The sequence below is a fragment of the Lygodium microphyllum genome, chromosome 19, assembly GCF_053477565.2.
Source record: "Lygodium microphyllum isolate KBCC chromosome 19, Lygodium_microphyllum_v1.1.10, whole genome shotgun sequence".
Classification (NCBI taxonomy): Eukaryota; Viridiplantae; Streptophyta; class Polypodiopsida; order Schizaeales; family Lygodiaceae; genus Lygodium; species Lygodium microphyllum.
The window spans coordinates 12,129,904-12,274,082 of record NC_141153.1 but is presented as its reverse complement, the minus strand read 5'-3'; the positions used below and the strand labels follow the sequence as shown (position 1 = coordinate 12,274,082).

At 40.6% G+C, this 144,179-nt stretch overlaps 1 protein-coding gene across 3 annotated transcripts; it reads left to right on the top strand.

Annotated features, from left to right (window-relative positions):
* Window positions 1-67,589: 67,589 nt before the first annotated feature.
* Window positions 67,590-137,465, top strand: LOC148019573 (NEDD8-conjugating enzyme Ubc12-like). 3 transcript variants are annotated; one of them, XM_087699574.1, is made up of 7 exons: window positions 67,590-67,791; window positions 134,801-134,847; window positions 134,966-135,089; window positions 135,945-136,053; window positions 136,138-136,216; window positions 136,354-136,470; window positions 136,815-137,465. In XM_087699574.1, the coding sequence occupies exons 3-7, from the start codon at window positions 134,981-134,983 to the stop codon at window positions 136,950-136,952; spliced, it is 552 nt and encodes a 183-aa protein (XP_087555700.1). In that variant the 5' UTR covers window positions 67,590-67,791; window positions 134,801-134,847; window positions 134,966-134,980; the 3' UTR covers window positions 136,953-137,465. The 3 variants fall into 3 exon arrangements, with proteins under 3 accessions (XP_087555700.1, XP_087555701.1, XP_087555699.1); XM_087699575.1 differs by lacking the exon at window positions 134,801-134,847 and adding an exon at window positions 98,367-98,540; XM_087699573.1 differs by lacking the exon at window positions 134,801-134,847 and having other exon boundaries at window positions 67,593-67,791.
* The last annotated feature ends 6,714 nt before the right edge of the window (window positions 137,466-144,179 follow it).

Sequence of the window (144,179 nt, the reverse complement as noted above, 5' to 3'; positions counted from 1 at the left end):
GGTTGGAACTCTATTCTAACATTAATTTAATATGAGTGCACTCTAAACTCATAAACCTCTATTAATTTAAATATGTATTTTGCGAAATCACCCACTATCGAGTCACCCACGTGCACAATAAATTAACATGACGCATGAAAAAGACAGGCGTCCTCGTCAACTTCTCGCACAAGAAATCCACCTTGTGTACGAGCCCTGGCAAATAAATATAGTTTTATGGAATCCACTGCAAAATCTCACAAAATCCACTGTGGAATATGCCTCATGGCATCATATCCCCGGGGTGGGATATAAATTGTCCTCAATTGCTATTAGCTCAATGTGTGGAGCGAGAAGTGAGGGGTAAGCACTTAGGTCGCAGTCGTGCATCCATTGGGCCTCTTCAACAGGATGATTTTTAAACTTAACCAAATATCTAGAATATCTACGGCTAGTTCTAGTGGTCATAAAGACAGTGTCTAGAATAGTTTCAGGTTCAAGGATTTCAGTTTTTTCTTCCAACAAATGAGGGTTTTCATAGACAGGGTGAACATGTAATTGACCTCTAAAAGGTCGTAACAAACTGATATGAAAAGTATTGTGGATTTTTCAGTGTTGGGATAATTCTAATTTAAATGCATTGTCATTAATTTTGTGAATGATTTTGAAAGGTTCATAAAATTGAGGGGCTAACTTATCAACAAGGTGTTTCTCAACACTTTGTAATCTTCTCTTTTCAATGCATAACTAAACATAATCATCAACTGTGAAACTCATAGCTTTTCTTTTCTTGTTAGCTTGTTTAGTGTATGATTGCTGGGCTTTCGCAATCATGTCTTTGACTTCAGCAAAAATAGTAGCATGCATATTGGCAATATCATCAACAGCTTTAACTTTGTTTGACAATGATGTAATAGGTGTATGCAATCTATTTCCATAAATAATTTCAAAAGGTGCTTTCTGTGTAGCTATATGTGGTGTGTTATTGTATGCAAACTGAAGTAAATGTAAGTGTGTATCCCATGTTTGTGATTTTGAAATTGTGTATGCACAAAAAATATCTAAAATTGTATGGTTAGTAGCTTTTGTTTTTCCATTTGTTTCAGGATGAAATGCAAATGAGAAATCAATCTTTGTACCTAAATTAGCAAACAAAGTAGCCCAAAAATTATTGCAGAATCTTGAATCATGATCAGAAATAATAACTTTTGGTAAATCATGGTTAGTAAAAATAGTTTTCAAAAACAATTGAGCAGCTTGAGACTCAATTAATGTTTTCTTGCATGGAATGAAATACGCTTGTTTGTTAAATCGATCTACAATAGTCCAAATCATATCATGATTAGCTTGGGTATTAGACGGGTATTAGACAACAAACCAGTGAATACATTGAAATATATTCCCATGGTCATTTAAAAATCGATAAAGGCATTAATAAACCATATTGCTTACCATGGTATCGCTTAACTCTTTGACAAATTAAACACTTAGATACAAAGTTAAAAACATTAGATTCCATGTGTGGCCAGTAAAAATCTTCAACCAATGTACGTAAAGTAGAAAGACAATGAATTTTGTGCAACATAAATGATCGAAATGGAATAATTACACATAATACTTTCTCATGAAACATAAATCCATCAGAATAAGACAATGAATCTAATGAAATCTAGTTATTTGCAACTAATTTATTCCAATCAGCTTGAAAACTGGCGTCTTGATCATATATATCTTTCATAGGGATAAGGGAATCAAAAGATATAATATAGATATTATGGATACTTGGTCTTCTACTTAAGGCATCGGCAACAACATTCTCTTTTTCAAGTTGATATTGAATAAATGGATGAAAACTTTGAATAAAAGTAGCCAATTTAATATGACGATCAGAAATTTGTGGTTGACTAAGGAGATATTTGATACTTTGTTGATTAGTTTTAATCATGAATTCTGATCCTATTAAATAGTATTTCCATTGACGTAAAGCTTCTACTACTGCTAGCAATTCCTTATCATAAGTAGAATACTTGAGTTCAGATGGTTTAAGTTTGCAGCTAGAGTAGGCTATGGGATGCGAATCTTGCATAAGGACAGCTCCTATTCCAGATCCACTAGCATCAATAACTACTAGAAAGAATTGTCTATTAAAGTCAGGTAATTGCAATACAGGGGCATGTGTTAAGACATATTTCAATAAATCAAAAGAATTTTGTCGATTATCAGACCAATGATACACAATACCTTTCTTTAATCATTTTGTCAAAGGTAATGCAAGCAATGAAAAATTTCTCATAAATTTTCTGTAAAAGCTAGCAGGTCCTAAGAAAGAACGTAGTTCATGCATATATTTAGGTATCGGCCAATCAAAATTGCTTCTATCTTTTTAGGATCAACTTTAATACTGTCAGATTAAACAATATATCATAAGTATTCAATGTAGATTTGGAAAATTTCACTCTTTTCAAGATAAGCATATAATTTATTATATTTTAATAATTTGAAAACCAAAGATAGATGTTCATAATGCTCGTTCTCATTCTTACAAAAAACCACTATGTCATCAAAGAAAACAATTACACAATGCTGATACTTCAAAAATATGTGATTCATCATAAGTCTGAATGTGGCTAGTGTATTAGTTAGACCAAAAGGCATAACAAGGAATTCATAATGTCCAAATTGTGTTCTAAATGCAGTTTTGAAAATATCATATGTGTCCAATCGTACTTGATGGTATCCAGATTTAAGATCTATCTTCCTAAATATTGTGGCCCCTTGTAGTTTATCCATGAGGTCATCTATCCTAGGGATCAGATATCTATTCTTGACAATAATCTTGTTTAGGACACGATAATCAATGCACATCCTATATGTGTTATTTTTCTTTTTAACTAATAGGACAAGTGCACCAAAAGGATAACTAGTGGGCCTTATGAGTCCTCGGGTTAACAATTCTTCAACTTGGGTTTGAATTTCTTTCTGTTCAATTTGATTATGTCGATAAGGTGCTTTACATAATGATTGAGAACTTGGAATTAAGTCTATTTTATAATCTTCAAGACGTCTAGGTGGTAAGCCAGGTGGTAAGTCAGCAGCAGCAAAACAATCTTTAAATTGTGAAAGAAATTGTGTGTACATAGGATGCATCTGATTTTCCTTAGCTACAATTTCATTCACCCATATTAAGTAGGATTTGCTACATTTTCTTAATGCACGTTTAGCCTGTGTGTGACTAAGTAATGAAAAAGTATCTAAGGTATGCATACCATGTAATGTGATTTGTTTCCCATTAGAATGAATCGCCATTCAATGAGTGAAATAATCTATATTGAGATTATATTTATGATGCCAGGCATTCCTAAAATAATGTTACTAGATTGCAAAGGCACAACTAAGAAATTTGTGCCCTTAACATAATCGCCAATTTTAATTTCTAAGTCATGAACTTATTGTGTTCCATTGTATCTAGTACCTAAGAATGTAGCCTTGATGCGTAACGAGTTGAAACAATATATAAATTAAATTCTTTGATCAATTTTACAGAAATAAAATCATGTGTGCTCCCTTCATCATATAAAACAATCTTTTCTCTACCATACACAAGATATTTCATTATTAATAAAGAATGAGGATTTGACATACTTGGTAAAGTATCTGAAGTAGTATCAATATTGTCATCATCTTCCGTAAAATTTGGCATTTCTTCATGGTCTTCATCTTCAGCTACTCCCAAGTAGTTGATGTGAACAGTTGGCTTTTTAGATTAACAATTCACTGCTAGATGTTGTGGGAGTGCTCGCTCAACCACCAAGACCCATGGACCGCTTATTGTTTCAAGTGTTCCAAGCCGAGCACGAATGGCTACCTCTCACATAGCTGACGTGTTATCTATTTCTACGACTATAGTGAGCTTACCTCTATACCCAATCGAGTTACCTCCTCTCTCGAGCACTACGGTAGCTCCACAATCCAAGTGCAAGCTTCAAGCAAGCTCCTCACTCCAAGCTCCATTGCTGCAAGCAAGAGAAGAGAAGAGAAGAGAAGAGAAGAGAAGAGAAGAGGAGAAGAAGGAGAGCTTCTCCACCATGGTCCCTCACCCTCAAACACTCACTCCCTCACACTCTCACACTTCCTCTCTCAAGAACAAGCCCAAGCAAGCAAGAAGAAGAAAAAGAAAAAAAAGAGGAGAGCCACTTTTTGCCACACATAAGAATGAGATTCTCATTCACTTTTCAACTTTATATACAAAACCCTAAATTGTTTTTGGGCAGTCATCCCCTTATCGCCTTTTTTACATGGCCGGCCGTGGCCTAGGCCCTTTTTCCCATTGTCCTCCTATCTTCCTAGCTTCCTTCCTACCACTCATTTACCTTTACAATTTGCACGGGTGAAAGCTCGATGCTCTTTAAAATAAATCATGGTGCGCCTTGCGCTATTTTACATGAGTATTAACTTGCGCTCCTCTTTGCGTCTTTCTCTTTGATTTAGGACTTTTCTGCACTTCTTGTGTTTTCAGATTCTTCTTGGCATGCCTTCATCTTCTGTTTCACTTTTGCCTTGGCCTTGTCTTCTTCTTTAGATTTTTTGGCTTTTTCACCTTGTTCATTTGAGGGTTGACATTACCCCCCTCCTAGACAAGTACCAGTCCCATGGCACTCATCGTCGTAGGTAGCAAGATTTGGCATGCACCGAAGACGTGGGTGAAAGGGATAGCTATGGTTTGCTGTGGAGGAGTTTTGGTGGTGGTGTGGATGAAGGTCGTTAGGGGCATGTGGTTAGTGAGAGGGCTGGGAGTTGCACTCATGGGTTGGCATAGGTGTTGATGTTTAGGGGATTCTGTGGGGGCTGACGATTCTTGGTGGGCTTGCACGATGATAAAGGATAAGAATTCTGAGTTGAGTGTTGATGAAGGGCGAATGACATTTTCGTTTGGAGTTTTCAATACCTGCACTTGGAAACCTCTCATATGTGATATCTCCCTTGGGATAGTGCTAGTATTTTTATGGTGCATAAGACGTAGTTCGATTAGTTTGGGAGACAGGTCAAACTCTAAACAAGCTGAGAGTATTGTCTTGCACTTGAGGACCCAAACTATGTATATATTTTGGTGCAGATATGATGTGAGTGCTTGTGTATACTTAGATATTACATAGTTAGAAGACCGCGGGTCTCGTTCCTTGTAACAAGGTGTGGATGAAGCAAAGTTATCCATGTTGAGGAGAAGTACACAGGAAGGTGTATGAGATATCCTTTACGTTGTGACAGCACGATGTAGCATAATTGAACACATTGACACTAAACTTTCAGTAGTTGGTAGCTATTGGGTTGCTCGATGAGTACAATGTACTTTTCATGGCCATTCATGTAGTGCTTACCACGATTGATTGCAATGATACTAAGGCGGAGTGCAAAAAGGAATCGCACAAATGGGTCAGGTGACAGCTCTAACCATAAGCGAGACAAGTTCCCTAGGTATGTCATGCCCTTGATGTGCCCTGAACAATTGTGGGGGATGTGTAGAGGGCAAGGGGACTAGGGACGGAGCCAGTCGACCAAGGTCATTGGTGGGCATACCTAATTTGAAGACCCCTAGATGTTGTGCTGTGATTGTGAGTGCTTTTTTTTTCTTTTTCTTTTTCTTCTTTCCTTTTCTTTCCCCCCTTTGTTTTTTTAAAGAATAACATGAGTACAACCATTGCAATATGTTGAGGCTAACAACCTTTCAATTGGATTAGAAATATCGAGATTCAAAGACTGTGAAACTAGATATTACAGCAATGATTGTGTCCTAGCCTCGTTGCTAGAGGAACAGTTGTTGAAATGGGAATGATGTTATTGTCATTTGTGAGAGCCATGAGCGTTGCAAATGGAGGATGATTGGTCCTTGAGTATAATGCGCCAAGAAATTACAATGTTAATGTATAATCCACCTATTAGCTTCTATTTTAAACTAGATGGCAGGAAAATTCAAAGTCGAGCTGAGGATACTGTTACTAGCGAAAAGTGTGTGGCTCCACATATTTTAGAAATTGTTGAGTCTCCCTAAAAATCTCAACCCCACAAGTTGTAATATCCAACACTACTGGAGATTTTGCAAAACCTCTTTTTTACGTGCGATGTTGGTACAATTGAGGTAACATGTTTCTCCTGAGGCCTTGCTGCTATTGTGTCATGGTTCTCCTTAGATGTGACCAGTATAGTCTTGTCACCCTGTTGTAACAATGTTGTATCCACTCTTGATTTATCAATGCTAGTTCTGTGTTCAGTGGATTGAGTGTTGCAAGTAACCATTGATGGTAATGGTTGCTTTCATTTTTTAGAGCACATGGACGTGTCTAAGGTTTCACCGCTACTAGGAGAGATGGCAATGGGTTCATTCATGGGTGGACTCCATGCTTTATTCCTCAGCTCTTCGACACTCTTGGTCTTAATCTTCTTGGGGTCTACAACCACTTGCAACTGTCATTGTTGTTTTCATTCTTTTCTCTTCTTTTTCATAGATCGAGGTGTATCCCTTGAAGACTTGGGACCTTGAACTAGGTTAGTCGTTGATGTGCTTGCATGGGCCTCAGCATTCTCTTTCTCTAGTGTGTCCTCATGGGACATAGCTGGAGCCTCCTAAACAGCCTTGCTAGGTTGTGAGGGTACAACTGCCTCTCTTTTTGGAGAGCCTAGATCTTCAGCTAATTCCCCTCTATTTAGCTCCTCACTTGATTGCATTAGTAGGTGCTTTTGGTTGGGCATTTGCTTTAGACTCTTGTCCCTACCCATTGGAATATGCCTCCATTGCTTCTTATTAGTACAGGTGTTGTGTTTAGAGCTGTTTTTCTCTTGCTCATGAGGTTTGGGTGACTCTAATGTAGAACCGAGAGATAGTCTAGGATTCTTGTTAGGGGTAAGCTTGGACGAAACCAGCTAAAGAAGTCAGGGTTGTATTGATGGGAAGCATAGAGATCTAGAATTGCAGGGTCTTGAGTGAGGCAAAAGACATATGCGCTAACATCAAGAACCATACTCCCTACTTCTAGCTTGCTAGCCACGTGTAGATCTTCTTCTAGAAAAAGTTTATCGTACAACGGATGTTTTTGGACAGTGGCAGAAAGTTGGACCTCATGGACCACTGCCAACACTCGTAATGAGGTTGGGGTGATGTACGTGGGATCAAGTTTTGATGTCCAAAGGGCTTTTCTTTGCTCAGCGAGTGTCATTAGTCAGTGGCCAATTTTGGCTGCCAAACTTTGATTGGAGTACCATTTCTACACGAACTCACCTTATCCTTTCCCTTTTCATTTGATTGCTTCGATCTTTTCCTTGTTTATCTCTCTCACATTGAGTAGTATAGAGTGAGGGTATCAAGCGCAATTCTCTAGCTATGGTCTCTGGGATATCTGTTATGACTTCTTCGGCAATAGCCACATAGCGGGAGCAAACATGTTGTTGCTCATCCTAGGTTAGGAGTTCGACTATGAGCTTCGTGTGCTCTAGTATTGGCCTTCCCATGTCCACATGGATGTACGCACGTGTGATGGCTGTCAGCTTGTTCAGTGGACTGGCTACTGTTAGTAGATTACAGTGTTAGGTCCTCAGGCATATCAGAAGTGGTTGTGTCTTTTGTTGCCCTTTGAGCATTCACTTGTGTAGATCGAGCCTCAGTTGATCTAGTCACAATAGAATGCACAGGCATATCCTTGGGCCGAGAGCTACGGGTGGTGTCATGTCCCACCTCTTGGACATTTGGAAGCTTAGATGGAGAGAGAGATTAGGATTGAACAGTTGCACTTAACGATTGATGTTGTGCTTCTTGTGTAGTTTAGGAAAAGAGGGTGTAAGAGACTTGGGACTCCTAAGTGGCTTTGACACTGGCTGGGAGATTTGCTCGTGACTGTTAGATGATTCTACTATTTGCTTGGTTGAGCATTTAGCCTTGCCATGAGCAATGTTGTGCCTATGATGCTTGTTATCCACTTGGGGAATCAAAGGCTCATTGGGCACTAGTGGCTTTTCGTACCCTCAACGATTACATCTGATATCTGCTTGTCAAGCATGCTAGGCTGAGGATCTACCCTTCGATTAGTCTTGTTTGGTTTCTCAATTTCGATCGTGAGGGGCTCGGTCACTCCTATGTTTTTGGCTCGACACTTTCTTTTTCATTTAGATTTCCTCCTGCGCTTCTTCGCTCTTGATATGATCTGGTCTTCAGCTGACAAAGGTGGTTTAGCCGAGGGTTTTGGCACCCAAATCCATTGGTTACCTGCATGATATCCTTGAGCACGTAGCAATGCTTTGGATATCCATCATGCTGTTGTGTTGGCTCTCCATCGATACCTTCGTCTATAAGGCTTGGGCTTCTTTTGTGGTCTTCTACGATATTTGTAAGTCCAAAGCCTATCCTTGGCATTGTCTCCTAGCCTTCTTGTTTCAACCTCGCTCACTGGTTCTCTCTGTTCAACATTTGCTTGTACCAACCCTTTCAATAAGTCCTTGCTCTCATTACTAGGCTTGCTTGGCATGTTGGAATATTCCTTGTCTTTCCCTCGAGGTTTAATGAGGTCACCCTTGCTAAAGGTTGCGATTATCCTCACACTCGGTAGTATCAAGTGTATCCTATGTGCTACATAATCGGCCTCACACATGGTCGCCCTTTTGAAGGGTCTTCCTAGGAGGGTTTCCTTTCCGCAATTAGCACTATTTGGAGGACCATGAAATAGGATAGGCAACCTTTAAGTTTCAATTGTCACAAGGATTTTGCACTTTCCTATAAGTGATTGTGGGTGTCCCCCGTAAGGACTAAGAGTTGCATTAGTCTGTGTGAACTCTGGTTGGCCTAGTAGGGTCCATGCTTCATAGGTCAAGATATTAAAATTTTCTCCTTCATCAATCAGAGCATCGACAATGTGTTCTCTTTTCACGGTGAGTTTGACCCTAAGTTTAGTAGGCACTACTATGTCTTCATCTTCCGAGTCTTAGCTTATAAATTTAACCCTTCTGACAAATGCCCTTGAGTCTCCAATTGCACGACCAGATGTGGATTCTCCATTGATGTCTTGGATCATCTGTGCAGTACTATTCAAGGTGCATCTATCATCAGGGCTGTCATATCTAGTCATCCTCGTAGTTGTAGCTTGATGTTGTTACTTTTTGCTTTGACTAGATGCAGTCCGAATGTAATACGTACCTGTTTTTGCGGTGTGGCCTTTTTTCCCTCATTGGCTAGATTAGCCCATTGAGGTTCTAGGGTCTATGTTTGTCTTTGTTTGAGCATGGGCTTTTGGTTGTTGTTTGGCAAGTGAGGATCTATGCTTGTGTAGAGCCCTTACTACACTAGGATCTAATTTGGAGGACCTATTTTCGCACACATTTTCTCTCCAGCCTACTTGGGGTGCGGTGGTTCGGGGGGGGCAGTCCCCCCCGGTCCGCAGGGCCGTTATTATAACCATCATGTGTGATTTGAAGGACCGTTTATAGCAAAGTTTTGAACTACTTGCTCTAGATTTCAATCTAGTGATAGATCTATGATGTGCTTTTGGCTCTATGGAGTCTCTGGTCAATTTCAAAATCTACCAGTTAGAATTTTGAAAAAACTCCAAATTCAGCCCAGCATGTCCGAATTGTAGGAGCCGAATGCCCAATTCGGCCTGTCCGAATGGTTGAGGGCTGAATGAGAAAAGGTTAAATAAAACTGGGCCGAATGTCAAATTTGGCCAGTTCGAGTGTGGTTATCCGAGGGCTAACTGGCCAAGGGCCGATCGGGTTGGGTGGGCCGAGTCAGGTGGGCCGAGGGCCCCAAATGTCAACTTGTCCAAGTGGGGTTGGGCCAAATGGGTGATTCGGCCCCAGCCGAGGGTCAAATACAGGACGGGACTGAGTGCCGATTCTAGGACTTGGCCTAGAATTGCCGTCACTTAGATGGGGGCCGAGCGCGACGTAATTTTCATCGGACTCCACAGAATTCGTCATGCCGAGTGATCAAGGCCTTCCAACTGGTCGAGCACCTCCAGATTCAAGTTGCTCATGTGGGGGAAGGTGTGGAATTACCTGTGGTGGGCAAAAAACTCCTCGATAGCAAGATCGAAGCAGGTCCACGCAATGAAGCTTTCTCTCCCTCTCTCTAGCTCTCCTAAAACCCTGCAATGCAAAATGTGGTCTTCCTTGCCACTCCTGGCCCCTTATCACCCTGCCTAGGCCTGTACTCACCTTAGTCTTACTCCTCTCACCAATATTTACCCCAAATTTTTATTTTTTGTCCTTCTTTTCCCTATTTCAGCCTATTATACAACAACAGAAAACCTTACGGCGTGCTCCAATGCTTTGCTCCTATCCTTCCTAAATGCAAGAAAAAATCATAAGAGAAATACCTACACTACTCACACTCACTCCCTCACTCTCGCACTCCCTCTCTCAAGCACAAGCTCAAGCAAGCAAGAACAAGAAGAAGAAGAAGAAGAAGAGGAGAGCCACTTTTTGCCACACACAAGAGTGAGCTTCTCATTCACTTTTGAACTTTAAATACAAAACCCTAAATCCCTTTTGGGCGGTCATCCCCTTATCCCCTTTTTTACATGGCCGGCCGTGGCCTAGACCCTTTTTTCCATTGTCCTCCTATCTTCCTAGCTTCCTTCCTACCACTCATCTACCTTTACAATTTGCACGGGTGAGAGCCCGACGCTCTTTGAAATAAATCCTGGTGCACCTTGTGCTCTTTTACACGAGTATTAACTTGCACTCCTCTTGTGCACCTTTCTTTTTTATTTAGGACTTTTCTACACTTCTTGTGTTTCCAGATTCTTCTTGGTGCACCTTCATCTTCTGTCTCACTTTTGCCTTGGCTTTGTCTTCTGCTTTAGATTTTTCGGCTTTTCCACCTTGTTCGTTTGAGGGTTAACAAATGTCCAGGTTGATGGCACTTGTAGACTATGGGTTTGGCTTTGGAAACATTATTGGTAATGGCTGGGAGTTTAGGTATGTTGGGATTTGGCTGGAAAGATAGCTTAGGATTTGGATTTGTGTTTGATGGTTAAGCAGGGGGTCGTGTCCAAGATTTACGAAAAGAAGATGGAAGAAAGTGATTTTCATTGAATCTTCGAAAGTTAGAATTGAATTGCTTTGTACCAAAGTTACCATTAGTTGGGAATTGTTGTGATTGCTTCTCTCATCCTCGAATTTTGTCTTTAGCATCATGGGCCAAAGAAATCGCATCCTCGAGGGTCATTGGCTTGAACATGTTCACCTCATGTACATCTTCGAGCATTCAGAGTTGCAATAAGGCATTCCAGAAACGCTCGGTATATTGTGAAATAGGCTCTCGATCTCTTTGTTACAGAAGATCCCACTTTTTGATTGCTTTTTCGTGGAATTGAGATGGAAGAAAATTCTGCAAAAATTTCTTTTGAAAAACCTCCCAAGTAGTAGAACGATCAATACTTTTGCGGACAACTGTCCACCATAGCGATGTTATGTCCACTAAATGGTTAGTGACACACTTGAGTTTGTCTTTTTCGGCATACTGTTCTTCATGAAAACAATCATCAAACTGACTGATAAAAGCGAGAACAATCTTTCCATCACGTAACCCATTAAAGGTACGAAATTTGAAATTTCTTTTACTTATCTTGGCTTCTTTCTTGATAGATTGTGCTTCGAGTGTCGCATCAATCGTACATCGTATAACATCTTCGGGTTGCGTTTCATCTCGTTCAACAGTAGATTGTTGAAGAGTGGCCAGTTAAGCTTGCAAAGTTTGACGTGCTCTTCGTTCCTCTTGAAGCTGCATCATAATTAGGTCCAATTTTTGCTCCACCGTCGGTTCCGGTAAATCACCTTTGACCATATGATCGGTCATCCTGCAAAATTTCAAACAACCTCACACACTCGAAATCTTGTTAGCGGGATGAGCGTAGCTCAAAGTTGGGTTTACAAGGCTTGCTTTTCTTTCTTTCTTATTTGCAATTTTTCTTCTTTTTGCGGATATGGAAATTGATGAAATCCTTCTTCCAAGTGGAAAATATATTACGTGTATTAGTTTGCTTGCTGGAAACTATCTCTGTCAGAGTGCAGATACGAATAGGGGCTTGCAGAGAGTTGTAAAACTGGTTTGAAGTTGATTTGGAGAAGAACTCGGTGTGAAGGCCTGCTAGAGGAAAATTTAAAGATAGAATCTTTAAGCTTTAGTAAGCTTTTAAAGCATCTGGCTTTATTAAAAAAAACTTAACCATTTTTTTTTAAATTGTCCAGGATAAGAGGACATCGATGGCGGATTCAACACTTGTGATTACATGTTGTTGCCGCCACTGACAATGAGATTTAGGGGCTTAAGCTTTATTATAAAGCTTATTAAGCTTTATAAACTTGAATTGACTTATTTCTCTTTTCTGCTTTGAGAAAAAAAAACGAGTTGATGAAGAAGCTTCCTAAGTGGTCCTCCGTCGCGACAGAGAGTGGTCCTTCGCGATCCAATGGCATAGCAGGGGGTTCTTCACCACCAGGAACACGTTGGTATTGATAAATCATCGTGAGACTCACTGTAGAGCCCGTTCGTTCTAGGAGCTTCATCTTTGCGTAAGATAGTAAGCGATTGGAAGCCCTTGATATCAGCTTCGCTCTGATACCACTAGTGCGCAAATCGGATGCTAGATGTGTACGCAACGAGCACCGAAAGGTCCCCAAGAACAAAGAACTCTACTTAAGCTTTAAAAAAATAATAAGATAGGCTTGCACGACATGAGGCAAAAAAACAAATTGGGTACAATCTCCCCCCATGCCTTATGTGAGTGCTTCACAAGGTATGTATTTATAAATTTATTCATCTCAAAGCTAAAAAATAGCCCAATTTTACAATAAGCATGTTTTAGCTTTTGTGTTTGCTTTTGTCCAAATAAAGAATAAAGCGGTTGGGTGGCCCAAGAGCTGGACTGTGCCCAATTACAATGTCCAATAATGAAATATTTAAACCGTGCGCCTATGTGCATACAAAATGATAAATATTTGTCAAACGTTTCAATAAATAAGCACGTCTAAATAAATATTAGCGCCATGCCTTTAATGATAAGACATGTGCCCATCAAAAATTATAATTTCTTCTAGGTAATTTGAATATACGCTATCAGTGCTTTCCAATGTCACCATCGCCTGCTCTAAACATCAACTGAAGCATTCACAATTGTTAGAAAATAATAAATTTAAACCGACAAAAGTGAATACCTAGCACTCTTCAGCTACAAAATAAATAAATAGGTTGGAACTCTATCCTAACCTTAATTTAATACGAGTGTACTCTAAACTCATAAACGTCCATTAATTTAAATATGTATTTTGCGGAATCACCCGCTATGGAGTCACCCACGTCCACATTAAATTAACATGACGCCCGAAAAGAACAGGCATCCCCGTCAACTTCTCGCACAAGGAACCCACCTTGTTTACGAGCCCCAGCAAATAAATATACTTTTACGAAATCCACTGTGGAATAAAAAATCATGAAATCCACCATGGTCTCATTGAATCCACCATGGAATATGCCTCATGGCATCAATTGCACTGATTTATCCTTAATTTTTGAAAAAGTGAAATTTGAAGGGGGGGTTTTTTCCCACGTCACAATGGGTAAAATGAAGGGCAATGATGATTTTAAAACATCCCCTAAAATACTCACGAAGGGCATCCATGAACGTCAAAAGTAGGCTTGGGTGGATGCCTAGAAAATCCTTCTAACTTTTGGACGACTATCAAATCCTATCACCTTGGTCCTCGAGTCACCCACGTCATTTATTTGGCCTCCTTACCCTAGTGGCAGACTGCAGAGCTTCCAAAACTTATATTGTTCATAGTACATACCACATTTTTAGCATTCCAACTTCCAAAGGCTAGACTATTGCATTCATTATTGAATCTCTAGGATGTCCATTTTTCAGTGCAAGCTTGGTGTTTGATACTTTATTGGTTGGAAAGTTTGAAGTAGTTATTGTAAGGTAATGATGACCAACATTGTGCACGCATGGTACATGAATGACAAGTGGGGGGACAGGCCCCAGCAGCAACATGCAACGTGACATGGTGACTGGCGAGGTAGTAAGGGTGGTTGCACATAGCCTTGGACGGTTGGGGCTATGTGCAAGTTGTTCATTTATTTGCTTATACACTAAACTACGTCGAATTGTTTCATCAAAAGAGGCTTGGCCCACTGGTATTGAGATTGAGGTGTGTGTGGGGACTTGTGGACATTCAATTCCTGTCAGTCATCTAGATCCCTTTTTGAATAAATGTGTTGTCTTCTTATGCATTGGGCATGCCCAAATTTCAGGACGAGGGAGATCCCTTGCCTAGAAGTATCCATCAACCTCGAAAAACAGGTCCAATTATCTCTTAACACATAGTACGGCAGACACCTCCTTTTCCACCTCCCGTCCATAGCCCGGTGCGTAACCAGCCTAAGTAGCCTCAATAAAGAAGGGTCAGGGGGCACTTGCCCAAGCTTTGTGGGCATGTGGTGGACCACGGTTACTCTTGCTTGGAAAGAAGTTGGAGAGTGTGTGGTGTGGCAGGCGGCAGCCGACTCACCAACACTTCATCCGTCCATCACGCTTCAATTATGGAGGCTGGAGCATGGTAGGCACTCACTCGACGTGTGACAACTCACTGACGAGAGTGCATGGGCCCTACAGGAGAGTAGGGAGCACCCGTGACTTATGTGGCGGGCCCCAGATTCATGCATAGGCAAAAACTCTTAACTATAGTTGTTACGCGAGCAGTGAACGAGAACTAGCCTCTCTCACAACCCGATAACAAGATGTAAAGGAGTGCCGGTTAAGGTATTTGACCTTGTCGTACGCACAATTCAACTATAAAATTTAAATATTCGACGGAACTCACAACCACACAAGACAACTCACAAAGTAAATATCCAGAATTTTGACAACAATCAAATAGATTTTATTCTCATACCTTGATAACCTCAATCTAAAGCTTGGCACAACAAAGTCTAACTTCTTCCTTCTCCACAATCCACAATAGCACGTCCAAGGATTTCTCACATGCGACCCTCCTCTTCAATCTCTCACAAGATGACAAGTAGATACAAGGGGAAGGGGGCCCCTAACTCTACACTCTCATCTCCTTTTATAGTTTTCTCATCCTCTCTTACGTTGAAGAGTGCTTTTTGAATTCTACATCCTTCCGTGGTCTACTGCTCTTCTCCTTCCTAGCTTTCTTCTGTGGACGTTCATCCACAGGCTCATCGAAGAGTTCCTCATCATCACTCGCATGGCCAGGCAACCTCGGACGATTTGCACTCTCATTAATTTGGGTAATTAGCTGTTTTCTAGATTTAGATTTTGGTGTACTATCTTCACCAGACTCTGCACCTAACGAGAACGCATCTCCTCGTTCCCAATTATCTTGTCCTTCCGCAGATAAAACACTGAGGAGAGAAGGAAGCATTTTCAGCTTATCGATAGCCGGCTTTGACTGCCTATGATGTTCTTTCAACTTCTGCATCTTCCTCTGCAGCAACTTTAAGACCAGCCATTAATTGCTCTACAAGTAATGTTGTATCCTCTACTTTTCCTTCATAATTCCTATTTTTTGCTTTCCCCAACTTATAACTACTATTCAGATCATCATTTTCTTCTCCTTCTTCACCCTGAGGTGCATCACCACTAGAATCATCTTCCTCGTCACCACCAGCTAATCCTCTGGGTCAACCCCTGTATGATCAATGAGGGCATCATCATCCTTTGCCAAAACATCATTATCCTCATTGTTTTCTGCTTGAGAAATGGAATCCAACAATTGTTTTATTTGCTCTCCTCCTCCTTCTTCACCTTCCTCAAGTTTTCCCTCTTCCTCTTTTAGGGACAAACAGGACAGCCTTGAACTCCAGCTGCCCTTCCACAGAAAAATGTTTCACAGCAAGGTGCTCCTCCCAGTCGTTGGTCAGATTCTTGTAAAAAGCGGCGTACTCATCCTTCGTGATCTCTTCAGGCTTCCTCATCCAAATAGGCTTCTGTTTGTTCACAAGAGACCACTGGTGAGACACTTCCTTGACCTTCTTCTTCTTCTCATTTCTTTGCGTGAACTGAGAAGGATTATGAGTTGAACTCCGAGGAAAGCCCAAATGACTGCTTGCAGGGTGTTATCGATGTAGGAAGTAGAACTAGCCTCATTATTCCCAGGATAACTATGTTGATATGCACCGTGCCAAGACATCATGGAACTTTCATGGTCAGAAGTTCGGTTTCCACTGTTTGTATTTACACTAGAACCGGGTGAGTTCCAATTTCTACGCTTGTACTGTCCAAAAGCAACAGTTTTTCCCATGGCAGCAGCACCTGTGTGGCATACACTATTCCCATTTCTGTGGTAGATTTTCTACCAAGAGAGCCACCAAGGTCCTAGGGCTTCCCAATTACAACTGTTGCTGAGTGACCATGAAATTTCTCCTCATACCGTAAAGTAAAGAATGACAACTTCAAGTCAGGGATGATTTTTTGTATCCACATCTATCCGAACAATCTGTCACAAGAAGCACCCTGGTCTTCCTTGCACGGAACTTTGCAAGATGTATTTTCTGGCTGCCTGATCCAAGACTCTCTCCCTGAGTTTTAAAATTGCTTCTCTTTGACAACCCTCATTGCTAAACATCTCCTCTTTTCTTCATTGTTTTCAACTTTGTTTGTTGTTGTTGCCGTTAAATCTGTATGCTGTTTTATGGTTGCAATGCTTTTGTGCCATAATTCTTGTATACACTCCAATGTTGTTTTGACATTCTTGGAATTTTCAAAATGAATCTGTATTTTTATGCAATGTGCCCTAGCAGAAATATGATTTGGTAGGAACTTCGTGCTCAACCATACATGATTTGATAAAAAATTGCAATTGATCTATGATATGCAATCATTCAATCCATGCTACACACAAAATAATGTATGCATTGAAGAATCGTGCCTAGCCTATCTAGATGTGATCGTGCGTCATGAAAAATGCAAACAAAATTCCTTATTAATTTAAAATTCCTTATCCTCACCTCTCAACTCTCATAAGAAGAAATGATATACTCCGCTCCTCCCATCCATAATCTCACAATCTCTCAAGAAAATGATGGTCCTCAAGATGTTGACCAAATATGAACAACCCTTCTTACGATTGATGGCGTCCTTCACGACCCTCGAACTCTCCCAACCACCTTACCCTCTCAACTAGAGGTTCCTAACTTTGTGATGAACATCCCAAATGGTGCGTGTAAAAAAACGTGTGTGCTCAATGACAGGTGCTCTCTCATGTACGCGTGCATCTAAGATTTACTGCATATAGTTGCAGCGGACCTCATGCCATGCCAGTGCTCAATGATGGTGCAAAATGTGCATAATCCCAACCCATGGCATGGCAGTATTTGATAAGAACAGGAGACGACCCTCGAGTGCAATGCATCAACAAATGCAACGTGAAGTGTTCGTGAAACCTTTATCCCCTGTGATGTGCAAGAGTCTCGACAAAAAAACATACCTTGTTCCTCAATGTTCAGTAGCTAATAGCAAACTCCAAACTTTATCCTGTTCAAAAAAATACCAAGCTCGACCAAGGCCATCAAGTTCCACACTCAACAAATCAAACAAAATAACAGAAGCAAATCCTAAGCTAAACAAATACAAGAAATCCAATTATGAAACAACAAAACAAACTGTCACACAAACAACTAAGCTAGCAAAAATCAAACCTAGCTACAGTTTGACTAGGGGATTTCAGTTTTCAAAAAAATGCTTGACATATTTAGCCCTTCCCCTAGTCTGCAAACATTTATGTGCAGCAGTTACTTTCATATAATTATGCAACATCTATCATCCATTCAGTTTCCTCATTCTTTTGTTGAAATTGTTGTTCAGACCACTCCTCTATTTGTATTGTCATTAACCTTGATATGTATTTCTTTAATCTATATCCATTTATCCTCTGCTTATGTGCTTTCCCATCCAAATTTTCTAATGCATAAGTTCCATTTTTAAAAACTTTAGAAACCCTAAATGGTCCTTCCCATTTTGTTTGGAATTTCTTTTGAAAAGTATGATCCAATTTACTATTGTATCTCAAAACTAAATCTCCTTTTTTATATTTTTATTTTCTATTTTTTATTAATTTCTTGTAAAAAAAATTCTTGACTTTTCTCATATTGATCACGCACTTCCTGTCTGTTTAATTGTGCTTCTTGTAATTGTATCAACCTTTCTGTGAAATAATTTTTTTCCTCTCCTTCAGTCAACTTTTCAATCATCCTTAAGGCCGGTATTTCTACCTCTATAGGTAATAAGTCTTCCTTTCCATAAACCAGTTTAAAAGGAGAATAACCTGTACTTTCTTTTCTTGCTAAATGATATGCCCACAATGCACTTGGCAATTCAATATCCCATGTTTGTGGATGATCCTTTGTCATTTTAGACAACATTCTTATTAACTCCCCATTAAATCGCACGTTGAGACCATTACATTGAGGATAGTATGGTGAAGCAAATCTTTTTGTTATTTTCATTTTCTCACAAAGATAGTCTATTAATTCTCCCTTAAAACCTGGTTCTCTATCTGACAAAATCTCTAAAGGTGTTCCAAATTTACAGCATATATCTTCATAAATAAATTTTCCCACATCTATGGCTCTGATGTTCTTTACAGCCTTAGCTTCTGCCCATCGAGAAAGATAATCAATGGCTGTCAAAATATATATTTTTCCTTGTGAAGTATGGGGTAATGGACCAATTGCATCAATTCCCCATTTTTCAAAAATGTCATATGCTAGAATTGTTTTTCTTGTTTCCGTTTTCAATATCCTCTTACTCATTCTTTGACATTTATGATAGGATTTGCACCAATGATTAACATCTTTTTGAATACTTGGCCACATATATCCTTTAGTTAAAATCTTTTGTAAAGTTATTTTATAAGAATAATGTCCCCCACAAGCCCCCTCATGACTTGTTTCTAAAATGTGATACATTTCTTCTTTCCAGTGTACTCTTCTTAAAATTAAATCCACTCCTTTAGCATAAAGAACATCGTTCACCATTTTATATCTTCCAGCTCTTCTTAAAAACCCATACTCTTTGTTTTTTTGAATACTTGAAGGTACTTTTCCTGTTAACAAAAATTCTTCTTTCAGGTCAAGAGCTTCTCTTCCCCTATAGAGAGGGAGATTTGCTTTCATTACAAACACTTGACAAATTGCTAATTGGGCTGCATTGTGAGCTTCCTGATTTTCTTCCTTAGAGATATGTTTCAAACTCTAGGCTTCAAACTGCTTTAGATCTCTTCGAATTCTATTACACAACCTCTTCAATTTGGGATTTTTGATCTGCCAAACTCCGAGTTTGCTTTATAATAGCAAAGCATCACCTCTAATTCTCAACCTTCGAATTCCCATTCTTTGACAAAGCATAATGGCTGCTTGTAAGGTTGCATACTCAGCTTCATTGTTACTCGTTGCCTCAAGTTTAACTGTTTCTTTTTTTATTAAATTTCCTTGAGGATCATAAACCACTATTCCTCCTAAAGATGCTTGGTGTGCCTTATGATACGATCCATCAAAATACATCAAAAATGAGTTTTCTATTTCTGGTTTTTATTCTTCTTTTTCTCCAAATTTTCCTTTAAGTAAAAAAGAACTTCCTCTATAGGTTAAAAGGTCTGCTATTGTAGCCCTAGTTGAATCCTCAACCTGGAATTTATATTGAAATTCTTCTAGTTCAACTATCCATTTCATTACTCTTTTTGATAAGTTTGAGTTATTCACCAACTGTGGTAATAGTGTATAGCTTGTTAGAACAATAAAGGATTTTGGTAGTAAATATCTCCTAAACTTTCTACAAGCAAATATTACACTTAACATTACCAGCTCTATTTCTGTATATGTTTTTTCTATTTGCAACTTCACTCGACTTGCGAAATAGATAAGTCTCATATATCTAGAATTCCTTCCTTGTTGCATTAGAATTGCTCCAATAGCATCTTCCCCAACTGAAGGATTCACAAAGAACTCCTTTTCCCAATCAGGTGCTTGAACTGATGATGCATGACTCACAGTTTCCTTCACCTGTTGAAACACTTCTTCAGCCTCTTTAGTCCACTCTAAAGGATCCTTATTGGCTACCATCTGTAATGGATAGGGTAACTGAGATGCCAAAGGAATGAATCTTGATAGATATCTTACCTTATGAATGAATGTCATAAGTTCTTTGGTATCTACAGGTGATACTAAGGTTACTAGGGCTTCTACTTTTTCAGGATCAGGTTCTATTCCATTTTCTAAAACTACATGACAACGGATAATTTCTTCTACAAATGGCAGCAGATAATGATCCCTTTTTGTGACGGCATTTAGAGGCTTATAATTAACACAAATTCTCCAACCTCCCGTTTTCTTTGATGCTATAACTATTGTGCTTACCCATTCTGAATCTTCTACAAGATAAATAAACCCGGCCTGCAACAATTTATCTACTTTTTTCAAAACTGATATTTGTTCTGAAGTTAGGGGTTTTAAATTTTGATATACTGGCTTGGCATCTTCTTTCAATTCTATTTTTAGCCCTTCCCCTTTCATTCCTCTAATTTCTAAGTATGAAGTTGCAAAAAGATTGGGATATTTATTTATAAGTGAATGATATTGTTTTCTTTCTCCATCTGTCAAATCTTGACTTAACATTTTTTCCAGAAACTCTCTTTTTTCTGTTGAAACTTGTGGTGACTCCATTAATTTTTCTAATTCCTCTAATTTTCCTTCTTCATCATCTTTAAAAAAACCCATTTTTTTAATTTCCTTTGGTTTTAACATTTATGTTTTGGACTTTTTTTGAATTTTCTTCTTTTGAAGTTGATTCTTCATCTTTTAACAGGAACAAGAGTCCTTTTTCTTTAGAAGGAAGATTTAAATTAGGACTTTTTTTGTTTCTTGATACCCTTGTAACTATTGATGGTTCTATATGAGTTATTGACCTTATTTTGTTTCCTAGAGATATTTTCTTCTTTTTTATTTTTTATTTTTTTCAATTATTATAGATAAAATTTCTGGATCTGAATCACTTTCTGAACTACCCTCCTCAGTTTCATCTTCTTCTTCCTCACTATCACTTTCCTCTTCTTCTTCCTCACTAGTATCCTCATTCTCTAATTCCTTTCTCGAAGCCATATCAAACTTCTTTGCTACTCCTCTACGGTCATAAATTGTTAATATATCTTTCCCCCAGTCTTGGATTGCTCCTGCTTTCCTAAGCCAGGGTCTCCCTAGAATAAGCGGAAACGCTCCTAACCCTGTTGGCATAACATGACAAGTAATTTTCATGGCAACTCCATAAACCTTGATCTCAAGATTTTGAATTATTCCTATGCATTTCACTTTAGCATGATTTGCCATGCCTAGCCTATCTGGATGTGATCGTGCGTCATGCAAAATGCAAAAAAATTTCCTTATTAATTTAAAATTCCTTATCCTCACCTCTCAACTCTCATAAGAAGAAATGATAAACTCCACTCCTCCCATCCATAATCTCACAATCTCTCAAGAAAATGATGGTCCTCAAGATGTTGACCAAATATGAACAACCCTTCTCACGATTGATGGCGTCCTTCACGACCCTCAAACTCTCCCAACCACTTTACCCTCTCAATGAGAGGTTCCTAACTTTGTGATGAACATCCCAAAGGGTGCGTGCAAAAAAACGTGTGTGCTCAATGACAGGTGCTCTCTCATATGTGCGTGCATCTAAGATTTACTGCATATAGTTGCAGTGTAAGGATCGGCTTCAAGGTTTTGATGATGTTGCTCCGCTCCTCCTTGCGATGAAGAATCCACTCCAAAAGCTTGAGCTTCTTGTCATTGAAGTTCCTCATTTGATTGCCAGTTCCCATTTGCTGGGTGCCAAAAATCTTGCCTTAGCAAGTTGTTCAATAAGCTTGTGTTGTGTTATAGAGAGGATCGAAGGAGGCCTTCAAAGAGTTTTCTTGATTGACCTTCTTGATTTGTGTAGAGCATTTAATGTGACTGAGGTTGGGATGGGGAAGGGGAAGTTCTCTTGCAGTCCCGTTATGGTTTCTCGTTACGGGGAACAGCCAGTCGTCCGACGTGGAGGAGATTTCTTACCACTGCTCTTGCAAGAGCACTTGACACAACTTCCCCACCTACTTTTGTGCCCGTCGCCCCCACGTCAACAACACTATCCATTTTTTGCACATCCACCTCTCTCAGGAGAGGTCGTGCAAGCCTTTCGGTGAGATGAAGATAATTCCTAGGCTTCATATTATTTTGATAGCTACGAAACGACGAAAGTTCTAATATTAGATGCATCAATATCACTTTTTATTTAATCATAGCGAAAATAGTGAAATGTGTGTTAGACTTTCCCACAACGATGGGACCTTCGATAAACTCTTATTATTTTAAGGTCTTCCCTTCTATTGTGGTTTTAGGCTTTTTCTCATATAGCCAACTTATACTCTAGGTCTCCTCTCAATAGTATAAAGCAAAAAATAAAAGTAAGCTCTAAGTTTGTAGTAGTAGGCTTTACACTCGTCCTTTTATTGTAGTCCACAGAAAAAGAGCATCATATGATGGCCTCACAACTTGTATGCATGCTCTTTTTCTCCAACCATCCATCAACTTCTCTCCATGCCATGAAAAAGGAGAACAATTGAGGAGGAGGAGAGGCTTGTCCCTCACCATCCCTCACCCTCACTCGAAGGGGCAATGGAGGTGAAAGAACACCACATTGTTTACAATATAAGAGAAGAACATGATGAAGATGAGGGTGGATGTAGGAGATGCTTCTCCGTCACAATCTCTCTCTCTCTCTCTCTCTCTCTCTCTCTCTCTCTCTCTCTAATATGGATTAAGATTTAGCTACGTGGTCAAATATTTATCACTTACTTAAAATTGAGACTTGAAAATTTTTCCAATTCTCTAATATGGTATTATAAGTTAGTTTATATTTCAAATAAAAATTGTTATATGAAGTTAGAGTTCATAGAATGGTCAAAATGGTCTCAAAGTCAGTCACACACACACGCCCGTGCGCACGCACGTACACACGCATGCAAACATCAATTGAACAGGTTTGGATCAAAGTCTTTTTTATTGAAAATATTTTTATTTAGATGTATGATTATTATTTGTTAAGCCATTGAATAATGATGTATCATTCGTATTCAAACCAATATTCAGATTGAATAATGCTACCTAGAAAATGATTAATTGTATTAGAATTTGGCGCAAAAATGATAATGTTTAATTGTTTGTGATATAAGCTCACATTTTTTTAGGTTTGAAGTCCATGCTTAGGCTTTTCCATAGCTTTGTAACAATTTTGAAAAATCTCAAATGGCTTAATAGAAATGTTGAACTTGATGATCATAAATATAGATGATTTTCAATGTGTTTCTTTATATCCATTTCAATGATTTTCCAATAACATTTGTTCCACTTGCACTTTTTCATGTTATTCCTGTCATAGCACTTCGTTACATAACATCTATGGACTCATTATCGCCCCACTCTATACATGGAAGGATCATCGGCAATGTTTGGCTCTTGTTTGGATTTTTTAACACTCTTTTTGTGACATCTTTTTGAATTTAATAGTCTTTTGATTATAGATAAGTAGAGATTATCTGGCCTGCTCGCCATCAATGCTACCCACCCTTCACATGGTTAGTTAAATTTTGAATTGATTCTAATCATCAAGTTACATTAGATAATATGACTCAACCACAAATCCCAATGTAAAGTCGCATAATAAGAGAGAGAGAGAGAGAGAGAGAGAGCAGAATAAAGGTCATATAAGTTTTCTAGACGGTTGAGATACCTATGTCTAATCATGTGATGTATCTTTAAGGCATAAATGAATTTAACTCAAGGACAATAATGTCTTTTTCATACTCAATCTACTCTAGAGTTCCTAAAAATAAATGTGGACAAACACACACATAAAGGAATAATTTATCACATCTTTATCTTCTAGATGGTTGAGGTCCTCGAGTCTAACAATATGATGTATCTTTCAAGGGTTATTGAATGTTTTATCAAGGATGTTAGTTTCTTTTGTCACTAAATGTGGCCTATTTTATTTTAATGCCCCTACAAGCACAACCAAGTACATGTCAATAACTCAAAGGCAACATATGCTATGGATGGTGCCACAAAATGATGTCCAATGAAAATGTGAGTATAGATAGGGATGTGCACATGCTCGAATGTTGAAAATAATAGTGTTGAGTTTGACAACATAAAACTCCGCATCATGCAACTTATATACCCAAGTGGCAAAGAATTGTTAGATGCACATAGTAAAACTCACTGAGCATTAAACAAATCAAAGTAGATAGATAGAAACGTGAAAGTCATGTTTGGTGCCATAACCATCCCTTATCAACTAGACCAAAGTAAATAGATAGAAAAGTGAAAGTCATGTTTGGAATCATTGACATGACATATTTGGCATCCACAATGTTATATTCATAGGCACAAAATACAAGTAGCTCTCCTCCTACTTTTGGTCTTGCAAAAGGGAAGATTGGTAGGCCAAACTCATTAAGCTTCACCTTGATCTATAGTAAACTCTCACGTGGTCTTACATATAGAAGCCTTTTTTTGTCTTCTTGTTTGCCTTCTTTTCCATTCCATGTTTTTCACAAAGTTTTCTATTCTTATTTATATTCTTAGACTTATGTCGTAGTCTCATATTTAAAATAATAATAGGTCTTGCTCACATGAACTTCTTAACTCTTATTTTCCCATCCATGTACAAATCTATGCATGTATGCGCACATGCATGTACATGCACACGCGCACATACATGTGCACATGCCTGCATGGACACACACACGTTTATGTATTTTGTCCACTCATAAGTTGGGCAATGAAAAGAAAAATGATTTTGTTAAGTATTGTGCCAATTGGACAATGAATGGCAAATGCTTTTATTTTGATTTTTAGAATTCTTATATTTGTAACCTATAGCACTTTGAGATCAACAAGTGGCAATAGTGGGTGTGCATGTTTTGGAAGGTATCAGGTTCAATCCTCACATTTGAGCAACTTTGTGATGCGTTGTCCTGCAAGACGAAGTGCCCCACTTTGGGGTTGTGGATGACACCCCAAACCTTAATAAAATCTACTGAAAGGCATTGCATTTAAAAACCTTGTAGCACTCTAAGACGTAGAATAACCAAGGCTTACAATTATGTACACATCCTATTGAATACTAGATATATTTTCATTAGCATACTCAATCAACCTTCTAAAAGCATTTTTGCAAATTTCAGTGCTAGTATATGGTGATCATGGGTAGTCAATCATCCCTAATTAGCCACATGGAACCTCCCAAGAATGATCAAGTCTATACTTTAGGAAAAGTGTGTTCCAAATGCACTCAAATATGTAAGATCAATAAATAATTGTGGATCACACAATAACACCATATTAGAGATTTTGAAAATTTTCCAAGTCTCACTTTTAATGAATGTCTTACTTTTGTAAATGGAAGATAGCACTATGTTTATGTTTGTCTTTAAAGAGCACTTTGTATGTTACAAATATGAGATCACACATTTGAGAGCTTAAGTGATGAAGTGTAAGCTATGTGGCTATTAGGAGATTTGGATTTCACCTCTATATTTTCTAGCATACTAACAAATGTGATGTTGTACGATGGTGAAAATATCAAGGAGGCTTAGCTAGGATATACCTAAGAAATTTCCAAGTTTAATGTAAGAATACAAAGGTTTGAAGGAGTGCAGGGAGAATTTAGAATACAAGAGCTCTAAACATTATATGAAGATATGTCATCATTGTCAAGATTGTGGAAGAGAAGGAAGAAGTCTCACTTGTAGCTTTCTCACTTACACAATGGGGGAATACACACAAAGGTGGAGGCTGAAAACAGTTTTCCTCTTCTTAGTTGTGTAAGCCAAAAGAACTCAAGTACAAAGAAATAGAAGAACCCTATATATGGGTTTCAAACCAAACTCAACTAACTAAGATGGCATACTAATTGAGCCACGAACTAGAGTAGATAAGGATAGCTGTCATCTAGCTATTATTCGTGGGCGGTGTACCAACCGCATCTGCAGCTAACAAGTCGGTGACATAAATGCACAACAGTCACCCTGGCATATCACGAGTGGAGCTTGATATCTCAACACTCCCCCTCGAGCTCAATCCCAATTCCTATATACCAAGCAAGTCTCTGAACTTGTGCAGCTTCTCTGCGCCCAATGCCTTCGTGAATATGTCAGCTATCTGATCCTCTGTGCTGACATAAACTAGATCAATAAGACCTAGTAAAACCCTCTCCCGCACATAGTGATAATGCACCTCAATGTGCTTTGTTCTAGCATGATAGACTGGGTTATTTGCCAAGTGTATACTACTCATGTTGTCACAATAAATGACAATTGGCACATCTGTAGGCTGATGCATATCATAAAGTAGCTTATGCAACCAAGCTACCTCACATGCAGCCATTGCTGCACCCCTGTACTCAGCCTCTGTGCTCGACAAGGCAATTGTAGGCTGTTTCTTGCTGCTCCAAGTGACTGCAGCACTCCCAAAAGAGAACACATATCCACTGGTAGATTGTCTATCAGAAATACTGCCAGCCCAATCAGCATCAGTGTATCCATGCAACTGTATCTGAACCCCAGTCTCATAAAATAGTCCATACTACAATGTGGACTTCACATACCTGAGTATGTGTCTAGCCGCATCCAAATGTGGTTTCCTTGGAGCCTGCATAAACTGACTTACCAATCCAACAGCATAGCTCAAATCTGGCCTGGTAATAGTCATATAAATCAAACTTCCTACTATGCGTCTGTACATAGTAGGGTCTTCCAGAAGCTCACCTGCATCTGCGCTCAGCTTCACATTCTGCTCCAAAGGAACTGAAATAGGCTTATAGCCTATCATCCCATATTTGGACAGCATGTCCAATCCATACTGCCTCTGCAAGAGCCGTATTCCACTTGGTGATCTAATCACCTCAATGCCCAAGAAATAACGCAACTCTCCCAAATCCTTCATCTCAAACTTCTGCTTCAATAGCATTTTCACATGAAGGATATCTTCATCACTATCACATGTCATAATCAAATCATCTAAATGACAAGTAGCATAATACCTTTCTTTGTTTTTCTCACATAAAGTGAGAAATCTGCCTTGGAAATCTGAAATTCAATAGTGACAAGATACTGTCCTATCTTGTCAGACCATGCTCTAGGTGCTTGCTTCAAGCCATACAAGGCTTTCTTCAACCTGCAAACAAACTCAGGATGAGCAGCATGCACATAACCTGGTGGCTGCTCCATATAAACCTCTTCTTGTAAATCACCATGCAAGAAGGCATTCTTTACATCCATCTGATGTAAAGACCATCCCTTTGATGCAGCCATAGCAATGACTGCTCTTACGGTTGCCATCCTTGCAACCGGACTGAATGTTTCTTCATAATCAATGCCATATGTTTGTGCATACCCCTTGACTACTAATCTTGCCTTGTATCTATTCACAGAACCATCTGCATTGTGTTTCACCTTATAAACCCACTTACAACCAATTGCATTCTTATCTTTAGGCAAAGGTACCAATTCCCATGTAGCATTTGCTTCCAAGGCATCCATTTCTTCATCCATGGCTTTCTCCCATTTTTCTTTTTCCATGGCTTGCTCAAAAGAAGTGGGTTTTGGTTCATGTATCACTTTGACCATATAGGCATAGTGAATGGCTGTAAATCCATCATATTTCAGCCTATCCACAGGATACCTAGCTCTGATAGACCTGCGCAAAGTAGATTCACTCCCAGGTGCTCTCAAAACATCCCTGGTCTTCCTTACTCCAGGTGTAACAATAGAAGGAATACCCAACTCATCATCAATGCTCTGTTCTGAGCCACTGGATTCACCATCCACATAAGAGTGACCTGCATTCACATCAAAGATGGGCTGATCTACCTTCTCTTTTCCTTTTCGTGAAACCTGCATACCACTATCTGCATTGTTTTGAGGAGATTCTCCTAATCTCAATCTGCCTGTCCATGGCAAAGAATGTGAACCACTGCTAGAGGACACTCTAGGTCCACTAATATTTTGTGACTGCTGCTGTGAATTCTGTGCAGCATTATCATTTTGTGCATCTACATCATCAATCACATTTACTAGTTATACCAGCTACTCATCTCATCAAAAACAACATCTTTACTCACTGTAAACTTACGAGTAGAAGGGTTATAGCATCTATACCCTTTCTGTTGTCTGTAGAGAGTAACCAATAAAGATGCACTTCTCAGCTTTTGGATCCAACTTGGATCTCAACTCATCTGGCATATGAACATAGGCAATACAACCAAAAATCTTCAAATGAGAAATATCTGGTTTTCTACCAGTATACCTCTCCTCTGGAGTCATCCCATGTATTGCTGCAGTGGGAGTCGTGTTCATTATATAGACTGTTGTAGCAACTGCTTCAGCCTAGTAAAAATCTGGCAAGTCTTTTTCGTTGAGCATGGCACGAGATACCTCTCCAATATGCCTATTTTTCCTTTTTGCAATTCCATTTTGTTGTGGGGTATGACTGCATGAATAGTGCTGCTTTATGCCGTGCTCCTACAGGAACCTTGCAAACTCATTTGAGAGGTACTCTCCCCCTCCATCTGACCTTAGGCATTTTATTTGCAGGCCTGTTTCTTTTTCAACCATAGCTTTAAGAGTTTTGAAATGCCCAAACACTTCACTTTTCTTTTTCATAAAATACACCCAAACTTTTCTGCTATAGTTATCAATAAAAGTGACAAAATAATGATAGCCTCCAATAGATGCAGCTTTAGTAGTCCACACATCAGAGTGGATTAATTCCAATGGCTTCTTACTCTCTTGAACATGTCTAGGAAATGGCTTCCTTGCCTGTTTTCCAAATTGACAGGCTTCACATACCTTATGCATTTCTACAACCTTGAATTTAGGCAATCCTGCAACAATATTTTGGGCTTACATTGATTTAAGTCACTGTACATTAACATGACCAATGCGTTTATGCCAAATATCAATATCTGCAACTACACCGATCCCATGTGCAAATATTGTTGCACTCAATTCAGGCATGTCTGCATCCAACGTAGACATTCTGCCCTTCTTCTTTCCTTTTGCTATCAAGTGACCTTTATTTTTCATATCCTCAACAAAGCATCCATGAGAATTAAATTTGACCTGCAAGCCCTGCTCAATCATTTAACCAACAGAAACTAGGTTCTTGGTGATATTCGTGACATGAAATACATCCGACAGGTATTTATTTTTCCCATCCTGCATAGACAAAGAAATTTTTTAAATCTGCACAATAGGATGTGCAGTATTATCATCAGTCTCCACAAATCCTGGTTTTTTCATTTTCCTTGCATCCTGCATCCATTCTACATGACCTGTCATGTGGTTTGATGCACCTGAGTCAACATACCACACATCGTTGCTTTCTTCTGCACTTGTCACAGAATTGATCATGTGCTGCACTATAAACAAATGCTCATTTCCATCATCACCCTGTCTACTAGAAGATGCATAATTCCCTTGTTGCAATTTTCCATTCATGATGTCATTCTGCTTTTTATAGCAGTCTTTAGCCATATGACCCATTTTACCACAGTAGTAGCATTCAACATTGTTGTTTGCATTTTGGCCTCTTTGCCATCCACCACGATCTCTTTGGCTCCCCCTGCCTCTAGAGTTACCACGTTCTTCTCCATAGGACTGGTTTTCTTGAGTTTGCTGCATATTCTGATTTCTACCACGGCCTCCTCAACCTCTGCCTCTACCTCTTCCAGCATTTGAGTAGAAGACAGCTTCTTTTGAAGTTCCTCCTGAAGAAGATGCACCACCATTTCTCTGCTCCTTAGAAATTAGAAGAGCAATCAACTCCTCAAAATCAAGAAATCTTTCACGGACGGAAATCGATGTTCGGAACTGTGCATAATCCTTTCCTAGACCATTCAAGGTCACAGAAACTAAATCATCATCTTCCACTAGCAACCCAATGGAAGCAAGTGCATCTGCAATCTTCTTCACCTTCATGTGGTAGTCATTGATGCTCATACTTTTTCTTTGCACATTGTGCAACTCTTGCTTAAGCTGCATTTTCCTGGCTTGCGTATTTGTGCTATACATTTTTGACAAAGTATCCCATGCCTCCTTTGGCGTACTTGCATCCTGAATATGCACAATCATAGAGTCTGAAATACTGATAGACAGCCAGTACATAACTTTTCTGGCTCTCTCATGCCATCCTTTAAATGCTTGCATTTGTTGTTGATTGGGAACATCAGGAAGAACTGGTTCTTCTTCGTTTCCTGCAACGAATTCCCAATATCCTTTTCCCATAAGGAAATTCGTCATTCTAAACTTCCATGTTTGGAAGTTGTTCTTGTCAAGCTTTTCAGTGACAATCAGTGAAAGAGAATCACACACCATTAAGAACACTGTAAAAAATTCTGTCACTATAGAACAGTGGTTGCACATCAAAAAACAGGGCCTTTTCCTGAGTGCGTGCGGAAAACTTTCGCCTCCAAAACAGGCCGCGAAATGGCCTCGAATAAAAAAAACAGGGCAACCAAGGGCTAAAGCCCTTTCCCGTTGAGCTCCTTACCACAAACCAGGCTCTGATACCATGTCAAAATTGTGGGAGAGAAGGAAGGAGTCTCACTTGTAGCTTTCTCACTTACACAATGGGGGAATACACACAAAGGTGGAGGCTGAAAATAGTTTTTCTCTTCTTAGTTATGTAAGCCAAAAGAACTCAAGTACAAAGAAATAGAAGAACCCTATATATGGGTTTCAAACCAAACTCAACTAACTAAGATGGCATACTAATTGAGCCACGAACTAGAGTAGATAAGGATAGCTGTCATCTAGCTATTATTCATGGGCGGTGTACCAACCGCATCTGCAACTAACAAGTCGGTGACATAAATGCATAATGGTCACCCTAGCATATCACGAGTGGAGCTCGATATCTCAACAATCATGGCTAAAATTTATAATGTTATGGATTTGAATATATTATAATATGAGTTTCTTCTTTTAGATATAGCATCATTTAAAGTGACATGTATAAGTTTCATGAACTAGGACCTTAAAAGAGTCACCACTAACTAGTTGTGGTTTAATAACTTGATCTAATACCATATAGTAATAAGTTTGGATAACCTATGATGTGATGGTTCTTTTTTTGTGTAAACTAATAGACACAAGTACGTTAAATAATTGATCACCCCATTTGTATTTTTTGTATGTATATGCATGATATATAAATATCTTTTGTTTAAAAGTTCTATCTATCTTAACAATATATGGACAAGATGGATATTGGCTTTGGCCAAAGTCAACTAGCTTAACACTTTGAATAGCTAAATGAACTTTCATATCATAAAATGAAGATTTATATACCAAGCTAGAAGTTTATGATTTTTCTAAGACCAAAGATTTAACCTTTGACCAATGGTTTATGTTTCCAAAATAGATAAAAAATTTAGTATTAAGACTTATTTGTTAGCTAAGATATAAAGTACAAAATTGGACTTAAACCACTTTATAAGAAATTTCAACACAATTAACTAATGTTATTGAAAGAATAAAAAATATTAAATAGATTCTCTCATTGATATTGGTGGTGTTTAAAAACACCAAGGTAACTACATAAAGCACTTTAAATTTTTAACAAGTATATATTTCATAGCCATGCAAAAGCCCTTATTAACATAAGGGATATATTTATTATGGAAGTCAAATTTAGTCCATATAGAGTTGCTGCCTTGTTAAATCATGTATATTGGAAAAATACAAATTTTTTAGATTTTGTATAAAATGTTTAGTTGCACTACCATTTATGAAATGTTTGTGATATCCTAACTCATAAGCAAGTTGCATTGCTTCCATATCTTTCAAAGTAGAGACTAAAGGAGTTTGCTTCAACTTGGATAATTGTGAGTTATTCAATGTCAGAGACGGATGATGTAAGGTATTTGTTGAGGATGTTTGTATAACAGATGGTCTCTTGTGAAGCAAAAAGTAATTGAAGGTTGAATATATTTACCGTCTTTATCAATTATGGTCTCATGCGGTGCTGATGATAATGATGAAATACCATCATTCTCTACTCTAGTCCATTCATCAATGACAACCTTGAATTGTGCATACAATTCATGTCCATATTGAAGTGGCTCCTATCCATATCGATCAAACTTGATGACTTCACGTGCATCATGTATTGCTTAAGCAAGTCAAGTATAGTAGAAGTTCTTTGATCAAGATAGAGTCTCCATGATCAATATCAAATGTTTTTGGATAAATGCAATTCTCAATAAGATTTGGACATCCTTTGTAAGGAGTGTCATCTATGAGAATAGTCTTGGTATGTTGACAAACATCTCCGTATTGATCCCATACATACTTCAAAGGCTTGAACATTGCTTCTACTCCCATCTTATCTGGCTTATATATGATTTTGAGTTGATTTCTATGACATTGTTCTTGGCCTCAAATCATGAAGAAAGGATACTTCCTTTTTGCATGGATCTCTAAGTACTTAATAACTGCCATGACATTCTTATGTAAAGCTATTGACCAAACTCCCACTTGAAATCTTGCAAATAAGGCTTCAAGAAACTCCATGCATCCCATTCGAAGAACAAGCCATTTTTTTCCCATTTGAAAGCTTTGAAACTTTTTAGACTTAGCAAAGCATTGTTGTAAAAGAAGACCATTGAGATCAAGTATTGCACATACTTGTGTTACATTTCTTATCAAGGACACATCAATCACATCCTTGTGATCTACTATCGTTGAATCTGTTAGATATCCAACCATAGATGTCTTAGTCGAAGTTACAAATAAGAAAAAGAAGCACATTAGATTCATTTACTTCCTCATCATTCTACTTAATGTTTGAGCTATAAATTGGCAAAGAACACTAAGCAATTTAACTTCATATTGACAAATACATTCATAGGTACTAGTTAATAAATGACGTGTTAAGAAAAGAGACATTTGACCATGTGGACAAATCTAACCAAGAGTAATATCATGAGGTGAAAAAAATATATATGATGATTTCTTTGAGGTTAAATCGATTCTAATAAATTCATCTTTCCATACTTACTTTTTATCGCTAATTATAAGCATACTTGGGATACTAACAATAGATTATTATAATTAGTTACAAAAATTATCATATCATTATAATATTAAACATACTTACATTCTAAAAAGACATTCAAAATGTCATGTACAAAGAAGGTGTTTATTAGTCCTAATTATTAAAAGAAAATTTAAATATAATACTTTTGACCATGTGATCAAAACTATTGTCTTGGATTTTTTGGTGATTTTTGTATTATTTAAATAATGATTGATTGGTTTAGAAGTGTTTGAGAGAGTTTCAGATAAGGTTGAATATGTTTGAGAAGCTCGTGATGTTTTTGAGTGGAGATATGATATGCTGAAAGGTTCTGTTGAGTACTTGATTGGTTTTGTTAAGCTTCTATTTTGTTCTATTTTCCTTACGTATGAGAGGCTAGAATGATGATTGATGGAATTTGAGAGTGTTCGGAAGCTTATTGAATGATTCTTGATGGTTTTGAATGGGTTTAGTTGAGCTAAATGCGTTCTAATGACTTTTTGTAGATCCTCTATTAGCCTCTGTAGAACCTCTATTTCTATTCTGTTTTTGCTCAACATGCCTTTGTAAGTATTTTGTTGGATGGATGTATAGCTTGGGGAAGTTTTATAATCTTTGAAAGAGATTAATACAAGTTCAAAATAGCTCAAAAAAGTGAAAGAAGTAGCTGTTAAAGACTCAAGTGAAGACTGAAGTAACAATGACACTGTTGAGCTACGAAAGGACATTGTAGTGGCTTTGGTGACCTTTCATGTATTAACCTCCGTAGAACCTCTATTTCTATTCTGTTTTTGCTCTGTATGCCTTTGTAAGTATTTTGTTGGATGGATGTATAGCTTGGGGAAGTTTTATAATCTTTGAAAGAGATTAATACAAGTTCAAAATAGCTCAAAAAAGTGAAAGAAGTAGTTGCTAAAGACTCAAGTGAAGACTGAAGTGACAATGACACTGTTGAGCTACAAAAGGACATTGTAGTGGCTTTGGTGACCTTTCATGTAGACATACCTCTCTTGGGAGGGGTATCCATAACCAAAGAGGGGTTATTTATGATTATTCTTCATTATTCAAATGTACTATAGAGAGAGAATATGTATGAGAGAGAGAGTGAGCGAGTGAGTGAGAGATAATCAATTTTTCATGCAAAAACAATGTATCTATGAGTGAGAGATTACGAGAGAGACAAGGAAGGCTATGAAGCTATTGAAGATGAAAATTGTATAATGATTTCCATTCAAAGTGGAGCATTTGTTTGTATTCTCTTGTTCTTTTGATAAAGAATATGAAGAATTTCTTGAAGTTTTGTTGTGATAAATCCGTGGGAGAATTATTATATGATGTTGCATGAAGATTCGAGAAGATTGGTATTGTTTTTCTTCTTGTCATTGATTCAAATATGAAGAACATGCTTGTTGATTATACAAGATAGATTTTTTTGCATTAGATTCCCATTTTTCTTAGTGTTCCTCTTAGGGCTTCAATGTGGGATTGACATTCATGGGTAATGCAAAAACGTGACTCACCACTGTCGTAGTAAGAACAATGCAACTAGCAATCTTTCCCTCAAATTGCCTCAAAATGTCGAGCTGAACCAAAGCATATGCATTTGCTGCCCCATGTTGCCCAAGGCAAGCATGTAAAATCATAAAGCCCAATCTTCACCAACCACGATTTGGTGGGAGCATGATCAACATCCAATACCAATGTAGAATCTACAAATGGTGTTTTTGTAGCACTAGGGCTAGCTATTTGAGGTGGAGCTTTCGGTGCTGCCTCTCGACATCATGATGCTGCTCAAACCGTTCCTCCTCAACTGGGGATCAAAATTTGCATCATCACCATCATCCTCACAAACATGCTTCTGCATAGACAACCTTCTGGTTGAGTTGTGTCGGGTACGAGTCATGGCATGGATTGTAGGCCTATTCACCAAAGACAATGGTGAGAAGGAGGAAGACACAACTGAAGGAGTCGTCTTCTCCATTTGAACCCACAAGTCCAAGTCTTCTAAGTGTTGAGAACTTTTTGTGCCATTTGTCCCATCACTATGATAAACAAAAGACCACTCTTTATCATCACTGCATGTCACTATTAAATTTGTACACCAATGTAAAATTAAATTAACCTCTGAATAATAAGGTTGCACCAGTCTTTTAAACCCAAACCCATTAATTGCAAGCTTCAACACATTGCCTTGCAAATCTTTTAACAAAAATGTACCCTGACCAAGATCTTTGAAATTTACAAATGGACCTGCATAACGAAGCTTTAATTTGTTAAGGAATTCACTAAGTCGGGAATTATAAATAACAACCCAATCACCTTCCTGAAATTTTTTCTTTTTAATATGTTTGTTTACCCAAGCCTACCTCAATTGCTAGATAACTCCTAGAATGTAGGTAGCTAACACCTTGTCCTCCTTTAATTTTAGGAGTTGTTCCAATCTATACTACACTAACTCCTCAAAATCCAACTTATGTGTAACTGCAATTCTCAAACTTGGTACCACAAATTTCATAGGTACCATAGCCTCTAATCCATACACCAGCCTGAAGGGTGTGAGTCTTGTTGTCACCTTATATGCAATTCTAAAAGCCTAGAATTTTGAATCAAGCTTAACATCCTAATCTTCCCTATTATCCTCAACAATCTTCTTCAAAATTTGAAGTAAAATCTTATTAGAACTTTCTGCTTGCCCATTATCATGGGGATGATATGAGGTAGATTTCTTATGTAAAATCATATGCTTGATAGTCAATTCTTGGATAACTTGATTTAAGAAATGCTTTCCCCAATCACTAATTAACTCTATAGGATAGCCAAACCTAGTCATAATGTCAAAATATTAAAAACTTTGCCACACTAGCTACTTTATTATCCTTCAGTGCTTGAGCTTCAGCCCATTTAGTACAATAGTCCATACAAACCAAAATATATCTAATACCAGTCTTTTTTGTTGTTGGCTTAATTGGCCCAACAAAATCAATTTCCCACTTTTAAAAAGTCTCAAGTGGCAATACAAGATGATCTTGCATCCTATCCTTGTCAAGAGGCTAACCCTCCTTCAAACATTGCAAACATTCTTTGGCATACTGATGAGCATCCGATAAGATAGTAGGCCACCATAAACTTGCCCGCAATATTTTTCTACCCGTAATCTCACCAAAAAAATGACCACCTGACAATTCAGAGTGAGCTTCATGAAAGACTACTGGCTGCTCGTATTCAAGAACACATCTTCTTAAGACATTATCTACTCTCCTTTTGTACAAAGTATTCATAATGACTTGAAATGATATACTCTTTAATGCCAACCTTCATCTTTGATCAACTGTAAGGTGTGCAAGCATAACCCCTTCCTTCGGGAAATGCAACAGCTGATCATAATATGAGTCAAGATGAAGAACCTGAACTTCAAAAAGTTTAGCATCCGGAAGTTGACCAGAAACTCCATTTTCATGGTCATCATTCTCCAATCCACTTAAATAATCAGTCAATGCATGCTCTTTACCACAAGTATGAATAACTTTGAAATCAAACTCTTGCAGCAACAACATCCATCGACCTAGCCTACCTATTAACTGAGGTTTGTTGATAAAAAACAAAAGTGTCTGATGATCCACATGAAAGATTACTTGATTTCCTAAAAAGTAATGTCTAAATTTCTACACAGAAAAAACCATCCCGAGTGCTTCTCTTTTTGTAATTGAATAATTCCTTTCACCAGCACTCACTCTTTTGCTAGCATAATAAATTGGTCTAAACCATCTAGGTAGCTTATCCTGCATAAGTAGTGCTCCCACTACAAGATTGAAAGCATCAACAAATACATGAAAAGGTAAATCCCATATAGGAGGTTGCAATATTGGAGCCACCACAAGCATCTTCTTAAGAACATTGAAAGCCTTGTCATGATCTGCCCTCTACACAAATTGCATACCTTTCTAAGTCAATGTAGTAAGAGGGAAACAAATATGAGACAAATATCTCAAATATCTTCCATGCCATTTCACTTGCCCGACAAATTTCATGACCTCCTGTACATTGGTTGGAGCTTTTGCCCTCCGAATCACAACTATTTTCCTTGGGCCTATAGCCATGCCTTCCTCAAAAAGAATATTTCCCAAAGGTACACCCCCTTTTGCAAAAAAAATAGATTTGAAAGGATTCAAAGACATGCAAATTTTTCTACACCTTTCAAAACATACTCTAAGATGCTTTAAACGATCCTTTTTCATTCCAAATACACAAAAATCATCTATAAAGACCCTCATAAAAGTTGTTTAATAGGGCTCAAAAATCTTGTGAGTAGCTCCTTGAAAGGAGAACCATTTCTCAAGCCAAAGTTCATCACCATACTAACATAAGCTCTCCATTCTGTAATAAAAACATATTTATCCATATCATCTGATGCATCCTGATCTGATTATAACCTGAAACTCGGGAGAACCATTTCTCAAGCCAAAGTTCATCACCATACTAACATAAGCTCCCCATTCTGTAATAAAAGCGTATTTATCCATATCATGTGATGCATCCTGATCTGATTATAACCTGATAACACATCCAAAAAACTATACTTTTCATGTGTTGCTACATCATCAAGCAAGGAATCAGTAATAAAAGGAATTGGAAAAGGATCAGTAATAATTATAGTTGCATTCAACTTTCTATAATTCACACAAACTCTGATCTTCCAATTCTTCTTAGGCACTATAACAATGGGAGACAAGCAACTCACATCATTGACTAGATTAATAAATCCAACCCTCATCAATTTGTCAATTTCCACCTTAACTTACTTAACATAATTGGGGCTCATTCTATACCGCTTTTGAATAATAGGCTTAGAATCCTTTTTCAAGTTTATCATGTGCTGACACACTACTAGATCAAACCCTTTCATGTCTGTATAGTCCCAAGCAAAAATATCTTGAAACTCCTGACATAATTTGATAAGGTCTTGTTTAAATGATTCATCTACATAAATACTCATTTTGATGGGTTTTCCTTCCCCTTGCTCATTCAAGTTAACCTGCTAAACCTCATCTTCAACTAATCTTGCATATCTTCTCATAGTATGCTCATACCTATGCTCAACTTGAAGAATAGCCTTCTATCCTTCCTCTTCTTGCATATCAGGGTCATCCTTCTCCTTAACATCTTTAGATTGTTGATTTTCAGATTCTTTTCCCAAATTACTTTTAGGAATACCAATTCCTAATTCCTGAATTAATTTATTCTCCTTATTTGCTAACCTCTCCTGAAATTCAAGTTCCTTTTGGGACTTCAGGAAAACTAAATGAACGTTGTCCAAACAGATTTTGGACTGCAAATTGACCAGTTTGTTGGTCCAGAGAATTGCATTTTCCATAGTTATAGGAGACTCTTGATATTCCTGGATGATGCCATCAACTTCAATCTCAAAGACAGGAACTACAAAGGGATTTGCTTACAAAAATAATTCCTCTTCATCATCTTCCACCTCATCAACTAGATTAATAGTCGGAGCCACCACTGGTCTAGCAAAACTTTTCAGCATGATCTTGTGTATAATCAAATCTTCTTAAGCCACCAAGGAATACATGCATAATAATTTCCCCAATCCCATTTCAACTTGGCCAACTTGAACCAAGGTATGCCCAAAAGCATCTCATAAGAATCTCCAATTTCTAACATCCTTAAAACCACAAAAGTTACCCTGAACTTCAAACCTACCACTTTAATCAATTGGTTCTGTAGAATACCCAAAGGCTGTAATCTTCTCTGATCTACCATCCTAACCTGAAATGGGGCTGGTAACAATTCCTCTTACTTTGTTGCCAAATATGTATGCTTAGGCAGTATCTTAACCCCAAACCCACCATCCAACAATACATCATCATGATTCCTTCCATCATATTCCAGTTGAATTGTAGGGACTTGATAATCCACCGCCTCTTGCTGAGTTGGGATAATTGCTTGACAGACAGAAACTACCCGAATCTTGAACTGCTTTATTATTAAACACTTCTTGTTGTTTTTTCCTAATCTTCAAGAATAGCTTTTCCTTAAACCATGGAATTAAATCCAAAATATGTTCTAAAGTTAAGCCCAAATAACACTTTGCTAGAGCTTGAAATAGCTCTTCTAAACCTCCTTGTTGTAACTTTCCAAAAAATGTAATTTTAGAAAATTGTTCATGTTATTCAAGAGAATACTCTTGTTGTTTAGGAAAATGCTCCTACTGTTCAAGATCTGATTTCCTAAATTCCCCTTTATCATCGAATTGCTCAAATTCTTATTTTTCAGCAAGTTTTTGCAATTTCTTTACTTGACTTGACTTGCCTCGTGGCCTTTTTTCTTGTCCTCTCCTATTCCTACCAATCAAGATTTGGACTTGCTTGACTCTGAGTAACAGCTAATACCAAAGTTTCATCAAGACAATCTTTAACCCTAAATACAATTAGAACAATCATATTCAACGTGCTAACTTATAGCACTTAATTTTCTTGACACATCCTCTACCCCTTTGGAAAGTATTTAGGGATATGTCTTCTCATAACCAACAATATCTGAACCTTCTGGAGACTACCTTTGCTCATTTTGGTCAAGATGCTCTATGAGGACCATTGCCACAGGGGCAAGTGGATATTGTGGATGAGATGCTCCTACAGGTCTTCCATCATTGTGAGGCCTTGCTCTACTGGCATTCCTCTCTCAATCCTATGCCTTGCCCAAAGCTCACAATTAGGTCCCAACAAAATGCCCTTGGCCTCCACAATAATGGCATACTCCCATTTGAGTAGTTTGTTGCTATGCCTGAAAATTTCCCCATGGCTTTCTTGCATGCATTCTTCTCAATCCCCTAAAGGGCCTTAGAGGTATTGTGTCAAACATAACCTGATTAACTATAGTTGCCTGCATAGGTCTAGGCCTAGGCTACATCATTGGCATTTGTTGTGCCATTCTGACATTAGGATTATACCAACAATTGCAAGTCTCATGGCCATTCCTTTGGCAGATTTCACAATATTTTTCTTTCCTCTTAGTGTCAAAAAGACTTAAAGCTTTCAAATTCTGCTTAATCTTCTTATCCAATTTAATTTCCAGAGTCTTTTCCTTAGTTTTATCTCTTGCCCTCTTACTTTTGCTCTTGGCTGAAAGTGATTTCTTTTTCTTCTTGTTGTGCTTTTCTTTCTAGACTCATCGTCATCTAAGTCATTGAAATCATCTTTTGATTTTGAACTGTAGTCAGTCTCCTCCTCTTTAGTATCACTTTCTAATCCTGAATCTAAATCTAAATCTGAATCTAAAGAGTCATCATCCATTTAGGTCTTTGACCTAGAAGTACATAACCTCTTTTCAACCCTCGTAATAGCTCTTATCATGATATCCAAGGTATCATTCTGACCAAGCTCAACATTTGCAATAGGATTCCTGACCTGACTTCAAAGACCCTTAATAAAATAAGTAATCTATATTTCTATTGATGGTGCTTCTGCAGCATCCAACCTATTAAGTAGGTTCTTTAACTTCTGAGCATAATCTTCAACCAACATATTCTTCTATTTTATTTTCTTAATCTCCTCAAAATATCTCCAAGGCTTTTATCCTTTCTAAGCTTACTTAAAAATGCAGTTTTCAATGCATCATATGTGTTAAATGCTCCCATACCATAACTACTAAACCAATCCACAGCTTTTTCATGTAGCGTGGCTGCAAAAACTATTGCTTCTTGACCTTATCACCATACATTTGGTTGAATCTAGTGGTTGTCCACCTTGTCTCAAATTGGGCCACATGACAATCAGGGTCTTCCTTCTTCTTTCTAGAAAACTTAGAAGCTCTCACTTTTGGGTTAACAAGCTGACTTGGATTCATTATATTCTTCTTTTGAGACCTCTACAATGGTAGTAAAGTATTAAATTCAAAGACTTCTTTGATTGAAGTGTAGTACTTCTCAACAAAACTTTCTCCCAAGCACTATATGATGCAATCTCTCAAATGCCTGCTTAGGAGGAGTATCCTGATCCTTAGGTGGTAATAATGGTTCTTCATCCTCTGAAACATTTGGTGAACTTGCAAGAGTTGGAGGAGATTCTTTAGGAACCAACAAGAGAATTATACACCATTGTGGTACCCCCAGAGGGATCCACATCCTGATAGCCCTGTCTATCAATTGTATATTGTTCTTCATCTAGCCTACCTAATCCTCCTACTACTCTTGCATCATTCAACAAAACTTCCTGCTACTATTGTTGCCTTGCTAATGCCTCCCTTATCTCCTGAGATCTGCTTCTCGTCAAATTTGGGTTTGATAGATATGGATAATTTCTGACATATATGCTACCCATAAAAGGTGCCTTGTAAACCTTCAATGACATTAGCATTCTCGAAGCCCGCAACCTGATCTTTTAGAAAATTAGTTCCAGGCTTGATGCCTAAATCATAAGGAGACTTCCCATGAAACTAGCAGGATCGCCAAAGTGTTATGGGTATTCAGAACCATGGTAGAAAATACAAGACACACAAATATGTTAAAATGCTAGACTTCATTACTAACATATTTTCTATGCATATTCCAACAGCCATATCTGAGAATATTTATGAACACATAACTCATAAATAATGACTTTGGTAAAATTAGGAAACAAGACACAAAAATAAAGATTAACCAATAGCGAGACCAACAAAACATGGTACTATCATTCTCTACATTTGGTTTCATTCATCTAATCTCAAGAGATACAACTTCCCAAATAGCAAGATAGGCACCTGTAATACAGGTAACATACCACATGATATTTATGGTCACTTTTACATAGGTTGATCTCAAGTAGCTCTATGCATATATCAAAGTAAAAAGACTAAGCAGCTATTGGAATTCTATCCCTAAGAATTTGTGTAGGGATGTTTTCACAATGACATGGAAATGTATTTATACATGAAGAAGGCCTATGATGGTAGCCTTATTATCTTGGTGCTTTATGTTGATGATATACTTATAGCTAGGACTACTCATGCTAAGTTGGATGCTTCAAAGACTTAGCTCAAGAAGAGCTTTGAGATAAAGGATATGGGATATGTCTCACACACAAATTTCTCTACTTGTCCTAGAAGGAGCACATATATAGAGTACTTGAGTGGTTTCATATGTACGATGGTACATATATTGGTTGTCCTCCTTTACCTTTTCATATGAACATTAGTTAGATCAGTTCTCTACAATCAGACGATGAGAGGGCTAAGATGACCAAGGTTTTGTATGCATTCACAGTGGGTAGTCTGATGTATGCCATAATAGCCACTCGTCTTGACATAGCATTTGACTTGTGGCATGTTATATGACTACACACCTGGTAGGTGACATTGGGATGCCATGAAGGGTATCATGTGATACCCGAAAGACATTGCAAATATGTGCATTTACTGTGGCAGCCAGGATACTACAGTCATGGGGGGTTAGATTGGCTATGACTATGTAGAATATGTAAATAGTAGGAAGTCCATCTATGGGTATGTCTTCACTTTTTCTCAAGGTATTATTTCTTTAATGTCTAGGGTGCAGAAATGCATAACTTTAGCTATTACCGAGGTAGAGTATATTGTAGCCCTCCCCACTAAGGCTTACAAGGAGGCCCTATGGTTGGTGGTATACCTTAGTATTACTATCACTCCTACACTATTTTCGGATTATATGAGTGTCATTCGGTTGATTGGTAATTTGGTCTTCCATGAGAAGACTAAGCACATTGTGGTGCACTATCACTACATCAGAGAGGTGGTAGAGAACAAGTGTGTTGGCTTGTCAAGATCTTGATTGATGAGAATCTTGTAGAGCTACTCTCTAAAAGTCTCTTAGCAAAACATTTTGCATGCCTCAGAAGGTTGATGGGCATAGGATGAGATGATGTCTTTCCTCATCCTGTTGTACTCTATGTACATGTTGTACTTTTCTCTTTTTTTCCTCACTATGCACATTCACCTTTTAATGGGAGGTTGTTGGGGATAAATGCGCATGTGTCCAACCATCCACATTTACTCACCGTATACTGTACCTGCACACACTTGTACACAATAAGTGGCAACTGCCCATCATTGTCACTTTATTCTTTATTCTTTCAATGACTATTGAATAAGGGAAGGCTAGTCACATTTTGTGACTGTTGGAGTTCCTATATATGGTGTCTCTCTCTCTCTCTCCCTCTTTTGCTCCATCCACCATAGCACTTACTTCTATTTATGTGCTTCCACTTGAGTCCTACCTTTCATAGTGCTCATTGATATTGACTACCATCATGTTCCCTCAAGCAATGTGTGTTGCTTGACACTTACTATGTAAGAGAGAGATCCACCAACAATGATATGTATGTATGTATGTATGTATGTATGTATGTATGTATGTATGTATGTATGTATGTATGTACGTATGTACGTACATATGTATGTATGTATGTATGTATACACACACACACACACACATAAAAGCTTGCACACAAGGGGATGATTGGCAGGTGATTCCAAAGATTTGGCAGGAATCTGAGCTACTGCAATACCACACCTCTAACTGATGAAATGCAATCCAAATCTTGTTGATCAACAACATAGACCAATATTTTATAAGTGGCCTCACATAAAATCAACACATGTAAAGTGATTAGGTCAACACTGCCATAGCCTCAAGCATGTGCTCGTGATTGGCTACCATCAATATAAAAGAGGCCATATCTCAAAGCTTGTCAATGCACCACTGGCATGTGTGCTTCAAGTAGAGAGAGAGACTCCCACTATCTATTTACTGCTCTTATGTAACCAATCATCACTGCTTACTGCTCACCTAAGAAATGTGTACTATTCATTGCTTTGCCGCTTAAGAGAGACTTCCACTAATTCTACAACAAAGAGAGAGAGAGAGAGAGAGAGAGAGAGAGAGAGTGTGTGTGTGTGTGTGTGTGTGTGTGTGTGTGTTTAAATCCATCAATTAAAGCATAAGCATGCATGATGTTTCACATTGCAAGCCAAGGGTGAATGGGAAGGAGGAAAAATGTTCAAAGTTGATGGATGTCGATGAGTTGCAAGTCAAGGCTAAATGGAGAGGAGGACAAAGGTCCAAGGTGATGAAGGATGAGAAGGCAATGCCATTTTTCCTTCAATCAATTCTTCCTCAATGAAGAAGTTCATCTTCATTGTGAAACCATTGCCAACTCCTCATTTGGGATACCATTCACCTTGCCCTTGGCCTTCTTCTCTGATCACTACTCTTGCAAGCTTCTACTATGCCATCATCCAAAGAGTTTGCTCTCCCATGTAGCTTCTTCTATGAAGATAAAGAGATGAGCGTACCTTCTCGATCGATCACCTACATAGCATCAAACTTGTGCACCTCCTTAGATGCCACTAGATGATGCACACCATACTTAGGGAGGAAGCTATCTATCATCCATGACTGCAAACCTTTGACCTTTCTTCCTTTTTGCTTCTCCACATCCATTATCCAAAAATGAAAGCAATTGGAGAGAGCTATTCAAAAGCACGTGTTGAAGATGACAAAGGCAATGGCACTTGTACAAAATATGAAAGCAGAAATATCAAACAAAAGATGTGTGTGTGCATGTGCATGTGCATGTGCATGTGCATGTGCATGTGCGTGTGCGTGTGCGTGCGCGTGTGCGTGCGCGTGCGTGTGCGTGTGTGGGTGTGCGTGTGTGTGTGTGTGTGTGTGTGTGCGCGCGCGTGTGCGTGTGCGTGTGCGCGCGCGTGTGCGTGTGCGTGTGCGCGCGCGTGTGCGTGTGTGTGTGAATGTGCATGTGCATGTGCGTGTGCGTGTGCATGTGCGTGTGCGTGTGCGTGTGCATGTGCATGTGCGTGTGCGTGTGTGTGTGAATGTGCATGTGCCTGTGCGTGTGCGTGTGCATGTGCGTGTGCGTGTGCGTGTGCATGTGCGTGTGTGTGATCTGACCCTGTTAAACAACAAAAAGGAAGAGAGAAAGCAACAAGTGACCCCGTCAGAGAAAAAAAGGAAGAGAGAGAATGAGGTTTAAAACTCCAATGTGAAAGAGTGGATAGGTTTCAAAGATACTATAGGTTTGAGAGACCCTTTGGAGGTACAAGACCCTTTGGAGGTACAAGACCTCTCGAACTTCGATTACAACAATATAGTACAAATATTATTCTTATTAATGGAAACTTAAGAAACATATATTAGCCACATAAACATCATACCGATATCTTACCTTGGATACTATAAATCAATAAGTTTGGATCCCGATGCCATATGTGCACTATCACTCAAACCACACAATCATATCTACACAATTAAAAAACCATGCAAAAAGCACGTGAGATGGAAGCACAAAAGGGGCTATTTGACAATAATATAAAATCATAATATCAAAATATCAATAAAACAAAGTGGAAATCCAAATGACACCACATAGGGTGTCAAGAATGATCGTGAGCCTTCTCAAGTGGATTCCCCTTAGGGTGTTGCATGTACTTTTGTGTGAATGAGTGTTCATATCATATTCTTTCTAAGGTAGTATAAGAAAGAGGAGAAGAACATAAAGTGCATGCTAATAAATCAAACCATCCTTTCAATTTTCCACATGGTTTAACCTTCCATTTCTTATTTTGCTCAAAGAAATATTTTGCCAACAATTGCTCATCATATGGTCACATGAAACCTGATGCCAAGTGCACATAAAATGTAGTAGTCGAAAATCACAAAATAAAGTGATGAGCAATGTAATGTAAACACATCTCATTTGATGTTAAAACCAAATAACATGATGCACAACCTAATTAAAACATGACATCACACATATAACCCATATCACCCACTATGTGAAACCACTCTCACTAGTTAGAATATTTGTAAATTTAAAAAGTGAAGGAAAAAAGTCAAAGAAAATTCAAAGTAAGCTCAAGTAGTTTTGTGAGAATTGAGCCCACTACCATGCAAAATTATTTATCATAGACTCATCAACCTACCAGGATGTGAGGGTTATAAGGAGGTTCTATACTCAAATTTTCAACTTAGATTAGTCAAGAGACCTCAAAAGTATACTTAATGTATAAGAATAGTCATGAGCCCATAAGGAGGATAGCAAGATACCCAAGGGGGGTGGAAAGCCTAATGTTCTATATGAGAAAATGGAAATGCGAAAAACTAGTTCTCATTTGATATTATGGTGAAAAAATGCCTTGAGGGGACTGCTTAAGCAAGATTTTTTCTCTTTTGACAAACTTAATGCAAAGAAAACAATGCATAAGTATCCACTCCAAGTAAGAAATAAATGGTGTCTAAATGATAGTTAATGATGCTATCAATGTATTATGCTCAAGAATACCTCAAGGTACAAGTACTCCTAAGTGCAAGACAAGCCTTCTACACAATGCTTATGTGCTATGGGGGTACAATAAGCTTACAAGAGCTCACCAATCCTCAAATTTATTGCTCAAAATATGTCATCAATATATTATTGTAAGAATAATTTGAAGGGGAAACTTGATCAACTTGAATGCTCAAAGGCAAGCATAATGCAACTGCAAGCCTCAAACAAGACTTGATAGACTTGAATGCTCAAAGACAAACATAATGCAACTGGAAGCCTCAAACAATGTCTATGCAAAACTGACTATCCAAGCAAACATGTGTGGTAGTCATGCCCAAGTAATGATGTCCAATGATACTCACAAGATGCCCTTGAGACATCCATTTATAGATATGTTGAGAGAAGTTTTATTGATTAATTTTCCCTTTTGACAAAGCAAGAATCTTCGACACTCAAGAAACCAAAGAACATGCATGTGAAATCTAACTAGCAGAATTGATTTTGATCATGTTAATCCTTAGCCATGCTTAAAAATCTTAAAATCTAAATAGCTTGATCATGGATGAGGTTAAGAAGTATGCCATATAGCTCTTGAAGCAAGATAGAATGTGTTTCAATGAATTTATGTGAGCTGAATCAAGGATAAAAGTAGCCACATAAGGTTAGATGAGTATTTATTTGTCTCTTATGGGTTTTCAATCCAAAACAAATTTTAATCTACCGATCTTCCTCTAAATAAATATTTGGTCAATTGTTCTCTTTTTTTCTTAATTTATCCCTCAATCAATTTTCTTTTTTTTAATAGGTATGGTTGCCTATGAGGAGAGTGCACAATATCTCAATACCTCTCAAGCATACACAACTACCTATTCTACTAAGAAAGTGGGAGCATGAGCACCAAGGTAATGGAGCTCTGCCTTGATCCTAGCAATGGAGCAAATTTTTTGCCTTACTATCACATTTGGAGACATTAATGGATTTCTTATTCCTTGAAGCATTTGCCACTCACCCACCCATAAAAGGCAAGCACTCCAAGCTACAAACTACACATGCACTCTCTTCACTCTCTCAACAAAGAATAGAAAATAAAGTAAGGAGAATCTCAACAAGTTTATCTATAATAGATACACCATTTCTTACCTACTTCATTGTACTCTAGTCTATTAGGAAGAAGGTTCAATTGCTTGATCACCCTTCCATGGGCTCCTCAAATGATTTGAGGCATTGCTCCTCTCTTCAACCACCGATGCCTACAAGTAAGGGAACAGGAGAAAATGAATACTAAGGGAAATAAAAGAATAAGAGAGGGGAAGCATCCCTCAAGGTTACACATATGCTCTCTCTCTCTCTCTCTCTCTCTCTCTCTCTCTCTCTCTCTCTCTCTCTCTCTCTCTCTCTCTCTCTCTCTCTCTCTCTCTCTCTCTCTCTCTCTCTCTCTCTCTCTCTCTCTCATGCACACACATAACAACCTTCACATTTGTTAAGTTATATATATATATATATATATATATATATAGAGACAAAGAGACAGAGACAGAGATAGAGACAGAGAATATATATAAAAGGTGATGTAATCACAAGGGATTATGTTAGCTTCTCTCTATCTCATGTGAACAAAGATATAGGACCTCACCAAAACAAGATTCTACCATTACTTTAAGGGTCATGTACCTATAAAAGAGGAGTTTTTTCACAAAGCTTCCTTAGTACATTACAAGCTGGTGGGCAAAGGGTTTTTATATGGTTTTGGTATGCTCAAGATCTAAGCATAATTGGATAGGCCTTGATTGGTGCACACATGAGGAATTTGGGTTAAGCTATGCCTCCATGATCCTCCTTTTTTAAAGGATTCCTTCAACACAACTATCTTATAGGAATTTCCTATGTTAAGCTACTACTTAGCTTGATGGAGAGGTGCAAAAATAGGCAAAAGGTTAGGGAAAAGTATTATATATAACTATTGTCTCTACACCCATGGCAACACTCAAAGCTAGCAAAAAGCCTATATATTGCGAGACTATTTCAACAAGCCTCTCAAGTAACTTGAGGTCGATGACCATAATTTTCACGTGCCTACCTAACCATTTCCTGGTAGCACGTTTTAGTGGTCCATCAGGGAACTATCTTAGACGGCTTCGCCTGGCACTCGCAAGAATGCACAGGGTCTATCGTCTAGGTTTCCCAGAGTCCACCCTATAACAAAAGGTACCGATTGTCCCCACGAGGTCAACCTGCAAACTTGGGGTCCTAATTTGGCAACTGAGGTCTTGATACATCAGCAAGCTCCATCTGAGGTGTCCCACAAGGGCTTCTCATCCAATTGGAGCTATCATAGTTACCCTTGGTTCGACTGCAACACTTTTTTCCAACAACTAGGTAGGATTCAACCTTAATGCAGTTCTGGCACAGCTGCTACACCTTTCCCCTAAGATAATTATTGATTAAGGTTTTAAGACGTGACCCTAGGTAAGTCAACACTCACCTCTACCTAATTTTTCCTAATTAACGTTTCGTTCAATCTCTTAAGAGAAGCTCCCAGCTTACTGGGACCACCCATCTGTAGAACGGATCTATTAGGGATCTCGTCCACCCGCTTCCCACAAATGGTTTTTCTTTAGTTTTCTAATTACCTATCCCATTAAGTTATGACATATGAAAGCAGCTTTATTAACCCATTTATCACAGGTTCCTTGGCATAATTTTACGGCACAACAGAAAGACAGAGAAAACAATCTTTTGGCAAAACATATTTCACAAAGCTATTTACAATTCTTTTCTTCTTCTGCCTACATCCAAGAAAAACCTCCGTTCATTGGAAAATCCCTTATGTCTATGCAGAAGAAAACAAACCCTCCAAGATTTCAGTTCCTTCACTCGTACTAGGGACTCCAAGATCCCATCTTGATTCATGTGAGGGTCAAGCAGTTCCTAGGAGCGATCGAGAGATTTACGGCCACAGCCCCTTGGCACTCCCGCCTCCTCTTGCCTAATGGATTCCTCATCAAGTGACCTCTTGCCCTCAAGGCTGGTCTAAAGCTCCTCGCTGCGGTACAAAACGATTCCCCTTGGAGCAGGGTTCCACATCTAGCCGTGGGGGAGGCATAGAGTGATCTTTCCTCTTATTATCATGGTTATAATTTACACTCAGATCTAACTATTGCAAGCACAATCAATCTTTCCTGTGCAACCATCAATGCATGCACAAAAAAAAAGAAACAACATTAAGTGTTTTTAGCATAGGAAGCAACCCCACTCAAATCTAGGGTTTCTCTTTTAAGGTTCCACCTTATTCTTAGGGTTTTACTTCTTACTTGCAACTCTTTTTCGGGATCTGCAAGTTATTTTGCAAATCTGAAGTCTATTTTATCCATATGAAAATTTTGGTATTTTCTTCCTAAAAGTTAATATGGGCATTTATACCTATGGTAAGCAATTCATGCGCTGCCTTGCCCTAACCCGCACTTAGCAAGATTTCAAATGCTTTTCCAAGTCTATTTAGACTTTAGAATTTGTATCGACAAATTCTTATCAATGTCTAACAAGTTCTACAAACTTTCGATATTTATTTAATTTCCTGATACTGGTAGTTTCATGGTTGTCAAGTATTTCATAGTTGTTTATGCTTCAACATTCTTGATATTTTAGGTTAGGTTTTCTCACTGATTCATACATGGGTCAACTCATGATATTGACGCTCTCACTAATATAATCATTAATATTAACATTACGTGAGTTTTTAGTAAGAAAATATTTTTTATTTTATACTACTCAAATTCTATGGTTTAATCGACGGTGTCCGACCATCTATCGAACTTTCAACGTTATCTAGAAAGATCAATTTTCATTTAGTTATGTCCTAAGTGCAATGCTGATTGTTTTTCTAAAAATTTTATTATAGGCAATGCAAAAATCATAAGTGCAATATTTCTTTCATCTTTCAGACATTAAATTATATTACTACTCACCTAATTTATGTGCATCTAGTATACATTTTTCTATACAATTTTTTGTTGATTTAATGCATTGATTATTTCATGATATTATTTAAATGATTTTTTATAAATTATTATAAACTCATACGTGTCTATTTATCATTAGCACAATGAAATAGAGATAGTCACTTTCAGGGAAAACTTATAAAATATTCCCTTCCCTAGCACGATCTACCTTTTTTTCATTATTATAATCACATGCATCATTAATGAAATAACAATAAATATCACAAAATAAACCATAATTCCGATATTTTCTTAATCATAGGTATATAATCCTTTTCCAAGTGAAAGAGTCTTTTCACTGAATAGTTAATTAATATATTACTTAAATTATTTTTCTAAGCGACAGTTCATATGCATTTTCTTTAGAATGCGTTTATAGTTGTTTAAAGCCAAATATAGCAATAAGCTTATAAAACATTCATTTTTTCCAAACTGGTGAAATGTTACCTCTCTCAAGTTTGCTGTAATGGGGGTTTCGCCAATTCCTACCGCATCATTTTCTCCATCAGCCATGTTCTTTGCTTCTCTTGCTTCAAATGGCCTTCTTGAATTTTTGCAATCTCGTGGAGCCATGGATGTCAGGTGAAATCGACGTGGTATTTCAGGAAGAGTTGGTGGTCATCCATAAAAATTTTGCCAATGTTTTGCTTAGCAATATGGCTGTATGGGAGGAAGGCATAACAAGGGATAGATAAAATGAAAATGAGATAGAAGAGGGGTATTTTCCTTCTTCAAGGCTCAAGCTACAATGGAAAAGAGAAGTGGAGAAAATTTTCCATCATCAGGAGGTCTTCCTTCTTACATTTTTTGTGAAGGAGGAGGGGTGCATTTATAGCCATTAGGGCGAGCATGCAGTCGGCTCATTAATTTGGTTACTTGTCAAGAGCCAAGTGAGCTTCATTAAAAGTGCATTTTGATTGCCTACTTGTTGGATGGTGGCATGGGGATGATTTTTAAATGCTTTCTCTCCCTCTAGGCATTAAAAAGTTATGATTTTTTGCCTGTTTTTTCAAAAATGTCTTTTTTTCTTCAAAACAACTTCATCTAGTTGTTTTTGGCCAAGTTACCTCATGACTTATCTAGTTTATAAAGTCATGCCATACTCTTTGGTACTTAACTTACTCAATATCATGCTCGTTCTTGCATGTTCTTTGTCTACTGATTAAGGCTTTTGCGATTTGTCTTGCGGTTACAGAATCAATGTAATCTTTGATGCATTAAATGGAATCGGGAATACTAAATCAAATATAATGCGGAAAAAATTATGATCAAGCCATTGTAATATTAATTATGAGGCATCTTTGCTTCTTATTGGCTAAGAACATTGAGGCATCTTCTCATGTCGAATGGCAGAATTGATTTAATGCACGACTCGATATTAAAAAAATTACGTGCGGTCACTTATATGATAGCTCAACGAGTAATTTTAAAAAAAAATCTCAAGCCTGAATTTGTTTCTTGATATGAAGTGTTATGGCAAGAATATTACACTAATGGATTTAGTCTTACTGTAAAGGTTAGGTCCTCCCCCTTTCCACATGCTCACTAACTACAATTATAGGCAAAATGGGCATTTTTTCACAATATGCCCAATGAACTTCCCTCAACTTGACATGCAAGAGAAGAAGGATTCAAAGAAGAAAGGAGGAGATACGGTGGATGAAAAAGATCGATAGAAGAAAGGAAAGTGCCTAATGGGGCTAGGACTACTAGTAGGAAGCAACTAGCTCAAGAGGCTAAGAGTGGTGGCATCCAAGTTTTTTTGTAGAAGATTGCACTATAGAAACAGAAGGGAACCTTTTTAAGGGAAAGTATGACATCAAGTCTAAGAGGGCTATGTAAAGGATAGAGTAGAAAATAAGAGAGCAAGCCATCCCTTTAAAAAATGGCTAGAACACCCTTGGTTGACAAACTTTCTACAAGAGTTTGGATGGAGATTGAGGATCTTTCAAAATTTTAGATTTGTTGTGTTGATAAAAAAACAGAAGGCAATCTTGACATCCATCTGATACATGTCCAAGTCAAGCTGTGTGACTAAGGCCAAAACCAAGCGTAGGGTGGTCATCTTGACCACAGGAGAAAAGACTTCATCAAAGTCAACTCCATGCTCCTATTTAAAACCCTTAGCAACAAGTCTTGCCTTATAAGCCGGCTTGGAATTTCTAAGGGTACTTTTCAGCTTGTACACCCATTTTCACAACAAATCCTTCTTGTCCTTAGACAATGCAACCAAATCCCAAGCCATATTCTTATGCAGGGAGTCTATCTTAGACTGCATAGCCCTCTCCTAGGAATGACTGTCACCCCTATGCATAGCCTCATCATAGGTGAGAGGCTCTCTTGCACATCTATAACCAAGACATAATGCATCAAGGGCTCAAATCTATCAAGTGGACATCTATCTCTAGTAGACCGTCTCACTACAGTCTCTACTACCTATCCAACACCTTTGGCCATGTGTACCAATTACTACTGTAGGCTGTCCAACTGGCTGTGTAGGAGCATGTGGCTCCTCCTGGAATATAATCCTGTGTATCTCTACCACCTTCTCAGGTTGCCCATGCATCTTGTCTTCATGGAAGACTACATCATGACTGCGGATGACTTTCCGGGCCTACGAATCCCAGAGACGGTAACCCATCTTTTCTGTATCTCCATAGCCAAGGAAAATGCATTTGACACTCTTAGGATCTAGCTTACAATGCTTGTCCTTGGGCACATGGCAGAATGCCTCACATCCAAAGACGCGTAGATGCACATAAGATGGTACCAATATATACCTCCTTTGCAACCTAGAAATCCAAACCACTGCAAGGTGACCTATTTATGATATGCACAACTATAGTGATTGCCTCAGCCCAAAAGCTTTGTGGTAAGCCTGCATGGCTAAGCATACTTTGTACATGCCCCTGGATGGTTCTATTCATTCGCTCAGCCAAACCATTCTCGGACGGGGTATAGGGGGCGGTCAACTAACACTTAATACCCCTCTCGTCACATAGTTGCTCAAAGGCACATGACACATATTCCCCCCCATTGTTAGTCCTAAGGCATTTAAGCTTATGCCTAGTCTGGTTCTCAACCAATGCAAGCCATCTTTGAAACACAGCCAAGACATCTAACTTAAGCTTAAGGGGATAAGCCCAGACTTTACGCGAAAAATCATCAATGAATGTCACAAAATACTTTGCACCACCCATAGACTGACATGGCATGGGCCCATAGACATTCGAATGTACCAATGCCAAGGCTCACTCATGCGTGTCCTACTAGGCTTCTTATGTGTATTCCTAGTTTGTCTACCATAAAGACAGTGCTCACATGAATCAAAACAAGCATAGTCAAGGGGCGGTAAGTATTGCAAACCAGAAAGCATTTTCATTCCCTTTAAGGACATATGGCCCAAATGGGCATGCCAAAGAGATACATGTGGGATGGAACCCACAGACAAAACATGATCACCAAAGGATCCATCAACTACAAGAGGATAGAGGCTGCCAACCTTGGCACCTCTAGCAAGCACAAGTCTGCCACATGTGATCTTCTAGGGGCAGAATCCCCAAAAGAGACATGAAACCTAGCATCATCAAGCTGCCATGCAGACATAAGATTGTGTGTAAGTGCAGGTACATGACGGAAATTCTATAACAGAAAAGTACTGCCAGTAGAGAACTGCAACCATACATCCCCAATGCCAACAATAGCAAGTGACTTGTCATCACCCAAGCAAACTGAACTAGAGATAGTGCGATAGGAATGGAACCACTCATGGCATGGTGTAACATGAAATGAAGCACCAGAATCCAAAAGCCAACACTGAGCATACATAGAGTGAACCTCAATCAATGGCATAGCATCACAAGAACTAGCTGCAAGTGTGTATTCCCCATCAAAGTCCTCAGTCTGCATGACATTTATCTCCTCAATTTTCACACTGGATTTCATAGGCACAATGCTACGATTGGAGGACTTTTCATGTACTTTGTCTTTCCCCTTCTCTTTATGCTTCTCATTGCGCAACTCATGACACTATGGGCGTATATGACCCTTCTTGTCGCAATGATGACCAAGTCACATTAGCATTTCTCCCACGAGACTTGCTACGCAACTTACCACATGACCTAGACCTAGACTTCTACGAGTCTCTACCATGTCCATTCCCATGGTCATTCTTTCCAGTACTATCTCTACCTCTAGCAGTCAAAGCATGCAAAACATGAGAGGCATCCAAGTTCTTACGGTTGATCTCTTCCTACAAAAGAGCACTCTCTACATTAGGCAAGTTCAAAGTAGTAGCAGAAGCACATAAGGCAGTGCGAAATACATCCCATGACGCACTCAGAACCCCAAGGAAAAGCAATGGAGAAACCTCATCATTGAAAGCAATGCCCTGCGAAGTCAAGTTCTTGGGAATAGCATGGAATTGGTTCAAATGAGCAGACATCGTCACATTCTCCTTCATGCGCAGGTCCATAAGTTGCTTCAGCCAATACATTCGACTTGCTGGACTTTTCTCGTCATAGAGGTTCTTGATCTTATCCCAAAGCTGTCAAGCACTCTGTGCTTCCTCAACCACATTGTAATGCACTTGTTCAATGAGAGACAAGATGAGGGTGGACTTGCATAACTCATCAAGCTCCATTCATTCGTCATCATGCTGCTCTCCACTCGACCTTGGTGGCTTTATTTGCGATTTTTGCACCAATACCTACCAAACTTGGCTCTTCCAATAGGAATAATTCGTACAATCAAGCTTAGTGATGTTGAAGATAGCACTGTCAATGGAAGAAGATGTCATATTGTAGTCCAAAATGGTGCTTACAGTTCAAAATTGCTTGTTGTTTTCTGCTATAAGTAGCCAAAATGCCACCAAAACCAAGGCAAAATGACCACGGACTGATAGCTAATGATGTTGCCCACCAAGTACCATCAAAAGTACATAAAATCAAGATGATTCAGCATGAAAAATACATCACAACCCATGCATAACTGCTTGTTGTAATAAATTACAGCTAGGTACAATGAGAGCAAAGAATAGGCAACATGAATGCACCAAGTCAACCACTGACTATCAAAGCGTAACCAACATCAAGCGAGCATAAATTAGCATGTGACAGTCATACGAAACACCCAAGCATGTCAAATGAATCCGTCAGTAAGGCGGCATACCCCCTATGTAATAGGGCAAAGTGTACACAACAATGGCAAGACCTGACACAAATAGGTGTATGCTCAAGGAGTGCAAAGCCCAAATCAACCCCAAGTACATCTGTGAGGACTATTGCATATCAACGCTCCCATTGGCACAAAAGCTGTAAATGTCAAGCAAGAAAGCTCGAACAAAGCATGTAAGAGTGCACCAGTTACAAGTGTCCAAGATAAAGCATCAATGAGACATCCCAAGTATGTAGGCCGTGTAGCATCCATAGACATCAAGTACATCCAAAGACGGAGATTCAAGTGCTACAAAGCAGAGCTCAAGCTCAACCAATAATCCGAAGCAATATCAAGCTCAAAGTCAATCCCCGATGAAAGTACATCTCCAAAGCATGTCCCGAATCCAATAGGCATTAAATATCCACTGAGAAGTATGATCAACCCTGCTATAAATAGCATAAAATCACTATCCAAAACTGAGCTAAACAAGTGCTCAATCCAAGCTCAAATTATTATCGAAAGCATAGACAACATGTGGCATACTCCACATACATGGGTACATCATGAAGCTCCCAAACCATAGCCGTAAACATTAGGCATAAACTCCCCTGTAGATGCTTGCTATCCAGAACTATATATAGCCATAAACCCTGTGAAAAAATGAGCTGTCAAGGCTCAAAGCATCACACAAATTCTCCAAAGCATCCACATAAGATCCATGCACAATAATACCATCCCCGTAGCATAATACAAGCCATAGGCATAACAAAATATACTATCCTAGAAGTATAACAACAATCTACCCTGTTCTCACAATCAAGGGCTAAAGCACAACATGCTAAAATGGAGCTCAAATCCAACGGATGAATGCCGAGGTGGCATTGCCAAGGTGCCAAAGACCATTGCCAAGCTATAGAGAAGCTTGGGAGTGAGGAGATCTGACAGGGGGAGGCAACAGCCCAAACAGGTGCAATCACTTCTGCTACTATTGGGTTTGCTACTGCCTGTGCCGAGGGTTACGGGGCATATGGGGGGGCACCAATGGTGCTCACGGAAGCCCACACAAGTGGCAAACCAAGCCTATTCCAAGCTAGTGCAAGCGGAGAAGCAATGGAAGCATACGAGCATACCTAAGTGGAAGAAGCCATGGCTACCAGGAAGAAGACCCAATGAATGTAGGGATTCAATAGGAAGCTGAAGACACCACAAACCAAGTTGGAATGCTCAAGCAACCATTGCTCTAATACGAGTTGAAAGGTGAGAATGATCGAAGCTTTCTTGGAAGAGCTATGGCAGGAGAGCAAGAGCAAGAAAGAGAGAGACACAAAATGGAAACTCCAACAGTCACAATGTGTGACCGGGCCTTCCTTTATTCAAATTGTCACTAAAAGAATAAAGAATAAAGTGATGGTGACGAGCGTCTGTCACCTGCAGTGTGTAGTGGCAGGTACTATCAGTGTAGTAATACATGGGCGGCTAGGCGAAGGCACCTTTACCCCCAATAGATTGGTCTTAGCACTCATCTCCATGGTCCCCCTACGGCCCTTCCAACACCTATGGTCTATAGTACTCTCCTAGGTAGGTGAGTGCCAAAGATGTGATTCACTAGCTCCTTCATGAGAATAATCTTGTATGTGTATGAAGTGATGGTGCAAGCATAGAGTACCATCAATAGGGCCTTCAAAATTGAGAGTTGGGTCCGTGCATCCATTGGTAAACAAGGCATATATAATAGAAACATCATCAATCACAGTCTAATAGATGTAGTGGATGATTGAGGCATCCTTTCCAAAGCTTTTAGATCCTTTTAGGGACTTGCAAAATCATTGACGTCGAGCACAAATTGGATTGACAAGAAGTTAGCTTGAAATAGTGTGCTTAATAAGACAAAAAATCAAGACAAATGTTTGTTATACTTACTTCCTGCTTGACATTGGCAATAACTTTTAAGGGTTGACTAGACTTGGACTTGTTAATGGGAGGATTTTACTCCTATATATCTTACATGGGTACCTAACTTGCCACCAATGTAGCTTGCACCACTTTGAACTCTTGGTTGCCAACTACAACTTGCTCCACCCAATTAATGGCATCCCCAAGAGCCACGACAATGCCTTGCATATCCTTAAGTTATGGATTACTCTATTCCATGGGTAGGTCCAATAAGACAAGGGGGAATTCATTCACAATTTTAGCATTGAAAATGCCTCATCCTCCTTCACTCCAACAATTTTCTCCACATCGTGGAGAAAAATAATTTTGTTATTGTCGATGAAGACTTTGCTCATATTGTCGATACAATAGTCTGCAAATAGTTGGCTTGGCCTCTTTTCTACTTAATCCAATCCCCAAGCTAGTATTCATAGCCACTATAGCTCTGTTGACCATAAGATCTAGAGGTTTTTGTTCATCTATAGCCTTTGCTTCTTTTTGTTTGTTGGGCTAATCCAACTAGTAAGGGTTTTCGATCGAGGGCATCTTTCAACAATCCTCCCACTTGCTCTTCAATGCTTACCCTGAACCTTGTTTCAAGTCAATCCCATGGGTATGGAGCATAGATTTCCCTACAAGCTAGACTCAATCAAGAGTCTAGGCAACAAGGTCTTGATGGGCTACTAAATCGTGCCTTTAAGGGTTTGTCTAATATGCATGTTACACGTGGTATTAGAGAGAAATAATTGAAACAAAGCTATCAATAATTTATGCATGTGTTTACTTAGCATTTTTTACTTATAAGTTAAAGAAAGATTAGTTGAAAATATCCTAGAGGAAATAACATAAGTGATATAATCTTGGATTGCCATGCACCTTTTGCAACCATGAACATTGAGCTCCAAGAAAATAATTCTTTCTTAAAGCAAATCAGGCTACCTAAATTCATGATGAGGAAGGGATCAAATGTTGAAGTTTGGGTCAGACCATTGAAGATTATTTTGATACAATAGGAACAAGCACAACTAACAAGGCCATGATTGCAAAGCTATAGTTGGTAGGTGAGTCATGCTTGTGGTGTGAAAGCAATGGTGCTAGAACAACACTACCACCAAACCCTTGTAAGCTAGGAAGTTATTAAGAAGGCCATAAGACAAAGATACTTGCCGCCTTCCTATTATTCCATCAAGATGATAGAGTTATTTTCCTTACATCAACTAGGACTAAGCCTAGAGGGCTATTATTATCAGTTTGCGACACTTCACAAATATGCACAACTTATGGATAGTACCCAATAGGTTGCAAAATTCTACCATGGATCGAGTCAACATTTGGACACTTGTTTGGAGTCCCTAAGCTGACTAGCTTGTAAGACACTCTCATACAAGTCAAAGCCTTGATTGAGCCAAATGGAGACTAGCTTCTTGAAGATAGCTAATTCTTAGAGAGTGCTAGTGAAGACCATAAGGACTCATGGGACCAATGAAAAAAGTGTCACAAGTGCAGTGAGAAAGGGCACATTCAAAAGAGATATCCCAATCATCGATGCTTCTATTGCTATGAGCTAGGGCATATGTGAGCAAACTGCCCTGAATTAGATTAAGAAGAGGACGAATATACCAAGCAACAAAGATGTATAAGTTTAGCATTCAGTGCATTCCAAGGATCAAATAGTGATGAAGGCCTAGAGCCCATTGTAACCTTTGAAGATGATTAAAAACCCTAGAAAGTTCTTCATGAGATGAAATAAGCCTTACACTTGTAATAGAAGTCACATTTTGCAGTAGTAGTTGAGTCATAATATATGTTTCAATCAAATTGCGTTTGACTTCATTATGTTGCCTTGAAGTTTGAATGCTCATGTGTAATCAAAGTACTGCAACAAAAGCTTGATAGGTCCTAAACTACAGGCCCCATGACGTAACTTACCTTACATAACAATACCCCTAGTTTATCATGAGATGAGGACATCTTGATTCCTCTAACAAGGAGAGGATCTAATATCCACTCAAGTCCCTTTGCTAGTGAATCATTGCTTGTGGAGGGGTGGATGAAAGTAAAGGCTTAAAATCTTTTTTTAAAAAAGAGAAAGAAAAGAAGAAACTAATAATCTCATTGAGCTGCCATTTTTTCTTTAAACTAGTTGTCAACCAATCCATGGCATTGTGAAAATGAACTGTTAGGTCTTGTCATCATTCATTCCCAAATGAGCCTCCATTTTTCATTATCATCATCACTAAGTCATCATAGACTGATCAATGAGTTAATGCCATGTAAGACAGTCGATCAACTTTGTTATTCCCTCTAGAGAACTATCATGCTATCATTGTGAAATGTGGAGAGGAGGAGATGTTGATAACCACCATGCAATTGTTAACTGAAGAAGGTTGCCTAGAATCGTGAACACATTGAAGAAAAAGACCCATGAGTAAATAGTAAGCCTTATAAGGCTACTCCAAATAATACAATCAAAGGATGCCAAAGGCTATTTCCTTTAGGGATCATTTCTAATTCTTTCAATTAGACATATTGCAAAGTGCGAGATAGATCGATCGATTGAGAGAGAGAGAGAGAGAGAGAGAGAGAGAGAGAGAGAGAGAGAGAGAGAGAGAGAGAGAGAGAGAGAGAGAGAGAGAGAGAGAGAGAGAGAGAGAGAGAGAGAGAGAGAGAGAGAGAGAGAGAGAGAGGGGAGGGAGGGAGGGGGAGGGAGGGAGGGAGGGAGGGGGAGGGAGGGAGGGAGGGAGGCAGGGACATTGTCAGGGGAGAATAAGTGTCAAGCCATAAACCATCAAGTGTAAGAATAACATCAGACAGACAAGAGATAAGAATCTTGTGAAAACAAATAGTAGAAAACTTTGACAAAATCATTTGGAAAGAAGTCCTCACTATATTATGTATTACTTTGGTAAAGCTATTATTTATATAATTGCTTAAATACCTTTTGACTAAGAACATTGCATCCAAGGTGATATCTTAGATAGACTTTAGCTAGGACCCTACACTTCAGGCCTAGAGAATTATGAGTAGTAAATACAAAGCTCTCTTTGCATAAACAATGCTTGTAAGTCACTTAGAGCAGCCCGGATGATGCATATAGCCCCCTGGATACAAAACAATTCACGCTCTCTTGAATAACCTAAGGAATACTATGAAAACTATGAGTTTTCCCTATAAAATCCCTACAAATGAACACATGTAGTAGTAGTAGGTACCAAAAGCTTCAGATCTATCTCCTTTCTTACCCATCCTAAGCAAAGCCTTTGAGGTAAGAAGACACTCATATTGAGATGAGAAACACTCTATCTTTAGCTCTTTGAAGTTCAGCCCTTCAAAGTTTTTGAGTATACAATAGTAAACTTACCCCAAATCAGTCTAGTTCATGCTATTCCATAGATAGGCAAGAACACCCAAGTGTATGTCGTGATTTTTCATGTTTTTACCCTTCTTTCCATAGTGTTTGAGTTTGAGTTTCACAAGTTCTTTACCTTTCTACCCTTCCCCACGGATCTCATGATGTCAATGGTGCCCTCAATGCTATGTTTTCAGCTCTAAAAAATCACGAGAGGGTTGGTTTTTTAAATTAGCCATGTTGTCATTGCACTTTGTTTTTTGCACTCTTTTGACCACTCCCATGTCCATTTACCCATTTGCTCTCAAAAAAACTTAGTTGGCCACTTAGTTTGGCCTTGGACCACTTGGATTTAGTCCATTTTGTCTCTTGAATGTCCTAATAACCACTTCTACACTTGATCTTCCATCTAAACATGAAGATTTGCTCTAAATCTTGTCACATCCTCTTAATAGACTAGTCACAATTCTCATGAACATAGTTAATCACACTTTGCCTAATATACACATGGAATCTTAATATAAATGAGAATCTCATAGAATTTTAATTTGTGGGCACATAATGTCATGACAACATATCAATGTTGCACTCTTTCCCCTTATATGTGAGAAGCAAGGGTCTCCAAATCCACATTTGTATTGAAAGTGTAATATCTGCCATCAATTCTTACCTAGCATACCTAGCATCAAAGGATACACTTCCCCTTTTTACCATCAATGAGGCCTTGATAAATGTCATTTTTGGAAGAAGTCCGAGGATTGAAATATGTGAAGTCAAAGCGAAGGGAGAAGAACAAGAATGGGACCCAAGAGAAGAATCCAATTGAGGTTGCAAAGGCCTACATCCACCTCTTCTATACATCCAACTATGATTGAACCGCCTCAAGCCAAGACCTCCACGTGATGATGTCAATTCCATTAATATCTCTCTCTTACTAAAAGAAAAATCATTGGGAGATCATATTCTAGAATAACTCCCAATAGTTTTTATTTGCATTCAAAAGACTCTTTGATGCATATGGATGATGCATTAGCAAGATTGTTTTTGCTCGAGCTATACTAATTTAGGGCTTGTATTTAAAAATTAGGATAAATTCAGAGATGCACTATGCCTCCTTAAGGGTAGTTGCGGGAGGCTTTCAACAAGGGGCTATATTTGCTACTTCGGATACTAGGATAGGCTTCGAGAGCGAGAGGTCTCTCCATAGGGAGCATAGTTAGCTAGGATGGCAAGGGTGCCAAGGGGGTTTTGGCCATAAATTGCTTGAGTATAAAAGACTAGTCTAACCCCTACAAGTTTAGGATGGCTTCTTGGAAGGCCCTAATGTTAGCTAAGGGTGGGAATTGGTGGTATTGCCTTCAAGTAGGTCCTACTTTAGCCAGATGTATTGATGTGAATAAAACAATATTGCTCGATTGGGATAAATAATTATTTTGCTAAAAGATTTCTTTCAACTTGTCTTTGTGCTTGTGGCTAAGATTACGTGAAGGAACCTCGTGCTAAATGCGATTAATTAAAGAAGTTGTTTTTGTAATATTTCCAATTTCTAAACCGTGCTCTTCATAAGAACCTCATCTTAGGAGGCCAAAAGGATAATTTTTAGAATAATGGCAATTTTTTTTAAATTATCCCTCTCTCCCCCAGCCGATGGTCGTGCTGGAAGAGAGGGAGGGGAGGCGGGATGATTGAGCACCCTTGCTGGAGCTCATGGGAAGGTTATAGCCATGCGTATGGCCGCGTGGAGGGAGGGAGGTCCCTCTCCCTCTGGCTATAAAAACTAGGGCTACGGGAACTGGAGGGGGGAATAATCGTGACGCTGCCAGAGAGAAGGAGAGTGAGGGACGCTGCTGAGAAGGGACGTTGTTGCGTGCAAATGCCGTGAGGGAGGAGCTGCTGCTTGTAGACCAAGCCGCCGCTGCCATCTGTCTGCCGCCGCCGTGATATGCCACTACCTGCTTAAATTGCCCACCGTCCTCAGTCTGGCCACGTGCTGGGCTACAAACCTTAGAAGCTTCCAAGCTTCTTCGAAGCTTCTGGGGGGGGGGGGGGGTCCTTTAAGCCCCCTTTCCCCCCCTTTTTTCCACCAAGTCCATTTTAAAACCCCCCGTCCCAGAGATTTAAACTTCTCCCCGTGGGGTCCCCCACACCCCCCGCTCCCCCCCCCCCCCCCCCCAAAAAAAAAAAAAACTCTCTTAAAGGTCTTTTTCACCCCTTACCCCCTTTTTCAATCTACTAAAGACCATTTAGAACCCCCTTTCCCGTGGAGTCCTATCCAAGGCCTTTAAAAAAGCTCATTAAGCCCTTTTCCCCCTTAGGTTTCCACAAGCTCCCATTAGCCGAGGTTCTATATAAAGCCTTCTAAAGCCGATTCCGAAAGACGGTGCAAGCGGTCACAAAGGGAGTTTCGCGTTCGAAGGAGACGGGCCAAGATCATAAGTCCGCGACCAAGGCGAGAAGGTCGAAGTCTCGATGGCTCCTAAGAAGGCACAAGGCACAACCGCAAGAGGATCATCTCCTAACATCCATGTGGACATTTCACCACAAGTTCAGGTTTTTCTTTCTAAAATTGATTAACGTCGTAATATTTCAATTGTGCATGGATCATTTATGAAATTAGGATGCACTTTTTCGATTGAAACACTTTGGATAAATTAAAAGGAAATAGCTTACGATCAAGGAATTTGTCATTTGTATTTTTCCAATGGAACGAATGAAAGGACATAAGACGTCTATGCATCCTTAGCAATTTGTTATATGCATTACAGTAACGAATTTAGATTAATTAAAGATCATCTTTTCGAAGTTATTATTGTACACATCGATTAGGCATGGAAAGAATAAATCGCATGTCACATTATTAGGTATCTTTACTTCGAAATGATTCATTAAAAGAAGTTGCTAATAATCCATAGGAATTTGCAAGGCAGGGAAATGGTTCTTGAGCTGCTTAAAGTAGATTAAACTCTAGTCGATTGGCTTAAATCTCAATCAAATACGCAAATAGTTACAAAAGGTTGTGTAATGCTCATTCAGCGTACAAAAATCTCATTTAGAAAAGAAGTTAGAAAAAGCTGCATGGTTTAAACATAAAACCCTAAAGTTTAGTAGCATAAATCTTGAATGCATGTTATATAAGAATCAATTGGAATTATGCTATAACTTAACATATGCTTTGATCTTAACCCGAAAAGTTAGGGTTTGTAAATCAACTTATACGTAGGCAATGAATAATGTGGTTACGAAAATGGTAGCGTTATTATCTTCAAGAATAGACAAGTAAATCGGTTTAACCTAAACACCTAAAATCGCGAGGGACTCGTTTAGGAATGGTTAAATAAATGCAACATATCTCAAGTGCTAACTAGGATTTAGCACGTTGAGGACATGACCTAATTGCTCTTATTACCAAAACTGAAACTCTTATACCCTAAAGACTTGCCCACATTCACGGAATGTAAGGACAATAGTACATAATTGTGAGAAACAAGCTAGGGTTTTTATCCTAAGGATCGCTCGCTAAAAATATGAAACTCGATTTGAATTTGGAACCTCAGGACCGACAATATCGGCCTAGTGCAATCAGGAACGGATTGTTATGAAGACACCCTAACCATCATGAGTTCGTGATTAGAAGATGCCATTCGATGGGAAGAATAGTCCCATGAATTAGGTGCGACACTTGGCAACAAGTTGCAGAGTCGCATGACCTTGTGATTTGATCACAAGGGAATGGCCAATTCCTCGGAATGAGATTGGTAGATTCTTACGTAAGTTTATCTTGCAAGAGGACGAATAATCATCATGATATAGTACATTTCTTGGGTAAAGTGACCAAGTTACAGGGATTAGATGTTTGCTTGGAAGCAAAGGACTAATCAGTAAATTGGAATAACATGTTTATTGCTAATAAAACTTAAGGTATTGGTTAAGTCGGGTTAATAGGGCACAGCCCTAACCCAATGATATAGGGTTAACAAACAAACCCTTGGGAATCTTGCCAAGTCACAATTGATCCCGGATTGAATGCTGAATGCATTCTGAAAGAAGGATTCACTCCTTAGCAGTTGGCCAAAAATATCGACCACTGGAAATGATTGTGCTTGTAACAGTTGTATAGAGCACTGTTTGCTTTGTTTGCTCAAGGAATTAAAGGATGAAAAGATATCTAATGCTTTAGGTTGAAGGCCTGAAGGGAGAGGCAGCTTCAGTTACCCCCGACAGCTTGCCTGACCCTAAACCAAGGGGGCTGTTAACCGCGCCGGGAAGGTGAACCGAACCCACCACGAGAGGTCTCTCCGTTGAGCGCTACTTGGAGCAGGAGGACGCTTGGGTGCCAGGGGGGGGCTCTAGCCGTAAATCCCTCGCCTTCCGGGCCCTGCACAAGAGGCCAACATGACTCACGATTGGATCTCGAGGCCCACATACTAGTCTATGGGCGGAATCTTGGATTAGTAATCCCTGTGGATTGTTGGATAGCCTTCCGGCGGATTATGGATAAGCCTACGGGCTGGATGTTATAAATGTATTCCAAAGATAAGTATGATAAGCTGTTGAAAAGGAACTTGTGTGACATTGCTTTTCTATGTCAAGTGCTATGATTACGTGAAGGAACCAGTGCCTAACTGACTAATTAAGGAAGCTGTTTGATGCATGTCCAACTAAATGTGGTAGGTAATTAGATAACTAAAACAACCTGAGGAAAGTGCGGTGGATGTGGCCATGGGTCCGTCCTACGGATGGGTGGTCCTGGTTGGCCGGGAACTTTTCTCAATCATGATGGATAGCAAGAAGATCGTTCAAAGAACACGAACAGCAAGAGCGTTGACCTAGAATCTAAGTTACAATAATCCCGGTTTATGTTGTTTTAGGGGAACGGAATGGGACTATGCCTTATTGTAGAGAGGTTGAGCCTTGCATCCCTCTCGTTTTCCATTCTCCTTGAACCAAGTGTAGCGTAAATCCGCTTCGGCCCTGGCATTTCTGCGTAAAGTAGTTTGCTTGGGGTTCGACACTAGTTGCCATTTAGGAAATGACCATTAAGGAAAAACCCTGATTCAGGTCGGTCCTAAGTGCGAACGGCCAGAATACTTCCGCTATGTGGCAGACACGGAAAGTCCTAGATCGCAAACCCCGTGACATTCCATGGGAGTGTCGGGCGGAGCTTTCTAGACATTATTTCTGATGGACTGCTAAGACGTGTCTTGAAGATTACAGGCGGACACGTTACAGTTTTTGCATGTTACATTAAATTGTGCTAGGTAACTAGATAAGAAAAAAAAAACCATTTAAATGGGAATTAGGACGGTAGATTCTTGATGGATCCATCCTATGGTTGGGTGGTCTCGAAAAATTGAGAGTTTTCCTTCAAAAGTATTAGACTTAGGAGATTTTAGTAAAGAGGCAAACGATGAATGTCCTAGGGAATATTATAGAGCGTGACTTTGCATCGTTTCAAGGGACCAAGGCAAGACTTTGCCTCATGTACGCAAGCATTTGCTCAAAGATTGACGCTAGATAAATTGTTAGTAGGTGACCTTGGCATTATCTAGGAACTTTGTTTTAGGTCAATCCTTGTGGATATGGTATAGAGCTTCCCCTATGAGGTAGACTCAAGAGATCTTATGCGATAATTTCCGTGGCATTCCAAGGTAGTTCTTGATGGCGTTGCTTAGAACTATCTCTTGATGGGCTACTGAATTCGTGCCGTCAAGGGTTTGTCTAATAGGCATGTTACAATTATGCTTGGTTTTTCGCCCTCCAATTGCTTAGAACTATCTCTTGATGGGCTACTGAATTCGTGCCGTCAAGGGTTTGTCTAATAGGCATGTTACAATTATGCTTGGTTTTTCGCCCTCCAATAAATATTTTCTAATGTGGTTAATATTATAAGAAATAAATTCTAGTAAGAGAAATATGCCAAAAAGAACAAACTAATGAGGCATAACTCAATCAATAGGATGGATCCAAGCTTAGTGGGAGGTTAAGAGTTCAGAACCTAGATTAAGTAGCTCAATGTGCTATACCTTCAGGGGTGGAAAGATTAGGATGAAGCCCAATCACTTGCATTAAAACAAAAAAGGTTAAAATAAAAAACTTACAAGGTGATCCTCACATGTGCTAGTGCACCCTTGTTATTTATTATAACCACATTTTGAAAGAAGTATATATATTTTTCACACATGCAATATCGTTTATTCTGCTAATATGACAAAAATGATATAGAGAGCAACAATAATTTGTATCATATTTGATGTAGGTCACGTGTGGATCTTATGAGGATCGCACACTTACGAGTCAAAAGGCTCAACATTGTGTTTTCTTTTTATTTTTCTGTCCCTATGTGCAATGACATATGGTCGATTAGAAGAGTAAGAAAAGGAGACATTTGACTTTGTAGGAGACAAAAGTAGAAAAAAATATAAAGCCTTTAATTGTTACACCATGTGGCCCAATGTTTACATAAAATAGTTTTGCTAGTAGATACGAAAACTGTTAGCAAAAAAAATTGAAAGAATTTCTAAACCTAACAATATATATGTATATTTGGTATCTTTTGTATTAAAATTTTGTAAAATTCAAGGTTTGAAAAAAATTGAAAGTTTTTTAAATTTCTCGGAAAAGTTTTGTAAATCGTTTTAGATTAAAGCTCGGTTTTTGCTACTGAACGCTACTGGCCTGCTGGCCTGGATAGGCCGCCCAAAGGGGTGTTATAATTGAGAGAAGGCAGGCTATAATTACGCAGGCAGAGGCAGAGGCAGAGGACATGTTGCTGCTCTCTCTGTCTCGTCCTTCCTCTATCGACTCGGGGCACACGCGACTTCAAACTTCAGAAAACATCTGAAGGCTGCGATTAAAACACAGGACACACGCAGAGCCAGAGTGAGTACTATCATCTCAACCTACAAGACTCGAATTTCTCTCTTCTTCGTTCTAATTTTCTGAATCTACTTTGCTCCCATTGGTTCCTCCTGTCGATCTTGACTTGTAGGCAAGATAACTCAGTCTGAATTGAGACGCCGTTGTTTTTCTGCTTCTTTTCTTCTCGATCAGGCCGTCTAATTATCATCAATGGCATCACGTCGTTAGTGATCAGAGACCGGATTTTGAAGATACAAGACGCCTGTAAACATATTCCAAGGCTCGATGAGCTTAACAACATTAAAAATCCCAAGGCTCGATGGCATGACGTCTACTTATCATCAATGGCATGACGTCGTTAGTGATCAAAGACCGGATTTTGAAGATACAAGACGCCTGTAAACATATTCCAAGGCTCGATGAGCTTAACAACATTAAAAATTAGGGGTCATTGCGGTCATATCAAAAGATTGGGAAGAAGATGTCTCCAGCCTGTAGACAATTGTATATCGATAATCTGCTTAGCGTGTTTTTCCATTTAGGCCATATTTGGTGTCTGGTGTGTGCGGAACTAGACAGTTCTCATTGGGTATGAGGTTTTGACATAGTCACAAGTGACGGTCATTTTTGGACTTGAGGATTGTGGGGATTGTAGCTTCTTTCCATTCCACAACCCATTACATATTACTATAGACTCACAAGTGACAGCAATTCCTCCCCATTCCCTATCCCCCTCCCATTTCATGTCTCATGTGATTATGTGTTTTTAAAGGAGTGGACCTAAGCCTAGGATCATTGGAATGTCCATGGAGAAGACACCCACATGGGTCACAACTTGGAGTATATAGAAGTTTGATGGAATGCAACTTGGGAAACTAAAGTAAGCGTGCTCGTCTATTTGCACCCTTAAATAGGAGGGGACAGTTAAACACAGATTTTAGTTGGCAATTGGAAAAATATATAACTTTGATAATGTTGAGCAAAGGGCCTTTGAGGATCGGAGTGTTTGTAAAAAAGATCATAAGGACCTCAAGTAGATTTCTTCCTTGAGGAGAATGTTGAGAGGATATGGTTTGGTATGTTTGTCATGTTGTTCGTATGTGATATGCATCTCCAAATTGCAAATCATGATTGCATCAAGTTTGAAAATCAACTTATATAACACACACACACACACTCACGCACGCACACACACATTCTCTCTCTCTCTCTCTCTCTCTCTCTCTCTCTCTCTTTCTGTTTATAGAGAGAAAAAACACGCAAAGGGTCTACCTTTTGACTAGGATTATTTCTGAAGAACACTTGCTAGTGATCTAGCAATCTAGTAAACATCTAGATTCTAGGTGTTACATCCTTGGATGTTTGGATTGGCATGAGTAGTGTTGGTCATAGTGGTCATGAAGTGACTTAGTGCAAATGTACTAAGGCACATCAGGGTTAGGGCAATTGAGTTTTACTTATTGGACTCAAGGCTCCATATGTTTGTGGATATGGCTTGTTTCATGTCTCGTGTGCAAGTTGGATCCTAGATGGACATTTCTCTAAGGTTGAAGATCCTACCAGGCATGAATTGACAACTTTGTGGATCCTTGAAAGTTGTGAATGCATCTAAGGCTTAGGATCCTATATAATTTAAATCTTGATTTTCTTTAAAGTGTTTTGCAAATAACTTCTAATTGGGTTTTTGATAGATCTATTTGGTCTTTTAGGTGTTGTTGAAAGTACAATCATGTTCAGCAGAACCAACTCTTTTATTTATTGTGAGCATATGGTCTAGTGCTTCTTGAGTTTCCATGTATAGCTATAATTCCTTTTTCCTTGTGATCTCCATTTTTGAGTGATAAATGGTGTACTTTTAACTTCCTTTGTTCAAGGGATCCTTAAAAGCACATCATATCCTCAAGTTAGTCTAGTAAAACCCACATTATCATGTATAGGCATTGATGTGCAACCTTAAAGGCTCAATCTTGGGCTTACAAAGATGGTATGTATAATGCCAATTATTCTTTTGTCTTTTTGATTTGGCCTTATGATATCAACTATCTATTAAAAAATTAAGTTTTGAGGGGTGGGACATGGGTTTTCAATTTGTATTACCATTCTGGTTGGTTTTTGCAAGTTTCCTAGGATCCTATTCCTTTATTAGAGCAATGAGAATCATCTTACAGGATGGCTCCATTCTCACCTTTGAGGGTGAGAAGCTCACCAGTGCGCTAGCCATGCTCATCGAGCTCACAAACCTTGCCTTCCGGTTGTGCTCCACTATCTAGAGGTTTGATGTGTTGTTGCTGACACACCAAGGAAGCTTTTATGTCTACAATGACATTTGGATAAGACTCAATGGTACATCCATCTACATAGCATGTGGCAAATCGGCTATTTGTTTCTCTCTTCTCACATCACAATTAAGTCTCCTTATCTTAGGAAATCTTGTGGCCATTTTTACACTCATGCTCATGTAGGATCTTTTGATTTTACTCTCTTTATTGTGTGTGTAAGAGAGAGGATAGGAGAGAGAGAAAGAAGAGAGAGAGGGACTGTAGAAGAGAGAGAAGAGGTGCAAGAAGAGAGAGAGGGACTGCAGAGAGGAGAGGAGAGAGAAAGAGGGTGACGAGGAGAGAGAAATGGCTGGCAGTCACCATGGAAGGACAGGAGAGAAGGGGAAGAAGGCGAAAGGACAGATGTATATTCATAAATTGGTACCATGCCAATGTCCTTCACACCTTTTATACCTAGGTCAGTGTGACACTAGGTATTTCCCTCCATTACAATCCATCCTTGATTGGATGTTTTTGTCCCCAAAAACAAAGAAATGAGGAACTTATAACATGGGTTAGAAAATTGTAATGGAGAGGATATGAGACTCTATGTAGGTGTAAAAAGATATTACAATCTCCAAATCTTCATATGGGAGGTTATGTATATGGCTGCAAGTATACTATCGGATGCATACATCAATGTGGAACCATAGGATGATGACTTGATGCATTCTTCTTCAATCATGAACTGCAACCTGATAGAATAACCATGCTGTCCCTGCAGACCTTGCTGTACAAAAACTGCCATAAGTCTGGGTAGGCTGAACCAAACCAAGCATTTAATAGCTTTGTAGAAAGCTCTTTCAGTGTACTATCAACTCATGCAAGTGATACATCTCTGTAAGCAATTCAGAATTTTAAAGAGCTCAAAACAGAAAGTTGGCAGGAAGCAGACTGTAGTGAAATAGGGCACTTAACTTGCATCCTTTGCATTTGAAAGATTATCATGAAGATATGAGGATTAGCCACAGATGCTTATTAACCTACATAGAGTTTTTAACACCCTTTTGTCCACTTGGATCAAAGGGAAAAGTGACATCATTGCCATGCATCAAATCATTGTCCTCCAAGACATAGATATCATCATCCATAAAATCATATGTATGTGCTCCTTGCATCGAATCATTGTCCTCCAAGACATAGATGTCATCATCCATCAAATCATATGTATGTGCTCCTTGGGCCACCAAATCATAAGCAACTGAACCAAATACTACATGATATGCATGACCTTCCTCATGTTGACGATCTTCCTCATGCTGGTCATGATCTTCATGATCCACTGTCATCTGCTTGTTCGTCTTCCTCTTCATTGTTCTCGTCATCCAAAAACTCTAAAACAATTGCTAGTTTAGCATTCCTTTTCCTGCATGTATCCTTGTGATTGGAGGACATAGGCTCAGCACATCGGTAGCATAGCCCTTGAGCATGCAGTCGTCTTATATCAGCATGGGTGAGAATCTTTCCTTGAGTAACATCATGCTGCCCCCCAACATATTGATCACAAGAAAACTGTTCATAGACATCGACATCATGCAGAGTGCTCATCATATGCATGCTGCTTGTGATCATATGCACCACACTGCTTGTAATAGGGTGGCTGTCCACACTCACTCCTGCACAATTCGATCAATGATTGCATAGAGTCCCTTTGAACTTCTGCATCAGTCCTAGCAATTAGATCAATCAGCATGTTCTTGTAATGTACGTGATCTAGGCCTTCTCGCAAAACAATATTGCCATAGAGGTTTACAAGAGCCTCCACAATACATTGTTGTACCAACTGAGGGGTATTTAGTGTTAATTGTTGTACAAGTACCTGCTCAACCAGAACAACATCTACTATACGTGATCTAGGCCTTCTCGCAAAACAATATTGCCATAGAGGTTTACAAGAGCCTCCACAATACATTGTTGTACCAACTGAGGGGTATTTAGTGTTAATTGTTGTACAAGTACCTGCTCAACCAGAACAACATCTACTATTTCTGCAGCCATCATTGTATCATCAAATATCATGAGTGCATGTGCCAATGCAACCATCATATCAACCATTCTAGCATCAAGCTTGCTGAACATAATTTTCTCTATGGTACTTTTGATGACCTTTCCATATGCACACTGCTGCCCATGAGAGCAAGCATGAACATCATACATATAGGCATGGTGCTGCCCAAAACCAGATGATGGATGCTGTTCGTGCATGGATTGAAGCCCATATGGGGGCCTTGTGCTCTTTGCATGCATTCCATACAATCCAAAATCACCAGCAATAGGTGATGCATGGTTGTCATTCACACCTGACATAACCATATTGCTGTAACAAGGTGCTCTTGGAGCATTGTAATAGCCGTAACGGTCTAGATACCCTGCATGCATTCCCAATCCATCTGGCAGCATATTGCTACCTATATATGACATTCCTTTTTGCACAAAAGCAGGCCGTCTATTACAGCCGCTACTCCAGCATACATGCTTCTGCCCATGATTCTCCATATCCTGTATCTGCTCCAGCATTAAGCCAAGTTGGTCCTGGGGTGCTTCCCTTCACTGTGTGATCTGATCCCGGAATGCTGATGGGCAAACCTTTGGAATTGAGGAGAAGGATGGAAGCTAAAAATAGTCAACAAGATGCCCACCTGATAATTTTGATCATCGCGTTGAAGCATCCAAGGTGGAGCTACTCAGGGCAATGGATGTGCGTCTGCTTGTACTTCGACAAGAACAGAATTTAGCATTTGGTCGGGCTGCTGCAGATTTAAAGACAGAAGAGTTGCAGGACAAACACAGTTGCTTGCAAAAAGGGAGATATGATCTTAGCAGTGGCAGGACTGTGGTTGTAGTTGACAGTGGCAGCGGTGGGCATGCAGTCTTCAGAAGATATGTCTGATGAAGTTTTGTTGAACGATTCCCCTTCAACTGTTCTCTAGAACAAAATCAAAGCCGATAGAGCTGTACCATGTCTCAAAACACACGGTCTGATGTTGCAAGCAAATAATTCACTATTATCAACACTTCTTCACATCCTTTCTTAAGAGTACAGGACCCCAACTACAATCATAGCCTGCATTCACTTGCCCATTGCTATATACATCTGCATCAAAAGCTACTGCTTCTCTAACTGTGTTTAGAACCCCCTTCTTTTAGCCCACAGTTCTCTAGCTGAACTTGTTCAGCACCAAACCTCTGAGGTTTTCGATGATGCCTAGTTCTGCAGGACTGCCCATTGCCAGAAATTTCAGAATCAAATGAAACTGTGCCCTCACTCAGCTTTGCTTCATGCCTTGTTAATTTCAGTCATAAGTCGTGTCTTTGAAACTATGCCCTCACTCAGCTTTGCTTCATGCCTTGTTATTTCAGTCATAAGCCGTGTCTTTGGATGATGTACATTAGCTTCCCCGTCTGACTGTCGTGTAAACCCATTTGAGGCTTTATTGTCATCTGCTGCCACAGGTTCTAGATAGACTGCAACAGCAAGTACAGGCCAAAACCCAAGTATGGGGGTTACCCTTCTGCCACCAATGCCTTCACCTGCCAAGTGTGATCATGCAAGAAGAAGGTACAGTAGCCCTTGATCCCAAGATTAAGAGGGTTAGTTGACAGCTGTGAGATTAGAACCATCCTTCTTTATATTCCCACCTCAACGTATCCTTGAAGCTGACGTGGTCCTCTCACAGTAGAGACTGATGTTTCTATGCAACCAGTTTGGAAATATGCTCACAAACCTTGAGGCAGATGAGCCTCAACATTCTGGTCCATCTTTGTATACAACTTCCCACACATTTTACACTTATAACCAGACGATTGCAGAAAACTCTGATGAGCACTTTCACAGAGGTACAGTTGCAAATGGTCACCAGTGCAATGGGAGCATGTCAACAGCATAGCTTGATTGTCCATGTGAAGAATCTAAGGAGAAGAAGACATGATGGAAGAAGATGATCAGTCCTCTTCCTCTGCTGTCAATGCCCACCATCAACAAGACAACAATTGTGGATGCCATGTGGTCCTTGCCAATGGGGAGCTGCACAGACAACCATGCAAGAACTTGCAGAACGCGGGCTTGCTGCCAAGATAGTACTGCCTCCAATAATAAAGTATGCTTGTTCACTGCCTTAGCCTGCACCCAGGAGTTCGATCTTCTAAAGCGCTTCCTTAAGCTGGGAGGTTTATCCCTATTAGATCAGTGGCTACAGGAGACATCTCAAATTGGCAGACGGGCAAATAGGGCCGATGCCAAGGAAGGGCGCACTGCTAATGTTCCTCCACATGCATGAAAACTTTAGTCGTGATGTTCTTCTAGTGTCTGGCATGGGCTGCCAAAAACAATCCATTGTTCCTGACAGCTACTTCACAGATCTGTACCTGGTAACTTCTTCAAAATTTACTGAGGCCTTGCTGTGTGGCTGCATTTTGTTCTTTAGCAGTCCCCTGTGAGGTAGTGGATCATGGCTCAGACCAGACCACTCTCAAAAGGGCCTCCAGCGGCCTGAGCTGTGTGCATTGTTGGAGAGCAGGACCATTTGCTTTAGCTGCTTGTTGCTCTCTTCAACGTTTGAACCTGCTAGCTGCTACTGTGGTTTATGGCCTTGAAAAGTAACCTCAGTTAAGCTTTAACTGATCCTCTTGCCATAGCTTGTGTGGAGTCCAAGAAAGCTGCCAGCACCTTGTGGTACTCCATTAATTTTCCTTACAGCTCCTGTACCTGTTTGACTAGGGTTTCTCTTTCTTTTTTTTTTGAAAACTATAACTAGATGTGAGGAAGGAGAGAGAAGACTGGATCAAAGACTGAAGCTCTGATACCTCTGTAAGAGAGAGGATAGGAGAGAGAAAGAAGAGGGACTGCAGAAGAGAGAGAAGAGGTGCAGGAAGAGAGAAGAGGGACTGTAGAGAGGAGTGAGAAAGAGGGTGACGAGGAGAGAGAAATGGCTGGCAGCCACCATGGAAGGACAGGAGAGAAGGTGAAGAAGGTGAAAGGACAGATGTATATTCATAAATTGGTACCATGCCAATGTCCTTCACACCTTTTATACCTAGGTCAGTGTGACACTAGGTATTTCCCTCCATTACAGTGTGTTGCACCATCTTGCAAAAACCACCCCTCATTTAATTTTTCGTAGCTTTTTACATGTATTTTGGAAGTGCTTCTCAATCTTCAAGACAAATTCTACATGCAAGCACTAATTTCCTGTGGAAGGCACATGTGGTAGGTGCTGTTCTTGGTAGTGGCAGTGTTTATGACAACTCCATTGCAAGATCATGTGCTAGTGTTTCTATGGTGTTGGCAGTAATTAGTGTGCCATTAATCCTTTATTCGTAGGAGATCTTTTTATGGCATGAAAATCTACTCAATAGTCTTGTTTCTACAACATATTTACTTATTGCATCTTTGTTATCCAATAAGTGCAATCACAACCATTTGATGGTATAATGGATTACATTGATCTCATTAATTTTGCTTCAATATTGTTTTTGCCAAAACCCTTGTACCACAAGGCGAGTCTTGCATTTATGCGAAGTTCCATTGGCTTTCAATTTACTACAAAACATCCACTTTGTCACAAAGACCTTCTTGTGGTCTAGATGATCCTCCAAAATGTAGGTTTGTTCCAGTCAATGCTCTCGAGTTCTTCTTCCATGACCTCTCGCCATTGGGGATGCTTTAAAGCCTCTTGCCAATTGTTCGACTTAGAGTGCACTTTGTAATTAGTTGACAGACATAAATGAAGCAAAAGGTACAAGCCTACCAAATCTTCTCGATCACTCCGGGATGGAAAATGGTGGAAGAATCCTTGAATCCCACATGGTCTACTAGTACCAGTAAGATAGCCGGACCTTGGGAGGGACCTATGAGGTAAAGAGTCTACAAGTAGTCAAGAGTAGGAAGTAGACCAATGTTCAAATGGCATGATCTAGGTAATGTAGGCTAAGGGATAGGTTCATAGTCTAGTGCAAGTGGCTGCATGTTGTCCCTCTCATCAGAGACAACATTTCTTGTAATGATACGATTTTAGGGCCAAACAACTAGTAAGCTTTAGCTTTAGAAGAGTAGCATACAAAAATCAAGAGCTCTACTGGGGGCACAAGTTTTTCGATCTTGTCATCAAGAGTATGCCTGTATGCACGACTCCCAAAGACTTTAAGGTCATAAATGATAGGTAAAGGACAAAAGAAAGCCTCCTCGAAGGGAGCCTTATGAGAGATTGTTGTGATTGATTATTGGTTGAGGATATATGCCGAAGTGTAAAGAGCCTTTGTCCATAGGCACTTAGGGAGCTCTATCGTGAACATAGAGCATGCCATATTCATCATGGCCTAGTTTCTACGCTCTATGACTCTATTCTATGAAAGGGAGTTGTTAGAGATTAGCTAGGTTGAATGTCTTGCTCATGTAATAACTCCAAAAATTGGTGGAAGACAAACTCCCCAATACTATCACTCATTGGCCCTATATGGATACGCATCTAATTGTATTAATAGCCTTAGTCCATAGGCACTTAGAGAGCTTTGTTGCTAACAACATAAAGCATGCCATATTTATCACGATTTAGTTCCAATGCTTTATGACTCCATTTTGTGAAATGGAGTTGGTGGAGGTGAGTTGTTGTTGAGTTTCTTGCTCATGTAAAAACTTGGAAAACTGGTGGAAGACAAACTCTCCTCCACTATGTCCCTATACAAATACCCATTTGATTGTGCACAAGGTGCACCCATGTAGAAAAATATGCAAAGGCATCGGATTTATTTTTAAGAATATAGACCCACATATATTGTTACGGGGACGTGAAATTTTAAGATACTCTAATCTTACCGATGACATTTAATTAAGATATTAATCAAATGTGCAAGGTTGTTTAGCACGTGATACGCATGGCAGTTATTTCATGGTAACAGGATAAAGATCCCATGGATGTAGTGGGTGTCGAAGGCAAAAGTTATAATAAGTTATGCCTGATAGGTCCTAGGTGGTACCTGGTGTTAGATTTGGGCCTAGATCAATTTATTGGCCACTAATGTCAGTGGTGACATTAGAGACTAGACATTAATTAATTAATTAATGCTAGTCCAAGGGTTAGTAACTGCTTAGGGATACTTGGAAGACAAATTGGCCTGGTCAATTTAATTTTTGATCCATAGATTGGCATTAATTAATTAATTAATACCTAGTTTTGCCAAGTTTTGCCAAGTGGCATTACAATGTTTGACCCTTAGATTGGCATTACAATGTTTTATTAATGGTTGTTGAGGATGTTGCCCCATAAAGCTTAGCATGAATCGACCTAAGAGGCCTCTTAGCTCTTTATAAGGCTTGTTGAGGATAGGGTACGCAATGTTGTTTTCCTAATTGATAGGCTTTACAGAAATCCTTGAATAGTTTTAGGTATGGAAAACCCTAAGTCATTTGACGGCATGACAACTTGTAAAGAGTGTCATACCCAATGTATCCTCAACAAAAATGCTAGACTTGCTCTTCATTTGTAGGATTCCTAGTAGTAGCTAGTTTGATGGAGCTTTGTGGGCCCAAACATCATTGCAACCTTTGAGCTTTACTCACATGCCCTTGATGTTTCTTGAGCATGAAGCGCCGTGAGGCGTCATTGAGATTATAGCGGAGGCTTCCATCTTGGTATGGTGGCCATGATGAGATATTTGCGGCTTTAGAGAGCGGTAACAAGAAGTTGAAGGCTAGTGCTATCATTGTGGTACGAAGGGACATTTTCACAAGGTCTATAAGGAACTAGTAGCTTTGCAGAAGGAGAAGGAAAAGAAGAAGTAGGATATGGACTCTTCTGATGACTCCTTATCCTCCTTTGTCTCCAACTCGGATCCTTTGGCCAAGGTGAAGGGCAAGGTGTTGAAGGGGTCATCTTTTTTAGAAAAGGGAAGGGGGTTGGCTTCTCCCCCTGTTGCTTTCTAGTGTAGGTGATGCAGTCATTCCTTATGACTCTCTAGTGCTAGGGAGGGAGTGTGAGGATGGTGAGGTGGGATATGAGTCTCATCTATACAAGTACACAGATGCAAGGGATTCAGAGAGAGACTTCTCTTCTACATTTGACTGAAGTGTTTGAAATCCTAGAGCCTAGATTAACATTCAAGTTCATGATGGGTTGTTACTTGATAGAGAGCGAGATTGGCTCCTTGTTAAAGCTCACATGAGGGGATACTTTGGTAGTCCAATTGAAGGTAGGGAATCCATGGTCACGTATGCTTAGAGACATTGTTGACTAATTGGTCATGTATGCTACTACGAGACATTGTTGATAGGCAGAGAGAGTTGTTACAATTCTTCTCTATTTTTAGGAGCTATTATGATTGAATCGCCATAAGATTTTCTTCAAGGCACCTTGATAGTGGCTTGATCACCCATTGATTGGGTATCCATGGTCCTATTTTGACAATCTTTGTTGTATGGACTATGATGAGTCATTATCATTGTATCATTGTATTGTAGCAGATCACTCATGATTTAAGAGAGGATGTTAGTAGATTAGTTAGTTCATGAGTGAGTTTGTGCATGTATATTTGTGAGCTGGGCACATGAGATTATATTAGACATTTTTCTAGTTCTTATTTTTGAGGTTTTTGGCATTTTTTGGCTAGTCAACTTTACTTATAGGCCATCATGATGTTGGCCAATCTGATTCATTTTAGGCATTATTTATTGCCTATTGGTGCCAGTGCCCACACAGCCACTGACTTGTTAGCGATATCAGGTCCTGGCCTGGCCATACAGGTAGTCTGGTCGGACTGACCAGTTGGACTGCCACGTGGCAGTCCGACCTGTACTGATTAGTCGGCTGCATTTAATGCAGCCGACTTGCTTTTTTGGGCGCATATTTTCTGGCTATTTATAGCCGATGTTCAGCACAGTCTTTCACACTTTTGTTTGCAGATTACAGGTTGGAGATTCGTGCAGACTGCAGCGTACTTCGAGGTGGACAACATGTTGCATCGTCGAGGTGGAGACACGCAGTCCCGCGCATTGCGCCCGTGTACATATCTGCATATCTTTGTATACAGCACACTTTATACAGCAGATCTTCATCTTCCACTGTCTCTTTCTCTCTCTCTCCTCTCTGCATTCACTCTCTCTCAGTCTTGGTCCCACGCTTCCGCATCGCTGCACTCTGATATGGTATTAGAGCAGTGAAGAAGGGCTGACTGAGTGAAGAACATACCTGAAGAGGAGATTCCATCGCGACACAAGGCTGCGTTTCCAGCATTCGAGGGCGAGCGGGAGGGCTTCGCATCGGAACAAGGCTAAAGCGAGCGCGGGCGCGCGGGAAAGAAGTCCAGTTGTGAATTTGCTGCTGTTTGCTGCTGTCTGAAGAGGAAGAAGGCCGAGTTTTCAGCTTTCAAGTGCAGGTTTTACTTTTTCATCGCCTCCGGCAGGTGAAGAAGATTCGGGACGCGGAAGAAAGAGCCCTAGCAAGTTGTGTTTTCATAGTTAGAGGGGGCTGCTTTTGCGTTTGTGAAGGCATTACAGGTGAAGATGTCTACAGAGATTGACTTGGAGTTCTAGACGATCATGGATCGGAAGGCGCCTGTCTTACCGGCTCTTCTCGCAGATCAAAAGCTCGATGGCGACACTTACCGCATCTGGCGTGTGATGATGTTGGCCATTCTTGAGTCTTATGATTTGGCGGAGCTTGTACAGGAGGAGATCGACCGGCCCTTGGTGAGAGATGAGTCCAAACGCTCTTCCGATGCTCGTGCGGAGTTGGCCAAGGCACAGTCTCACTGGAACAAATTGAATGCCCGGATTCGTTCTTTTCTTTTTCTGTCTTGTACTATAGCCGTGATAGCCCACATCGAGCACTTGACGGTGGCTCGGGAGATATGGCTGGAGCTTGATCAGATGTATAACCGGATGACCCTTATGAAGCGGGTTTCTTTGAAGGTGCAGATGCGGACCTTGTCCGTGAACAAGTCTTCTTCGTTGCGAGAGCACATCAACAAGCTTAGACAGCTTCAGATGCAGGTTCAGAATGCGGGGAAGCCGATTTCCTCCGAAGACATGGCGATCACACTCTTGTTCTAGTTGCCGCCACGATTCGGTGCTTTCTACTCCGCCCTTATTGCTTCGGGGCGAGAGTCTACTCTTCGGTGGGAAGAGCTGGTTCCTATGGTCTTGGATCAAGAGGAACAACTGAAGGGACAGTATGCTTCCAAGTCAGAAGCCTTGACAGGTCAAGCCTCTCAGAAGAAGGGGAAGGACCAAAAGAAGAAGAAGGAGGACAACAAGTCAAAGAAGGACAAGGACAAAGAATCCACATGCCATATTTGTGGAAAGACCGGCCATTGGAAGAAAGATTGCCCCGACAAAGACAAGAAGGACACCAACAAGAAGGACTCGAAGGATTCTGGAACGGTGGCTGCACCCTCATCAACTGCGTTTCTTCATCTAATAGCAGTCATTGAGGACTCTATACCGAAGGCTTCTGATGCTGCGATGACAGCCCCCCAGGCTCGAGAGTGGATCGTTGACAGTGGTGCCTCCCGGCACATGACTCCTTCATTAGTTGGTGTTGCCTAGTTGCGACCTTCATGTGGGCAGATTCTCATCGGAGATAGCTCTTCAGTATCTATTGTAGGACGGGGTGAGATGCAGCTTATTCCAGATGGACGTGGTGGTACTCATACCTCAGAGGTTTTGCATGTGCCCGGTTTAGGGTATCATCTACTTTCGGTTCATAGGATTTGTTCCCTTGGCCTTTTGGTGGAGTTTGACAGTGATTCGGTGCGAGTCCTTGATCGTGGGTCAAGGAAGGTTCTCTCATCAAGATATGAGAACGGCATCTACAAATTGACGTCTTCTACCGCTCTCCCTACTCTTCTTCTTACCTCTCAGACACAGTTAGAGCTATGGCATGCTTGCTTTGGTCACCTCAACTATGATTATCTTCGGAGGGCGTCACGTGGAGAGCTTGTTCGAGGGTTACCGGACATAGTGGTGAGCCAGCAGCCATGCGTCTCCTGCATTCGTGGGAAGCAGCATAGGGATGCGATTCCCAACAAAGCTTTGCGGCATTCTACTTCCTCGATGGAGCTTGTATCTATGGATCTTTGTGGCCCTATGAGGAACGAGTCCTTGAAAGGGAGCTCGTACTTCATGTTGGTCGTAGATGACTACAGCAGGATGACTTGGGCCTATTTCTTGGCGTTGAAGTCGGAGGCTTTCTCCCACTTCAAGGATTGGCTTCTCTTTGAGGAGAACCGATTGGGCCGGCGCTTGAAGACCTTGCGATCCGACAAGGGTGGTGAATTTGCTTCTAATGAGTTTGCTCGTTTTTGTGCAGATAAAGGCATTCACCAGGAGTTTGCTAACACCAATACTCCTCAAGAAAATGGCATTCTTGAACGGAAGAACCGAAGTGTGATCGAGATGGCGTGCACCATGATGGAGCACCGACAGACACCTCAGTTTCTGTGGGTTGAGGCTGTGGCTACTGCAGTTCACATCCTTAACCGATCCCCCACTTCGGCCGTTAATGGGATGACACCTTTTGAGGCTTACTTTGGGACTAAGCCCGATGTTTCTTATTTCAGGGTTTTTGGGTGTGATGCCTACGTTCACATTCCCAAGACTCATCGTGATAAATTTGAAGCAACTTCCCGAAGACAGGTGTTTGTTGGCTACAGCTCTCAGTCCCAAGGCTATCGTTTGTATGATCCCGTCAAGCGGGATGTGTACACCAGTCGAGATGTGTGGTTCGTGGAGGTTCCGGCCATAACAGTGGGTGAGGAGCATCCCGTTCTTGGAGATCCAGTGGAGAGTTGGGCTTCCGAGACAGTTCCTTTGGAGCCAGCGCCTTTTGATTCCGATTCTGTTTTGATTCCGATTCTGTTTCCGATACAGAGTCTACTGTTCCATCGGTCACCCCCGAGGAGTTACCACCGGTGGATCTCCCAGAGTCTTCAGCTGATGGAGAGTGACGAGGAGAGGTCCGGCCTCCTCCTCGTTGGGCCCGTGACACACTCCGTGATTTAGGGATCGAGGGGGTCCCTAAGGAGTGGGGACCACAGGATGGTCCGCGGGTGGCCGCGTCTTCCACCACATGTGAGGCTGTGTGGCTTCGGCGATTGTTGGAGGAGCTTGGCTGCCCCCAGACTCGTCCTACTTTGCTGCAATGCGACAATGAGAGTTGCATTGCCTTGGCATGGAATCCTGTTTTCCATGCCCGGACGAAGCACATCGAGATCCAGTACCACTTCATCAGGGAGAAGCTTCTGGATGAGACCATAGCTGTGGAGTATTGCAAGACGGAGAACAATCTTGCAGATTTGTTTATGAAGGCGCTTCCCCAGGCTCTACTTCAGAGACGTGCCAGATCCCTCAGGCTTCTGCCCCGTCCAGGCTCTGAGAGGGGGTGTTAGCAATATCAGGTCTTGGCCTGGCCGTACAGGCAGACTGGTCGGACTGACCGGCAGTCCGACCTGTAGTGATCAGCCGGCTGTATTTAATGCAGCCGACTTGCTTTTTTGGGCGCATATTTTCTGGCTATTTATAGCCGATGTTCAGCACAGTCTTCCACACTTCTGTTTGCAGATTACAGGCTGGAGATTCGTGCAGATTGTAGCGTACTTCGAGGTGGACAGCAGGTTGCATCGTCGAGGTGGAGACACGCAGTCCCGCGCACTGTGCCCGTGTACATATCTGCATATCTTTGTATACAGCACACTTTATACAGCAGATCTTCATCTTTCACTGTCTCTTTCTCTCTCTCTCTTCTCTCTGCGTTCACTCTCTCTCTCAGTCTTGGTCCCATGCTTCCGCATCGCTGCACTCTGACATGACTTAGTGTTGTACGCAATTGTCTTATGTTTGATATATGGATTCCATTTCTCGAGCACATATTTGAGTTCTCTCTTTGTAATGTTTTTCTATTCTCTCTTTTCTCTTTTCTTTTTGTGTTGTGCAGTCTATTATAACAGTCTTCTATGCTCTCATCGCTACACCTACTTTTGACAATTAGCTCTAGAGTCTTCATTCATAGGAGAGTACAATCATTGTTGGTAATGCTGGATTGGTGCCAATTGATGGTGTTTGCACATTCTCTTTGTTTCTTGACCATCCATCTTTAAGCTTGGTATCAAAAGTCCTACATGTGCTAGACTTGGGCTTTGATCCCCTCTCCGTTCATGGCTTTACAAGACTTGGTACCCGAGTTGTCTTCACTAAGCAGGCCGTGTTGGTTAAGGACTCTCCATGAGCAGTATATTGGCTCCATTTCCCTTCCAGTTTGAAGGACCTGTTGAGTTAGCATTTTATTGCTGCACTCGTTCCTAGTTGTGCACCACCCATCCCGTAGGTTCTATCCCATCCCCACCAGCTCCTTGGGGTGGTTTCTTGCATCTTGTCACGAGGATGTGAAGTTTTAACTTAATTCTCTTTACACACTTAGGTTGGGACGCTTAAGTTGCGCACATGTGAGATTAAGTTCAATGTGTAAAGAAATACTTGTCTACAGGATACACCCACAATTGTACGACAAATGCACAGATTCATAAAGAAACACAGTTAGGGTTAGGGTTAACATAGACACAATGAACATAGAAGATAATTGAATTTGAATAATGAATGAATAGATACAATGCTCAATGCAGCAAACACACTGTGCAAGGTGAAAATTGACCCCTGAACTTGTGTCTCGAGGACCGGGGCAGAGTATGAGTGGAAGAGTGTGATGTACTTTGACAGATCCTAGAATGCAACAGGCAGCCTCCGAATGTGTTCGGCAGCAGCAAATGCAGCCTGTGAAGGCTAGAGTAGTGACTTCGGCAAAACAGGCAATCAGAGCAAAAGGATAGTAGAGGCAGCATGTATTGATGATATGGCAGCCTGTTGACACAGCAAATCTGGTAAATGCAGTCCAAATGATGATGTGGCAGATCAGGTGGCCTCAGAATCAGCAAACACAAATGTAGATGATGATGTGGCAGGTCAGGTGGCTCTTTAGCCATCAAACCGCAGATGTGGCTGGTCTTATGCTGCAGAAATTGCAGATTTCTGGCCATGTGGCAACAGGTGGCAGCTAGAAAGGGCGGAGGCTGCAGTCGCTTGGCTGGATAGCAAGTTGGAAGGCTAGAAAACAGTCCTAAACAGCAGTAGAAGGTTGGACAATAGGTGCCAAATGGTAGACAGCTCTAATTGAGATATCCTTCACATATATAGGGTGTGGGCAGTAGTGAGAAGGCACTTGCAGGCTACAAAAACGAGATTGAGGCTAGATGGAGGGCAACATGTCTATTTGTAGAAAGTTTGGGTCCTCCCAATAGGGTTTGTGCTTATGGGACACAAACACTCTCTAGGAACACATTTTCTTTTAATAAATAGGTTTAATTCATTAACTAAGCATGTTATGAGACACAATCACTCTGTGGGAATGTATTTTCTTTTAATAAATATGTTTAATTCATTAACTAAGCATGTTTTGGGACTGTTTTAAAGAAGCTGATGTGTTTTTAGCTTAACACCCCCTCTCAGGTCTAAAAATAAAACTAGAAATGGATTGTACTAGCCCAAGTTGTCATGAGGACATGTATTTTTGAAACCTCACTTAGCATGTGGATTAATTTTTAATCACATGATTAAGTAAATGATATACATGTGAGGTGAAACTGGGATTAAAGTAAATTTACGAGCCCGGGACCCGAAGAAATCATGAGATATCAAAGGCAAAAGTTGCTATAAGTTATGCCGCACAGGTACTTGGTGGTATCTGGTGCCTGTTGTTGGCCTAGGTCATCCATTTGGTTATAAGTATAAGTTGGTGACACTAGAGAAGTGGCATTTAATGGTACCTAACGCCAATCTGATGGTCAAAGATGGTGCAGAGACACTTGCGAATGGAAGTTGCCTAGCCAATTTAATTATTGGCCAGTCAGATTTTTTTTCAGGGCACCGAAATAATTATTATATTAATTTTCAGTATTTAAAGTCTGAAAATTAATATTTAATTATGGAAAATGCAGAAAAAATCATTTGGGAAGATTGCCACTTGTGAAAAATGCCCATCCAAGAATGAAAAACGTTTTAGAGACTGGAGAGAGGCGTTTCTATAAATTCAACTTACAAGAGAGAGGAAGGGGCGGCTGCTGGTTTGATTTGCAGCCATTGGAGGACCTTCTGAGGCAGCTAGGGGTAAAAGAAGGGCCAATCAATAATAGGAGACAGCATCTTTAGGTTGTTGAGGCAAGGCAGCAGCAGTGAATGATTGATTTTCTTCAGTTCTTTGCATCTACATGCTGTTGTGGCAGGGCAGCAACTACACTCGATTGATTTTCAGTCATTCTTTGCGACAAAAGTGTGAATTTTCTCTCTCTACAGCTTTCCCCCTCATCTTCCAACCATTTTACAGCCTTGCTCTGAAGATCTCAGCATTTGGATCCTTGGAGGTTGAGAAATTTCAGATTTCTTTGTTGTAAACCCTAATATGCAGCAAAAATTAGGGTTTAGCAGCAGCCTCGAGAATCGTGCTAGAAATTGGAAGCTCCAAGACTTGGATTGAACAGGGCTGAAGCTGTTTGTAGCCTATTCAAGTGGAGGGACCAGCAAATAATTGAATTTGGGGCATTTTCCATCTCCATCAAAGCGGGTAAAGGCCAATCGAGTGCACGAATCAAGGGGCAAAATAGATTGAAGACTTGTTGGTCAATTTGGATAGCAAGAGGAGTTGAAACACTGAAAGGGATTGGGAAAAACCCATTGTAAATCAACTTTTTCTTTAATAAAGCTAAAGAAATACTGAAAGGGGTACCAATTTTGGGGCCAATCGAGTGTGCACTGTAGAAGATTAGTAGGTAAATTTGAATTTTTAGATTTGCATTTATTGTTTGCTGCTTTAATTAAGTTGTAATCATGGATTTACCACCCTATCCGAGGAGGAACACTGGTTTCAGGCAAGCCCATATCTTTTTCTTTTGCCCAAGGCATCCCATCCCAAAATAGATAGGGCTTTGGGAAAATAGTATATATTGGCCCTCCTAGTGACCTACCAAGATTGTAGAGTTGATGGTTATCTTACCAAGGAGGCCCAAGTGATCACCCTAGCAAGGCCAAGGCATTAGACAAAGGGTGCTCTTGATTGCTTAATGGCCTACTAGGACCTGCAAAGGTGGATGGAACCACAATGGAACTTGTTTTGTTTTGTGTTTTTTTAGGAAGGGCTTTTAACCTTGGTTTTGATTGTTTTAGCATAAGTGTGAGGTTTTTAATTAGTGTTTGTCCTACTAAGTAATCTGTGTCTCTAGGGGAGAATAAAGGATGGTTAGACTTGTTGACACTGTCACAAAAAGGACAAGCTATTCCGACCACCATAGTGGGTGTTAGTGATGAAGAAAAATGCTATGGAGTGTATGTGATGAAGCATACAGGAGAGGTGGAAACAAGGGAGATTGCCATGTGAGTTGCTATAAATATGGTGGATCTAGAGTTGACCACTCCAATAGATTGAAAAGGAATAAATGTGCACAGATGCATGTTTACAAGAATAGAATACGAGTGCATGGGGTTATGCAAGAGGCAATGCAGGTCATCATGTTTGTGCAATGCAATGTGAAGATATGCTAGGGTTTGCACCGAGGAAACAAAGAATTTACGACCAAGACTGAAACACAAAGGCTTAGATAATGACGTGTAAAACTCAAATTCAAAATGCAAGGAAGTTGATTACTAGCAACAATGGGAGGCTAGGCGACAATTGTAGACCATGTTGCAGCAGTTGCTTGAAAGGTGAGAAGGATCGAAGCTTGCTTGGAAGTGAGCTATGGTGGAGAGCAAGAGCAAGAAGAGAGAGAGACACAAATGGGAACTCCAACAACCACAATGTGTGGCCGGGTCTTCCTTTATTCAAACTGTCACTAAAAGAATAAAGAATAAGTGACTGTGACAGGCGCCTGCCACCTGCCACTTGCAGTGTGCAGTGGCGGGTATTGACAGTGTAGTAATATACGGGCGGCTAGGCGAAGGCGCCTTTATCCCTAACAACCTTCCACTTAAAGGCGAATCTGTCCCAATGAGAGAGAAAAAAGAAAAGACAGTACATGTACACATGTACAATAGGATGAGAAAAAAGACGTCATCTGATCCAATGCCCATCAATCTCCTGAGGAAGGCAAAGCGCTCAGTAGTGAGACTCTTCGTGAGCAAGTTTGTAGGATTCTGCTCAGTCGAAATCTTGACAAGGTCAACAGATCTGTCCTCAATGACCTTGCGAATGAAGTGATACCTCACCTCAATATGTTTCGTCTTCGCATGGAAGACTGGATTCTTGGCCAACTGAATGACACTCATAGAATCCGAATGCAGTGTAGACATAGCATCTGTCATACCAAGGTCTGCAATCAAACGGCCTAACCAGATAGCCTCCTTGCAAGCCTCTGTGGCTGCAATATACTCGGCCTCTGTAGTAGAAAGGGCCGTACACTTCTGCGCCCTGGACATCCAAGAGATAGCCCCTCCAGCATAAGTGAACACATAGCCAGAAGTGGACTTCCTACTATCTGCATATCCTGCATAATCAGAGTTAGTGTACCCCACGACTCCTGTATCTTGGCTGCCATAACAAAGACACATATCTGCTGTGCCCTTCAGGTACCTCATGATACCCTTCACAGCATCCCAATGTTTCTTGCTAGGTGTAGCCATATAACGTGTCACAACCCCAACTGCAAAAACAATATCTGTACGGGTGGCTATCATGGCATACATAAGACTGCCTACGGCTGATGCATAGGGAATCTTGGCCATCTCGGCTGTCCGCTCATCTGTCTCTGCGGACAATCGGCCTGTGAAATCTTCACATGAGAAGGTAATGGACAACCAATAGGCTTAACATCCTGTATGCGGAAGCGCCCAAGGACTTTATAAATGTACTCCCTTTGTGACAGATAGAGTAGTCCTTGAGATCTATCGCGCGTAATGCGCATACCAAGTATATGAGAGGCCTGTCCCAGATCTTTCATCCCAAAGCTCTTTTTGAGCTGAGCCTTAAGAGCATCTAGCTCCTCATGAGCTGTCCTTGCTAAAAGCATGTCATCCACATAGAGTACCAAAATCAGTAAAGAACTATCATGAGCTTTCTTTGTGTACAAGCATGGATCTATAGCACTGCGGCTGTAGCCCTGTGACTGTATGAACGCATCAAACTTATGGTACCATTCCCTAGGTGCCTGCTTTAAGCCATATAGACTCTTCTTGAGTTTGCACACTAGGTGTTTCCTGCCAGGGTTTGCAAAGCCCTTAGACTGCTCCATGTAAATCTCATCATGTAAGTCTCCATGTAGAAAAGCCGTCTTGACATCCATCTGGTACAAGTCGAGGCCAAGTTGTGCAACCAAGGCCAAGACTAAGCGTAGGGTGGTCATCTTGACCACAGGAGAAAAGACTTCATCAAAGTCAACACTATGCTCCTGCTTAAAATCCTTAGCAACCAATCGAGCCTTGTATGCCGGCTTGGGGTGTCCAGGGGTACTTTTCAGCTTGTACACCCACTTGCATGGCAAAGTCTTCTACCCTGAGGCAAGGAAACCAAATCCCAAGTCTTATTCTTATGCAATGAGTCAAGCTCAGACTATATAGCCCTCTCCCAAGAGTGACAATCACCCCTGCGCATAGCCTCATTATAAGTAAGAGGCTCTTCTGCATCAGTAACCAGTACATAATCCATAGAGGGCGCAAAACGGTCAGGAGGTCGTCTATCTCTAGTAGAACGTCTCAACCCAGGCTCTGCTACCTGACTGACATCCTGTCTAACATCAGCATGTCTAGCATCTGGGCCATGAGCATCAAGTGATGCTGCGCGCTGTCTAGCTGGCCGTGGAGCGAGCTGAACGGAAGCAGGTGGCTTCTCCTGAAAGATAACTTTGCGTACCTTAACCACTTTCTGAGGCTGCATATGCATTTTGTCCTCATGAAAGATGACATCATGGCTGCGGATCACTTTCCGTGCCTGCAGATCCCATAGACGGTAACCCATCTCTCTTGCATCTCCATAGCCAATGAAAATGCATTTGACACTTTTAGGATCCAGCTTATTGCGTTTGTCCTTGGGCACATGGTAGAATGTCTCACATCCAAAGACAAGCAAATGATTATAAGAGGGGGGCTTGCCTGCCCATACCTCCGCTGCAACCTGAAAGTCAATGCCACTGCTAGGCGACCTGTTAATGAGATGCGTTGTAGTAGTAACTGCCTTAGCTCAAAAGTGCTGCGGTAAGCCAGGATGGCTAAGCATGCTTCAGACCCTTTTCTGAATGGTTCTATTCATGCGTTCAGCCATGCCATTCTGGGGTGGGGTGTAAGGGGCGGTCAACTGAGGCTTAATATCCCGCTCATCACAAAACTGCTCAAAAGCACGTGATACATACTCACCCCCATTATCTGACCTTAGGCATTTGAGCATTTTCCCAGATTGGTTCTCTACCAATGCAAGCCAATGCTGAAATGTGTCTAAGACATCGGATTTTCTTTTTATGGGATAAACCCAAACCTTATGTGAGTAATCCTCTATGAAAGTAACAAAGTACTTTGCCCTACCAAGTGACTGACAGGGTATGGGTCCATATCCATCTGAGTGCACAAGAGTCAAGGGCTCACCTATGCGTTTCTTACCAAATTTTTTATGCGTATTTTTAGTTTGCCTGCCATATAAACAATGATCACAATAATCAAAATGCAAAGAGTCAAAAGGTGGAAGGTAGTGCAAAGCACGGAGCATTTTTATTCCTTTAAGAGACATATGCCCCAAACGAGCATGCCAAAGGGATACATGGGGAATAGAACCCACAGACAAAACATGATCCAATGTAGCTCCTGATACAAGTAAGGGATAGAGGTTGCCAAACTTGGCACCTCTTGCAAGTACAAGCTTGCCACGAGTAATCTTCCATGCAGAGTCTCCAAAAGACACAAAATACCCTACATCATCAAGTTGTCCAACTGACATAAGGCTGTGAGCCAACGCAGGTATATGGCGTATATCATGCAAAACAAAAGAACTGCGAGAAGGAAACTACAGCCTAACATCTCCAATGCCCACAATATCAAGAGACCTGTCATCACCAAGACGCACAGAACCAGACATGGTACAATAGATATGAAACTAAACTTGACAGGGTATGACGAGTATGATGATGGTACCCAATCTCCTGACGACGGTCAATCTGTTCGTGAATCAAATGGCACGAGTGATTCCTTCTTTCACCTCCCAACCTCGCCTAGATGAGTGCTGGCTTCTCTGTTTCCTCTGCCAGCCGTCCACTTCAAGTGAGTCCTACTATTCTTAGACTCTCTTACTCTCTAGGCTCCCCTTGACCCTCTTCGGATGCCCAAGGCCCCCGGACGGTCATCCTTCGCGCCTGTCTCCCATAAATTACCTTATTAATGTAACACAGGGTGTCACATGAAAGGATGCATACGAATCTAAGAGCTAGCACTGCGCATACATAGAATGTATCTCAGAAGCCTGTAAGGCATCGCATGAAGAAGCTGCAAGTATGTAATCATCATCTAAATCAGTGGCCTGCATGACATTAACCTCTTCTATCTTCACATTGGACTTTGCAAGTACAATACCGTGCTCAGAAGACTTGTTCTGCACTTTTTCTTTTCTCTTTTCCTTGCGTTTATCATCACGCATTTTATGGCACAGTGGCCTAATATGTCCTGCTTTCTCACAATAATGATAGGTAAGATCAGAATTCCGTTCATGGGACTTATTGCGACCATGTGACTTGGACCTAGACTTTTGAGAGTCCCTACCCTTATGATCATTATCATGCATGCCATTTTTGCCACCTCTAATGGTCAATGCATGTGAAGAGCGAGAAGTATCATTGTTTCTCCTGTTGATTTCCTTAGTCAATAAAGCACTCTCAACATCTTTGATTTTCAGCCCATCAAGCTTGTTCGTGCATATGGCAGTACGGAAGACATCCCATGATTCAGACAAGGTGCCAAGCAGAAACAACGGGTGCAAGTTGTCTTTGAACTCAATACCTTGTGACAACAGACTTTTCATGATAGCATGAAATCGATTGAAATGAGATGAAAGGGAGGTCCCCTCTTTCATGTGAAGGTCCATTAATTGCTTCAGCCAATATATCTGTGACGTAGGACTTTGCTGCCCATAGAGCTCCTGAATCTTCTCCCATAAATCCCATGCACTCTGATTCTCATCTTCAACAACATTATGATGGACCTCTTCTGAGAGTGACAAAATAATGGTAGACTTGCATAGCTCATCAACTTCCATCCAAACATCATCATGCATATCCTCAGGTTTGACACCCTTGAAACGCAAGGGTTTAATCTGCAACTTCTGCACTAAAACTTGCCATATTTGGGACTTCCAATACCCATAGTTGGTACCATCCAACTTGGCAATGTTAAAGAGAGCTGTGTCTTTCAAATGACCAGCCATACTGTCCCAAATCAAAGCAAAAAAGTAAAATTGCAGGTTGCTGTAATTAGTAGAAAATGCACTAAAACCACTGCTAAAACTGGCTGAAAGGGTGGATTTCACCAAGAGAAGCACTTGTTCACAAATATGACCAAGATAATATCAAATAGTAAGCATTACCCCCATAGACGTGCTCAAAATTTGTAGATTTCAAGTTGCTGTAATAAATGACAGTAGTATGTAAAACTGTCCCAAAATGAAGCCATCACTGATAGATATGTCACTGCAACTGCCAGGTAACAAGATACATCCAACAGTGAGTTTCCAGGGGCAAGAAGATACCAAGAACTATTAAACCAATAACCTGTTACAGGTAAGAGATATCTCATAGGTCTAGAAGTCATGCATGTAATGGGTCTTGGGGTAAGAGAAGAGACCAAGCACAACCACAAACACAATTGATAGAGCAAGAAGCTCAATACATAACCATCCAAGATGTATACAAAATTGACAAACCTGTGTGACAGAGATAGGTGCCTACCCCAATAGGCGTATCAAATCAGCCCACTATAGACAAACTGCAGACATAAAGCTCTCAAGAGAGAAAATGCATGTAATTGTCCCACAAGCTCAAGCTCATCTGTAAATAGGACTCTATGTATATCCGAATATACCAAGAGGCTCCCACTGGAAGTGAAGTCAGATGCAAAGAGAGCGAGCAACGCTCTAATACATCAAATACATAGCATCAGACATGCCAAATCCCAGTAGGGTACATCCGGAGCATAAATCCCAAGCTATCTCAGACCCGTAAAGCATAAGCCTGAAAGCATTCAAAGAGCATGTAATTAACAACCAAATGTAATGCCCAGCAGATCCAAAATGCTCAAATACATCTGAAGATGAAGCTCCAAGTAACTGTCAAGCATGGGCAAACCAAGTGGCATCCATATCTGACCAAAGCATAAATGCAAGAGGCCTAAATGTCAAGTAGTGACAATAGGCATAGACCGGTCCAAAGCTTGCCAACTGAAGCCGAATGCCAGTGAAGAACAACCAAGTCAGAGCTTAATACAAGCTCAAAAGCATTCCGGAACCAAAGACAAGCTCGATGTCGTATCCCGAAGGTCAATACTTCATTGCATATCCCAAAGACAGCGCCCGAAACCAATAGGCATAACCAAACATGAGATAATAGGCTTCAGCCCACTGTGGTACAGCAGTGATTTACTGTTCAAAACCGAGTATTTCAGTCCAAAATGATGGCATAACATGTGCCTTGCATCCCCCAAACAATCAGGCATCAATAGGTACCAAACCGGTTAAGTAAAAGTGCCCAATCAAGCATAGCATTAGATGCCAATGTTACTTCTGCATAATATGATTGTGGGACTGCTGTAAACAGTCCTGGAAATGTACAGATCAGACCCAAAACTGATGCCAATGATCAAGGAGGCTTCAACCGAAGTTAGAGACCATTACCAAGTGCATTGCCAAGCCCGAAGAAGCATGACATAGCCACCAATGAGTAGGTGAGCTGCTGTAGTGTGCTGTTCAGAACAGCCAAAAAATGGCGGAAATTTACTGATTCCTTCTTCTGCTCCTGTGCATCCACGTGACCTCAATGGTAGTGATTGCAGGCTCCGGGGGGCGCCTAGGGAGGCCCACAACAAGCCTCAAGTGCCCAAATGCAAGAGGGAGCAAGATCCAAGCTTCAAGGGTTTGAGCTATGGCTGCCCTGTTTGATTGCAACCTGAGAATTGAAGAAAAACACTAAAAGAATACTTCAATACCTCTATAGCAATGCCCTGAGGGTGCCTCAATAGGCCGGGAAGGTGCTCGGGAAGCTGGGGAGTGACGGGAGCTGAGGAAGGTCAGCTATGGCTGCCGGGAAGGAGACCCAATGCTGTAGGCATTTGAATGGAAGCTAAGAATGCCACGAACCAAGCTCGGGAAGTTGGGAAGCCTCGCTTTGATACCGGTTGAAAGGTGAGAAGGATTGAAGCTTGCTTGGAAGTGAGCTATGGTGGAGAGCAAGAGCAAGAAGAGAGAGAGACACAAATGGGAACTCCAACAACCACGATATGTGGTCGGGCATTTCTTTATTCAAACTATCACTAAAAGAATAAAGAATAAGTGACTGTGATGGGCGCTCGCCACCTGCATTGTGCAATGGCGGGTACTGTCAGTGTAGTAATACACGGATGGCTAGGCGGAGGCACCTTTACCCCCAACATTGCTAGGGGATGGATAATTGGTGGAAGAGGGCTTATGGCTGAAACTTGTAAGTCAAGGAGGTAGTTTGTCTATTTATAGATGGGGAAGGATCCTCCCAAATTAGGGTTTTGCATGTGGGACATAGAAACTCTCTAGATCTGCTCCCCGTTTATTGAAACTTTTGGTAATTTACTGTTTTGGGACTATTTTAAAGAGCCAATTAGAGGGTTATGAATATTTAGCTCAACACCCCCTCTTAGGCCCAAAATTGGAACCAAGAAGGAATTGGAAAAAAAGCTTAAGTCCATTTTTACCCCAAGACATTCCACCCCAAAGTAGCCAGGGCATTGGACAAAGGGTGCATATTGGCTGCCTAGTAGCCTATCAAGACTATAGAGGCGATGGTTATCTTACCAAGGGAGTCAAAGTAGTCACGTTGAACTTTTTTTCTTTTGGATGGAAGGATAGATATAATTTGTGGTTTGTCAAGTAACTGTGCCCTGAGGGGAGAATGAAAAGGGATGGTTAGATCCAACACATCACAAAACAAATAAGCTAATCCAACCACTTGAGGGTATTGAGGACAAGGGAAAGGTTAATGAAGGATACTCAAGAACTGTTGATGGAGATAGCTTAGGATTTGCTTAGGGGTGCTTTGCACAATGAGATGCAGAGTAATGCTGCATGATGAGAATGCGCATGCAGCAGGTGTCACTTGGACAGTGTCCCTCGTGGAGCAATTGTTCACTTGTCCAAGTGCCCTTTTCAAAGATGATGAAATTATGCAATGCAAAGGAGAAGGTACAACAGGAAAGGGGAGGTCAATGTCAAAGATGAGTGATGAAACCTATAGAATACTATGAAAGGATAGGAACCCCTCTCAACCCTAGATGCTGATGTTAAAGAAGGAAGAGGAGCCTTATGTCGGTCTTCATGTGGTGTTGAGAACCATGATGATGAAGATGAAGATGAGGATGAAGTACCCCAACTTGAAGAGCAAGGTAGAAGTCATTGCCATGATGGCATTAAGAGAGATGTTGCATGATGGTCCTCGGGAGGGAACATAGTTGCACTCGTACATTGCCATATGTATTCGTATGGTTTCGTACGATAAAACGTGCCTTTATTGGCCACTATGTTTGTTGCGTCTCCCCGCGTTCTGCTTGTGCATGTCTCTTGTGTGGCACTTTTGGGGGGGTGGGAAGCCTTGGATACTTTAGCCCATCCCCTTTTCCAGCTATGCACTCCTTCCTTAGCCCCCCCTTGGATTTCATCTAGCAAGCAACCATGTTTGACTTTGGACCCCTCTTTGATTGTTTGACCCTTCTCTCATCTACAAAAGGTGCTCCTCTCCTCCATGTGTCCACACCAATTCAGCAAGCATTTGCCATTGTCATATATCTCTCTTGGATCTTGCATTGATTTGTGATTCGTGAAGTTCTAGCCTCTCACTCTCTTCTCTTTCCTGCACCTTATCAAGGCTCAAGGCTCAAGCCTCTCCCATCCCTCTCTCTTACTCTTGCTCTTTCAACTTTATTCCAACTCTCTCCCTCTCTTTCAAGTTTGAACTTTTAAGTTTCAAGAGTCAAGACTCAAGTATCCCACTCTTCCTCTCTCTCTCTCTCACTCTCCCCCAGGCCTCTCCATCTATCATCAGCACCATGACTCCTGAGAAGTATGAGGCCTTTAATTTGCATGCGATTCATGTGGAGAGGGACTCAAAGAAGTCCAACTCCCACCATTGGACGTGTAAGTATTGTGGGAAGCGCTATACAAGTGGTGCAACCTAGCTTCTCCAACATCTTTCCAAGATGGGGAGGCAAGTTGCTCCATGCAAGGAAATCCCTCAAAATATGATGGATAAGATTCTCGCCAAGATGAGAGGGGGATCTATAAGAGGAGGAGGAAGTGGCGTATCGGCACCAACTTCTATGTCTACTAATGAGGAAGTATCGAATGTGGGCATATCGGGAGAGGCCTCTACAATTGGTGGTGGGGCATCCACATTTGCATTCGGCTCCATAAAAGACAAAAAGTAGAGGCACACACGCACCGGAGAGACAATCCTATCTCTCTTAATCTCCTAGTCATGTGCGTGGATCGATTGTCTTTCTTAGAGAAAGGCAATGACTTGCAGACATTGAAATTGTAGGCGCGTGATTGAGTGCAATCTTGCATTCAATGTCCTAAAGCAAGAGCAATAGAAGAAGGTAAAGGCCATTGTCAATGTGGGTCCATATGAAGAATGGACCGGTGTCATATACAATGACATGAGGATGAAAAATATTGATGAAGAGAAAAAGAGGATTGATAGAGCCCTTGATTCTATTCAGGCCGCATGGATAAAATATGCTTGCTCCATTCTCACCGATGGATGGAGTGATCATAAGAAATGGGGCATCATCAACATACTCTTCTCATGTCCACTCAACACTTATTTTTTGCGGGCTATAGATACCCATGAGAGAGGGAGGAAAACGATGGGCACATTCATCTACATCCACATTTGGCAAGCTATCATTGAGGTATACATTGCCTTTTAAATTTGTTTCACTTTCATTATAATTTATGCATAAATATTTGTCTCCCTATTCTCTCTAATATCTAGCTTGAATCTCTCTTTCCCTCCAAACCCCATCTCTCTTCATTCTTGAATCTTGAAAGTTGAAACTTGAAAGGCTCAACACTCGCTCTCTCTCTCTCTAACCTCCAAGTAAGGTTACTTGTAATTTGTGGTTGTAGGTGGACGCCTCGAATGCGGTGCAAGTTGCTACCAATAATGCATCGAATTGTTGGTGCATGGGCCATTTGCTCGAGGCCAAGTTTCCTATGATTGTGTGGACTCCATGTGCAAGTCATTGTTTGGACTTGCTCATGGAGGACCTTGGGAAGCTCAAGCAGGTGAAGAGGGTGGTCCGCAAAGCTACATCAGTTGTTACCTTCATGGTAAAGGTAAAGGTGCTTGCAATATATCATGAGCATAGCACACTTGAGTTAAAGAAGCTCTCTTTGACTCGGTTTGCTTACATGTGATTGTTGCTTGAGCGCCTTTATGAGGTGCGATCAGATAGTGTATGTCCACTCTATGGAATGAGCGGAATAAGCATGAGATAGAGGAGGCCAAAGCCAAGCAATGCTTGTGCCTTAGTGAGCAGTTTTGGCAGAAAGTCCGTGTCGTTGTCATTGTCGTGACTCCCTTTTATAGGGTATTACATATAAGTGATTGTGAGAGGTCCATTATGGGCCTTCTCGTTCACTTCTTTAGAGCAGCATTGGTGGAAGCATGTGCTTGCACGGTGATCATAGAGACACATCATATACATGTTCTAAAGATGGCAGATAGATGGGCATGGATGCTTAAGTTCACCATCCATGGTTTTGTTGCATTGGTATATCCGGCCTACAACTTGTCGGCGATTATGGATGATATAGAGCTTTGTTCAGACCAGCTTGCTTTTTTGACTTGTGTGGTTGCTGCGGATGACCATAATGCAGTGCTGGAGGAGCTAGGATGCTATGGAGATCAGAGAGGACATGTGGCTTTTGCTTCTTCCACTTGTTGGAGGAGAGAGTCACTTGTGAAGCTTTTATTTTGGCGGCAAAACTTTGGATATGCATTGGAGACCCTTCACCCTTTAGCCATGAGAGTCCTTGCTTAGGATTGCTCTTTGGGTGTATGTGAGAGAAACTGGTTAGCCTATTTTCTCATTTACATGAAGATTTGCAATCGGCTTAGCACAGGATAGTTAGAGGAGCTAGTCTATTGCCGTACTAACTTACGCATGCATTAGACTTTAGCATTTACAATCTTATGTGCATTGTGTAGGTGATTGTTGATACACTCAAGTTGACGGGCGACACTCGTCTACGTGTATATCAGGAGGTGGACGATGAGGAGGAGGAGATGATTTTTATGGTGCTCTATAGAGAGCTTATAGCAGGATATACTCGTGACACTTACAGTTAGTGTGCTCGTGGGGCAAAGAGTTACAAGTAGGTGGTGGCAATGATATGGTCATTTGACACCCTCCGACATCAAGGAGGGGTGGTTTGAGTGGCTTATAGACATATGTAAGGCGGGGCTTTAGTAGTCCACATCTTGTGCCTCATGATGACATCCCGCCTTGCTTGCACAATCAGCACATAAGGAGCCATCATTTGATGATGATGGTAACCTCATCAGTGAAGATGAGTATAAGAGTGTCTCATCATCCTATATTGAGGAGTCATCTTTAGATTCTCTTGATGAGCACTCAAATGGTTTTGATGATGATGATAGTGATGCCTTATCATAGATTCATAGGTCTCTTTCTTTTTTGTATCTACTATCATCGTATACACATGCCACTATGATACATCATCCATAGACCATGTATAAATAGATTCTAGTTGTATCGCATGTTGTGTGCAACGCATGCGAATGCGACCGCAATGGCTACCCTCATGTATTCAACTTATTTTGTAATGAAATGGCTATTTCCACTTTAAACATGTGCATTGTGTTCCATCATTTAATGATTTATGGCTTTTTAAAAAGTTATGCTAATTTTTTTTCATACTAATATCGTATCGTATCTTATAAAATCATAAGGTACCATTTAGTGTTGTATTTTATCATACCGTACCGTATCATGCCTTTTTGTATCTGACAACACAGGGATGGAAAGCCTCCATGCTGGTAGAAGAACAAATCTCCTAGGAAGATGAAACCACGAAAGAAACAGTGCGCATCTTATGTTTTCAGCCCAAGAAGGACCAATCCAAACCTGCATGTTAGCTCTACACTAAAATACAAAACCTTGCAAAAGATATCATAATTTGCAAAATAGAGGTTAGTTGTGAGATGCTCCAAAGCAAAACAAAATGAAAAATCAAAGTAAATGAAAAAACAATGTAATGAGTATGTATGGATGAGTAAATGCAGCTGATTTTGTTATCTAATTTCGGAGAGCCAGTAGTAGCGAACTTGGTGAGTAGCCTTCTATATTCGGCCAACTTGACTTTTAGATCATCCCGTTCCTTAATGGAAAACTCTTGAAGTTGAAAGTCGAGATTGATATACTGAGTGCAATCTTACTTCACGTAGTAGTCAATGAGATGACTCCAATGCTTAGAGGCGAGGGAAAAATGCTATAACTGAGAGTGAAACTCAAGAAGCAATCCTTGGATTAACTCAACATTTGTTGTGGCATTGTAGGGCTCTGCATTGACAGATGTAATTAGGGTGAGCTTATTGAGGGTTCCACATAGGCTCTAGACCAACGATGAGGTTCCAAAGTCCTTGAGATTTAAGCACTTGTTGCATGAAGTTTGACCAAGTGGTGAAATTTGACCGAACACTTCAATGTTGTGCTCAATGAACTGCTTGAGTATAGGCTGGTTATCAATGATAACAAAAGTGAAATCTTCTTGCATGAAATCCACTTTTTGGGGCAGATTGGATCAACTAATGGTAGTGGCATAGACCTTGCAAAGGTTGAGGCAATACGATCATGGCCACCTTTGAGGAATGTGCATGGGATCTACAGCTTCTAGGGTTTATGCTCTTACTACAAGAGGTATGCATGCGGGTTTGCTAAAATTGCATCTCCATTGCATGCCTTGCAGAAGAAGGATGTGCCATTTAAATGGATAGCAGTGGAAATTTCAACATTTAAAAAGTTCAAGGAATAGATGACTTCAAATCTTGTGCTTGTGTTGCCGGATCTAAGGAAGTCATTCATAGTTCAATGTGATGCATGTGGTAAGAGCATTGGGGCTGTTTTTATGTAGGATGGCCGAGTTGTGGCTTATAAGAGCCAAATTCTCCACAGTGCAAAAAAGAATTTTGCAGGTCTATGAGAAAGAGCTCTTGGATGTAATTTATGCATTGTCTATGTGGAAACATTATTTGTTGGGGGCTGATTTTACAGTGCAGACAGATCATCAAACTTTGAGGTACTTTCTGACGCAGATAAAGTTGTTAGAGAAGCATATGAGATGGGCAAATTTTCTCTCTATGTTTTATTTTCAGATTGTACATATTGATGGTAAAAAGAATGTTGTGGCTAATGCACTGTCACGTAAGCCACAAATTTCAGCTGTCAGTATGGTTTATCACATTGAGTTGGATGCCATGAAAGAGCAATATGTTGTTGATTCAGACTTTGAAATGTTTATGATCAACTTTGCAATGGCCAAAGGCATGAACACTTTGTGCTAAGAGATGAATTTCTGATAATGCATATACAATTGTGTGTCACAAAGCAATTAAGGCCTAGAGTTATCACTAAAAGTCATGCTCCTCCGTATGCAGGACAGAGAGGTATTGATGCCACAGTCAAGGCAGTGGAGCATTTCTTTTATTGGCTAACTTTGAGGCATGATGTAGAACAGTTTGTTAAGACATGCATTGTATACTAGAAGGTAAATCATGATATGCAAAAGATGATGGGTTTGTTGTAGCCCTTACCTATTCCAGATAGGCCTTGATAGAGCATTGCAATGGACTTTATTTTTGAGCTTCCTAAGACACCTACAGGGAATGATGGGATATGCACTATCATTTGCAGGTTTAGCAAATAAGCCCATTTTATTTTGGCGGGAAAGAAAATAAAGGCTGATCATATGACATGATTGTTTTTGCAACACATCTTTAAGTATCATGGTATGCTGGAGTCGATCACTAGTGATCGAGACTCCCAAATGACTAGTTTATTTTGGAAGGGGTTGTTTGAAAATATGGGTACCACAGTGAAATTCTCATCATCCTTCGATCCGCAGACAGATAGTTAGTTTGAGGAAGCAAATTCCATAGTGTTAGATCTTTTGAGGTGCTATGTTTCAGACCACAAGACACAATGGGAGCAATATTTACCCTTGGTTGAGTTTGCTTATAACAACACAATGCATAGTTCTACGGGCAAAGCTCCATTTGAGGTGGTTGAGGGTGACAAGAAGGTACCACCTATTCTGCAAACTAAGGATAAGATCTTTGAGGTTGATCGTTATGCGAAAAATTTGGATGTAGCCTATGCGAATATAAAATATGCACTTTAGAGATCGCAAGAAAAGCAAAAGAGGGTAGCTGATCGCCACAGACGCTCTTTACAATTTGCAGAGGGTGATTATATATTGCTGCGTTTTGAAAAGACAAGGCTGAAAAAGATGAAAGGAAGAGAAAGATTGTATTCGAAGTTGAGTATGAGATACTATGGGCCCTTCCAGGTGTTGTTGAAGATCAACGATGTGGCATATCGGCTGAAATTACCTCCACATTGGCGGATACACAATGCCTTTCATGTCAGTTTGGTGAGGCCTTTTTATGGTGATGTGCCAAAGGATATATCTGCTGAAATTCAGCTTGAGGTTGTGGATCTGGATGAGATTTTGGTACCCGAGTAGATTTTGGCATATAAGGAAAGAAAGTTCAAAGGTAAAGTTTCCAAGAGATACTTGGTGAAATTTTAGAATTATTCACCAATGGATGCCAAATGGATGGAAGAGGATGACTAGGCGGATTATCCTCAGTTGTTGCAGCTTTATCTAAATGCCTTTTAGTTAGAGCCAACTTTAGTTCGGGCTCGGTCAGGTTCAGCAGAGCAAGGGTTCGGAGTATTGCCTGATGCTCAAGGGGGAGGTAGCACTTCCACTCCTCGAGTTATGGATAGCTCGTGTATGAAGTGGATCTCAGATGTATTCAGCATGCATCCAAGGTATTGTGTTGATAGTATGTTTGCCATGAGGTCACTACTTAGTGTACGAGTCATTGTGAGATATATGGAGTGAGTATGAGTTTCATCTCGGCACTGAAACTATACTTTTGCATTAGCTTATGATCAATTTGGGATGCATTTTGAGACAAATTCTGATAAGTTTCAGCTCATTTTTTGATCAGCTTGAGAACCGTTTATGGTCACTTTTGGATCAGTTTTACATCAGTTTTTGCATTGATTGGTGGTCAGTTTTTTGTAATGAGTTTGTATCGGTTCGGGGTCACATTTGTAGTAGTGACCAGTTCTCAGATCAGCAAGTGATCAGTTCATGATGAGATTATGCTCAGTTTTCAATGGTTTACATTTGGTTCCATAGACAATAGCATATATTATGATGCCATTGATGTTTTAGACATGGTTTATGCTTGGTTATGGTGTGCTATGGTTTGGTTTTGCCTGATGAGTTGAGCTCATGAGAAATAGACGTGTCACATGATAATCTGGCAATGTTTTTAAGATTCTTTGTGTAAGTCTTATGGTATATTATGATTGGTTGGTAATTTTCAGCATGTGTTGAGCAACAATGCACAATGTTGTGTTAACTATGATGCCTTGTGGAAATTCCAATCCACTATTTTACTTTTAATGCATTTGGCAGTGCAATTGTGGATGATTGCAAGGATTTTAAGGCGGAGGGCTGTCATGAGAACATGTATTTTTGAAATCACACTTAACATGTGGATTAATTTTTAATCACATGGTTAAGTAAATGTTGCATATGTGAGGTGTAACTAGGGTTAGAGTAAATTTACGAGCCTGGGACTCCAGGAAATCATGAGATGTCAAGGCAAAAGTTATTATAAGTAATGCCGCACAGGTACTTGGTGGTATTTGGTGCCAATTATTGGCCTAGGTCATTCGTTTGGTCATAAGTGTCAGTTGGTGATACTAGGGAAGTGGCGTTTAATGATACCTAACGCCAATCTGATGGTCAAAGATGACACAGAGACACTCGGGAATGGAAGTTGGGTATTGGCCAGTCAAATTATTTTTCAGGGCACTGAAATAATTATTAGATTAATTATCAGTATTTAAAGATTGAAAATTGTCTTTAGAGGTTGAAGAGAGACATTTTGAGTGGATTCAGCTTGGAAGAGAGAGGGAGAAGATGTTGCTGGTCTGATTTGTAGCCATCGGAGGACCTTTTGAGGTAGCTAGGGTAAGGAGAAGACCAATCAACAGCAGGTGACAACATCTACAGGCTGTTGAGACAGGGTAGTAGCAATAAATGATTGATTTTCTTCAGTTCTTTGCATCTACAAGTTATTGAGATAGTTCAGCAATAGTAAATGACAAATTTTCTTTATTTCTTTACGAAGAAAGTCTGAATTTTCTCTCTTCTTAGAATTCTCTCTCATCTTACAGCCTTTCTATAGCCTTATTTCAAAGATTACAGCATTAAGATCACAAGAGGCTGAGAAATTTCAGATTTTCTGCTGCAAACCCTAATTTGCAGCAGAAATTAGGGCTTGGTAGCAACCTCGGGAAGCGTGCCAAAAATTGGAAGCTCTAAGATTTGGATTCAATAAGGCTGAAGCTGTTTTAGTTAAATTCAAGTGGGGGGACCAGTAAATCAATGAATTTGGGACATTTTCCATCTCTATCAAAGCGGATGAAGACCAATTGACTGCTTGAATCAAGGGGCAAATCAGATTGAAGACTTGCTGGTCATTTTGGACAGCAAGGGAAGTTGGAATACCGAAAGGGATTGGGAGAATCCCATTGTACATCAACTTCTTCTTCAATTAAGGTAAATAAATACCAAAATGGGTACCAATTTTGGGACCAAGAGGATGTCCGATGTCCAAGATTATATGTAAAGTGTGCATTTCAGCTTTATGAATTTGTTAATTGCTATAAATAGTGCTTAATTAGGTTATTTACCACTCTATCCGAGGAGGAAGGCTGGTTTTAGGTGGTGGAATGAATGAGTGGTGCCTATATCTCAGCACAAAATGCTCAAGCGCAAAGTTGTCCAACAGCCGGTGGCTGTCGTGGGAGTGGGCTGAGGGAGGTGTTAGTGTGTATCGTCCATTGGAGATGGATCCTGAGTGCAACGACCACTAGTTGGAGCAAAGGCTGATGAAGAAAAGTATTGAAAACACAAAAATGACTTGATGTCAATGATGGAAGTTGATCATTGGCAACAGTGGGAGACTGGGTGACAACTGTTGACCATGGAGCAGTAGTCGCTAGGGGCTAGACAACTGGTGGAAGAGACAAAGATGGGGCTGAATGGTGGGCAACTTGTCTATTTATAGATATAGAAGGATCCTCCCAAATTAGGGTTTGACATGTGGGATATAGAAACTCTCTAAAACCACTCCCCAATTAATGAAACTTATGGTAATGTATTATTTTGGGGCTGTTTTAAAAAGCTAATCAAAGGGTTATGAGATTTTAAGCTTAACATGTAGATAATGATACAATGTACAAATAATAAATGTCTCTAAAGTAAAAATGAATCAAAATCTTGTCACTCTCAAAAGAAGAAGGCCACCGTCTCTCAATGTGGAAGGGAAAGCTAGAGGAAATCACCCTCTCCCTATCAGTCCAAAGTAGTAAGGGAGGGTGCACCCACCTTTGTGATTAGGCAATCCTCTTTATTTTCTCATCCCCCTGCTATTGTTTGGTGCCCACACTAGAGCTATATGTTAGGGCTGATCATTATAGCCTTGTACCTTTTAGCCATTCTAGTCAAATTGTTTCTTGTCTCACCTTATTGATGATTGTGCATCATCTCTCCCATAGGTTTCATCCCATCCCCCACCATTTCCTTTGTATCCCATTCCTTTTAGAAGGGGATGATCGGTGATGAGGCTGCGGATTCCTTGGCTCTTTGTGTTTTAGAGGGGGGTTCGTAGCATCTTGAGGAGCGTTTTTAGGGATTATAGTCTATTTCAGGCCTTTCTGCCATGCGGAGACCTCTTTCCTTCATCATTGAGGCACTATCCCTTGCCACCTTGGCACTTGGTCCCTATTGTTTCTATGTAGGTTATGACACCTTAAATAGTTCCTCACTATCATCTCACAGTTGGGTTAAAGGCTTGGCTCACCCATCCTCCACTTGAGTTTTCAAGAGTGATCTATTTGAGGCCTCTCCATTTCCATTAGCATACGGTGGCCTTTTGTTTGATTAGCTTTTCATCTAGAGAGGTGGTCTTGCTCCTTGGATAGCATTTTTCATTGATAGACTTCATCGGCATTGACATTCTTCTTGCCACCCTTAGATCCATATCTCCTTTGGTCTTCGGTCGCATCCAAGATTTGAGAGGGGGTGTTAGAGATGTGTGTCTTGTACCATCATCTCTTGCCAGTGAACCTCATTTTGAGTGAGACGAGGACATTAGGAACTTTGACATTGTATTTGTCTATCATTCTATGTGCTTTCAGCACTTTAGATGGAGAACGCATTAGTGCATTTCTTTTTTGGGCACTATAGGCTATCTTGGGTGTCCACATTATAGGCCTAGCCACTTTATTACTTGTTGTGGGCCTAGTTTGCTTATTTATAGAGAGCGTGCTCCATCTCTCAACATTATCCATCATTGATTCTTTATGATCAGCCAACCCTTATTTTCTCATTCCCTTGCTACTACTTGGCACCCATACTAACGTGAAGAGTTGAATGTTAGTGTGAAGAAATGCTCTAAACATAGAAAAGACAAAACCAATCGTACGACAAAGTACAAATTGATAAACACAGAACTTAGTTAGGGTTAGGGTAAATCAGAGACAATGAACTCAAAGAATAATGAAGTGAATGACTACTGAATATACAATGCTCATCTAGCAAGCGCACTATATAGTGAATACTAAATCTTCAACTCTCGTATCTTTGGGATCAAGGCAGAGGTTATGAGTTGGAGAGAGAGTGTCATACTTGTAAGGGATCCCAAAATGTAGCAACGTAGCTCCCATGTGTCGAACACCAGTAAACATAGCCCTGGAAGCTGGATCTATCGTAGACGAGAGTGAGGAGAGAGAAAGACGAAGCACACGTATGATGGTGTGGTAGTTTGTACACTAGCCGTGGATAACAAATGCAATAGTTCATTAGTTCGCTAGCTAAAGAAGATGTGGGCGATTAGCAAACGCAACAAAAATCGATATAAACTGTGCAATGGAGGTTGGAAATAGGCGCCAAACTGATGTAGATAGAAAGGGCAGCTTTCAATGAGAGGTCCTTTGCGAATGGGGTGTGGGCAGCAAAGCTAGAGGGCCTAAAACTTGCAAAAATGAGATTTTGAGAGAGTGGTGGGTTGTATGTCTATTTATAGAAAGTTTGGGGTACCTAAATCAGGGTTTTGCATGTTGGACACAGTAACTCTCTAGGATCGCGTTTCTTTTTAAAATAAGGTCTCTTCATTAATTAAGCATGTTTAAAGGCTATTTAAGTCAAGCTAATGCATTTTTAGTGCAACATCTCCTCCCAAGCCCAAGCCCAAAACTGACCCATGAGAAATAAGCCCTTTTGTTTATGTTTCTTTAACCCCAAGGCATCCCATCCCAAAGCAGCCAGGGCATTGGGCAAAGGGTGCACGTCGGTTGTCCAATGACCTACCAAGACTACAGAGGCGATGGCTATCTTACCAAGGGAGACCAAGTGATCACTCTAGAGAGTCCATGGCATTGGACCAAGGATGCTTGTGGGCTATCCGTTGGCATACTAAGTCTTGCAAAGGTGGATGGAATCAACAATGGACTCTTTTTTTTTCTTTTTTTATAAGAGGGCTTTGTTTTAGTGTATCATAAGGTTTAGCAGTAAATGAGGGTTTCAAATCAGTGTTCGTCCCATTGAGTCATAGTGGCCCAAAGTATGGGAAATAAGGGTGGATAGTTTCACTACCTTCATAAAACAAGCAAAACAATCCCACACACTACTAGGATAAGTGCCTAGGGAGATGACTAGAGAGCAAGCAAGACAAGCAAAGCCAGCATGCAAGCATAGGGAACTGCCTTTGGAGATTGCCACGTGCAATTTCACTAGTATGGTGGATCTAGTATTGACCAGTCCAAGGGTGACTGAAAAGGATTTCAATTGGAGAAAGGCTCCATAATTTGTTGGGCCGAATGGTCTGTAGAAAAAGTGGGCTCAAGTGCTTTTGGTTGCGAACTCGAAGGAGAGGGCTACTTGGAGCGAGAAGGGGACTCGTTAAGTTAGTCCTTAAGAGAGGAAACACATGCCCAAGGATAACTGAAGTCCACAATAGTAGGACGGGCAAACTTTTTTGACAACTCCTCAGGTGAAGAGGGAGCAAAAGAACCAACTGCCATGTGAGCAGTGGGTCTACCTTGCTGTCTCGGTTGTGGAGGGGGGGCATGAGTGCCCGCACTAGATGGGCTCGAGACAGGAGTCTTGAGCGGACTGCCCTTAGTCTTTAAATGACACTTGTCATCAAAGTGACTAGCCTTTTAACAATGTTGACAATACCGATTTTTCTTTGATACATTCTGCCACCCAGGTTTGAGTTTTGATAGGAAAGTTCTGTGTGACTCACTAGCTTGGCTTGGATTTGGATGTTGATTGGAAGGTTGAGTTTGCTTGCCCTTCCCTTGCTACCCCTTCGGAGAATATGCAACTGGTGTAGAATATGGAGGTGGATAAGGTGGATTTTGTGGAAGAGGGGAGGGGTAGGCAGAAGTAGACTGTGAGTGTCTAATGGGTACTAATTTATGTGAGGGCACTGGAACATGAATGTTTCGTTAAGCTGTCGATGGGGGAGATGGAGGCACCGGGACATGTAAGCCCTGTCCAAATGTTGGCTAGGGAATAAAAGGATGATGGGTCGGGCTACTAGGGAAGGCTATGGAGGGAAATTGTGGTATCAATTGGGGCATACTCAAGATATGTTTGGGATGCACTTCCAAAGGGATACCCAAAAAGTGGGTGGGGGAGAGGCCAAGCCTTCATCATGGGTATACTTCTCAGATAGGGGGAAGGATGTGTCCTAAAAGGTTCTGCCTAAAAGAGGTGAAGGGATACTTACAGCTTTTGCTTTCAATTGAATACCTTCTTTTGAGTCCAGAAAGAAATATGTCTTCTTTATTGCTCATAAACAAAAATTATTATGTATAGTCCCTTCATCAAGAGGATCTCCCAACACTTGAGAAGAAGAGAAATCAGCATGAATAGATGTGTTCATACTTGACATTGGAGTAAAGATGAATGATGGAAGTGGTATATAGTCCGTGCCAGTTTCCACTTGTGGATGGCCAGTTTGTAGTGGAGATTCTGTCTTTCTTGCATGGTCATAAGTTCTATCCATCGAATCTAAAAGAGAAAATTCAAGTCTTACCTTCAATCTATTGCTAAGTCCTATGCATAAGGATAAGATTGTACTTTATAGGTGAAATCTTGTATGGTCGGTGGACTCCACGATAGTTTGAAGTCTCTCCAACCATACCAAATTTATTAGAGGCAAGTTGGGGGGCCTACGATTGATTGTTTCTAGACATGTTTGGTTGTGGAGATTGAAGTGGTATGGAAGTGTTTGAAGTTATCTAACCCTTCTGTTGTTTTTGCTTTTGCGGATGAGCTTTCCAAACAAAGTCCTAGGCATCTCAAAGGGAACTTGGCCCTAATACCAGGCGAAGAAATGCTCTAAATGCAGAAAACACAAAACCAATTGTATGACAAAGCACAAACTGATAAGCACAGAACACAGTTAGGGTTAGGGTAACTCAGAAACAGTGAACACAAAGGATAATGAAGTGAATGACTTTTGAATATACAATGCTCATGCAACAAACACACATTCCAGTAAATACTGAACCTTGAACTCTCATATCTCTAGGATCAAGGTAGAGGTTATGAGTTGGAGAGTATGTCGTACTTTGAACGGATCTCGAAATGTAGCCAGGTAGCCTTGTCAAAAGATGATGTGCTAGTGAGACAGTAGGGTTTGCGGGGAGGAACACAGAGTGAACTCGACAAATGTGGAGAAGAGAAGAGAAGAGAAGAGAAGAGAGAAGAAACTCTGATGAATGGAATGATAAAGTTCTGAATCATGGAGTGAATGTGATACAAGGGAGCAAGGGTGCCGTAGCACGTGGAAGATGCATATACTTTGGAGGGATGGGGAGTAAAGGTCGATGTCGATAGTCTTCGGTGGGATGACCGTTCGTGCTGCAATAGTAGCACCTAGTAGAAGTGCAATCTGTCAGTGGAAACGCCATGGTAACGGTGTGGCAAACTAGAGAAGGGAGGGTGGGAGGGAGAAAAAAGAATATCTCCCAATGCGCAATGGAAATGATAGAGAAATCAAATGTTGATGCCGAACCCGCCATCGGTCTTGTCTTCTCTGATGAGGAGGAGAGAAAGACTAAAAACGCAAGTGAGGAGAGAGAAAGACTAAAAACGTAGGAAAAACCAGCAGTAGCAGTCAACATGTTGAAATCAGCTCCGAACAGTGTGGTAGGTTGGAAATAGGCACCAGACTGTTATAGACAGCAATGGCCAGCTTGGACCGTGATGTCCTCCGTGTCCAGGGTGTGGGCAGCAAGCTGAAATACCTGAAATCTGCAAAAACGAGATTGTTTTCTGAATGGAGAGTGATCAACAATAGTCGCTCTACTGTAAACATCTGCAAACTGCGGGTGGAAGGATGGAAACAAGCGCTAGACTGTAGATGACAGCAAGGGATAGTTGAGACTGCAATGTTCTCTGCGAAAGGGGTGTGGGTAGCAAGCTGAAAACACTTGAAACCTGCAAAAATGAGATTTTGATGCAGTGGAAGAAGAAGAGAAGTGGATGTCGAACCCGCCACCGGTCCTTGCCTTTATTGGAGTGGAGGATCTTTGCTGCTGTTTGAGGAGATCCAGAACAGCGAAAGCCGCAGGATCTCCCTAAACGCTTCACGAAATTCAAAAAAGGGGATAGAGTAGTAGTTTTGTTAGGTGCCAATTGCAGGTAGTCAGGCTTGGAGCAATGATTTTCAGTCGTCAATTCGCCCACAGATCGAAGTTCAGTCCTTGAGTCGGGTGGTTGATACCATGTCAAAAGATGTCATACTAGCGAGATAGTAGGGTTTCCGGGGAGGAGCACGGAGTGAACTCGGCAAACATGGAGAAGAGAAGAGAAGAGAGAAGAAACTCTGATGAATGGAATGATAAAGTTCTGAATCATGGAGTGAATGTGATACAAGGGAGCAAGGGTGCCGTAGCACAAGGAAGATGATGAAGACAACAACGAATCATAAACCGCAATGTCCTCTTGAAGGGGTGTGAGGGTAGTGGAGAGGCTAGAGAGAAGAGGTGAAGGACTGAATGAATCAGCGGTAAGGAATAAATGAGAGAGTGGCCTATAAAGAGGCGTAGTCAGTCTAGGATGGCGCCCCTTTTTGGGGCTGCAAACCCTAAACGCAAAACGCAGAAATGCAAAAACGCAAATTGCGGGTGAAGGGCGAAGGATTTCTCAACAAGCCTCTGTGTGTTGAACACTAGCAAACACAGCTTTGGAAGCTAGATCTAATGTAGACGGGTAGTTGTGAAAAAATGCTCTAAACACAAAAGCCACAAAACCAATCGTACGACAAAGCATAGATTGATAAACTCAAAACATGGTTAGGGTTAGGGTTAGGGTAACTTAGAGACAATGAATAATAAGGTGAATGAATAATGAATATACAGTGCTCATGCAACAAACACACTATGCATGAATACTGAACCTCGAACTCTCGTATCTCTAGGATCAAGGCAGAGGTTATGAGTTGTAGAGTGTGTCATACTTCGAATGGATCCTAAATCACAGCAAAGGCAGCCTTCGAGTGTTGAATACCAGCAAATGCAGCCAAGTAAGGTTGGATTTGATGCGGACGGTAGTGTAGGAGAGAGAAAGACTAAAAATGCAAGTACCTGAGGAGGGAAAATTTGAACTATAGCTATTAGGTGCAAATGTAGCAAACAGGTGAGAGAATGCCAAGGTTGCAGCTAGAAACTAAAAATGCAACATTTAGAGGAGAGAGAAGATTAGGGTGACAATTCTATGCTTATAGTGATAGCACCGGATGTTGACGTTAGCATCAAATGTAGTAGCAAATTGTAGGCGATAGCTCCTTGGAACTTGGGAAGGTTGTAGACAAGTGGTGAAGGTTGGAATTAGGTACCAGATGGTAGCAGATGGCCAAGGGAAGCTCTGACCATGATTTTCTTTGCAAACGAGGTGTGGACAGTAGAGATTTGACTCTTGAAACGTGCAAAAACGAGATTAAGAGAGTAGTGGGTTGTATGCCTATTTATAGAACGTTTTGGTGACTCAAATTAGGGTTTTGCATGTGGAATACAATAACTCTCTAGGATCGTGTTCTTTTTAAAATAAGAGGTTTTCTTCAAAATTAAGTATTTTGGATCCATTTAAGTCGGCCTAATACATATTTAACTTAACAATCCCTCTCAAGCCCAAAAGTGAGCCATGAGAAATAAGCCCTTAATATATATATTCTTTTATCTCAAGGTGTCCCACCCCAAAGCAACTAGGGTATTGGGCAAAGGGTGCGCGTCGGTTGCCCAACGAGTTATCAAGGCTGTAGAGGTGATGGTTATTTTACCAAGGGAGCCCAAGTGATCACCCTAGAGAGGCTAGGGCATCAGACCAAGGATACGGGTTCGCTGCCCAAGGGCCTACCAAGTCTTGCAAAGGCAGATGAAATTAGCAATCGATTTTTTTTTTTTTTTTGTTTGTTTTTTAGGGCTTTTGGTGTGATTTGTTCAAAAGATTTAGCATTAAGTGATGGTTTCAAATTAGTTTTCATTCCACCGAGTCATTGTTCCTTGAAATATGGGAAAATAAGGATTGATAGCCCTACTATCTTTATAAAACAAGCAAAACAATCACACACACCACTAGGATAAGTGCCTAGGAATTCCTAAGAGGATGTGTGCATGTGCCAATCTTATGGAGATTTCAGGGCACCAAAATAATTATTAGATTAATTTTCAGTATTTAAAGATTGAAAAATTAATATTTAAATATGGATAACGTTGGAAAAACCATTTGAGAAGGTTGCCACTTGTCAAAAATGTCCATGCAAGTCTGAAAAACGTCTTTAGAGGTTGGAGGGAGATATTTTTAGTGTATTCAGCCTGCAACAGAGAGGGAAGAGATGCTTGTCTGATTTGCAAACATTGAAGGACCTTCTGAGGCAAGACTAAAAAACGTCTAGAGGCTAGAGAGAGGCATTTTTAGTGTATTCAACTTGCAAGAGAGAGGGAGGAGATGCTGCTAGTTTGATTTGCAGCCATTGGAGGACCTTTTGAGGTAGCTAGGGGCAGGAGAAGACCAATCAACAGCAACAAAGTGACAGCATCTATAGGAAGTTGAGATAGGGCAGCAGTAGTAAATGACTGATTCTCTTCAGTTCTTTGCATCTACAAGCTGTTGAGATAGGGCAGCAGCAGTAAATGATAGATTTTCTTCAGTTCTTTGTAAAGAAAGTCTGAAATTTCTCTCTCCTCAGTATTCTCTCTCATCTCCTAGACTTTCTATAGCCTTGGTCCAAAGATTGCAGCATTGAGATCACCAAAGGTTGAAAAATTTCAGATTTCTCTGTTGTAAACCCTAATCTGCAGCAGTAGAAATTAGGGTTTAGCAATAGCCTCGAGAAACGTGCCAAAAATTGGAAGCTCTAAGAATTGGATTCAACAAGGTTGAAGCTGTTTTTAGCCCATTCAAGTGGAGGGACTAGTAAATAATTGAATTTGGGGCATTCTCCATCTCCATCAAAGCGGGTGAAGGCCAAATTGATTGCCCGAATCAAGGGGCAAATCAGATTAAAGACATGCAGGTCATTTTGAATAGGAAGGGGAGTTGGAATACCGAAAGGGATTGGGAGAATCCCATTGTATATCAACTTCTTCTTCAATTAAGTTAAATAAATACGGAAAGGGGCACTAGTTTTGGGGTCAACAAGGTGTCCAATGCCCACGAGTATATGGTAAAGTGTACTTTTTAGTTTTGTGAATTTGTTAATTGCTGTAAATAGTGCTTAATCAGGTTATTTACTACCCTATGCGAGGAGAAAGGCTAGTTACATGGTTCCGTTGCTGGGACACCACTCAATCCCTTGATTTGGTGGGCTTGAGGCACTTGATTGCAAGCCAAAGCTTTATGCTAGTGCTGATTTTTACTCTCAGCTAAGAAATTACAGCAATATGTCTTCATACAGTGAGATGGACTCAAGCAATGATGATACCTCTCAATATGAATGTTTACATGGGAATGAAGGAAATGCAATGTTTGACCTTGAACAAGGCTTAGACCATGGAGAGCAAGCTGAAAATGTTGCTGTTGGCCAAGATGCACAGCCTTCAGGGCATAAGGAGACTGATGACCAGCAAAGTGAAGAGAAATTTGATGACCAGTTCACGAATTGGATGAGGACAGCAGTAAATCTCATTGTTGAATTGGCAAAGGATTCTCAATTTATCCGAAATTTTGAATGTTTCAAAGAAGGACAACAAAGGCAAGAAAAAGAAGACGTCTTTTATACCTTCGGGACAACAAGATGCATCCAAGATAATGCCAAACCCTTCATTTGAAGCTCCCAAAGATGCTAATGAAATAAAACAGTTGGTACCTACAGGGCAAGGAATGCAAATGCAAGGCCATCACGGAAGTGTCAATCCAATGGGTTTTGGACAGCCGGGCATGCATGCTATGATGGGGCAGCCAGGATATATTGGTGGAAGCACGATTGGGCTTGATGCCTGGGGCACAAAGTAGCATGTTTGGTACTGTATCTGCACCCCCGAATGCTTATGGGGCTCAAGGAATGAATGTTGGTCATGCAAATGCTCCGTTCGATGTTGATTTTGATGTAAATTCAGCAAATGCACCTTGTTTGCACCAGTCAGTGTATGACAGCTTGGAATAAGCTGGATGCTAAAGAATGTTGTGGCTGACGCATTGTCACGTAAGTCAATGTATGATAGCTTGGAATAAGCTGGATGCTAAAGAATGTTGTGGTTGATGCATTGTCACGTAAGCCATAAATTTCAGCCATCAGTATGGTTTATCATGTTGAGTTGGATGCCATGAAAGAGCAATATGTTGCTGATTCAGACTTTGCTAATGTTTATGATCAGCTTTGCAATGGCCAAAGGCATGAACACTTTGTGCTAAGAGATGGATTTCCGATGATGTATGGACAATTTTGTGTCACAAAGCAGTTAAGGCCTAGAGTTATCACTAAAATTCATGCTCCTTCGTATGCAGGACACAGAGGTATTGATGCCATGGTCAAGACAGTGGAGCATTTTTTTTATTGGCCAGCTTTGAGGCATGATGTAGAACAACTTGTTAAGACATGTATCGTATGCTAGAAAGTAAAGCATGATAGGCAAAGGATGCCGGGTTTGTTGTAGCGCTTGCCTATTACAGATAGGCCTTGATAGAGTATTGCAATGGACTTTATTTTTGAGTTTCCTAAGACACCTATAGGGAATGATGGGATATGGACTATCATTTGCAGGTTCAGCAAACAAGCCCATTTCATTCCGGTGAGAAAGAAAATAAAGACTGATCATATGACATGATTGTTTTTGCAGTATATCTTTAAGTATCATGGTATGCCGGAGTTGATCACTAGTGATCGAGACTCCCAAATGACTAGTTTATTTTGGAAGGGGTTGTTTGAGAATATGGGTACCATAGTGAAATTCTTATCATCCTTCGATCCGTAGACAGATAGTCAGTTTGAGGAAGCAAATTCCATAGTGTTAGATCTTTTGAGGTGCTATGTTTCAGACCACAAGACACAATGGAAGCAATATTTGCCCTTGGTTGAGTTTGCTTACAACAACACAATGCATAGTTCTACGGGCAAAGCTCCATTTGAGGTGGTTGAGGGTGGCAAGAAGGTACCATCTATTTTGCAAACTAAGGATAAGATCTTTGAGGCTGATTGTTATGTGAAAAACTTGGATGTAGCCTATGCAAATATAAAATATGCACTTCACAGATTGCAAGAAAAGCAAGGAGGGTAGCTGATCGCCACAGACGTGCTTTACAGTTTGTAGAGGGTGATTATGTATTGCTACGTTTTGAAAAGGTAAGGCTGAAAAATATGAAAAGAAAAGAAAGATTGTATTCGAAGTTGAGTATGAGATACTATGGGCCCTTCCAGGTGTTGTTGAAGATCAACGATGTAGCATATCGACTGAAATTACCTCCACATTGGCGGATACACAATGCCTTTCATGTCAGTTTGTTGAGGTCTTTTCATGGTGATGTGCCAAAGGATATGTTTGTTGAAATTCAGCCTGAGGTTGTGGATCTGGATGAGATTTTGGTACCCGAGTAGATTTTGGCACATAAGGAAAGAAAGTTCAAAGGTAAAGTTTCCAAGAGATACTTGGTGAAATTTTAGAATTATTCACCAATGGATGCCAAATGGATGGAAGAGGATGACTAGGCAGATTATCCTCAGTTGTTGCAGCTTTATCTAGATGCCTTTCAGTTAGAGCCAACTTTAGTTCGGGCTCTGTCAGGTTCAGCAAAGCAAGGGTTTGGAGTATTGCCTGATGCTCAAGGGGGAGGTAGCACTTCCACTCCTCGAGTTATGGATAGCTCTTGTATGTAGTGGATCTCGGATGTATTCAGCATGCATCCAAGGTACTGCGGTGATAGTATGTTTGCCATGAGGTCACTACTTAGTGTACGAGTTATTGTGAGATGTATGCAGTGAGTATGAGTTTCACCCAGGCACTGGAACTGTACTTTTGCATCAGCTTATGATCAATTTGGCATGAATTTTGCCTCAATTTTGAGACAAAAATTCAAATCAGCTTTAGCTCAGTTTTTGATTAGATTGAGAACTGTTTATGATCACTTTTTGGATCAGTTTTGCATCAGTTTTTGCATTGATTGCTGGTCAATTTTTGCAATGAGTTGGTGAGCAGTTTGGAGTCACATTTGCAGCAATTTATGATCAATTCTCAGATCAACAAGTGATCAGTTTATGATTAGATTATCCTCAGTTTTTAGTGGTTTACATCTAGTTCCATGAACAACAACATATTTTATAATGCCATTGATGTTTTAGCCATGGTTTATGCTTGGTTATGCTATGCTACAGTTTGGTTTTGCTTGATGAGTTAAGCTCATGAGAAATAAACATGTCACACGATAATCTGACAATGTTTTTAAGATTGTTTGTGTGAGTCTTATGGTATGTTATGATTGGCTAGTAATTTTCAGCATTTGTGGAGCATATGGAATGGTTGAGCAACAGTGTGCAATGTTGTGTTAACTATGATGCCTTGTGGAAATTTTAATCTACTATTTTGCTTTTGATGCATTTCGCAGTGCAATCGTGGACGATTGCGATTGCAAGGATTTTAAGGTGGAGGGCTGTCATGAGGACATGTATTTTTGAAACCTCAATTAACATGTGGATTAATTTTTAATCACATGGTTAAGTAAATGTTGCAAATGTGAGGTGTAACTGGGGTTAGAGTAAATTTACGAGCTTGGGACTCCAAGAAATCACGAGATGTCAAAGGCAAAAGTTGCTATAAGTTATGCCGCACAAGTACTTGGTGGTATTTGGTGCTAGTTGTTTGCCTAGGTCATTCGTTTAGCCATAAGTGCTAGTTGGTGACACTAGAGAAGTGGTATTTAATGGTACCTAATGCCAATCTGATGGTCAAAGATGGTGCACAGACACTTGGGAATGGAAGTTGCATAGCCAATTTAATTATTGACTAGTCAGATTATTTTTCAGGGCACCAAAATAATTATTAGATTAATTTTCAGTATTTAAAGACTGAAAATTAATATTTAATTATGGATAATGCTGAAAAAACCATTTGGGAAGGTTGCCACTTGTCAAAAATGCCCATGCAAGATTGAAAAACACCTTTAGAGGCTAGAGAGGTGCATTTTTAGTATATTCAGCCTGCAAGAGAGAGGGAAGAGATACTGCTGATCTGATTTGCAGCCATTGGATGACCTTCTGAGGCAATACTGAAAAATGTATTTAGAGGCTAGACAGAGGTATTTTTAGTGTATTCAACTTGCAAGAGAGAGGGAGAAGATGTTGCTGGTCTGATTTGCAACCATTGGAGAAACTTCTGAGGTAGCTAAGGGCAGGAGAAAACCAATCAACAGCAGGTGAAAGCATCTACAGGCTGTTGAGACAAGACAACTGTCACCAGGTGGTGATACTTTTTGCAGTTGCTTTCCTTATTTACTTATATAAATATTTTATTTTTCTTTTCTTTAGATGCTATTGCTTTTTACCCCTAGAGTTCTCTTGGATTGAGCCGGGATATTTGCATGGCCAAAAGAGACAGTCATTCGGACAAATTGGACTAATGGTTTGTCTGAGTCTTAGGACCGGTTCCATATTGAATGGGCACTGAAGAATAGAATGCCAGTGGTTTGGGACTGTGTGCTTAGTCACTGGAGATGGTGCAAGACAATGAGCTTGGCCAAGATAGAAGATGCACATGTGAGAATACTCACGGAATAAAAGTCACCGTAATTTAGCTACGTTATACTTTTTGATGTCGTTGCAATGATAAAAGTTGCTCAGAACAACTTGAGGAATGCAGGGTTGAGCATCCATAAAATTTAGGGAGTTACTATTTTTGGACCCCAGAATCTGTTCGTGTCATTATCTTCGTTTTTGCACGAGGATTCATTCTCTGGTCTGTGCCAAGGTTAAATTTTGCATCGATCATGGAGAAATTTAGACGGAAAGGTTTAAACGGGAAAATTGTTACATGTATGCCATGTGGCACAAATTTCCAAAAGAGAGAGAGAGAGTATTAAAAAAAAACGTAATAGGCATGAGGGGCAGATCTGAGAGTGAAGTTTTTAGGAGTTGAGGGGAGATTGCTGCAAGTACATCAGCTATGGAGAGTACTTCTTCGTCTCTGACTCATGTACAGAGGTACCGGGTGTTAATTGAAGGAACTACCGCTTTATGTGTGTCATAGACCGGTTTTAGTAGCAGCAATAAATGACTGATTCTCTTCAGTTCTTTGCATCTACAAGCTGTTGAGATAGGGCAACAGCAGTAAATGATAGATTTTCTTCAGTTCTTTGTAAAGAAAGTCTGAAATTTCTCTCTCCTCAGCATTCTCTCTCATCTCCCAGACTTTCTACAGCCTTGGTCCAAAGATTGCAGCATTGAGATCACCAAAGGTTGAAAAATTTCAGATTTCTCTGCTGTAAACCCTAATCTGCAGCAGCAGAAATTAGGGTTTAGCAACAGCCTTAAGAAGTGTGCGAGAAATTGGAAGCTCCAAGACTTGGATTCAATAGGACTGAAGCTATTTTTAGCCTATTCAAGTGGAGGAACCAGCAAATAATTGAATTTGGGGCATTCTCCATCTTCATCAAAGTGGGTGAAGGCCAAATTAATTGCCCGAATCAAGGGGCAAATCAGATTAAAGACTTGTTGGTCATTTTGAAGAGCAAGGGGAGTTAGGATACTGAAAGGGATTGGGAGAATCCCATTGTACATCAACTTCTTCTTCAATTAAGTTAAATAAATACCGAAAGGGGCACTAGTTTTGGGGTCAACAAGGTGTCCAATGTCCACGATTATATGGTAAAGTGTATTTTTCAGTTTTGTGAATTTGTTAATTGCTGTAAATAGTGCTTAATTAGGTTATTTATCACCCTATCCGAGGAGGAAGGCTGGTTACAGCCATACATCTGCGACAAGCTACATTAATATTTTTTATTTTCTCCTCAACCTTTAATCGTAAAGGTTTAATTATTTCTTAAAGGAGGCAGTTCACATGTAGACTGGGGCATTTCAGTTTCTATTGAAATTTCTTAAATTTCTTAGCCAAAATTTGAGGCTTTTTCAACAGTAATCCAAAATTCTTAAAATTTCATTCATCAAATTTGGGGCTTTTCTCGTTTGAGCACTCAGCCATCAAATTAGAACTTCAATAAACATGTCGAAGACCACCTGAGTGCTTTCAAGTGTAAAATCACGGTAGATCTGTGAATAATTGTACTGACCTTCCAGTAATGATAAAGAAATGTTTCAAGGGGCACCAAGCTTTGGGGCCAATCTGCCTTCATGTTCTGGTTGGTCATTTTGGGTCCATTACTTTTTTGTTGTTTTGTGGCTGAATTTCTGTGTTCAATATTGCAAGGTTAAGATTCACTTCCCTTTGATTCATCCAAAGGGGTTGGTTTTGTACAGTTTGCTCCCTTTTATGTCCTAGGTAATCCAACAATGAAATCCATGGGGATACTTTCCAAAATTTCCCAAGGAATTTTTAAGGAGTTGAGAGTTCTTCATCTGAAGTCTTTCAACTTTATTGACTTGACATTTATTACAAATGACTACATAGTCCATCCTCATGCCTTTCAACCAATAACATTGCCTCTTAAGAAGACTACGTTTTGTTAACTCCTAGGTGTATTACTTGTAGTGTTCCACCATAGATCTCTTCATTGCTTTGCTACAAGGCATGATTTTGATGAAGTATGCTGATTGCTGATCACGATCACCGTGATCCTGATAGAGATGAATGCAGGCCAGCCTTGACATAAATAGTTGTCATTTTTTTGACACATTAATGGAAAAATTCACAACATTGAGCATATGTGTGACATCTTGGTCCCTAGCTGCGGCCTGCAGTGACCATCCCTGCACACGAGTTTCTGTCACCTGCCCATTTCATGACACTAAGCTGGAGTGTGCAACAAAGGGTGGAGAATATCCCTTGCATCAAATACATCATCTCTACGAAGACCCTATATAATATATGCTATGGGCCTTTGATTCAGAAGAGTATCCCACAAAGATTAGTAGGTTAGGTCTGGGCTTAAGCTTGCCTTGCTTGTCATCAGGAATGTGGGTGTATGTATTACATTGGAAGATGCATAGTTGGGAAGGAGATGGCCTCTCGCCATTGGAAGCCAAGCCTCAAATGAGGTCTTATGGGCTACCACCATTGGGCTCCGTTTCATAAGTTAGGTACATAGAGGTGTGGACAGCATTGAGCAAAGGTGATCTAGAATCTTAGCTACAAAAAAGCATTGGAGTGAGCCATATCTCTTTAGATACATGGCTGGTATTTTGAAGGTCCATGTTTAAATGGCCTGTGCATGCTCTTATGCTTTGATGCTTGATCAATCGATTTAAGCTTTGCTTGCGGCATAAGGAGACTTGTGACATGTGGATTAAGGCAAGTGCAAGGAATCAAATTTATGTCAGGCTAACGAAGTAAAGTACCGGACAATTGATGTGATTGCAACCAACAAGCATGCAAGTCTTAGAGATTAGTCATCCCTTGGATTAGCATTTCTCAGGTTACCATTGGTGCATTTAGTTCTCTCGAAGGTACTCTTGGAGGATTATTTGTTATTCTCGCTAGTCAGTGGGCATTTTCAGCAGGCATAGTGTATGGACAGTTCCATCATGCAAGCAATGATGCCACGGGGCAATTGTAGGATCAATCGCTGGTTATTTTATTCGTTATTGATGTAGTTGGCAATTTTATGATCAAGTCAGCCAGTTTTGCCGGCCCGCCTACATTATTTTATTGTATTTATTTTCTCCTATTTGGGCCTACTTGGCAGCCTACCCCACTCACTTGCTTTTTAGGTGGTGGTAGAGGAGAGAGAGCTCAAGGAGATGCATCAACAATCCGTGTAAATCTCCCCTCTTCATTTCAGCATTCTTTGACTGCAGATTTCTGCATGCTTGTAGTCTTCATAAAAGAAGACAACAAAGCCACCACAAAAGAGATATCCGGTCGAGTGTGAATAAGCCAGATAAGAGAGCCAACAAGGCACCTGTAACGAGTGGCATCCGTAAGGGGGACTCCATCTGCCAAAATCTTGGACTTAGGATCCATGGGGCATGAAATAGGCCGACTCTCAGCCATACCAAACTCCGAAAGAAGCTCGAAGATGTACCTGTGCTGCGAGATAAAGATGCCCTGTGCCATTTGATAGATCTCTAGACCAAGAAAGAAGTGAAGGATCCCTAGATCCGTCATGTCAAACTCCTGCCGTAGAATAGCCCGAGTATGCTCCACCTGCTGAGTGTCGCTCCTTGTAATAATAAGATCATCTACATACAAGATAAGCAAAACACAGAGAGAACCCACAACCCTAAAGTAGAGGTTGGGGTCATGATCAGAGCGCTGAAAACCACTCTGTAGAAAGAAGCGGTCAATCCATTGGTACCAAGCACGAGGAGCCTGCTTCAGACCATAAAGGGCCTTCCACAGCCTGTAGACATGATCCTCCTTCTCCTGCACAAGAAAACCAGGAGGCTGTGAAACATAGATCTCCTCCTCAAGGACGCCATTTAGAAAGGCTGACTTGACGTCCATCTGATAAACAGGCCAACGGTGGTGAGCGGCAAGAGCCAAAATAACTCGAATGGTAGACATCTGAGCTGTAGGAGCAAAAGTCTCAAAGTAGTCCAAACCTGCTCTCTGTGCAAAACCCTTGGCAACAAGCCGAGCTTTATGCTTGTCCAAGGAGACATCTACAAGATACTTGGTCTTAAAGACCCATTTCACACCTATCACCTTCCGTTTCTTGGGACGTGGTACAAGCTCCCAAGTATGGTTCCGCTCGATGGAATCGAGCTCTGCCTGCATAGCCTGTCTCCAAATATCCTGTGCAAGAGCCTCCTCCACTGTGGAAGGCTCGGAATCCTGAAGAATCTTAGACATAAGAGCATAGTTCACGCAGAGTGAACTATCCCGCTGGGCCTGTAAACGGGCTGATCTGCGTGGACCTGTAGAAGAAGCAGGAAAGTGAGTAACACCTGAATCCTGCATAAGCCGGCGATACCACAAAGGAATCCTAAGAGACTCTTCCTGCTGCGAGGGAGACCGAGTAGTCTCCGGAACCTGTAAAGCACCTGTCTCTGAGAGGGACTTCCCCTCACCAAGTGAAGGTAGATCCTCCTCATTTGAAGAAGGCTTCCCATTGGATGGCGGTGGATCCCTAGAAGACTCCTGAGGGGAGACTGAAGGGGTGGAAGAACTCGAAGAAGAAGGAGTCATATCCGCCAAAGGGGGAGGGGAAGCCAAAGTAGGAGGAATGGGAGGGGGAGGAGTCGATGAAGAAGGAGGGGTGCTAAGAGGTATCTTGGAAGGAAGAGAAGGGAGAGAAGGTGGGGGGGGGGGGTCCGTTGATGTCGAAGAAGCACCTGTAATAGAACCATCAAGCGGATCGTCGGAGGCCAAAGCCTCATCAAAGATCACATCCTTGCTCACCTCAATCTTCCATGTCGTCAGGTTGTAGAGCCGATATCCCTTCGTGGTTGTGCTATAGCCCACGAAGATAAGCTGTCGCGACTTAGAGTCGAGCTTCATCTTCCTCTTCGTCTTGGCCACATGGACAAAAGCATCACATCCAAAGATGCGAAAGTGGGACACGGAAGGCTTCCTCCCAAAGAAAGCCTCAAAGGGAGTTATGTCCTATAATGCCGAAGTCGGAGAGCGGTTGCGAATATGCACCGTTGTAGCCACTGCCTCACCTCAAAGGAAATGAGGAAGACTCCTATGCTCCAGCATAGATCGGGCCATCTCCACCATGGTCCGATTCGCACGCTCCACCACACCATTCTCAGATGGTGTGTTCGGATGGGAATACTCCACCCGAATGCCATGATCCCTGCAAAACTGAGAGAAAAGATGAGAAGTAAACTCGCCACCGTGATCAGCTCGAATGCCACGAACTTTGGAAGTTGTTTGTCTCCACAAACACCTTCCACTCGCAGAAACGGGAGTACGCCTCGCTTTTGTACTCCAAGAAATAAGGCCACACATAACGATTGAAGTCGTCCACAATCAACATCAAATACTTGGCCTTCCCAAGGGAGGCCATGCCCATAGGTCCGCAAAGGTTGGTGTGAACCAACTCAAGTGGAGAAGTAGCCCTGCCGAAAACATGTGGGTGAGGTTGCCGATGTTGCTTGCCCCTCAAGCAGCTAGGGCACAAAGTGTGAAGAGGAGGGAAATCTGGAAGTCCCTCCACCATCTTCCTCCGAGAAGCCCGCCGAATAGAATCAAGGTTCAAATGACCATAACGAGCATGCCAAAGCAGCCCAAGCTCGTGAGAAGCCCTTGCAGCCAAGGCTGTGAGCTTGTAAAGCCCACCCTCCTGTGGACTTGTCCAAAGAGCATCACCTGTAGAAGCATCCTCCACTGTGACTGCATTCTGTGTAAAAATGACTCGGGTACCTAGTTGAGTAAGACCATGCACAGACAATAGGTTAAAACCCAAATCAGGTACATAAAAAACTTGGGCGGAAGAAGACCGCCTGTCAGAAAACATAGGTAGAGTCCCCACGCCTCGAACAGGAACCGTAGAGTTGTCACCAATGGTGACAGTGCCCCCTCTGGAACGAAGATCCTGAAGCCAATCCTGTCTAAAGGTCATATGAGAAGATGCTCCACTGTCCACGAACCAAGGCTTCTCCTGAGTGGTAGAAGCTAGGGCTGTATCCTCCTCAACAAAGACATGCACAAATGCAAACTCTGTCGTGGCTGGGGCCGCCTTCGAGTCCTTCTCCTTGGGCTTCAAATGGGGGTACTTCTGCCAATACGTCTCCTTGGGATGAGTGCCCTTCCCACATTGTGGGCACTTGGGCTTCTTCTCCTTTGCATCCTTCTTGTCCTCCTCCTTCTTGTCCTTGGCATTCTCCTTCTACTGCTTCTTCTTCTTGCTGCCACCTGTACCTGCAGTAAAAGCCTTGGTGGAGCCACTGGTTCCCACCTCTCTGAGTCGCTTGTCATGCTCCAAGACAAGCGAGGAAAGTTCCTCCCATAGGAGTTTCTCACGGGTCCTCGAGGTGATGAGGCTGGTGTAGAAGACATCATATCGGGGTGATGGCAGCTGAGTCAAGAGGATCATCGCCATATCCTCGGACGATATCACACGACCAAGAGAGGCTAGCTCGCCTCGCATGTCCTCCATCTTCGTGATGTGCTCCTTTAGAGAAGAAGAATCATCAAGACTGAGCATCCGCAACTTCTTCTCCAAAGAAATCTTGTGGGCAAATTTCTTATGCTGATACAAAGATGCAAGCTTCTTCCACACTTCCGCCGCGGTCTTTAACTTGTAAACATGTGCAAGAACTGAGTCATGAAGACTCATAAAAAGAAAGGAACGGGCTTGAGAGTTGAGCCTATCCCACAAGGCTGCACGGTCCATAGAGGCTCTATCTGACGAATCCACAGGGGGACGGTCGATGGGTGAAGAAACAAGCTCCCATAGATCGAATGTATCGAGGATGCACTCCACCTTATACGACCAGAGGGAGTAGTTGGAACCATCCAACTTATCTTCCTTCGGAAAGGAAGGGAGAATAGACACCTGTATAGAGGGAATCAAGGAAGGCATCCGGACATCTGAAGCAGTCCTCACGGATGGAACCTCACAGTAGAGGAAACCCTCTGAGATGCATGGATTGAAGAGGGACGAGTGCGAGGAGTCTCCTTCCGTCATCGAAACGGCTAATAATCACGTCTCCGCTCAGAGGAATTATGAGAGAGAAGCTCATCCTCTGAGTCATCAAAGCCTGAAAACTGGTAAGACATCTTCGATATTTGCAACTACCAAAACACAAGGAGGGAAGGTTGCCGGTGCCGAAACACAAACACCAGAAGCTCCTGAGCTGGCCGCCTTGCACAGAACGCAAGGATGATGTCAAACGCAAGTGCTAACGATGCAATCACCACAAACAAACAACTTCCTGCCGCAAAACGCAAGTAGAAATGAGGTCGCCAGCTTGGAGGAGTGCCGCCAGAGGTTGAACGCAGCCACAGAAGCTGAAAACGCAGCTTGGTGGAGTGTCGCCCAGCTAGAGGAGGGCCGCCCAGGCTGAAAACGCAGATTTTGGGGATGACGACAGCAGCAAACGCAAGTAGGTTGACACCAAAACAGGCCGCCTTGATCAAGGAGATGGTACAGAAGGTGATGCCTCAGCTGTTGGAGACGTCTTGACCAGCAAACGCAAGGTTGTGGGTGTTCTCCCGTGTAGATCTCAGCTCCGTATACTCTCCTTCGGCTCTGATACCATGTGAGAGTGCACTGCGGAAGAAGGAATACGAACACGGAGGGAGAGAGAGAGAGAGAGAAAGCATGAAATAAGGAAGAGAAATCTGCACTGACTGAAATGAATGTTGAATACAAACGGGAAGGCGGAAGGAGACTGATCAGTCCTTGCACGCAGCCCACAGCGTCAGTGAGGGCACCAGATCAGGCTGATGATGATGGCAGCACCACCACGGGGGAGAAGGAGTGTCGGAATCTGCAAGAAGACAAGTGATCAAGTGGGGAGGGGGGACTGCCTATAAATAGCCAAATGGGGAACCAGCCCCAAACCCTAAAAATGCCCTAAAATGGGCGCCCCACATCAGTGACCAAAAAAGTGGCCGGGCAGCCAGTGGCTGCCCACTAAAAGAGGCCAAAAAGAAATGCACACAAATAACAGCAACACATAAACTGACAGAGCTCCTCTGTCTCCTGCCAGACTCTGACAGGAGCTCACAACTAGGAGATGACAGACTGAGAATGAAATAGAGCAGGCTAACAAGATGTGAGTCAAACCCAATAAACCCCCCTAGAGTGAAAAGTCCTCTCATAAGGAGAGTAAAAAGTGCCCCATTGTCCTATCAAGGATCACTGATACTCCTTTGTGAGCGTAGACGTGAGTCAAACCTAACAAACCCCCTTGGAGTGAAGAATGATTATCATACAAGGATCATCCATCAAAGGAGATCAAATTTAAAGCATTGTGAAATGCTTCAAATTTGTCACGAGGAAGAGCTTTGGTAAAGATGTCTGCCACATTATTGGTGGTAGGACAGTAGACAAGGCCGATATCTCCTGCATGTAGTCTCTCTATGACAAAGTGATAGTGGATCTCTATGTGTTTTGTGCGTGTATGAAACATTGGGTTCCGTGCCATTGCAATGGCACTCTGATTGTTAGTAAACAAAGGAGTAGGCTCCGTGACAGATACATCAAGGTCAGCCAACAAATATCTTAGCCATACACATTCAACTGTGGTAGTGAAAGCTACCTTGTATTCAGCTTCATAAGACGATGTGGCAACAATGGATTGTTTCTTGCTAAGCCAAGAGATGCAATAAGAGCCAAGAAAGAAACAATTTCCACTTGTAGAATGTCGTGAGTCAAAATCACCAGCCCAATTTGAATCATTGTAAGCATGTAGTTGCAGTGGTCCCCCCTTGGCATAAAGCAATCCAAGAGTCCTAGTCCCTGCAAGTAATGAAAAACACGCTTCACAGCTTGCCAATGTGACATGCGTGGGCTGTGCATATATCTACTCAGGGTTGAAGCTGCAAACTTAATATCTAGCCTTGTGTTGCATAAATAAATGAGACATCCAATTGTTGGAGCATACGTATGGATGTTAAACAAATCAGTATCATCATGCAAGGACAGCTTGAGTCTAGGCTCCATTGGTGTGCAAACTGGGTTGCAGTCCTGTAATCCAAACTTCTCAAGAAGTCTACAAATATATTTGGATTGTGACATCCCAATGCCTCTAGCATCATGAATGAGCTGAATGCCCAAATAGTAGTGCAAAGGCCCTAAGTCTCACATATCAAAAGTTTACTGCAAACTTTGTTTGAATGCTGAAATCTGATCAGCATGTGTCCCTGTGAGCAGAAGAAGATCTACATAAAGACATATGATTAGTAAAGATCCCCCCTCTTTACATACATAAAGAGTAGACTCTAATGTGCTGTTAATGAACCCTTGACTGAGTAGAAAGGCATCAATTTTTCACATACCAAGCTTGGGGAGCTTACTTCAAATCATACAAAGCCTTTTTCAGCTTGCATACCGAGTATTCGGATCCCTCAACTGCAAAACCAATGGGCTGCTATACATCCACTTCTTCTTGAAGTTTCCTATGTAAAAATGTGTCAGAAGTGGTGTAGCAATGGAAGCATAAACATGTGCTGAAATAAACTGCTGAACACAAGACAAAAGAAAAGAAAGAGATAACACAATACAGATGAGAACTTAGATGTATGCTCGGAAATGGAATCCATATACCAAGACATGAGACAGTACAGATACAATGTGAGTCACTGGCTTTGGAGGCACTAGCACCTACTCCCTCTCTCCAAGAATTGTCTAGTGATGAATGAATGTGGAGGAGGGAAGCTGACAATAAATAGGCCAAAATAAATGCCTAAAATATGACAGGTCGGCCAGCATTAAATGTTGGCCGACTAGCTGCAAATAATGCTAATCCACAATAAACAATGGCAAATAAAATGCCTAAATAATCTCTAATGCTAGCCTATTGAACCACAAGTCTAGACTCAACCATGAGCTAACTAATCTGCTAATAAAATGTAGTTTTAATATCAACCTGGTGCACAGTCCAAACACGATGGGCAGCCAAAGCAACCATAGACCGAATGGTAGCCATACAGGATGTAGGAGCAAATGTCTCCTTATAGTCAATGCCTTTCATTTGTGTGTAGCCTTTGGCCACAAGCCGGGCTTTATACTTGGCAATGGATCCATCTGCATTTCTTTTCAGTTTATAGACCCACTTTGTACCAATGGCTTTCTTCCCAATAGGCAATGTCACTAAATCCCATGTTTGATTCTTTATGATAGAATCAAATTCAGCTTGCATTGCTACCATCCAATGCACACTTTGTTGTGCATCCTCAAAACATGTAGGCTCCTTCTCATCAAGTGTGTGTGCTGCTATAACAAACTCCATTGTATTAATATGATAATGCAAACGAGCTTGTCTTCTAGTATGGCCACCAATAGGAGCATCCAAATGACTATCTTTCATAGTCAACAAGTACCACCTAGATATTTGCCTATTTTCTTGACTATATACATGCTCTTGCTGAATCTCAAATTCAGCATCTAGCTGAATCTTAAGATTAGTCATAGGCTGAATTTCTGCATTGCTCAATGGAGCAGCTGGCTGAACATTATGTTCATTTGTTGAAGCTCCAGTTGTATCACCAAACAAAATGGGCAGCAACGCTTGAAAGACATCATTGGCAGCCCGATATGTATCAGGACCAGCTAGGGATAATTCTTATTTTTCATCACAAACCACATCTCTACTGACAAATACTTTCTCCCAAATAGATTGTATATCCTTTGTTCTCTTTGTTGTACCCTACAAAAATGCATTTAACAACCTTGTTGTCTAATTTCTTTCTTAGTACCTTGGGAACATGAACATACACAAGACACCCAAAAGTATGAAAATGTCCAACAAAAGGTTTCCGACTGTTCCAGGCCTCAAAAGGTATAACATTCTTTAATGCCTTGGTAGTGCACTTGTTCAAAACATGGCAAGCATACATAATTGCTTCAATCCAAAAACCATGTGGCAAACTCTTTGTTTTCAGCATACATTTGGCCATCTCCATGCGTGACTGATTCTTCCTCTTTGCAACCCCATTCTGTTGTGGAGTATATGCAGTAATATACTGATGGACAATACCTTTTTGCTTCAAAAAATTATTCAACATGGAAGAGATTCCTTGGTTTGAATGGAGAGTCTTAATCTTGCAGCCAAATTGATTCTCAGTAAGTGCAACAAAAGCCAAAAATGCATCATACCCCTCTGAATTTTTCACCAATGAGTAGACCCAACAAAAATGAGTAAAGTCATCCATGAAGGTGACAAAATAATAACAGCCATCCAATGATTGTGTTTGCATAGGTCCATATACATCCAAATGTATAATCTATAATTTGGTAGTTACTTGAAAAGTAACATCACAAGGAAATGAGAACCGATGCATTTTTTCCAAAATGCATGCCTTACATATATGCTCAGGAGGTGTCTCCAAGAGAGGTAAGCCATCTAGCATTTGTGTATGTTGCATAAGTATCAAACTACCATAGTTAACATGCCCCATGTGAGCGTGCCATAACTTTGCCTGTAACATAGCAGGAGTACGAGTAGATGCTAAATAGACCGATTGATCAATTAAATAAGCATCTAACTCATAGAGTCCATGATATAATGTGCTAGTTAAAACCTAAGTCATGAATTCTTTATCCCTGCCATACATTTGTCATCATGGAATGTGACTTGCATACCACACTTTGCCAAAGAAAAAATGGACAACAAATTCTTCTTTATGCTTGGCACAAATAATACATCCTATAGACGGAGAGTAGAGCTATCAATGGGTGTCAACACAACCTCCCCAATACCTCTAACAAGGTAAGATGCATTGTTGACACACTGCACAAACTCACCAATAGGAGCTACAATAACACCCCCTCTTGTTTCTTGCTTCTCAGTAAAGTACATGAACTCCCAGAACTTTGCAGAGCATTTTTAGACTGACTGCCCTTGCCCTCCTGCTTTGCCATAAAAGCCTCTTCGGGGGCTATTACATTCATCCCACTATTCTTTCTTGTTTGTTCTTCTTCTAAAAGCAAACTAGCCAATTGAAGGAAAGTAAGTGGCTGTTGGAAAATTCTCATGGTGAGATTAAGGCCATATGAAAGGCTAAATAAGAGGGTGGCAATGAATTGAGAGTAGTAGAGATCAATTGTGCATCTGAATAATACTCATCTACATTCATTAGCTGCTCACTCAAGTCTTGAATTTTGTTAAGATGATTGTGCATGGAATCACCTTCATCCATCTTCACATTCTCAAGCTCTTTCTTCAAGAAAAAGATGCATGTCTCATTTTTTTCAGCAAACATCTACTCAAGCGTCAGCCATGCTTCTTGTGAAGAAGTTGCAGACCGCATGTGCAGGATGATAGACCACTGAACTGCTAGTGCAATCGGTGACAATGCTTGAGCATCCCGTGTGTCCCAAGCCTTTTGTGCTGTTGATCTTTGGGAAAGTGGCTGAGTTGGAGCGGGCTGAGCAGGCCTTTGACCACATCCTCTTGGAGGAGGTGTTGCAAGAGCCACAACTCCCGGACGAACTTCCTCACCATTGATATAATCCCAAAGATTCTTTGCAATCAACACATTTTTCATCATGAAAGACCATAGAGAATAGTTGTTGCCATCCAATCTATCCTCCTTGGATACATACGTGAATACATCACCTTGTCCCTGATTGGCCATGGTAAATGTCAGTGTTCAAAGAGCACAAGAGCAAGACTTAAAGCTGGACCAACCTGAAAATCTGAGAATTTCTAGAAATTACAGCGAGCACCATGCTGTAATTAACAAATCTGATCACACTTTGTCAAAACTGTCCAATGTACATGCTGTCCAATGCACAAACAGTGCTCAGCAGCACAACAAATGCAAAAGCCCCAAATTAATTTCAGTCTATTTCAGACTGACACTGATGTACATTTGCCAATGTCTGCACTGAACCAAAAAGCCCCAAATTCTTGGCTCGAAATTCAAGAAATTTCTGCAATAATTGTGTCCCAAACACATGCAGGAGCAGAAATAGTTTGCATGGGAAAAAGCCCGTCTGAAATTCAAATCTGAATAAAAAACTAATAAATTTCTCCCTTTACCTTTGATGCTGACTGAGCAAAGCTGGAGCAGAGACAGGTGGCGGCAGACTTGTGGCAGGTGGACCTTGCCTGTGGTGGCAATTAAGGACTGACGGGCGCAAGTGCAGGTGTAGGCTGATGAAGGATTGGGGTGGCGGTGCAGGCCAGGTGGTGGCGTAGGCGGCGCTAGCGGGTCTGCTGCTGGGGGTGCAGGCAGACAAGTTGGAGGAGGTTGGGCAGGCAGCATTCAGGACTGGTGGCATCTGAGGCAGGGCACTAGGCAGCATGCTGGGTGCTGGTGACTCTGCTGGTGGTGGTGGAATTGTAGATAGCTGCGCAGACAGCTGGGGGACTGTCCTGCACGTGGAGACATCAGCTGACCAAGCTGAAGCTGGTGTTGGGCAATCGAATGCTGTTGGTACAGAGAGGAGACTGAGCTGAACTCAGCTCTGATACCAAATGTGAGAGGGAGAGAGGATTGAAGCTCAGCTGAGAGTACAACACTCAAAAGGTGTAAAATACAATAAGTGCCTAAACTGTGTAACATAAGCACATAAAATAAAGGAGAATAAACTGGGGGAAAAACCAAAATACAATAAGTGCCTAAACTGTGTAACATAAGCACATAAAATAAAGGAGAATAAACTGGGGGAAAAACCTCTCATAAGGAGAGTAAAAAGTGCCCCAGTGTCCTATCGAGGATCACCGACTCCTCTATGAGTGTAGGCGTGAGTCAAACCCAACACATAATGCTTCCAAATTGGAGGCATTGATAGGTTAGTCTCTGAGAAGAAGGGGCAGACCAAAAGGAGGACAAATCGAAGAAGAACAAAGAGAAGGATTCCACTTGTCACATCTGTAGCAAGACAGGTCACTGGAAGAAGGATTGCTCCAACTAGGAGAAGGAGGATAAGGAGAAGAAGGAGAAGTTTTCAAAGGATTCAGGAGCGGTGGCTGCTTCCTTATCAACTACCTTCCTCCACTTGGAGGTGATTGAGGCATCAATCCCTACGGCTTTTGATGCTGCGTTGACGGCCCTACACCCTCGTGAGCCCCACACCCTCGTGAGTGGATTATTGACAGTGGTGCCTCTTTGCACATGACTTCTTTTGTAGTAGGTGTTGCACATTTGCGGTCTTCGCATGGACAGATTCTCATCGGTGATAGCTCTTTTGTCCCCTATTTTGGGGAGGGGCAATATGCAGCTTATTCCAGAGAGGTAGGGTGGTGCCCATACTTCAAAGGTGCTTTATGTGCCAGGCTTGGGTTACCGTTTGCTTTCGGTACACAATATTTGTACCCTTGGCCTCTTGGTTGAGTTTGACAAGGATTTCTTTCGGATTCTTGATTGTGGATCGAGACAAGTGCTTGCTTCAGGCTATGAGGAGAATGGAGTCTACAAGCTAAGGTCTTCTTCTGCCTTGACCTCTCTTCTTCTTACCTCTCAAACACAATTCAAACTTTGGCATGCTCAATTTTGCAATCTAAATTATGATTACCTTTGGAAGGCTTCTAGGGGACAACTTGTTCGAGATATGCTAGAGATTGTGGTGAGTCAATAGCTGTGTGTATCTTGCATTCGTGGGAAATAACATGGTGATGCCATTCCTAGCAAGGCTTCGAGATGGTATTTAGCATCTTTGGAGCTCGTTTCTACACAATTGTGTGGACCTATGAGGATGGAGTCCCTAAAGGGGAGCTTGTATTTCATGCTGATTGTGGACTTTTTTAGCAAGATGACATGAGCTTACTTTTTGCAGCTAAAGTCAGAGGCTTTCTCCCTTTTCAAGGATTGGTTACTCTTTGAGGAGGACCAATCAGGCTGGAAATTGAAGACATTACGATTGAATAAGGGAAGATAATTTTTTTCTAATGAGCTTGCGAGGTCTTTTGCAGATCATGGTATCCATCAGGAGTTTGCAAACACAAACACACCTTAGGAAAGTGGTATATTGGAGCGGAATAACCGAAGTGTAATCAAGATGGCTCACACCATGATAGAGCATAGACACACACCTTAGTGTCTTTCGGCCGAGGCTGTGGCCACTGCAATCCACATCCTTAATCGATCCCCCATTCTAGCTGTTGTTGGTATGACACCCTATGAGACGTATTTTGGGTCTAAGGCTGATGTTTCTTATTTTGGGGTTTTTGGGTGTGACGACTATGTCCACATCCTAAAGACATAGGGTGATAAATTTGAAGCAGCTTCTTGAAGACAAGTGTTTATGGGCTACAACTCGCAGTCCTAGGGTTATTGATTGTGTGATTGTGTTAAGCGGAATGTTTACATGAGTCGAGATGTCGGATTCGTGGGGGTTTCAGCCTTAGAGAAGGATGAGGAGTACCCCGTGCTTGGCGATCCAGGAGATAGTTGGGTGCCAACGATTGTATCTTTGGAGCTCACGCCTCGTGGAGATGCTTCATCTTCATATGAGGATACTACTTCCCCAATGGCTTCCCAACTGAGCCATTGTTGGTGGATGTTTCACAAACTTCAGTAGATGGTGTGTACCGTGGAGAGATTTGGCCTCCTCATTGGGTTCGAGACACACTTCGTGATTTAGGGATTGAGGGAGTCCATGAGGAGTGGTAGCTGCAGGATGGTCCGCGGCGGTCTTGGAGAAACCAGGCACATGCTACTGAGCTTGTCTATACTAACTATTGTTTGATGACCTGTGCCATGCACGATAGGGAACCCACCTCCATGAAGGAGGCTCTGTAATCACAATATTGGAAGAAGGCTATGGAGTAGGAGTTGGATGCTATTGAGCGGAATGGCACTTGGGATCTTGTGCCTCAGCCCATTCATAGGAAGGTGATTGATGTCAAATGGTTTTTCAAGACCAAATATCATAGTGATGGTACTTTGGATAGGCACAAGGTGCAACTTGTCGCATAGGGCTTCGCACAACGGCCAAGGATGCATTTCCGTGACACTTTTGCACCTATAGCTCAGATGCCTACCATTAGAGCCGTTCTTGCCTTAGCCAGCCATAGGAGATGGCTGGTTTATCAGCTTAATGTGAAGTTTGCCTTCCTAAATGGTGATTTGAAGGAGCAGATCTATGTTGAGAAGCCTCTTGGCTTTTCCTCATTAGATGGATAGGTGTACAGGTTGAAGAAGGCCCTTTATGACCTCAAATAGGCTCCAAGTGCTTGGAATGAGAAGATAGACCCGTTCTTCCAAGGGAAGTTGGGGTATCGACATTCCTCTTTTGATCCTTAGTTGTATGCCCACACCTCAACTAGGGGGCACTCATTGTTCGTGCTTTATGTGGATGATCGTATTTTGATAGGTGGCCATGCCTAGAAGGTCAAGAAGATATGAGTCTTCTTCATTTCTTTTTAGGCTATGAGATTTACGAGGCTCCGAGGGGGATTTTCATCTCCCAGCAGCAGTATGTGCAGGAGCTTTTGGCCACCGTGAGAGAGGGATGTAAGGCCATTTTTACTCCTATGGATTTGAACTGGAAGGCTACGGCCCATGCAGATTCTCCGATGGTGAACGGTACATGCTACAAGTAGTTGATTGGGTCCTTGATTTGGCTTCTTAACACTCAGGTTGCTTTGTGCTTTCTTGTAGGTCTATTGGCTGGGTTCATGAGTGAACTCAGATGGTACATTGGTAGGCTGCTATGAGGATTTTGTGGTTCCTAAGGGGGACCCCCAATCTTGGCATTCATTATACAGCAGGTACTCCACGTTCCCCTTTGATTCTTACAGGTTGGACGGATTCAGATTGGGCCGAAGATGTTGACAAGTGGAGGTCAATTGTTTTACTTTGGGTGCAAGTGTTATCTCGTGGTGTAGCAAGAAGCAGCCCACTGTTGGCCTTTCTTCCATAGAGGCAAAGTATAGAGCGGTCTCTTCTACCACATGTGAGACAATATGGCTTTGGAGGTTACTAGGAGAGCTTGGTTGTCCTTAGACAGGTTCTACGAGACTTCATTGCGATAATGAGAGTTGCATTGCTTTGGGGCGTTACCTAGTGTTTCATGTTGGGTCAAAGCACATTGAGATTCGGTGATGTGGTTCATTGCAAGATGAGACCATTGATGTGGTTGATGAGACCATTGATGTGGTTCATTGCAAGATGGAGGATTATCTCGCAGATTTGTTTATGAAGGCACTTCCTTAGCTTCTTCTTTGACAACACTCCAAATCCCCGAGCCTTACGTTGTGTCCAAGATTTGAGAGGGGGTGTCAGAGATTAGTCATCTCTTGAACTAGCATTTCTCAGGTTACCGTTGGTGCAGTTAGTTCTCTTGGAGGGCATTGTTTATTATTCCTATCAGTCAATGGGCATTTTCAGCGGGCAGAGTGTACAGGCAGTTCCATCATGCAGGCGATGATGCCACATATTACTTTATTCATTATTGATGTAATCAGCAGCTTTTTGATCAGGTCAGCCGGTTTTACTGGCCGCCTGCATTATTTTATTGTATTTATTTCCTCCTATTTAGGCCTACTTGGCAGCCTGCCCCACTCACTTGCTTTTCAGGTGCTGGTGGGAGAGATACGGCTCGAGGAGATACATCAACAGCCCCTATATATCTGCCCTCTTCATTTCAGCATTCTTTGACTGCAGATTTCTGCATTCTTCTGTCTCCTTTCTCTCTCCCTTTCTCTTGTGATCATTTTCTTTCAGTCTTGTCCGTACACTTTGGCATTTGCTGCAGTCTGACAGCAAGCTGGAAGATAAAGGATCCAGCTGTGTTTTTTAAATGCAAGTGGACCAGAAAATCTGTGGATAAACATGATCATTCATTTAAAAGTGCAAGAATAAAGATAGGATCAGTCATGTATGGTTGAAGTTGTTTTGTGTGTATAGTTCTCCATCCTTGGTCAAATGATAATGGTCTTTGTGTATTGTAAGTTTGCAGGGTCTATTATTTGGAGTTGTGAACAGTGTTTACTCGTGCGAAGAAAGGTTAAGAGAGAGTGTAGAAGTGTTCTGACTCTGCTTGCTTATCATCCTCTGCTAATGCTTTTAAAATGCATTTCCAGTTTATGTACACAGTGTTCACTTTTTCCCTCTTGTTGTATAGAAGCCGAACACGAATATGATCAAGCTATTTAGTGTGAAGCAAAAGCAAAAGGAAGCTGCAGAAAGTGCTAATGGAAGAGCTCCTACGAAAAAGCAAAGTGCTGGAGAACTCAGAGTTCAAAAAGGTTAGTCAGCTAAGTCTGATCCCAGAATTAATTGCACAGATCTGCCTTTAAAGTTATTATTTGCTTGCACAATGAGCATAAGTTTCTTAATTTAAAACTACTATGTTAATTGGTCTTAAACCAATTAATCCTTACAGAAGATCTTGTAGCTGTGCTTGTGGTTGGATATACACATTTTATTAAATGGAAGTTGGCTAGAGGATGACACTGGGAAGGTCCTCAAATAACTTATTGCCAGTACTGGCTGGAAATGGGGCTGACACTTTAATTGATCAAGGCATTCTGTAGTTTTGCACTCAACAATTGATGGTGAGTCCATTTTACTATCTGGAGAAAGCAGGCCTAGCAGTCATAAGAAAGAGGATATACACAGGTAAGATCTGTGCAAATTACACTGGATAGTACACTTGGGGAATGTGTGCTTAGAAAGAACACGTGGACACTGGACAGGCATTCAAATGTTGCTGAGAGAGAGTTTGGACAAAGGGCTCAACAATGCCAGAGGCCTACTGCATTACTGGTTGAATGTTGTGTGCATGCTTTTTGTGCATGTTGCTAGTAATTGTTTTAGGAATGCTACTTTATACCTCGTAGAACTGGCAGGCCCTGCAGGTGTAAAAGTTGCTATCTTTGTAAGAATCATAAGGTGGGGGTTTCATCAAGAGTTGCGTGGTACCGTTCTGTTGTGTGCTTTTTGTTATACTATCCCAGTAGCATCAGCTTCTAACTCCATTTGGAAGAAAACAGAGTTGACAAGTTATGTTGTTTTGTAGGCTTATGAGGTTGAAATTAGTTCAACTTTTCTGCTTTTATCTTACAGCACTACTTTGGATGGCTTTTATGAAACTTTTGCAGATATCAGTGAGCTAAATCTGGCCAAGACAACATCCATCTCTTTTCCAAATGGGAATGATGACTTGCTGAACTTTGAAATCACAATACGGCCTGATGAAGGCTATTACAGGTACCTTGTTGCATATTTTTAAAAACAGTTTTCACATTTAATGGCTGTCAAAGCTTTGCCTGAACTAGTGTTATCTTTCTGCAGGGGTGGCACGTTTGTCTTTAGCTTCAGCATTTCACCCCTGTATCCACATGAAGCGCCGAAAGTACAGTGCAAAGCTAAGGTGCTTATTGGTGATTTTGTTAACAATGAGCTGTGATTGTCTCAACATCCCACTTTGAATATCCACAAAGAGCTACATAGCATCTGAGTTTTTAATGTGTTGACAGCCTGTGTACACTAAATGATTGGGTTTGACAGGTGTACCATCCGAATATAGATCTGGATGGCAAAGTCTGCCTTAACATATTGCGTGAGGACTGGAAGCCAGTGCTTAGCATCAATTCTATAATCTATGGGTTACAGTACTTATTCCTGGTGAGTATGCAGCATCTGTGCTGTTGGTTTGTTGGTTATATGTATGCCTGAGTTTTTGGACAATATGAAATAGGAGTTGCACATAGAAGTAACTTGCGCACTGAGGCACTTCTGAAGGTTCTAAACATAGAGAGTAAAAAATGTTTAAGTTAAAGGTTCCTAGTGCAGAATACCAGAGGCTGTCTTTTACTCATGAACTGCATCGATTGTTGAACAGTCTATGCTTCTGTCTCTGCTTGGCCTTCAAGACATGTGGTTTTATTCGCTTGTCATAGAGCCAGAAATTCGATCACTCCAAATGGGTGAATGTTTTCTATCTGCTAATATGCATGTGTTCTCTGCAGGACCCAAATCCAGATGATCCTCTGAACCAGGAAGCAGCAGAAGTGCTAAGGAATAACCCGAAACAATTTGAGACGAATGTGAAACGCTCCATGAGTGGAGGCTACCTCAACGGACACTACTTCACAAGAGTTATGTGATGAATAGCAAAGCAAGATGTTGACTGTATAACTTTTGCATGTAGCTTCCTGTGTTTGTATGTCATGTGTGCCTCGATGCGTAACCTTCCTTTTCGTTCCTTCAACATCTTTAATCAAAGATAAACCTTCCAGAAAGAAATATTGTTGCATGTTACTACAGAACTCATATGACTAGCATTACTGAGATGGGGAAGTTGGCAGTCTCGTGTATGAAATATGAAATATGAAATAAATGGCTGACACTCGAACACACCTGAGCAGTAAGAGGGAAAAGATGCTCAAATCTCTGGAAGGTAGGAAAAAGAGTAATTGCTTAAGCTTCAAAAGGATGAGATTAAAGAAATTGTGTAAAAGGAATGCCAAACATCCTTAAATCTACTTTACTGCCAGTTGGTTATCTTACATAGAGATTGGTTGCTCAAATCTCTTGGGACTTATAACAAGAATGCTCTGCAGCATGTAACCCTTCTATGTGATAAGTTGCTCTTCTGTATATAGATGATTTAAATACCATACCATAGTACTGCCCAAGTATCTTTGTCTCTTCTCTGTACTTCTATGGTAGTGATCTTAGCTGTAGTTGGGAGGGTCTTTTGTTCAACTAATAGTTTAGTGAGTTTATCCTTTGCAAATGTGATCTCTTTTATGGAGCTTTGAGTACTCGCTTTGGAAATTCCCTCATTGGGAAGGCTATGTAATCATTTTACTTGATCTCTAGCTTCCTTAAGGAGAGGCTCCATTAGTCCACTCTAATTTGGGCGTTCTCTCTGGGTTCTCCAACTGTGGTTAGATCATACCATTTGTGAAAGTTGTGTAGCGTCTACTTGCAATTATTCACATGTCCTCTCATTTTGTTGACTAAATTACTTCCAAGTAGTGATTCGAGATAGATATTTTTCGAAAGTTGGCTTAACACATTATCAAGTGGACTATTTGGTATGCTGATAAAAAACACTTGAAGCAACAAGAGTAATGGTCTCATTGAAATGAAAACATTCGCAAATGGTTTGTGCTTATCACAAAAAGCTATATGGGTGCAAATGTTATTCATTGCAGGAATTCTCTTAACTGGTTGCTGGTAGAAATGTCTTTAGGATATACTTGAGAATGAATAATTTTCCAAAAGCCTTTTGTGATTGCCTTTATTTATTAGTATTAATACAACCTACTATTTCCACATCTAAATTATATGGAGGAATTGTGAAATGATTGGCAGATAGCCATCCATCTGTTGAAAATGCTTAATACGGTCTATAAGTTTTGCAAAAGTTGACATGGGATTAGGGTGAGGGAATGCACGTGTTATCACTAAGCGGTTAATTTTCATTTTGTGATGAAAATTTGATGAAGCCATTACTTAATCTTGCTTTGTTGCTTTACATCATTCTTGTTGTATATTGATTGATCAACATTGTGTAATCTTAAGAAGCAATTATGCCTTGCTTTTTCTTGCTTCAATTGAGCACTCTTAATGAAACCATTTGTAGATCTATCAAAAATGCTACTAGCCTAGGTAGCACCCATGTGGCATCATGGCTGCATTATGATGCAGGTTCCTTGAGGCCAATATAAACTAACTTAGTCAGCAATAAAACTCAAATTTTGCTAGCAAGTCATGTCATTTAAGCTGCTATTACTTAGCTATACATAATGGGGTTTTCCAACAACTCCCGTGCATTATCACAATCTCCTATTTTTCTCAAAGGCAACAATAATTTGAGAATGTAACCATGGTCTTTGCACAAGCTAAGTTTACTTCCATCTTATTGTGTTAGTGCCAAAAAGTCTTGCAACTCACCCAAGTTCTTTGAGTTCAACTTTCACTTGAAGCATTTTGATATCATTAATGTTACGATCTTATATATGTTCTCCACATGAATGGCTATCTTGTCTACTTTCTTCGCGTAGTGATTAGTGTGAAGCATGAAATTCAAACATGACAAGGTACTTGCCAATCTTGCTTGTTCACATTATTCATGTTGTCTCATGCTATTTAAGTCATTTTTTAACTTTGCAGTGCATGCATAAGTAGGGTATCTCAACATTCTTAGTAGCCCCACAATTGACTAATGCCAAAGTGGCAATAGGACTAAATGCTTCATGGTCCATATTGTAACTTTGGATAGCCTTTGTGACTACCATCTATTCAAGTCATTTTTGTAACATGCATGACATACATAAGAAGGGCATCTCAACATTCTTAGCAATCCCATGATTGGCCAATGCCAAAGTACTTGTTCTTAGTGGTGCCAAATATTTTGTGAAAACACAGCATGCAAAGATTCAACTTTTTGATAATATTCTCCATAATATATGATCCTTTCTAGGTACCAAGTATGCAGGCATTGTAACTATTTTGTGAGAAAATACGATAATGACACATAATGACATAACATTCTACAATTGCTCAATATGTATTTGCTATTTGATGCTTCTTGGATATGAGTTGCACTCATGGGAGACAACTAGATGCCATGTAAATGTGTATGAGTACTTGGAAATTGGCTAAGAAGGCATTTAGGCCTCACAAATACTTCCATTAATCATGCTTCATGGATTGAGTACTTTGTCTCACATGCCTCCTTCTCATACTCCTTCCAACTCTTGCCAAACTTGCCTTATGTAATAGCCTTTATAGTCACCTCTCACATAGCCTATTTAGGAGAGGACAACAAAGGCATAACAATTATGACTTGATTGTCCATCACTTTGATGTGACTAATACAAAATTGATATCAAGTATGGGGACTCTTTTTGGTTAACATTTGATGATGGCACAATATGGCTCTAATATATGGGTGGTATTGTTGTGCCATGGTTGGTGTTGCCCTAACTCTCCTGTTGATCATAGTTGCAATGTTTCTCTTGAGGGGATTCCTATAGGTTCCTTAGAAAGTTTGACAAAAATAGCCCATTTTCAAAAATGAGCCAAAAGTTAACACATCATTCTTAGATATTTGCAAAATTTATTGTGTTTTTAAAATATTATCATTAATATACTAAACACAATATAAATAAAGTTTGTTTTCTAACACTTTCTTTTTTTCATATGAACACATCTCAATATTCAACAATTTGATACATCAAAATATATACCTATTTTTATGTATAGAAGAAAACAATACAACACCATTAATTTTGTATTACTGAAAGCTATGATGGTTTTAATAATAAGCCCTTTTTACTATGTTGATGAGGTAGATGATCATTTGGTTTTACAAGGAAATTCATTTTATCTTTGTGCTTATACCTTTGCCTAATCTAACCTTTTTGAAAATTCTTGTTTATGAGAATTGTATATAGGGGATAACTTAATATCAACATAGTAGTGTAAACATTCCTAGAGCCTTCTTTGTATAATTGGATTATATGAGGCATTATACAATCACTTCAAGACATGCCCTTTAGTTTACCAACATTTTGTACCTCTATTGGATATGATTTTACTATGCCTACGACCCATATACAATTGAATATCTTGCCAATAAATCCTGTAAAATGGATAAACTCACAATATACCATGTAGATTAGCTTCATAAGAATACCCAAATGTAGTTACTACCTTAAATAAATAACATTCTTAGGCTTAAGATAACTAAACGTAACTTAACTTAGAGCATGCGAAAAATAATCTTAATGACATAAAATAATCAATTCACAAGGAGTTACAATTACAAAAGTGTAGTTCAATCATGAATATAAGCAAGATAATAAATTGAAGCGTGTGGATAATACAATTAAGAAAGAGAATAGATTGAAGTGCGTGGATATGCAATTTAGTCACACAGACAAAGTTCACACCTCAAGCATTTGGTTAGACATATCTTTTCTTCAACATACCTACTCCTTCAATCCAAAATATCCTCCCCATGATACTATAGAAACAAGGGTAACTTAGACCTTATTATACAATTACATGAAGGCTAAGCTCACATGAATTCGCACTCTTCACATGTATTCAAGACATTGTAGGCAAAAGTGGATGCTTTTGATCATTGGGTATACTCTCCTTATGCATATGAATGAAGATTAAAGGAATCATGAAGGTTAATTAGTCATGTTAGTTAGTTACTAAATTACTAATTAAGTTAGTAATATTATTTAGTAATGTTAAGTTAGTAGTTAGATAGTTAAGTAAGTAAATTAAAGCAAGAGTAAACAGCAAAAACAATAATAAACATTAAAGAAGAAAAAGAAGAAGAGGGTTGAGGGGTCGAGGGGAGGGGACAACTAGCTAGTCCACTACCTTTGAGGGGCAAGTGCCCCCCTCCCCCCTCTCCCTTTGAAGTTAATACACATAAAAATCCATAAGGTAGAGAGAGAGAGAGAGAGAGAGAGAGAGAGAGAGAGAGAGAGAGAGAGAGAGAGAGAGAGAGAGAGAGAGAGAGAGAGAGCTACGTTTGCAAGGGTTGCTAACTCACCTTTAAGCTTCCACTTGGCCTCCTTTGTGAGCATTCAACATCCCTTCTTCCTTTGTTCAATGGTACAACGAAGGTGCATTGAAGAAGTAGAACTCTCCTCCACAAATGAACATGAGACACATGCCGTCACCAACAATACTCAACTGATCACTAGCCTAGCTTCACCATTACCATCGCAACATTATAATTTTATCACACACGTTTTATTTTGTATTCATGTTAGCTAAATCGTAAAAGTAATTATAATATTGTAAAGTATATTGCTTTAAGGAATTTCTAAATATATAAATATAACAACACACTTTTTATAAATAGTATTAAAAATAATCCATTATTAGTATAAGAACAAAACCTTAATTTTAATATTATGTATATTAAATTGAGTTAACCCTATCACTACTCATATCACTATAATAAATTTTACAATTATATAGCAAATTAATTAATTATAATAACATGAATGAATTTTTATTTGTGCAAATAGCCATAGTGTAATCAATATATTTAATTAAAATTTTATTAAAATAAAGAAATTTAATTTAAGAATAAATATTAAATGATATTGATTTAAAATTATGGTGCTTTTTAAATAAAAAATAATATTGATATACAGTTTAGATAGCCCACACATATTCATGTGTGCATGTGTGTGTGTGTGTATGTATTAACACACACGCGCACACGCACGTGCACGCACACACGCACGTGCACGCACACATGCACGCACGCGCGCGCGCGCGCACACACACACACACACACTCACACACACACACACACACACAAGTCACAAAGATTTAACTAACAAGTTGTATAAAACACATGCACACACACATGCACGCACATCCGCACACACACATGCACACACGCGCATGCGCGTGCGTGCGCGCACCACACACAGGTCACAAAGATTTAACTAACAAGTTGTATAAAATAAAGTAATGAAATTAAGACTTAATAACTAACAAGTTGTATAAAATAAAGTAATACAATTTTATTTTTGTGTGTGTAGCTACATATTTGTGACATTTAAGTTAGCCAAATGAATCAATCCAAAATTTTAATTAAAACTTAAGGAACCTTAGTAAAGATAATTAAGTGGAATTCTAGGAATAATTATCAAATAAATGGTCTTACCATTCTAATAAAATAAGCTTAATGTTAAAGTAGCATTAATTCATGGAACCTTGTTTTGAGTGCTCATAAGATGAAAATGGAAGTTAGAAAAGTATGAATATTAGAGACCATTAACAAAACAAACCCCCCCCCCCCCCCCCCCCCCCCCACCTTTCACATTGAAGATTTAAGGGTGTTAAGTCATCTTGAAGTATCATCAATTCAAGTATACAATATGCTATTATCGAATACTGAGTGAGCTTTTAAGATTATGTTTCTAAATGAGAAGAAATACACTTTTTTTTTCTTGAAAAAGATTATTTGGCATTTTTAATTCCAACGGTTATGACTATGATTTTGAAAATGAAAAGAAAAAGCTAATGATAGTCTGTGCATACAAAAGCCTGGACAAGAGTAAGGTCAAAACACCTTGCCTAGGGTTTTAATGGAACTTTTCATTTGGAGTCATGTCAACTACCTAACCATGCAACCATCGATTAAGTAGAACCTCTTCTGTATAGGTAAATTCCCCCTTATGGGGAATGAGAACTAGTGGGAGCTCTGATTGTTTTGTTCTTCACCGTTGCAAGAGCGAAAATATCCATTACTAGGAGTCATGGTGTTTTGTGTTCCAATCCTAATTAGGGGATGATTAGGTGTATAATAAGGTCCTACGCCTATTGAGGAGGAGGAAAAAATGTCAAATGAGCTTGATATAGCTACTTTGAAGGTTGGTAATCTTGTGGAATAGGACCAAGAATACATTCCAATGTCTAGTGAATCCCTCTCTTACCAATATCCCCTCCATTCCCATACTTAGGACGGAGTTCCTAATGCTTAATCATATCCAAAAATTCACAGGCATTAAGGAGGACTTTTGCATTGGAGTCATTGTAGAGGCTTGTGAGGATGAATAGGACCTAGTTGATGATTCCAAAGAGGGATTCCATGTCTTAGATAGTAACACATCAAACAAATTTTGTTGCTGTAGATGATGGTTTTAAATTCTACCTACAAAAGGCTATTGAGCAAGACAAGTTGGTATTGAGCATATGAGTAGGGAGGTGGAAAAGCAGGTCATTGAGGAACCTCAACAAGGTTCTATCAATTTGTGGATAGATAAAAGGGTTGCAGAGGAAGAAAATCCTCAAAATGTAAGGCCTTTTTAAAATACTTCTTAATCATGTCCTAAAATGCTTGAACATTTAGTAGTTAAAATAACATATTCTGATATTTTCCACATGTATTAGTTTATGATGACGGTAGTTTCTTGGTTCATTCTAATGTCATGGAGGACCAAGTTTGGGCAAGATTATGCCCTTGCACACTATTTTCTCAAGCTTGATCCAAACATTGTGAAGATACACCATTCAAAGTATAGTGATGAGCCACATGTGTTTCACTGGCTGCTCAGAAGACTTTGTCCAAATATATAGGTTATTTTCACTTGCATGCAAATAAAGTTGAGAAGTATGTTTTGATTAGGTTTTTTTGGCTATGCGCTTGGGTGCAAAGGCTCAAGGAGTGGATAATTCTTATGCTACAATACTTATGGCTTGGTGCGAAGACTTAAGGAACTCCCTTTATTAACGGTATAGGAGGCAAATATACCTCACACACAATAAAAGTAGTGAATTTTTGCTAGAAGACAAAAAATAAAAAGAAGAACATGTGAAAGCAAAAATCAACAAAA

Coding starts and splice junctions, on each gene's coding strand:
- LOC148019573 (XM_087699574.1), top strand. CDS start 134,981: ATGATCAAGCTATTTAGTGTGAAGCAAAAGCAAAAGGAAGCTGCAGAA. Junction 136,054..136,137: donor CCTGATGAAGGCTATTACAG/GTACCTTGTTGC, acceptor ATCTTTCTGCAG/GGGTGGCACGTTTGTCTTTA. Junction 136,217..136,353: donor AAGTACAGTGCAAAGCTAAG/GTGCTTATTGGT, acceptor TGGGTTTGACAG/GTGTACCATCCGAATATAGA.